Source organism: Halichoerus grypus, chromosome 10 (assembly GCF_964656455.1).
Source record: "Halichoerus grypus chromosome 10, mHalGry1.hap1.1, whole genome shotgun sequence".
Taxonomy (NCBI): Eukaryota; Metazoa; Chordata; class Mammalia; order Carnivora; family Phocidae; genus Halichoerus; species Halichoerus grypus.
In genome coordinates this window covers 55,705,939-55,842,942 of record NC_135721.1, presented here as the reverse complement: position 1 = coordinate 55,842,942, position 137,004 = coordinate 55,705,939, and the positions used below count along the sequence as shown (strand labels likewise).

At 46.4% G+C, this 137,004-nt stretch overlaps 3 long non-coding RNA genes across 3 annotated transcripts; 2 read left to right on the top strand and 1 right to left on the bottom strand.

The window, feature by feature from the left end:
* Positions 1–23,149: 23,149 nt before the first annotated feature.
* On the bottom strand, positions 23,150–90,063 carry LOC144379223 (uncharacterized). Its single transcript, XR_013441767.1, has 3 exons — positions 89,887–90,063; positions 30,332–30,537; positions 23,150–23,204 (listed from the first exon to the last, which is right to left on the bottom strand). It is a non-coding gene; the product is annotated as an uncharacterized LOC144379223 (long non-coding RNA).
* Positions 69,389–70,574, top strand: LOC118548084 (uncharacterized). The gene is made up of 3 exons (XR_004923447.2): positions 69,389–69,450; positions 69,610–69,720; positions 70,466–70,574. It is a non-coding gene; the product is annotated as an uncharacterized LOC118548084 (long non-coding RNA).
* On the top strand, positions 88,913–111,138 carry LOC144379222 (uncharacterized). Its single transcript, XR_013441766.1, has 7 exons — positions 88,913–90,864; positions 96,323–96,703; positions 97,674–97,874; positions 98,012–98,108; positions 100,161–100,314; positions 107,886–108,087; positions 110,100–111,138. It is a non-coding gene; the product is annotated as an uncharacterized LOC144379222 (long non-coding RNA).
* Positions 111,139–137,004: the final 25,866 nt, after the last annotated feature.

Genomic DNA, 137,004 nt, shown 5'->3' with positions numbered 1-137,004 from the left:
ATTTGAAATTTACAATTGCTTCCTACCAAGAAACCAAGGAAAGACAAATTATTGCATGCCTGCAAAAAGATCTTCAAATCCACTTAGAATACCTGATACCCATTTTTCATAGACAAGTCAACTAGAGAGACCTAAGAGTTGATTTAGGGTCTTGAAGTAAGCAAGATAATTTTTTTTCATAATTATGAGATTAAAACCTACAGTGGTCTGAGATTCAGAAAACAGGTAATAAGCGAACACAGATGCTTACTCTAGCCATATTGAGACTTGCCTTGATTATTGTCATTTTAAAGTACTGAGCCCTGAATTCTGACTGTGATACTCAGCCTGACACCTCTTACCTCTTCTCTGATTTTAGCCCTACTCCATGACTTCAGCCTGTAGTCTTTTTTTTTTTTTTTTTAAGATTTTATTTATTTATTTGTCAGACAGACAGAGAGAAGAAGCAGGGGGAGCAGCAGGCAGAGGGAGAGGGAGAAGCAGCTCCCTGCTGAGCAAGGAGCCGGATGTGGGGCTTGATCCCAGGACCCTGGGATCATGACCTGGAGCCGAAGGCAGACGCTTATTGGACTGAGCCACCCAGGCGTCCCATCAGCCTGTAGTCTTGAGTCCTGATTAAAGTGTTATCTCACATACTGTATTAATAACACAGAAGAAGATCTTGAGTCTAGACATACACTAGGATCTTTTAGAGGATCTCCAAATACCCAAGTTTAGCATCCTGTGGCGGAAGTTGCCCCCTTACCCCCTTATTGGCATGCCTTCAGTCTCTACCATGTGTCATTTTCTAATTCTGTGCTCTCTCAATTCCAGTATTTCTTAAATGGTTGTCCAAGGCCCACCCAGATTCCTGGGTCTGCATTCAGATCCATTGAATCATCATTTCTGTAGGCAGGACCTGGGCATCTGCTTTTTTAACAAATACCCCAGGTGACTTGAATAAATATTAAAATATCAAAATAAGCATTTGATTTTAGACCCCCTATTTATTCCTTCCTTTGGAAAATTTGAGCACCTGTATTTATTTGTTTCTTTTTTCTTATTTTCCTTTCTCACACATACCTATTTCCTTTCTCCCATATATTTCCAGGCTCTTATTTTTATGATCACTTCCCTTTCTATGTTTCTTGTACACAAGTCTGTATTATACACTGGTAGGGTGATCCCTGAAAAAGAGGGTGAAGCTGGCAAATTGTCTTTCATAAATATCATAGGCATACCTTATAACCATGACGCTTAAAAGTATAGAGAAGACAGTTAATTTTATAAGCTTAAAAATATCACCATGATTGATGTTATATATGAACCTATGATATGTGTGAGACTTACTAGTTTATAGTTTCAAAGTGCACAGAGATAGAATTTTTCATATGTAGGGGTCACATTTCAAAATTCAAATTTCACCATACAAAAAATATATTTATATTGTTGTCACAATTTTTATTCTAACCAGTGGAGTGAAACTAATGATGTACTAAGAAGTGTGATGATTTAAAAAAAAAAAAGTACTATATGAGATTTTTGTTGCCTCAGACCTGAGAGGCTCAAAAGTACACACATGCAACATTTAAATAGGAACCTGAGGAAAAGTCTAGGAAGACTTTAAGTGTGCTTGTCACAGATAAGCAGGATTTAGTTCATTTTTATCCAGTTTTCCTTTTGCTTACTTATTTTACTTTCTAATCTGTTATGATTTAGAGTCCCATGTATAATTTTTAAAATCCAAAATAAAAAGTATATGAGCAATAAGTGATTATAAACTATTTCCCTTTTACTGCTATTTAGATATTTATATGATTGTAGCTGATCTCAATTAGATTATAAGCTAGTTATAAATAAGTTTGAATATATACTATCCACATAGATCAGAAGCTATAGCACAGCTTTTATTGAGAATAGAGAATTCAATCCAGGACTCCTAGAATTCCCACAGATAGAGACTAGGCAAGCATTAGCTCACAATCCAAATTACAAAACAAATGAAGAAATAAAGCCAGCACAAGCAAAAGGAAATGGAAACAGAAAAAAAGGAAATTAGCAGAATTAGATTCCAAATATGAAAAAGGACAGTTTAAGAAAAATATAGGCCCATTTCACTTATGAATGTAAGTGCAAAAATTCCAAATAAAATACTAGCTAACCAAATCCAACATGCCTACTCCAGTGAACTAAAAAAAACCTTGAGCCTCATTTTCCTATCTTTAGTTTAGGCATCTCTCTAGCTTCCTATCTAGCCATCTATCATGAAAATATAATAAATCAAGTAGGGTTTATTCCAGAAGCTCAAGCATGATTTAATATCAGAAAACCTATCGGTAATTCATCTCAAAAAGACTAAGAGAAGGGGCGCCTGGGTGGCTCAGTCTTTAAGCGTCTGCCTTCGGCTCAGGTCATGATCCCAGGGTCCTGGGATCGAGCCCCGCATCAAGCCCCTCATCGAGCCCCGCATCGAGCCCTGTATCCAGCTCCCTGCTTGGCGGGAAGACTGCTTCTCCTTCTCCCACTCTCCCTGCTTGTGTTCCCTCTCTTGCTGTGTCTCTTTGTCAAATAAATAAATAAAATCTTTAAAAAAATAAAAAAGACTAAGAGAAAAAAACATTTGAGAAAGTGCATCACTTATTAATAATAAGAACTTCTAGAAAAATAGGAATAGGAAGAAATTTACTTAACTTTATAAAGGACCAAAACATACAACAAACTATTACTTGACAGCTTTACTTAAAACACATTCCATTTAAGTGTGGGATCAAGACAAAGTTGCCACTACTGTTTAACATCATAATGAAAGTCCTGGCTAACAGGATAAGATTTGTAAAAGGAAGAAGAAATTAAATGGAAGAATCCAAAGGAAAGAGATAAAACTGGGATTGTTTGTAGTAACTTGATCAACTATTAGCTATTAGAAATAATCAGAGAAATCGGCGAGGTGACAGAGATGCTTCTCTCCCTTTCCTCCACTGTACTACACTTTTTTTAGCATGACACATGGCCAACCAGAACAAAGACATCATTTGCCAGCATCCCTTATAGGTAAGTAGTGCTGTGTTCCAGGTAATAGGTTAAAAGTGGCATTGGTACATAAATCCTAGAAGGGAGAAGGTATGCCTCATCCTTTTTTCTACCATCTGAAATGAAGACATAATGGCTGGAGCTTGAGCAGTTATCTTAGACCATGAGCTGACCTTGGGTATGGAAGCCACACTCAGTGGAGCAACAAGACAGAAGGCATCTGCTATACCAGCACTAGCCTTAAAATATCTACCTCAAGTCTTCTTGAACTTCCTGAATAAATCTCTAATTCATGCTACTGTTATTTTAGCTTATGGGCATATGCGTGTATGTGTATTGTGATGTTACTTATAGCCAAACCCCATCCTAACTGTTACAGCAAGATCCCCAAATACAAAATCAATTCATGAAAACCGAAAGTATTCCTACACACTAGTACTAACAAACTAGAAAGGAAGATACTATTTACAATAGCAGCAAAGCTATAAAGTGTCTAGCAATTAATCTAAGAAAGAATGCACAAAACCTTTATGGAAAAAGATGTTAACTCTGTTAATAGACTTCAAAGAAGACTTAAATAGGGCTATGTATAATGTTTGTGGATAGGATAATGACATTATTAAGATATCAATGATCTCAAAATTTATTCATAAACTCAATGCAAACTATTCAAACTTGTAGCAGGATTTGAGGAATTTAAACATTTGAAAATGCATATGGAAGACTGAATTCCATATAATCTGGTCATTTTTTAAAAAGAAAATCAGAGAGGGGAAATTTACCCTCCCAACAGTAAGACATGTTCTAAGTGATAGTAACAGACATGTAGAATAGTGGAACAGAATAGAGAACTCAGAAAGAAACCATTTACCTACAAGAACTTGGTATGTGATAATGGTGACATCACAAATCTATGAGGAAATCACGTTGAGATAGTCAACTATTCCTACAATAATAATACTACATAACAGACAACCCCAGAAAATCAGTGGCTTATACCAGCTATTGTTTTTTCTCCTTCTTGGGTCTGTGTGTGAACTGAGATTTGCTGATCTCATCTGGATTCATCAACACTTGTTTGGGCTCTGCTGAATTCACTGGGCTTGGCTCCAGGACACAGGTTAAGTTCAGGTCTTCTTTACATGTCTCATTCTGGCAATTACAGAAGCTGAAGAGGTAAAGCCAAGTCACTCAAACACATTGAATACCTCTGCTCCCATCACATATTCTAACATTCCATTGGCCAAATAAGTCACACGGCCAAGTCCAACATCAGTAGTAGAGGGTGCTACAAAATCACATGGCAAAGGGCATGCGTGCATAGTTCAATAGCAGGAAAGGCATGAAGGCTTGAGAACAATAATCCAATCTAATATAGAGGTTTTGTTTCATAGATAATTTTGGGAAAATTAGTTCACCATGGAGAAAAATAAAGTTGCATCCATATCTCATACTAGATGCGAAGGTGAGCTCTTGATGAATTAAAAAAGCCTAAAAAAGGAAAGGGGAACCTGTTAGGCTAACAGAGATTAAAAATAGAATAGCTTTGGAGTCTAGTCTTAAGATAGGAAAAGACTTCTTAAATAAAACTCTAAAAGCATAAACTATAAAACCAAAAGAATGATGAACTTGACTGCATCAAAATTAAAGTTTTCTGTTCAACAACATCATAGACAATTTAAGAGAGAGTTGATAGATTGAGGGGTATTTCCAAAGGCTAAAACCAACAAAAGATTAATATCTAGTATATACTAGGAATTCTTGCAAATCATTGAGGGGGAAAAAAACAAACAGGAAACACAGTAGCAAAATAGCCAAAGGATACGAACAGGCAAATTTACAGAAGGGAACCTTGAGAAAATAACAAGTAGATGAAGAGATAGACAACCTTGCCGATAATCAGATAGATGCATAGTAAAACAACAAGATTACTTCTTCACATCCATGAAATAGACAAACATGTGAAAGTTGGGTAACACCAAGTGTTAGCTAGGATGAGAGGGAGCATGAACGCTTGTACTCTGCGGTTGGAAGTTCAGCCCCGGTACAGCTGTTTTGGATCTGGCAATCCGTCATGAAATGTAGCAGATGTTTTCCTGATGGCCCAGCAGTTCCGCTCCTGGGGATATACACCACTGAGAAAGAAACTCTTGTGCAAGTCGATAAGAGGACACAACTGAGGATGTTCATCACAGCAGCACTTGAGGTGGTGGTGTCTTGTAGGCAAACTTAGGCATAGAACACCTGTACTGGAAGTAAGTAAAATATAGCAGATGCTATGGAATAACATGAAGTAATGTACTAAATGTACATCTTACAGCATGGATAAATCTTCAAAATGTTTTGTAAGTGATAAAAGGTAAGAAACAACAAAATCATGTAAGCCACGGGCCTCTGGATGTTTTTCATACAGGGATGTTTTTCGTTTCTGCTCTTAGCTGGGGCACTTTGAGGGAAGGATAAGGAAGGTGCCGTGACAGCTCACTTCTGACTCAAATATGTCCTTCCAGTTTTCACGTAAAGTTGTGGCAGGTTTTCATACAGCCTCCCCCACCCCACCCCCCACCCCCGGTGGACTCCTGCAGGTTTCCACCGTGTCTACTGCTATGGCATTCCCTGTCACCTCCCCGCTTCCCCATGCATATTTAATACACATGCATCTGGTTGTAAGTTTCCTTCTCAAGCCGGGGGGGAAATGAGCAATGGCTCTTGAAGAGTGAGCCCCAGTCAGAGATACAGAATACTGGACAGCCTTTCTTGCCACTCTGCTACTCCCATCTGCCTACTTCCCCATTTCCAAGTGAGAAACACCCAAACATTACTGGATTTTTAAAAAGCTTTATTTCAAGACTGACCTAAAAATGTGTTTGCTTGTGTATTTTTACATACCTCCTAGTGTGCTGTAGTGCTAATAATAACCATAAGGATGAAACAATAGCGGTGATTGTAATATTAGCTTTGTGTCAATAAGCAGTAGACACAAAGGCCTTTTAAAGTTGATTGGGAGGGAGGAGATGAAAAAAGATAATGAGCTGGAGAGATCTAGGTTAGAGATCAGAAATAGCTCCCTAAAATCAGGGTGGATAAACAAGGGAAGGAGTTACCAGAAGGCTTGGGGAGAGATGGGTAGTTTTCTGAAAGACTTGGGCCTTTTCTAACCTAAACACGGGGGAATGGATGCAACGGCTCTTGAAATTTCTCCGAGCCCTGTCAGGTCATGAATCTCCTCGAGCAGAGGCATGTTGGAAGCACAATTGTTTCCCACAAAGGTATACTGAGAATAGTCCCTGCTTGGATTATACTGCCTTAAAAGCCTGTCTCTGCCCAAAGCTTTCCTAATGGCTCATTACTAGCATATGAAATTCTGACCCTAAGTAATGGCTATGATTTTATGGCCCTCAAAATCCCATCTGCAGGAGCTTGCCTGAGCCCAGGTAGGGAGCTCGGCAGAGCAGGACTCTGAGGCCCAGCGAACCATACCCCTTCCAGGTGAACGAAGCAACAGCTGCAGGCTTCTCTCCGCCTAGCTTTGGATCTCTGATTTTTGCAGAAGCCACAATGTGATCCTGCGGAGATGACTCTTCTCAGGATCGCATATCTTATGTTTACCATTTAGGGGTTGCAACACTCAGTATTGGGGCATCAATGTTAGCTGACTTCTATTACATAAATCCAACCCTAAAAGGTCTAATGACTTATCCATCTGTAGTTTTTGTAACTCCTAGAAGCTGTGTAATCCAATCACTCCATATTTGTTCAACAATTACTTACTGAGTTGTAGGGAGTCTTAGGAGATGTATTTAGAAAAGCAGATGGAGCCCAGATTATAGAACCTTAAATGCCTGGTTAAGAGTGTCAACTTATAGAATAAGGCAATAGGGAGCCTTTGAAGGTGTTTGAGAACTGGCATAGCTTGATGAAAAGAGTGTTTTAAATTTAATTGAGCAAACACTGAGGAAAAGGACAAACAGTTATTAAATCCCTATTACGGGAAAGCACTATGGAAGCTGGGGGGAGAGAAAGTCCTTGCCTTCAAGAAATTTATAGTTGCTAGGTGTCATTCTGTTTTTGTTTTTTAATAGAGAGGGTACTATTTTGAGATATTAACCAGTGTGCTTTCCCTGCATTTCTTATACCCCAGTCCCTGCCCTCAGGGTATGGATATTGCACAACAGAGATTCAGAAAGAAAAACTCTGGACTTCCAGGTCTCAAAATGGGCTTTAAGAACTCACAGCAGAGACAATAGTTTTGGAGAAAATACCTGAGTTTTCATAAGCTACCAGGCAACATAAACCATAGACTTGGAAGTACAATTTGTGGAGCTCAGGAAAAAGTGCTGTTAAAGATACCAGAATAAAAAGGTTTTCTCTTTCCTCCACAGTCTCTTTCTCAACTTGTCACATTTTTTAAAAATTTGTTTAATGGTATTCTAAATAAGTGAAAATTTTAAAAATTAAATTATTAGCTGAATTTTACTGTTCATTTTTCTATTCTGAAATACCAATTTTATTTATTTATTTATTTATTTATTTAAAGAGTTTATTTATTTATTTGAGAGAGAGAGAGAGAGAGAAACAGCATGAGAGGGGAGAGGGTCAGAGGGAGAAGCAGGCTCCCCGCCGAGCCAGGAGCCCGATGCGGGACTCGATCCCAGGACTCCGGGATCATGACCTGGGCCGAAGGCAGTCGCTTAACCGACTGAGCCACCCAGGCGCCCGTGAAATACCAATTTTAAGTGCAAATATAAGAGCATTTAACTTACAAGCAGAATCACTGGAATTATCCAGTTTGTATGTTGCGGCTTGTATGTGCATATGTACTTTATTCTTACCACAACAATGGGCACACTGCACAAAACTAATTCAACCGTCTTTATTTGACTCGTTGATGTGTGCACATTCTACCAGCACTCTACTTCAACTTACAGGCGTGTAAAGGAAAGACTGAAAGGAAAAGGACCCATGGGGTGCCCTGTATTTCTCTTTCCTTCCATGTCTTCATTTTCAGTGGTTGCTTAATAGAGACAGTATCAGAAGTAAGAAAGGATATGATAAGGTTCTTTGCCTGTTCATGTTTTTAGAACGCCATTGCCCTTTTTTCTGCCTTCAAAACAAATCCTGGTTTGAATAGAAAGCCTGACCTCTCAGGGCTGTCAGCGCCCCCACTTACTCAAATCAAAGATGAAACACACTTGCATCTTGCTGAACTGTTGAGCGTGTGGGACACCCGGAGTTCTGTGCTCAAGGGGGCAAGAAGAGCAGACATCTATGTCCCCTCTGCTCCTGCCCCCTTGTCCCATGGGACTTCACACACAAAACATAGGTTCAAAAGTAAAATCAAGATTGTTGACACAGCAGAGCAGCAGAGAGCCCTTCCGAGTGTGGGGCCCCGTGTGGCTGCACGGATGACACATCTGTGATACTGGCCCTGTCTGGGAGGACGGGTGAAGGGCCAGGCTGTCCTGCCTCAGCTGAGAGAATGATGCTCTGGGGGAGGGCTGGGGGGCGGGGAGAGAAAGCACAGGCTGTGAACATGAATATGTCTCTGAGAAACGGGGCTCTGTGTTCTGCTCTTGGGCCCCGCACTCCTAGCTTTCCACCAGTCACTCCCCAGAAACCACTGGGAGGTGGAAAACTAAAAGGACCTGGACATCACTTTCAAGGTTTCATATTAATCATTGAAAACATGAAAAATACAGAAAATCACCCAGAAGGAAGTTAAACTATCTATAATCCTACTGTCCAGAGAGAACCACCATTAACATTTTGATCCAAATGTGATTTATAATATATGTTTGTACAAAATTTGTCAATGTAACAAACATTTCTCACTGAAAATGCTGCTAGAAAACAGTTTTACATGTAACTTCGCGTTTTTAAAAAAATTTTAAAGATTTACTTATTAGGGGCGGGGGGGGGGGGCGGTGCAAAGGAAGAGAGAAAGAGAGAGAATCCTAAGCAGACTACCCGGTGAGCTCAGAGCCTGATGCAGGGCTTGATCCCTGGACCCATGAGACCATAACCTGAGCAGAAACCAAGAGTCAGACGCTCAATCGACTGAGGCACCCAGGTGCCCCTGTAACTTAACATTTTAGGGTGAATATTTGGTGATGGTTTGCCCAGCGAATTCTAAAGGGAAGAATCTGTCAACCGAGAGCCTGGACAGGAGATAAATTCGAGAATCCCAGAGGGGATCTGGGTTGGAGGTCTGCAATGAGGAGAGAGAGGAAGGGGCTGGATGAGGCTCACAAACAGAATGCTGAGTGAAAAAAGCAAGTCATCAAAGAGTCCATCTATTTATAGTTCCAAGGTGGATAAATCTAAACACTATGTTATTCAGGAACACATACATAACCATTACAACTAGAAAACAAAACAAAATTCAGAAAGGTGGTTCCTGAGAGAAGCCAGGGAGATGAGTATGTTCAGAAATGGACACACAGAGGCTTCTAAGGGGCTGGTGATATTCTAATTTCTCAGCAGGACATATGAGTGTCCAATGAATTATTTTTTCTAAAACAGCACTTTTCATATATTCTTTCATATTCATGGTATCATATAGGCTAATATATCTTAGGCCAATTCCATAAGACAAGATTTGCCACAACCTTACTCTTCTGAATCCTCTGGCTTTTCCCAGACAGGTTACACATACAGGGACTCTTCTTCCCAAAATACTTTCACCCTCCCCAAGCTCTTCACTACCCATATAATTTGATCTTGTTCTGAAATAGGTGACTGGAGTACATTCATCTGAAAGTGTCATTTCTGAGCAAAGACCCAGCAGCAATGCAAGCATACACCAGAATATGGATACACAGACGCTTGGATATTCGCAGGTCTAATCATGCATGGCCGGGAACTGGAAAAGCTTTCTGCTCGGAAAGCGTCTGCCTTGCAGCGTGAGCAGCAGGTGATTATCATGTTTTCCAGCTTCCAGGGCAGCCACCCCACACCAAATCAAGGATGGGGGGGGGGGCAGTAGCTGCCAAGTGTCTCACAGGGTCTTCTTCAGGTTGTCACAAAACTGTCAAAGACAAACTGTTGTGTGGTGAGCACTCCTTTTCTGCATCCCAACAGGGTAGACACGCTGCATGAGATTCTTTCAGCAGGTACACAGATGGTTTTTATTCTAATATTATATACGTAATATATTTTATCTAATATTGTGTATTAGATAATACACACACACACACATATATACCGCTGACATCTAAAAGCCATGATTATTGCTTAGAGCAAAGCTAAGGTAGAGAGCAGAGTTAGCTTGAATGAATGTTTTAAAAAACCCTCTAGAAATAATATTACAGCTGAGGCTAATCCTACCCCATTCCTGTTGTTATACTGAAGAGTAACAACATAAACTTACATAAACTTAATAAGAAATACATACAATATCACTTTAAAATACGTAAGTGTATCAAACACATTGTACACCCTAAATGCACTCAATGTTGGATGTCAATTATATCTCGCTAAAGCTGAAAAGAAAAAAAATACCTACAATGAAATTGAAAATATAAATAATTTGGCTGATCTCTGGTATAACCTCAGAGTGCACCCTCCCGTCTCCCCCAACGCCTCTGTTTTTTCTCTTTTGTAATGAAGGCACATGGACTCTGTGCACATTACCTCATTAGAATATTGCAAAGTCTAACCAATTGATCTTTCTTATAGAAAATCATGGGAGGAAGTATGAATTCTGTTAAATAAGACTTTGTTTTAAGTGATAGCCTGGTGCAAAATAAAATGGATGAATTATAAATCTCTTTAAATAATTATTTTATAATAGATGCTAAATAAACCTTTAACTCTGCCACTGCTCCCATTCATAACATGCCCCAAGAATAGAGAAAAAAAAATCAACAACAGGGGCGCCTGGGTGGCTCAGTTGGTTAAGCGACTACCTTCGGCTCAGGTCATGATCCTGGAGTCCCGGGATGGAGTCCCGCATCGAGTCCTGCATCGAGTCCCGCATCGAGTCCTGCTCAGCAGGGAGTCTGCTTCTCCCTCTGACCCTCCCCCCTCTCATGCTCTCTCTCTCTCTCTATCTCATTCTCTCTCTCAAATAAATAAATAAAATCTTTTAAAAAAAATCAACAACAGATGCTTTCTTAAAAATGCTGGTAATAGAGTTCTAGCAACCTCTGGGCAAAGCATTTCTATGATGATTCATAGATCAAGTAGAGCTAGGTTAAAAGAGTCCTGAGGATAAAAGCTTAGCTTAACTTTTTTGGTTTTGCTTCAACACAGTAAACTTCTCTAAAATGACAATAATCCCAAATATAGAATGGCTACAAATTAAATTTATAAGGAAATTTAAAGGTATTTTTAGTTAAAGAAATGTAATAGATGATGCATAATCAGGGAACCAAATTCAAAGATACAAAAGGATAGATAATGGAAAATGTTTCTCTCCCGTTTTAGCTTCCCTGTTCCCTCCTGAGAGGCAAACATTGTTACCAGTTTCATAAATATTTCCATATATTTATACACATTTGATAGGTATAAAAGTTAATATGTGCGTTTATATTTATTTTTGAACTATTAATGATAGTATTTTATATTGTTTCTGCATCTTTCTTTCTTAACTCAACAGCACATCTTGGAGTTATTTCCCTACTGGTACAAAGAGGGATTGCCTTCATCTTCTTCAAGGCTCTGTAATAGTTCATTATATAGATGTACCATTATTGCAGGACATTTCTACGTTTCTAAACTTTTGTAAGTACAAACACTGCAACAATCAACACTTCACATGTATGTCCTGCCTCTCTAGCATAAACTGACAAGAGTGGAATTGATGGGTCCAAGGGCATGAGGATTTTAAAACCTGATGGCTACTGCCAAATTGTCTTTCACAAGGGACGTTTTGCAATGCACTGTTAACAGTTGCTATGGAGGTCATTCTTTAACTTCATCAATACTTACACAGTATTAGGGTACAGTACCCTCCCCAGCAAAATCATGTTATAAAACTGTTATTACAGACACCCCTCACTTTATAGACGAGGTGTTAGCAAGAATGGCATATTGACTATTATTTTGCTTTGCAGTTTGCTGTCTTAGAATTACCTGCATGGTAACCCATCTGTGGTTTAGCTATGCTTTTAAAAATAGGCCTACACAGGGCTCCGAAAATTTGGGGGGCAGTGAAAATACTCTGTATGATATTTTAAAGATGAATATATGTCATTATACATTTGTTAAAACCCATAGAATGTACAGTGAACCTGAAGGTAAACTAGGGACTTTCGGTGATTATGATGTGTCAAAGTAGGCTCATTCTTGGTAACAAATGTACCGGAGAGTGATGTTGATCATGGGGGAAGCTGTGCATGTGTGGGGGTCGCTGTGCATGTGTGGGGGTCAAGGGCATTCAGAAAATCTCTGTATATCCCTCTCAGTTTTGCTGTAAACCTAAAGTTGCTCTAAAAAATTGTCTTTAAAAAGGCCTATATGTACATATGTCTATCTTTTTCCTTAATAAACCTAAAAGGCAGTATTTCGTTGGTTGACTCAGGAGTTTAGAAAGTGAAACTGAATAGAAACCGAGATGAAAGATAATCATCAGGCTTCCTCTTCAGTTGACTGCAGCACAAACAACCAAATTATGAGAAATAAATTACAGTTTTAAAAAATTCCCTGTTCTAATTACTGCAAATGTTAATGTGACTAGGTAAGAATTATTTTTAATCACCTATAATTATATAGATAGCGTACATCTAAAAGCATAAAGTCAGTATCCAAAAGTCACAATTTCAAAAAAACCCCCAAAAACCCTAAGACAAACTTTGCTTTTGTTTGAAATGCGCAATATTTTCCCTTTATATGCTTTCTCTCCCAAATAAATTCGATGGCTGAAATTGCTGGCATTTAGCAAATACAGAAAGCCAGCAAGAAACATCTTTTCCCTGAATTCAATGGGCTTGCGTCTTAACCCGTTTGAGCACATTTTCGGCGCATATTTCATGAACCCACAAGAGACAGATTTATTTGACATGTTTAGGAGACATGTAAAATAGAGTCGTGTAGGTTTTAAAGCTTCAGAAAATTGGGAATTCCCTGTGCCAGAGAGAGTTCACTAGACCTGCAATTAATACTTGCAGTAATAAAGGAACGCACAAAATAGAATTCTTCCTTATCACTGTGCATCAGGATCTTCCATTCTAGGTAGGATTTTTCGTTCCCTCCTTCACGATAGAGGGAAGGAGAGAGAGGGCGAGCTGGGTCTGCGGTCGGAGGAGTGTCTATAAATAGAAGGTGAAGTGTTCTAATACCGGGAGGGTGCGTCATAGCGTCCCTCCCCCGAGCCGAGAGCGCCCGGACGGCCGCCGGAGCCTCTGCGCGGCACCGGGACGCCCGCCCCGGCTTCCTGCTCCCGGCCCGCGCCCGCTGCCTCCGGGGCGCGGGGGACCTCCGGGAAGGCCAGGGGGATGGGCCAGGGGAGGCGCCCGGCGGCCTCCGCATTCGCTCAGCCTCAGGTTGCGGGAGACCCAGTCCCGGGCGCACGGTCCTCAGCCGAGAGCCGGGGCGCCGTGCAGCCAGGCGCCCCAGCTCGGGGGCCAGCCGCGCGCCGCCGTTCCCCTCCGGCCGCTTCCCCCCACCCCGTCCCACCCGGTCCCACCCCTCCTCCCTGCGGGCGAAGGCAGAACAATAACCCGAGCGCGCCTGGGAAGCGGAGACTCCCGGGCCGAGGGCCAGTGGGAGGGGAGTTCCGAGGGGGCAGTCCCCGCGCGGCGCGCGCTCCCGTGGGGGTCCGAGCGCGGCGGGACCGCGGCCGCTGGCTGGCCCCCGGGCACGCGAGGCCACGTGGACGACGATTTAGGTCTGTTGAAATCTCAAATCTCAAAGTGTCTGTTCAAGGCCGCCGAGAATTTCCTCTAGTCTAGATGGAACATCAGCAGTTGGTGAAAACACACGCAGAGAGCGTGTGTGTTTGGGTCCTTTTCTATTTCGGGTTTGAATCTCTAAAGTCACTTGTGGAATTTCCATAGGCCTGTCTTTTTGTAAACAGATTGTTCTGGGATTCCCCACCCTGTCTCGCGCCTTACTCTGCCTGTTCTTCCAGCTTGACCCGGTCTAGATCTCGAGATCGCAATCTCTCTGTCTCTCTCTCTGTCTCCCTCTCCTTTCCATTCCTCCTTCTCTTCTACACACACAAAAAGCTTTACACTTTTCCTTTAATTTTAGTGTGTGTGTATCCATGTCCTACGGTTCTTTCTCCCTTCTGGTTGGCGCCTCCGTTGGGTCCCCCTGCCCTTTCCTGTGTTGATTTTATTTCCATCTCTCATAATTGGCTCTCTCCAATTCCTACTTTGTTTTTCTTTCACAGGTAATACATTTGCATGTTTTTTGTGTTTTTTTTCCCCTTCCCATTGCCTTAAGTTCTGTCCCCTTAAGGACTCAAGGGTTCAGGAAGGTTTCATGGCATTTTATGTCAGGGAAGGGTGTTAAACAGTTCCACTTTCAGAAAGTCTGGGCTAGCCGGGATTTTTATACGTATATATAGGTCAAGCCATCTTAGCTGAAGAAATCACAAACTGTAATGTCTTGGGTGCAGGGCTGCTTGCTTATAATAAAAAGGCATCCAGGAAAACCAGAAAAAAAATATTTTCCATTTGTCTCTTGAATGTGGATTTTACACTCCCCCACACACACATACACACTTAATATAAAGTTTTGTTTTTGTTTTTGTTTTTTTAGAGAGAGAGAGAGCAGGGGGATGGGCAGAGGGAGAGAGAGAAAGAGAATCCCAAGCAGGCTCTACACTGAGCAAGGAGTCCAGTGCCGGGCTCTATTCCAGGACCCTGAGATCATGACCTGAGTGGAAATCAAGAATCCCACGCTTAACTGACTGAGCCACCCAGGTGCCCCCATACACAGTTATTATAAAGCAAAATTTTGATCATACAGTATTTGAAAGTCAGGACCCTGGCATCTTTCATTCACCCATAAAGAGCCATCTCCATGGTCATCTTTTTGTACTTGTTCCCATCTGTGAAATGTCTGACCACTTGGGTCCTTCCTCTGAGTCTGGTATAGAGTGTGAAATACAAGCATTTATCAACAACGCAAATCAGAAATAGCTCCTACACTTGGGACCTGAAAAAAAGAGCCAGGCAAAAGAATGGTTGAAGTTTTAACAAAAAGCATACCTTTTGTGGCTAAAATATTAGGAGGTGAGAATGGATGTGAGTGGTGGGAGGTGAGGTAGGAGTAGGGGTTGTACAATAATGCATTTCCAGGAAGCAGTTGGCTTTGCCAGGGCTGGCCCTCAGGTTGGGCACAGCCTGAACATAGCACAAATCACATTTCTCTGCCGGTGGAAGGTAACTGGCAAATTAGTCTTTTTCAGCACCAGCTTTGAGTGAGGGTACTCTCCTCAGTCCTGCTACCACTTCCGCCGGCCTTTCTGAGTTATCAAACCCATATTTCTCCAGCCAGGACCTAAACTGAAGGTGGATTAAGAGCAAACTATAGATTACAAGCCATCCTGTTCACATAAGCCACCCTCAAGCCCTTCAAAAAATTAAAAGGATTTGGGGGCCCAAAGGTCAGGCGTAGCCACCAGGGCTAAGACTCACAAATGTTAGGGGCGTCTGGGTGGCTCAGTCGGTTGAGCGTCAACCTTCGGCTCAGGTCATGATCGCAGGGTCCTGGGATCGAGCCCCGCATTGGGCTCCCTGCTTCTTTTCCCTCTCCCTCTGCCTGCCGCTCCCCCTGCTTGTGCTTTCTCTCTCTCTCAAATAAATAAATAAAAATCTTAAAAAAAAAAGACTTAAAAATGATAATGACATCATTTATTGAAATTTATTTTATGCTAGGCACTCTCCTGTGAGTTTTAAGTTGTATCTCATTTAATTTTCACAATAATATTGTGAGGTAAATATTACTACCCTCGTTTTAGACTTAAGAAAACACCAGAGTAGTGGCTACGAGTTTATCTGCCCGGTGTCACAAGGCTGGTGAATGGTAGTCCAGGACTCAAATCCTAGTCTAGCCCCAAAGCCTGAACTCTAATCCCCTCTCAACCAGGGGAGGAGATAAAGGCTATCCCCCAACTATGAGGCCATGGGAACTCATCCTGAGGTGGGGGAGAATTGCGGTATTCCTCCCTGTGTGTCACTAGAGGCCAGGTCTGTGTTTATGGGGGTGTGCTTAAGTCTGCACAGCGTCACTATGACAATCACCTTTGCCCCTTTGGACCTCGATTCTGTTTTTTCTAAGGAAAACCTGTCAACCTAAAAGAGCAAGACTTCCTTGAGAGGAGAAAAGTACTCCTCCCTAAACCATGAGGTCAAGGTTGGGGAGCAAACTTCCATCCACTGTGGGCAGAAGACTTGGTTCTTTACAGCGGCAGGATGGCAGATCCATTACCAGGAACGGCCACGGCAGCAACCTCTGTCGCCTGAGATGAGGTGGGCCCGGGGCAAGACACAAGAGCGCCGGCAGCAGGGGTCAAAGCCAAGGGTCTGGAGACGCGGACTTACAGTGGGAGGGGCCTTGAGCAGAGGCAGGTTGGCAATGGCTCCAGAGATGAGCCAACTCTAGGTCAGCACGCGTCCAAAGAGTCTCAGACACTAACAGGGCTCAGCGCAGGCAGCCCCAGGCTGGAGATGTTTATCCAGGAGGGAGTAAATTGCAGTGTTCAAGAGCAAGGGCTTTGGAGCCAGACTGCTGGGTTCAAATCCTGCCTCCCTCCCTTCCCAACTCTGACTTTAGACAAGCCAACTAACCTTCTGTGCCTTGCTTTTCTTATCTGCAAAATGGGTATAATAATGCTGCTAATGGCTCTTTCCTAGGGCTGTTAGGAGGGTTAAATGAGAGAATGTATACAAAGCACTTAGAACAGCCCCTGGTACATTATAAGTCTTCTCTCAGTGTAAGCTGTTACATGATAACCATCCAACTTGACACCAGGTGAGCCCTCTGGGACTGACGGGGCAGAAGACAACAGGGGGATTCCTGCTTCAGGTGCACTTTCTCCCAGTAAGAAAATAAAGCAAAACCAGACAACAGAAAGACTGCTGGAGTAAGAACTCCAGCAAAAAACTGGAAAGAAGTTTCAGCATAGCATAATACCCTTAATCCCGCTCCCCTCCACCCCACCCCCTACCGTTCCTGCTGAAAGAGTTTGAAATAAGGATTCCACAAAATGAGCAGCAGTGTGGGGGAGTGAGCCAAGCATTTGACCCGGTGCCAGATGACTTGAGTTTAAGTACAAGTTGTAACCTTGAGAAAGTCACTGAATTTCTCTGAGCCTAAATTTCCACATCTGTAAAATGAGTCAGTGGAGTTTTTTTTTGAAGGGGGGCAGTCTGCCCATCATTTTCCCCACTTCTTCTGGGAACTGTTTCTTTCCCATACCCCAATTGTTGTGACCTCCGTTTTCTTACATGACTCCACCTCCCTGGCCATAGTTGATTGGTCCAGAAGGGGGCACCTGACCAGAGCTGGGCCAATCAGAGTGCTTCCTTGAGATTTTTGTTTTTGTTGTTGAACTGGAACTGGGAAAAGAGAGTCAGCACTTCTGAGTAGAGTGTGTAGAGTGGGGCTCAGGACCACTTGGCAGTTCGGTTTCCAACATGTGAAGTTGAAGAAGCTAAAACATGCAGTGAAAAGCAAAGATCAGAGATCATTCTGGTGGCATTTGGACCAGGTGTCTCTGGGACCTACATGTACCCCTGCCTTGCCCACAGTTAAATGAGACACTCAGATTGATTCCAATTAATTCTTCCTTTTGCTTAACCTGGTTCAAGTTTGTTTTCTGTCATTTGTACCCCCCCAAGTTGCTGATTGATACAGATTAATTTATTTCTAGGATCCTTTTTTTTTTTTTTTAAGACTTTATTTATTTATTTGAGAGAGAAATTGAGAGAGCACAAGTAGGGGGAGCGGCAGAGGGAGAGGGAGAAGCAGGCTCCCCACTGAGCAGGGAGCCTGATGTGGGACTCAAACCCAGGACCCTGGGATCATGACCTGAGCCAAAGGCAGACACTTAACCAACTAAGCCACCCAAGGATCCTAGCATCCCTTTAGCCCTAAATCTCTATGCTTTTATATAAACAATAGATGAATGGTATTCAAATAGAGCTATATGTCTGAACCTTGGATAACTGTGTGAAATATCAAAGCTTAAAAAAAAAAGGAAACATCACTTAACACACTTAAAAGTGTAGAATAGGTTCAACACTCTTTAGAGCCTTTCATTATATCTAAATGAAAGAAATAAATAGGTCAAGAGCTGGTGTTTTGGTGAACTGTGAGGAAATCAGCCATTAAATTATAAAAATTGATTTCATAACTGTTGACGTAGTGACCTGATTTTGAAATTGAATCCATTTTTCCTATGCCTAGTGTAACACAAGAGGGAGAATAGTAACTTTGGCTTGGTGAAGACCAAGAATTTAGAAAGACTTGGTCACAATGTGGCAATTTTGGCCTAAACTCCCTAGTTTGTCTACACTACCTAATTAGTAATAAGTGAGTGAAATCTTTTCTTTCTTTTGGTTTAAACAGATAATGTAAATAGCTATGTAAGTCTCTCATTTCTGATTTCTATTCTAATCCACCCACCTGTCTGTGTACTATTAAAAATAACTTACATTTTAGCTTTCAATAAATAAGGCATTTTTTTATTTTGGTTTCTTCATCATTTATAGATTTCAGTGTATAAAATTTTGCAATTTGTCTCATGGTAAGATAACTCAGGAATATCGGTGACAATAAGTCTTTCTAATTCTGATGCCCTTTTCTCAGTAATAAACTTGAGATGTATGCATATGTGTTTATATTTATATCTGTAACTGTTCTTATTCTCCTGTAAATTCTTGATAATTAATGGTAGAAGGGATGGTATTTTCATATCATGTTGAAATCCACAGAAAGTGATGAGAACTCATTTTTTGCTATTATTGTCATTTAAATCTCCTCCCCAGAAAAAGATCTTAAACCAGAGCTTAAACGTATAGTATAGTACATGTATAGTAGTAAAACTACTTCGAGTTACACAGATTCCCTCAACTCACTTTTTTTTTTGAGTTGAAGACCTTACAAGATGTAAAATCATAGCTAACCAAGATGAAGTGAGAAGAGGTAGGGGAGGCTGGAGCTTTTATAAACCACTACTAAGATATTAATACATTTGAATAATAAAAGAAAAAGTGATGTGGAATGGATCCTGAATGTCAGTGGTCCCTAATGCCTGGCTCTGACTCCCCAGATCATCCTCTGGAGCCTAGCAGGAACCTAGCTGTCAAGATCACCCCTCCTGAAAGGTAGGAGCCATGTATCTGGAAAGATTTTCACTTTATTCCCACTTGATAACCCCCCATGTAATCCTTCCTGTCAGGGAGTAACCAGCCACAGACTGAACTCAGCGATGTGGTGTGTGGTCTGACCCATAATACAAGACAACCCTGTTGCCCTCTTCTTTGTCCCTAGCCCTTCCCTACTTTAAACCCCTGCCCAGGCACCTCCTTGCCCTTCCCTCATGGCCACAGAATATCCTGCCTCCATCTGTCTCGACCACAGAATATCCTGCCTCCATTGACTATTTCTTTCCTTATGTCTTGGTACCACCTCATTAAAATTAGAGGGCCATGGAGGATAGGTTTCCTAGGAGACAGTGGATGGGCGGAGTCTGCTGGGGTGGGGGGGCTCTCCTAGACACCTGGCTGATCTTGGCCTTTAATCTTCTTTCACTCTGATTACTGTGTGTGGCCACCAGTGCCCATCAGTCATGCCTGATCTTGGTACAGTTCCTGCTTTGGCCCTGGCCAATTCGGCTTATTCTCAGTTCCCCTTTTCCACCCTTTCCTGCTTACACAACTAGAGAGAAATGCCCAATTCTACCTGACAGAAATACACTCAATAGAAGACATGAAACTGCTATACACATCTGCAGAGTTCCATACCTTCACTTCTTAGATACGTGTTTAATAGAGGAAACAGAACCCCCATAGGCCTCAGGGGTGGCTCTCTTGCATTTAGTTCAAGCCAAGTGTCAGAAGACTGACAGACAATAGACCAGCACATGGATGAGCAAGTGATGGACTGCAGACCCCGCACAGGTGGATGAGTTCAGAATAATGTGTAAAATGTACTTTTGGTACCATGTGACTGACAATTACTACAATAATGTTAGTCAACAAATATCACAACTTGGTGTAGACCTTTGTACAACTTGCTGGAAATGTGTTAAATACTAACAGAAGTTACATCCAATGCTAGCTAGTTGTATGGTCGGGGAGGTAGACCTCTGTGGGAACTGTAGGTAATTTTATAGTTACTGGGAGACTCTGCTTTGTCATCACTGTTCACTTCTTTAGTCCCTCTTTGAATCTTTTAATCTCTTCAAGTGCACAATCAAATTTTCAGGAATTTGAGGAGCACCTGGCTGGCTTGGTCCATAGAGCATGCGACTCTTGATTTTGGGGTTGTAGGTTCAAGCCCCATGTTGGGTGTAGAGAGTTCTGAAAAATAAAATCTTAAATAAGTAAGTAAGTAAGTAAATAAATAAATAAATATGGCTCGAAGCAGTGGTCTTGTCATGCCAAGAGATAATAGGAAGGTCTACCACTTGGATTCCTACATTTTCAGGAATTTGAAAATGTGTCATGAGTATGAAAAAGACACTGAATGATTAGAACAACTGTGATTAATTGTATAGTGTGGACTAAGAACGTATAAAACCAAAAGAACTAGCATTGCTGGGTGAGGAAGAGCAGGGAAAAGAAGAGACTCTAACGTGTTAGGTGGACACCATTGCGGATCTATTTTCTGCAATGACAACAACATGCAGACAAAGTCCCAGACCCCTTGGGAGAGGCCCCCTTACCTATCATGAGAGGAAGGACTGCATCTGAGAAATTACTTGCTCATTCATTCATTCATTTAAAAAATTCAACCAATAGGGGCGCCTGGGTGGCTCAGTGGTTAAGCGTCTGCCTTCGGCTCAGGTCATGATCCCAGGGTCCTGGGATCGAGCCCCGCATCGGGCTCCCTGCTCGGCGGGAAGCCTGCTTCTCCCTCCCCCACTCCCCGTGCTTGTGTTCCCTCTCTCGCTGTGTCTCTCTCTGTCAAATAAATAAAATCTTTAAAAAAAAAAAATGCAACCAATAAATGTTTACCGGGAACCTAGGATATGCCACATAATGTGTCCTGGGCCATGGTGATACAATGATAGGAGATATACCGTCCTTCGCTGAGTATGTTATTCTAGTCTGGGAGAAGGACAAAAATGAAGGAAACAGAGAAAACAGTGACAAGTGCTGATGTGTTATGAAGGAAACCAACAAGGGGATAAATTAGAGTGCCGTGTGTCTGGGAGGAGAGACTCTTTTTAGAGAGAGCAATCTGGGAAGGCCTCTCCAAGGACAGGATGACCTTCTAATTTTTATTTCTCTCATCAGCTCTTAGCAGCCCGCAAAACAGCCTCTGAAGTTACACAGAGACTTCAGGGAGAGAAGCTCTGCGTGTTGCCCTCTATGAAGTAAGCTCTTTATATTTTTCAAATGAATAAAGAATGGTATGGAATCCCCACTCATAAGTTAATGAGGAGAGCTCACAGTCTGTCAGATGAAAGAAGGACAGTCTACCCCTTAAGAGAACCAGGAGCAGGCAGTGTCGCAGAGGAAAAGGAGGGGATTTCAAAGACCATCACAAATGAGTTGGAAACTTATATCCACACAAAATCTTGCGCAGGAATGTTTATAGCAGTTTTAGTCATAATTGCCCAAACTTGGAGGCAACCAAGATATCCGTCAGTAGGTCAATGAATTAAAAAAATAAATGCGGTGCATCTGGGCAATGGAATATTATCTGGCACTGAAAAGAAATGAACGATCAAGCCATGAAAAGACAGGGAGGAACCTAAGGTGCATATTACTAAGTGAAAAAAAAACCTACCTGAAAAAGCAGGTATGATAGTGTATGATTCCAGCTCTAGGACATTCTGGAAAAGGCAAGACTATGGACACATTAAAATGATCAGTGGTTGCCAGAGGTGGTGGGGAGGGAGGGGTGAATAGGTGGAGCACAGAGGATTTTAGGGCAGTGAAACTACTCTGTGTGATACTATAATGGTAGATACATGTCATTATACATTTGTCAAAATCCATAGAATGTCCAATCCCAAGAGTGAACCCTAAGGTAAAACTATGGACTTTGGGTGATTATCATGTGTCAATATAGGTTCATAGATTGTGACAAAGGTATCACTCCGGTGCAGGCTTTTGATATAGGGGAGGCAGGATGTAGGAGGAGGCAGGGCATATATGGGAAATCTCTCTACTTTCTACTCCATTTTGCCGTGAATCTAAAAGTGCTTGAAAAAATAAAATCTTGGGGCATCTGGGTGGTTCAGTCCGTTAAGCGTCTGCCTTCGGCTCAGGTTGTGATCTCAGGGTCCTGGGATGGAGCCCCACATGAGGCTCACTGCTTGGCGGGGAGTCTACTTCTCCCTCTCCCTCTGCCCCTCCCCCCAGCTTGTTTTCTCTCTCTCTCAAATAAATAAATAAAACTTAAAAATAAATAAATAAGGGGCACCTGGGTGGCTCAGTCGTTAAGCGTCTGCCTTCGGCTCAGGTCATGATCCCAGGGTCCTGGGATCGAGCCCCGCATCGGGCTGCCCCTTCAGCGGGAGCCTGCTTCTCCCTCTCCCACTCCCCCTGCTTGTGTTCCCTCTCTTGCTGTGTCTCTCTCTGTCAAATAAATAAATAAAATCTTTAAAAAAAAAAAAAATAAATAAAATAAATAAGGTTCTTTTCCTAAGAATTCAAATGGAAACGTTTACATCAGTCATAGTGAGTCTGGCTAATAATGTGAGTCCACTCCTGAGAGATGGAGCCCCCATGGTGTGGCAGGTCTGCCCATCTCCCTGGACTGAAAGGAATGGACCCAGGTTGTTCTCCCTGCCTCCAACGTTGTTCTTTTCTTTTCCATTGAAGAATCTCATCTGTTAAGGTCTGGGCGTACTGTAGCATCTTTCCGTCTGTCTCCCTCCTTAGCCTTGCTGAGGGATTTACCCTGCACTCCTCTAGCGATTGGCTGAGGCAGATGTCCTCCCCTCTGGTGGCCACATCACCTGGTGTGGAAGGTCACAGCTTCAGTGTGTCTCTCACCGGACTGTGGGTCCCTCGAGGGCAGGGATCATGTTTCGATCTCCCCAGCATCTGGCACATCAAAGCTGTCTAGAGAAGGGACAATATCCGACCTTCATTGTAAAGCAATTACACCGGCAGCGACGTGGAGGAAGGGTTGGGGAGTGAGAGGCGAGGGGCACGGAGACCTCCCCCCACGCTGCTTGGCAATGCTTCCACTGAACAATGATGAGGCTCAGCGAGAAGTCAGCAGAGGGGCAAGGGAGAAATGTAGGTAGAATCATTAAACCTTAGAGATGGATTAGACGGTGGGGAAGAGGAGAAGGAGGACTGGAAACCTGGGAACTTCTAGAAACTTCTAACTGGTCTTTTGGCATCAGTCCTTGCTCTCCTCAGAGCCATGTAGACTGTTCTCAACACAGTGGCTGGTGAGCTGACTAAACTTTAGAATCATTTTCCTCTTCCACTCACAACCTTTCATTGGCCTCGCGCTGGTGTCCTGGCGAGGCACAGTTCGTCCAGTGCTCTATAAGGTCCTGCCTGCTCTGGCCTCATCCCTCGCCCCCTTCCTCTCTAGACTCAGTTCCCACTACCCTCTCTTCTGCTTCCTCCTGTCCCAGGTTCTTTGTGCCTGACGTTCCCTTGGCCTGCAGTCTCTTCCCCAACTCGTGCCCTCACTCAATTGTCATCTCTTCCCTGAGGCCTTCCCAGGCCCCCCTATTTAAAAGTGCAAAACCCTTCCTCATTTCCTATGCTCCTTCTCCTCGTTACACAGCTCTTTTCCCTCTTGCTGTCTAACATCCTGTATATTCTAGTTACTCTTCTGTCTGCTCCGTTAGACTCTAAGCGCCATAAGGACAGGAATTTTTGTCTGTTTTGTTCATAGCCCTAGCCCCAGGCCTAGAACAGGTTTTATCCAGCACATAGTCGAATAAATACTCAGTAAACACTGGTTGGTTGATGGAGTGGTTTTTCATGACTCATCTCCTGAATAGGCCTCCTCATAAGGATTCCCTTCTGTCCCCTGTAGCACCCAGCAGGTGGTGGCTATGTGGCAGATGACCAAGTGGACCCTGGGGGGTGGGCCCTTTCCAGTCTCCTGGACCTGAACCCTCCCCCCTCCCCAGGGCTCCTTTGATCTCATTTGCTCACAACTTCCTGACCTGCTCACACCCTGACGGGAACAGGGTCTGCATGGGTGACAAGCTGGTGACCTATGAAGAATAAGCCCATAAAACACAGTTCAGCAAGGGCACCACTCCCAGGTAGCTGTGCAGGCAGTGCTGAGGACCAAAGTCACTGACGAGGCCAAGATCATGCGAGATTTCCCCCTTTGGTAAATGAAGCAGATAAAGTCTACCTTGCAAAGTCGTTGTGAGAATCAGGTACAAGGAACGGGATGGCGTCGCGGGAATGCCTGTACGTAGTATGAGCCCAACAAATGAGGGCCATCAGGTGGTGGAGTGGGGTCAGCCCTCCCACCCGCCATCCCGTGCAGTGACAATGTTATGGCAGTGAAGATGGAACCCATGATGAAGCCCAGGGCCACTCGGCAGCCTTCCCTGCTGCAGGTTCTGAGGTCATGGTTACTTCTCCAGGCTGCAAGACCTTGCCAAGACCCACTCAGGCATTTCAGGCAGCCTGTTTCCTTCCTCATCTAGCAGCATCGATGATGTTAGACATTAAACATCAGAAGAATGCATCTGTGTCATACTTTGAAACTGATTAGGACTAGGTCCAAAAATAATGTCAAAAGAATTCCCCAGTTCCCAGATCATAGCCACTGTTGTGTGCTGTTGTAATACGACAGTTAAAACGAGAGGGGGGCTGCCATCTTGCCGACAGAGTGAATTCTCCTCTTGACAGACGGAGGGAAAATGGGGTCTCCCCCACCGGTGAACTTCAAAGCAAGCCCAGCATCAGTCAACCCCAGGAAAGCCTGTAGTTTGACGCTACCTGACTTCTCCTCTGAAAGTTTTCCTTTTCCTTTCCTCTCTTTTGCGTTTCAAAATTTCCCCTCCAGTGATTACTTCCGTTTGGGCCCTCCCTGTTATTCCACTTCCTGTTTGCCTACTTTTTGTTCTGCTGTGTTTGCTTCTCTCCTCGCCTGGTGCACTTGGCCTTCAGTGAGTTCCTCTATTTCATCTCCTGCCCACCCCACAGCCCTTCCGAGGAGGATCTTAAGTTCCTAAGCTCCTCTCCCCTCCTGGGTTGTAGCTCTTCGGGCCTTTGTGATACAGCCGATGCCACCTTGCTTCAAGAAGTTTCTAGATCCCCGTTTCCACTAAATCCATTGAGTTTAGAGGAAGCCCTGGTTCCTTCTAGTTAACGGCTAAGGGCTTGGAGAGACTCTGGGACCAGGAAAAGGGCATGCTTAGTGCCTCCTCGCTCCCTTACGGCTCCGCAAGTGTTAACTTGCAAACAGTGCTCAGGAATACGAAGGAGAGACTGAAATACCAGGGAAAAGAAAGTGCTCTGCATGCTGCCCTCTCCTTGAGAACAGCGATGAGGCCAAGAATGCTCCTGGATAACCAAGATATCCGGCTGTGGATAACCCAGTGGCCTCAGGCCACAGGCTTGGTAGGGGGATCCTGCCACTCCTTCTCCTGTTGTGCCCCCATCCTCACCGACCCCCAGGGCCCAACTGCTCCAACCCCTTGGCAAACACGGCACACTCGACAGAGTTGGACCTTGGCCTGCTGCTTCTCGGTTGCCAACCAGCCAAGAGAACACCTGCTTTTCATTCTCTTCAGGGGAAGTGTGAATTTCTCCCGTGGGCCTGTAACCTCTGCTCGTGCCATAACCCTTCTCCCTGTTTGCTTTCTTGACATCTTCTAACCTCACTCCAGAAGGTGTCCAAGTGAGCCCTGGCATCTGCTCTTCACGGCCTGGGATCACCCTCGAGGTTTTTGCAGCCAGTCGGGGGAGGTCAGTGGCAGACGACGTTGCCGCTATGGTTTTGTTTTCCTTTGTCTACGTTTGGCTGGCATAAACACTTCTGAGAAATGGTCTGCAGCTAATGCCTTTTCGTTTGGTTCCCTTTAACAAGGGGTTTATAAAACGACTCTTACTATGCAGAACACATGTTCTAAGTATACAGTTACTTGACGGATTGAAACAGGCCGAGAGAGGCAGAACACGTGTTTCCAAATATTCCTGAAATGCATAATTACCCCGCGGACCAATCGGGGACATAATATACGTTTTAATACACCATTCAATTGCTGTTTACCTAGGAGACAGGAACCTTTCTGGTCTCTTGGGCTAAACTACAGATTTTTAGAAACTGTCTAAACACATATTTACTTGATTCATTTTGGTCTCTTGGGCGAAGAATCCTCTTCCAAAGAAGTGGCTGCACATGCAGAGCAAGAGAATTAAGTGCTCTGAGGCGATGAGAAGGCAAAGGCTTTATCGCTCATGATTCAGGGATAACAATCCTAAAGCGTAGACTGAACCCAAGAGCCCTAAAAACAATCCGTCCCAGTAATTCCACATCACTGAAACTCCCCCTCTCCCAACACCTGCATGTTTTTTCATCGCCACCCTTTCTGATAAAAATGTGTACATTGCATCACAGTGGCTTCTTTGAGAAAGAACATTGAGACACAGCTGGAGAGCTCCACCTCTCGAACCCAATCCAAGTCCAAGGGCTCCTTATCTCTCTCCCCCCAAAACCTGCTTCTCCTCACATGCTCCCCCTCTCAACAAATGGCCCCAAATATCCGCCCCTGGCACTCCTGTCAGAGACCAAGTGTCATCTTTTACTCTTTCCTCCCTCCCTCTTCTTACATTCATCCAGTCAGAGACTATTTGGCCATGTTATTTAGCTTCTCTGTGCTGTCTGCAAACCCAGGATCATAGCAGTACAGACTTCATGAGATTGTCACTGTAAGCTTTAAATGTCAATGTTCAGGACGGTTCTTAGTGCAAAGTACGTGCAATGTAGGTAGGTTCTCTTTTTTCCTTCTCCCTCCATATTTAATATTTCTAGAATCTGTCCACTTCTCTCTGTCACCCCAGCCAATGCCCTCATTCAAGCTGCCATTCTCTCTCACCTGTGTTCCTAACTGGTTTTTGAGCCTTCACTCGTTCTGACCCTACACAGCCCCACTCCAATCCATTCTTCACGAGGAAGCCAGAGCTGTCTCTCACATTCAAAGCTGAGGGTGGCATTCCTAAGCCTAAAAGCCGTCCACAACTCCTCCACCATTCTTAGGATAAAGACCAACTTTTAGAGATGGCTTTCAAGGCCCTTCATGATCTGGCCCCGGCTCCCACGCCGGCCCTGAGTTCTAGAAGGTTTTGGTTACCAGAAGTCTGACTTCAGTCTAAGTAGCACAAAATTGTACGCATGAGGCATGACAAAGTCTGGTCCCCTTTCTGACAACAAGGGGACCCTCTCACCATGATGGTTTTAAGAGAACCAGGAAAACTGTGCTGTCTCCCCTCTCCTATCCAAAGCTTGAGATTCCACTGTTAGTATTCTTGGCCTCATAAAACAACAGTACCTCTGAGAGGGGCAATACTTTAAGCCCCTTTCTTATCTTTGGTAGATACCTGACTTCTCATAACAGAGTACAAAAAAAGTTTGGCTCCTGGCCCAAGACAGATCTGGGCACGGGCTGACAAGGGTTGGCACCTTGTCTAAAGTGACAAACCACAGCTACCCAGGGGAAAAAGCCCTTGTGAGGGAAGTGGGCCTGTTTCCTCTGAGGAGAGAGAGAATCAGAAGTGGCCACAGAATGGTTCTCAAACTTGAGCATGCGTCAGACTTACCCGGGAGGTTTGTTAAAACACATCGTGGGTCCCATCCCAGAGATTCGGATTCAGTGGGTCTGGGATGGAGCAGGTAGGAGGGTCACCAGGCCCATGAGAAACCGCCTGGAACCTCTGGCCAGGCTTCATCCTAAGACCGTGGCGTCTCTGTGACCAATGTCGTGGCAACCTTTTAGCTTTCTTTGCTTTGTCTGCCCTCAAGTCGGTGAGGCCTAAGGCAACTAGGTCAAGGAACGAAGACAGCAAGCTGACAGGCCAGGAGGCCAGCTTCGGCAAGGGTGTGACTATGCACAGGGCTCCCCAGCACCCCAATCCTCAGGAGGGATTGCTGAGACAACAGAGGCCTTCTTTCCTGGCCCCGCAGAGCAACTCATTCTGCCCTGGGCAAAACCTTAGCTTCCAAAGGTCCAGCGTCGGACCACAAGCCTCAGATTCTCTGGAGTGAATGCCTCTCTACCCCACTAACAACCACCAGCATCTGTGTCTGTGTTGATCAGCAGGGGCTGCTTGGCTGACATTGGAGTCCTGCTCTCCGTTAGGAAGACTGAAGATGCTGGGCTGAGGGCCCACATTATGGGCCATTTTCACCAGCACATGCACGAGAGAAGGCTTCAATGGTAGGAAGGTAGGCAAGGGGGGAAGCTGAGAGGGACAGAGCTCCCTAGAAGGTAAGCACCTGGGGAATGTGAACAGCCTGGAAGGGGGATGCAGTTCCTCTATGGCACCTGTTTCCATGGTAATGGTCCAGAAGGGGAGCAGAGGTCTCACTGGTACCCAGCCCTTGCAGCCGGCTCCAGGCCAACGGGGAGACCCAGAAGGAAGCGGTGATGATTGTAAAGACTTTCTATTGGCTGTAGCAGCAGAGAGGAGGAGTGTCCAGCTGGAGCCCCAGGGAAGCGTCAAAAATGCTTCACAGCTGTACACTTTCAGGAGAAGGTGCCAGGTAAGGCCAGCTTATCTGAGCAGGGGTGACAGATGCTGGGCCAAACCCACTAGGGTTTAAGAGAAATTTAGAGGCAGAGAGAAGGTAGGGACCAAGGGGCAGGTGCCAAGGGACTGGGACCAGGGCAGGTGCAACTGCTGGGACGGAATTGAGGGCCCCCTCCCCGCACATACTGGGGCAGCTGAAGCCATGGGCTCTACAAGACAGCCAGCAGTCCAGTAACCACGGGGACCACTTCAGTTTCCAGGGAAGTCTAAGAGGTCGTGATGCAAAAGTTAAGCTTGTCTGGTTCGACAGCCGATTCGTTCTTGGTGGAAGAGCTGCCTGACAAGATTTCCAAGGGGGTCTATGTGATAGCAAAGGATGCTAGCAAAGAGTGACGTCCAGGTAGTGGTGAGCTGGGTTCAAACCCCAGCTCAGCCACTCACCAGCTGTGTGACCTTGGACCAGTCACTTGAGCTCCCTGTGAACGTTTGTCATCATTTAGAGAGGAAAATAATGGTACCTAACTAATAAGGTGGTGTGAGAATCACATGAAATAAAAAATGTGGAAAGTGCTCGGCACCTTGCCCAGCACAGCGTGAGCACTGAATTAATTATTATTATTGACTAGCAATGATGTCTAGGTTATATTATTAAGTGAATAAATAAAAACACATGTATGGCATGATCCAACTTATGTAAAAAGGAGCCATTATTTTTCCCTGTGTGTGTGTGTGTGTGTGTGTATAAACACATAAAGAAAAGTCAGGAAGGATCAAATTGTTAACGGTGGTTAATTCTGGGGAGTGGAATTGGAGAATTAGGTGAAAGAGGGTTTCGCCATTTCACTAACAAGCATCTGGACTGCTTGGGCGTTTTGGGGGTGAGGAGGGGATGTGACGGTGAAGGCATCCTGTCTTCAGGGGCTGCGATCTGCAAACAGGGCTTTACCAAGGCTTCAGGATTGATGTATTGGTCCAAGAACCTCGCGTGTGTCCTTGGGTGGCGCTCACTGAGCTTTCTCACTAGGGGTGATACTGTTCACAAGGCACACACTGCCCGGCCACCTGATGCCTTTGCTTAGTGGCCATCTTTTCCCCACGGCCAGGGCTACCTGTCTGATGGGGCCCCAGCCAGGGCATAGCCCAGTTCAGGCTCCACACCAGTCTAGGAGCAAGCTAGGAAAACCTGAAGACTGGAGACGAATTCTTTGGTGCTCAGCGTTGAGCGAGGTTCACTGCATTGACCAGAGTTTCCTGATTCTGATTGCTGAGTGATGCAGAGGCCATTTTCTCCTTCTTCCTCTTAGCACTGGGTACCCCTGTAACAGGCTGGATAATACACGCCCCTCCCCAGCCCAAAAATCAAGTTCTAATCCCTGGAACCTCTCAGTGTTACCTTACTTGGGAAAAAGGTCTTTGCAGATGTGATTAAGGATCTCAATGATCTGGATGGACCCTCAAAATGCAATTACATGTATCATTCTAAAAGAGAGGCAAAGGGAAATGTTTACCTGGGCAGAAGAGAAGGCAATCCGATTCCAGAGGCAGGGAATGCAGTGATGTGGCCACAAGTCATGGAAGGCCAGGAGGCCAGCAGGCAGCAGAAGTTGTAAGAGGCGAGGAAGGCATCCTCCTCTGGGAGCTCCCGCAGGGAGACCCGCCCTCACGCCTCGATTCCAGCCCAGTGATACTGATTTTGGACATCTGGCCTCTGGAACTGTAAGAGGATACATTTCTGTTGTTTTAAATCACCAGGTTTTTGGTAATGTGTTACAGCAGACACAAGAAATGACTACTACCACCCTCCTCCCTGGATTTGAGCTGGACGCACAGCCACATCGGTAGGGACATGTCCCAGTCCCTCTGACATCTGGGAGCGGCCACCTGATGACATTTGGCCCATGAGTAGAAGTGATGTGTGTAACTTCTGCTTCCTGAGTTTCACAATAAAGTTTCTCGCCCTCCATGTTCTCCTTCCCCTTCCCGCAGCCTGGAATGCCATCCCGGTGCCGGGTGGCACGCTGTGGCTGAGAGGAGAGGACAGCAGGAACGACCATCTCGGACACAAAGGGGTACACAGCGAACAGAGGGCTCCTGGGGCCCCAGACCACGTCATGGAGCTGTGGTGGCTTCCCCATCCTGCGGTTGCATGAGAGAGGAATGAGGTTCAGTATTATTTAAGGCATGCTATGTTGGGTATCTTTGTCACAGTACCTTAACCCAGCTTACACTCCAACTAAAACATTGGGATTCTGTCTTGTTCTGATAACCTGAGCCTCTACCTGCCTATAAGCCCTCCCTACAGCCTATGTCTGGGTCCCGGGCTCCTGCTGATCTACCTCCCCAGTGTAGACGACCACCTTCCTGGATTTCCGAATATCACCAACTTCAGGATTTTTGACTGCCATACTTTGCCTGCCTTTTGGGATACCTCCACTGCTCCGAGTGCAGACTCTTTGCTGGTACTACCAAAGGTCGCCCCACACCATGCCTTCCAGATGCCAAGCTCTACCTTCACTTTCCCTTCCGCTGGTTGGGTCTCCCTGGAGCCTGGAGTCCACTCCAGGAGGAAAATTTACTTCTAGGTCCTGACTCCTCCTTGTCCATCCTGTCCTGTTAGCAATTAGCTAGACCACACCTGGCTATGTGGGGGAATGGTGCCTGGCTCCTGGCAGGAAGCACAGGTAACTGCAAAGTCCTCCCTGACACCTTCCCTAGCTAACCCCAAAGCTGCCAGGAGTTTCTGCATGCGGTGTAAACCAGCCAATGACTATGCCGGGCTGTCATAATAGAGATACATTTCATTGTTTGATGACTTACCCTTATGTTTGTTTTCCTGCACACAACCTTACAGTTGATAATATATATCAGCAGATATGATGTTGGCCTGAGGATGTATACCATTTCAGGAACACACATTTTAAATTTGGAATGTGCACAGGTCTAACTTCAGGTAAAGAATCACCTGGGCACACGGTGAGAAATGCATTTGATTAACTCTGAGCTGCAGAAGGAAACTCATCCAGTGTCCTGGATTAGGCAGCTACTGTTTATTTATGCAAAGAGTGAGAGAAAGTCATTAAAGCCCCATTCCTGGTAATTGTCTCAGAAATTGCATTCCCTGGCCTAGCAATTAGTTTTATACAAAGCAAGAAGATATTTGGGTTAATAACCTTGAGTTTTTATGACTCAATCAATATTCTGTTTGCTGCAGGCGGCTTTGCTACTGTAAATTTTGAGTAGAGTGCTTGTGGGGTGTATAAATATTTCGCTAGCCATTGAAGCATCAGTTAATGAAATCATTTCTTCTGTTCTTTAATTTAGCAGATACCATTGGCAGTGTAGTGGTATGAGGTGTTTATTTTAGCTACTGTCATAGATGCGGAAACTAAATTGCTGTTGTGCTTTATGGTTTATTACTGTGTCAGTTTGCATATCCATACTGCAAGCATCTCTTTTAGATTCATCTCCTTCCAATAGATCTCGAAAAACCTAGTCACTTGCTTCAGATGGTTTTGATCTGATTCTAACTTTGACACCGTGCTTCTGTTTTAACATTTGTAGAATTGTGTGTGTGCGTGTGTGTGTATGCGCGCGTGCATGTTTTAATATCACAGATGTAGTAGGAGTCAAAACCAGGACTGATTACTAAGTCCTTTCCTTTAGAATGTGATGCCTTTAAAAACAAAAAACCTAGATAATCAGAGTCTAAAGCTATAGCTATTTGATACCAAAACAGTCAAGTAAAGTGAAGCCCACGTTCAATTGGATGTATCCTCTAAATCAAGCTTTCCCAAAATGTGTTCCTCAGAATATGTATTCCTGGGATGCTAAAAGAATTTTCTATTTTGTTTCTATTTGGAAAGTCAAGTGGGAAAAAAAAAAAAGGTGGTTCAATCCAGTTATTAGTATCTTCATTAGCCAAGAGACATCTTGAGGGTGAAGGACGGAACATATTCTGCCCAGTATTTTTGAGGCTGAATTATTAAGAGAGTTTCAATTCTTTAATGGTGTTTTAGAAAAGAACTTTCAACGATTGTACCTTTTTCTAATGTGTTTGCTTGTTACTGGCACTTGCTTATGAAACTGAGTCAATAGAATAATCAGAGAGTTCCAAAGGTCTTAACCATAAAAGGGGCCCTGATTTTTTAGATAATCAGGAATATTGAATATGAACTGAATGTAAAATTATGTTAAGAAAATATTTTAATCTTACTAGGTGTGATAATCACACTTCCCGTAAGAAAATCTCCCTCTTGTTTGGAGATGCACACTAAAGTATTTAAGGGTAGAATACCATGCTGTCTGGAATTTCCTTTAAAATACTTTAGCAAAAAAGGAGAGAGGGAGAAAAGTGGTCATAGACAGAACACGTAGGAGAAAATAGTAATGGTTGCCGAAGCTGGGTAATGAGTATATAAATGATCTTATAGTTTCCACTTTTACTTACATTCAACAATTTTTATAATAAAAAAAAAGTTCTGTGGTCAAATAAGTTTGAGAAATCCAAGCTTTAATAAAATAAAAATTAAGCATGCTTCTTTACCATAGGCCTTCTCAGGACCTTTATACATTAGTGTGTGTATAAGTCTTTTGTTTATTTGCATTTTTTCCTTTTTCTGCTGATCATCTTAAAAGACTGATGTTCTGCCAAATACGCTAATATACTTTAGGAAATACTGGCCTAATCTCTACCTAACAACCAGTTTGGAATGAATTGCCCTCCCTGGTCATTACTGGAGTTCATGATGATTGTGAACGCTTTTCTCGCTCCCTGTCTCTCCATCCACGTCAGTCCCAGGCAGCCGAATCCTGGGGTTGAGCCTTAGGGACATCAGATGGGCTGAGGTTTGGACCTTGGCTCAGCCACTTACTAGCTCTCTAATCTTGGGCAAGTCATTTAACCTCTTTGCCCCTCAGTTCTTCCATCTGTAAAATGGGGATAATCATAGTAGCTACCTCCCAGTGTTGTCATACAGAATAAATGAGATAATGCCTATAAAGCATTTTATATAACTGTCTGGCATGTGGTAAGTCTTCAATAAATCTGAGATATTATTGCTATCATCCATTCTGTAAAGCCCAGCTTAGATCATATCCTCTTTGCGAAGCCTTCTGGGTTTCCTTCACACAGAATCAATTCCCTTTTCTTCTGTATTCCATTTCATACCTTTAATGTGTAATTCATTATAAATGCCCCAAGGAGAGGGACTGTGCCTTATTCATCTCTGTATTATGGTAGCCTTCTAACAGCCCATCAGACCCGAAGGATGAGAAATGGGCTCATCCCAGCAGATTCAGTTTCCTTTAGGTCCTTGGAAGACCCATACAAAAATACCATTTACATATTATTGCTCAGCCTCAAGAGAAGCTGAGAAAAGCAGTCTTCATTCCAGACCTCTCTAATGCTATCTATGTACCATTTAGATATCTATCTTCCATGTCTGTCTGCCTATCTATCTGTCTGTCTGTGTATCTATCTATCATCTATCATCTATCTATCTATCCATCTATCATCTGTCTATCTATCTATCTATCTATCTATCTATCTATCTATCTATCTGAGATGAAGCCAAAGGGTCAAGGCTAGTCTGCAAAAAAGCCCATTGCCTGCTCTCTGATGAGTAGAAAAGACTCTCACTGCCTTTAATATAGTGATTTCAAGATAAAAAAAAAAACCACCACAGCTTCCTGATGTTATTAATATCATTGGGGCTTTGTCACACTAGAAAACATTTTTTTGTATTGACACACTTGAATACTACTTAGAAAAAAGCCTTCAAGGAAAAAATAACCTAAGTGCCTCTGTAGCAATAGCGTCCCCACTGAGGCACAGCGAGCACACACACTGAGCATTTCGACGGGAAAACATGCAGATATTTACTTTGGCAACAGCCAGATTTCACAGTTAGTGCTTCCCAGGTCCAAGCTATAAAGTCATACGTCTTCCAAAAGAACATGAAAGCAGCAATATGAAACCCTAGACTTAATCAACGTATACCTGTTTCTTTAGCATGAGCAAAGCTTTCTGCCAATTCATAAGCATCTTTTCATTTGATTTTCCTGATGTGATACGTGAGTGAGAAATAGAGTTAATCCAGTAGTGAGGACATGCAAGTAACAGAGACCTGATCTGAATAAGGTTTGGGCAGACAAAGCTTTACTGAGTATCTTTTCTTTTTCAGTTGAGGTAGAAAAAGGAGTTGATACAATCAAGGACACGCAACTCTTCAGTTCCCATGGGAATAGCTAACTAATTCATGGAGAACAACAAAAATCCACCGATGATCTAAAACCATCATATTGACTGTCAGATTTCACTTTCTCTTTTGATGAGATTTCACCCAGTTGGCAAACAAGTATAAACGATGATTACTTGTCCATTTTCCCTTTGCCCCCTCTCCCTTACCACTTAGGATATTTCTTCTTATTGAAATTAATAAAAAATATTAATGGAGTATTCACCATTCAATGTAAGAAAGACAAACTATACGAGAGCACAGTCTGTCCTCGCTGAGTTTAGTTTACAATCCAGTTGGTTTTATTTGTAGTTTTTGTTCAGTTTAACCAGATAGGGGCATATTATATAGCTACTGTACACCTTGGTTTTTATTTATATATCATAGAAAGGGTTCCATATTAGTATATATAAAAATATGGAATATGCAGGAATATGGAATATTCCTACAATGGGAATATGCAATAGTCACAGACAGGAATATGGAATTCAAAAGAATTGAACTACCTCATTCTTTTTTAAACAGCTACATACTGTTCCATTGTATGAAAATACCACAATTTACTTCACCAGTCCTTAAACGATGCACATTAAATCTTTTGCTCTTACAAATAATGGTGCAATGAATAAATGTAGGTTTTCTATTTCCTGTCTAGGCAAATATATCTGTAGGATAAATACCTAAAAGTAGAACTGCTAGGTTGAATTGTAGAGAGCAGGTGCTCATGTGATTTTGTACCTATTATAATCAAATAGCTATTGTCAAACTGTCTTCCATGAAAGAAGACAATTTAAATACTCCATAAACACTTAACATATTTATTCTCATATATTTGGTACTTTACTGTTGAGTGCCTTCATCAAGAGAGGAAATTACCAAATTTTGTGAATTTTGCCAATTGGAAAGATTGAAAAATGTCACCTAATTTTTAATTTGCATTTATTTTATTATGAATGAGGGTGAGTACTTTTCATATGTGAAGCAGATATTCAGGTCTATTTCTGGATCCTCTCTTCTGTTTCATTGATCTGTCTGTTACTGTCTTTTTCAGAATTAGGGAGGATGATTCTCAATTGAAAAAGAAGGTAGAAGAACAACGGATCTCTACCACAGACTAGCTAGTTTGAATGAATCCCTTTCTCTCTTTGATCTTAGCTTCTCCAGTAGGAGTGTTGGATCTGATGAGTTCATTTACTCAAAGTATGTTTTGTTGAGTGTTGGGCTCTGCTCTGGGGATGCAAAGGAGAGCCAAAGCAGATGCTGTCTCTGCTTTCATGGAGTTTACAGTCGGTGTGGGGAGGGGGAAGACACTAGTCAAACCCTGACACAGATCATTGAGAGTCCCTAGCAAGGGAAACAGGAGAAGTGGGGGAGGAGGGAGTATGGAGAGGGCCATAGAGATTTCCTTTGGAAGGAAGTGAAGGAAGTGAAACAGATCTGCTGGGAAAAGAGTTAGCCAGGTGAAGGGGGGGAGGTGTGGAAAAGGAGAGTTTTCCAGATAAACTTTCTGGCACGTGAGGACTTGGCATGAATAGAAAACTCTCTACTGTGGCTGGAGATAGAAAAATGACAGGAAAGTGGTAGGAGATGAGAGAGGCTACAGAAGTAGATAGGAATAAATCCATGTAGAGTCTTGAATAAATATTTTGGTCTTTATCCTAAATATTTGTCTTATCTGGGACCTCTAGGAAGTCAATTCTGAATTAAAGACTAAAGTAGTGCGTTTATTTAGCACATAGAATTTCTCCAGAAAGCTTATAAGGAAAACCATATTTCAGAGCCATTCTTATCAGGGAGAAAGGAGGGAGTGATTTATCTGCCTGGTATTGTCCCATCTTCCACTGCCCATTGTTCATGTTTCACTCTACAGAAAGCTAATGCCCGTGTGCTTCCAGAGTGTATTACCCAGGCCTTCAGTGGTCATGCCCAAGGTGTGGCATTTCATCCAAACCTGGAGGTTGAGGCATATGTGGAACACAAACCCAGAGAAATAAAAGGATGCAGTCAAGGGAATCTGAGAAGCACACAGGGTTTGTGTCCTATATACCATTAAAAGAATCCATGCAAGGGGCGCCTGGGTGGCTCAGTCGTTGGGCGTCTGCCTTCGGCTCGGGTCATGATTCCAGGTCCTGGGATCGAGCCCCGCATCGGGCTCCCTGCTCCGTGGGAAGCCTGCTTCTCCCTCTCCCACTCCCCCTGCTTGTGTTCCCTCTCTCGCTGTCTCTCTGTCAAATAAATAAATAAAATCTTTAAAAAAAAAAAAGAATCCATGCAAGAGAGTGCCATAGTCTGGCAACATTGAGGAGAACAGCTTAGCGAGCATTAAGAATGGATGTATGGAAAACAGCTGGGAAGCTATTGCAGTGGTCCAGGAGAGAACAGATGGTATCCAGGGTTGGGGTGGTGGATGTGGAAGTGGAAAGAAGCAAAAGGATATGAGAGATTTTAGGAGGTACAAACACCAGGCCTAAGGGAATGGGTTAGATTTGAAAAATAGGGAAAGTTACCAAGGATGTCAGGTTTATGACTTGAGCAACTGGTAGATGGTGGCATCATTTGCTGAGATAAGAATCTGAGGTAGAGAATCAAGTTTGGGAGGAAAGATCGTGACTTGGGGTTTGGACTTGTGGCTATGAGAAGTTCAACTGGAGATTCTGAGTAGACAAATGAATGTATGAGTGTATAGAGTAAGAAGTGAAGCTTAAAACACTGAAACATTTAATGGCTCTCTGGAGAAGGATGGTAATGGAAAGAAGATAAAGACCGGGGAAGAGGTAGGAGGAAAACAAGAAGAACCGGGGCGCCTGGGTGGCTCAGTCGTTAAGCGGCTGCCTTCGGCTCAGGTCATGATCCCAGGGTCCTGGGATCGAGCCCCACATCGGGCTCCCTGCTCGGCGGGAAGCCTGCTTCTCCCTCTCCCACTCCCCCTGCTTGTGTTCCCTCTCTCACTGTGTCTCTCTCTGCCAAATAAATAAAATATTTAAAAAAAAAACAAAAAAAAACAAGAAGAACCTAGGGAAGAGGGTTTCAGGAGGGAACCGTCCCAGAGAGGCCAGGGAAGGTGAGGACTGAGTCCTTTGCTTTAGCAACATGGTGGCCATTGCCATTTTAGCCAAAGTGATGGGGCTGAGGAGTGAGGGAAAATAATGAAAAGGAAGAGTAGTATAAACAACCTATTCAAGAAGTTTCACTGGAAAGGGGAGAAGGAAAAAATAATAGCAGGAAGGGGCTGTGGGTTGAAGTTGTTTTTATTTTATCTTAAGAGGGACTTGAGTATGTTTAAGCATAAATAGGAAGGATTCGGTGTCAGGGAAGGGTGGAGTATGCAGGGGAGAGGAGACATATTAGAGTGTCCGGCTCTTGAGAGAACAGGAGGGGCTGGGATCCAGAACACAGGGACTGACCTCAGGGTAAGAAGCATCAGCCAGGATGGGAGGACAGGAAGGGGGATGACGCCAGGGAAGGAGTGGCTGTAGCAGGAAGTTGAGGGTCTGGTTTGATGGCTTCAATTTTTGAAAAGTAGGAGGCAGGTTACATGCAGAAATGTGTGGTGGGGTTGGAAAGGTAGGAAGGAGAGTGGAGAGGGTTTGAAATAGAAGAAACTCCCAACTTAGTGATCTTGAGAGCGCTTCCCTCATGGGCAGCATGGAGAAACGATGACTGGGTGGAGGGAAGAGGGGAGATGCCAAGAGAAGAAGGAAGGGGGTCCCAGCCAGCCCCCTACCTTGCCTCCCTACTTACCCTTCAGCCAGTCTTAGCTCTGGTCTTCCAGCTCATAGACAAGGAAGCAAACAAGGTGGGTCTTGATAGAGCAACTCAGAGTTCCTGGCTTCCGGATAACTAAGAGGGTGTCATTTTTGTGATTCACACATAATAGCTTAACACAACAATCAATCAATTTTTGAAAATTCTCTTTTGAAAATTCTCCTTTTATTGTGGCATCATGGTGACACTTCCAAATGTTGACCCTGGAAAATAAAATATTGTGAGCATCCACTAAGATTTTAACACAGAAGTCTGTTAAAAGTCTTTTGTTCCTTGGGCTTTTCTTTTCGGCTAGAACAGGACCTAACTGTTTAACTTGTGGTTAAGGATTATTTGTGCGGGGCACCTTGGTAGGTGAAATGTAGTGGATTTGGCGTTTTGCCTGTGGAACACTGGGCAGGAGCTCCAGTTACAAATTGCAGCTGTATAAAATAACAGGAAACGTGGGGCTTTGAAAGATTCCACTGGAAAGATTAATTATTTGGGAAAGAGTTATGCCACAGCTTCGTGTGTTTTTGGAGAAAAGGTGGCCCACGCCATTTTTAATAGTGCAAAAGAAAATTCTGCTACTAGGACTAAAGAGGGGAAGGGAGGAGCTCTTGTTTCCTGGAAGGGCTCACATTTAGTAAAAACCATCTTTATTCTCTTTGTTAGGAGACAAGGAGCTAGAAATGAAAGCCACGTGGAATCCCAGAAAGATCTGAGGCTTATAAAAGAAAAGATCTGGATTTCCTAATTCTCTGAGATGACCTCCTTGTTTGTTTGTTTGTTTGTTTTAACTTTTCTCCCTACCATCCCCCATCCTGTCCCTTAACACCTAATGATTTCCTATATATCAATCCACCATGGACATTCATGCACCTGTAGGCATAAGAATGTTACTCAAACAAACCCACAACTTCTGTGTGGACATTGACTTTGGATTTAGTGACTCTGTCATGTCCAGAAGAATAAACCAGCATTTACTATACAGCTGGGACGACCCCAGTGATCAGACAAGACAACACTCAATAGACTTGAGCACAGTTTTCTGAGAACAACGTGTTCCTACACGTTTGAAGTAAAATCATGCAGCCTCCCCAGCGTGCTCTGATGGTGAACTGCCAAGAAATTGTAGGGAGTTGGTATTTTGGTGGAGGGGAAAGGCATTTTCTTGAGTTCCAGAGACATCTGTCTATAAATGTATACAGAAAAGGGATGTATGTTTCCAGGTAGGCTCATCACTTTGTTTCATCTTGAACATCACTCATCTGAAATCAGCCCTGGAGAGATGTATTTGGCAAGAAGGTTTACCTGAGCCATGGAAGGAACAAAGGTTCTCCCTCCACGCTACAACTCTCACAGTTGAGCCTGACCACCGAGCACGAGAAATGCTTGTTATTGGACTTGCTCGGGGAGTGGGATGTTCAGGCTAACCCACTGATAGAGAGCGACCATTTGAAGACTTTTTGTGCAGTAATGTACACATCACACCCAGTTGTGGTGCTGTGGTGCTGTGACGTCCTGCTCCTCTGGGACTTCCCAGAGGAGCAGGACGTCAAGACTTTGGAATCTTTCAGCGCCTTGGGGCATCACTAGGAGCAACAGTTAATCTCATGGAGGGTAGATGGGTAGTAAACTGGATATTTCCAGTGAATAGAAGGTCAGGAAAAATAGCTTTTACTGTAGTTTTGTTAAATTTCTAATTGAATTTTTAAGTCAGAGAAGTGCGGTGGTGGAGAGATTACGATGGCAGCACATCCTGAAATCTAATAGCATAGTCTCTTGGCTGTCCCAGAGGTGAAGGGGGAGGAAGAGGCTGAACGCCGTCTGCTCTGTGCCTGGGTACCCCCTCCCTCTTCCCCACTATCCCCCTTGGTACCCCTCCACTCTGGTGCTGAGGCTCTCTCATCCTCTTCCATAATACGCTGCTTGTGGCCTTTGTGCGGAGGGTGACACAGTCCCTGCCCTCAGGGGACATTTATTTGAGCCGGAGAGACAGAAGCACTTGTCGATCCAGGTTGTCCATCCAGGGAGGTGGTTTTCCTGGCCGGGGACTGGAAGGAAAGGATCTAGAGAGGCAGAGACCAGAAGCAGCACTGTCAAATACCCAGGATGGTGTGCTGCTGAGCCAAGCTAGGCCCGTGGGCTCAAATCTGGAAACGACTTTGTTTTGATCACACCTGCTGTGTTGGTCCCCCACCTCTAGACGATCTCAGAAGGCACAACCCCCTGGTTTTCCAGCCTTGCTCAGGTCTTGCTCTAGAGTCTCCTGCTAGCCCAGCCTCCAACAAGCCCTTACTTTCACACTTACTTTAAAGCTTCTCTCCATCCCCCAGGCCTGGAAATCCTAAATGTCTCATGTCTTTCTACCTATTCTTTTGTTCCTCCAGCCTCTGGCTCCTCCAGGACAGGGTATGGGGGGCAAAGACAGGTAAAGGCCAGAAACTGCCCATCTGACTAGGGCTATTATAAATAGACATTGTGAAGCGCCATGGGTGACCCCCCTTCCCCCCACTCGCATGGCATAACATGTGAGACAATGCAAGGATGCTTCTCTTGGCATCTTGGAGGGAGGTAGGATTGGGTGGCAGGCAGATCCCAAAAGATGGAAACTCAGAATGTATTTCCCGTGGACAGGTGTTTGGTTCTCTTAGCCTGGATTAACTGGAAGGAAAGCATTTAAATGTGAAGAGAGCTCAATGCAAATCTGGAAAGCGAAATTGGAATTCTGTAGCCTAATAGTTGTGTGTTTTCAAAAATGAACATTTCAGGGGCTGCTGGGAGGGCTCAGTCGCTTGAGCTTCTGACTCCTGATTTCGGCTCAGGTCATGATCTCAGGGTCGTGAGATGGTGCCCCGGCTTGGGCTCCATGCTGCGAGTGGAGTCTGCTTAAGATTCTCTCTCTCCTCCTGCTTCCCCTCCCCCCCACTGCTGGCACGTGCACACATGTGCTCTCTCTCTCTCTCAAAAAAAAAAAAAAAAGAAGAACATTTCAGATTTTCGGTTCTTATTAAAGAACATGCTCATGTAGAAAATTTATATGATACTGCAAAGTATAAAGAAAAAAGTAAAATCCTGTTATCCAGAGAGACTAATGGGATTTGTTTGTTTATTTTTTTAAAGGTGACAAAGGGAAATTGCATGTTGATTTGTTCCTTGCAGGCTGTCCTACTGGGGCTGAGGTTACAGACATTTTTCAATCCTCGGGAAGTAAGCAAGAGAACAGGGAAGATTAGAACTCATGTTGCATAACAGGGAGAATGCCCTACAAAACCTGAATCTAGAGCTGTTCTTAGACAAATTATTCCTTTTTCTCAATCTTCAGTTAAAAGTCAGTCTTTTCTCTCTTAATTCTGTACTAAAAGTGATTCGCAGGTTTGAAAAAAACAAATCCTCCATTGTAGTGAGGGCTCAATAAATGCTCTGAGTTTAAATGGAATGAAATAGATGGACAGTGGGGCCAGGGACTGGTGTGTTAGATTTTAGGACACTTGGTCTGACTGAAGAATGAAGGCAAACACATGGGTGGGTCACCCAGATCTGGCTCTACCCTCCTTCCTAGTTGTGTCACCTTGGGCAAAGATCCTTCATGTGCCCAGACGGAAGTTGGCGCCAAATATAAGGCAGCCCTAAACTTTCCAAAGGGGAAATCCTCCCATAATATTTTGGTCAACCTGAACACAGAAAACATTTAGTGACATAGATAAAACAATGATATGCTTATTCAATGTGTGAATTTAGTACATGCATATTTAATATCATTAATACAATTAATTTATACAAAATAGTAACTTGAAAGTACTGTTTGTTTCCACTCTCCTGTTCCATGAAACAAATCAATTCCAACTCTTCACCCACCTCTTGATCATCAGTGTCCTCGTTGTCAAGAGCCCTTTAGGAGGCATTCTAACTTCTGTCTGGATTGCCAGAGATTCTCCTGGACCCGGTATGGGATGCGGTCATTGGAAATTTTAGCCCAAACTACAAAGTGCCCATTCGCATAGCATTAGCTCATGTTTGCTCTGGTCTCTCCAACATAACTACTCACTGTTCTGCTTTTTAAAGTGATCATAAAAGGCTTGTTTATGACGACTTTCAGCATCGCAAATGTGAAGTCACATTCCCAGGAATAACTAACAAATCTGTGTTACATTTCCTCACTTCTTTTTGTATCAAAAGCTTCCATAGCTTCCAAAACTGGCATGAATTAAGGATATTTTAAGCTAATGTCTTCCTCAAACTGTAACATGGTTGTTAAATATAAAGCAATTTAGAAAGCATTGGCGTAACATGTGAGACAATGCAAGGATGCTATGATATTGTGATTTATATTAAGAAATATATATATTTGGTCTTTGTCCCCATTTCTGGTACAGAGCTCCTAAAACCTTGGAATTTCCTAAGTGATAAGAGCCATAAAGGAGAAATGGATGTCTTTTGTTATTCCTATAAAAAGCCCCTTCAACCATACCTGAGTTTACATGAATGAGGTGATTTTTGGAAAGTCCCAAGATGACCTTAGGATGGGGGCTGGTTGCCGGGGGTCCAACCGGTCCCACCCCTCTCCCCCCCACCCGCCTGACCTCTGGGGAGGGGAGAGGAGCTGGACGTTGAATTGATTGCCAATTGCCAATGATTTAATCAATCATGCTTGTATAATGAAGCCTCCATAAAAACCCAAAAAGGACATGGTTCAACAATCTTCCGAGTTGGTGAACATGTGGAGGGGCCCTGAGAGAAGTGTATCCAGAGAGGTGCTGGACGATCTGCACCCCTTCCCACGTAACTTGCCCTATGCATCTCTTCCATCTCACTGCTCCTGAGTTACATCCTTTTATAATGAACTGGTAGTGTAGTAAGCAAAGTGTTTTCCTGAGTTTTGTGAGCCATTCTAACAAATCAATTAAAAGAGGGGGTTTGTGGGAACCTCTGATTTATAGCCAGTTGGTCAGAAGCCCAGGTGACAAGCTGGACTTGTGATTGGTGTCTGCATTGAGATGAGGAGGAAGGGGGACAGTCTCATGGAACTTAGCCCTTACCCGGTGGGATCTACCTGCAGGTAGAGAGTGTCAGAATGGAGTTAAATTGTAGGACACGCAGCTGGTGTCACAATGGCTTGATGTGCGGAAAATCCACACCCTGGTGACCAGAAATGTCAGAAGTATTGAGTGAGAGTAGTAAAGGGGGCACATAGGAGTGTGTGATTCCTTTATAGACCCAGAGATAAAGTACTTTCCTCTTTTCTGAACGATAATTTCTGGAAAAATACCTGGTCTTATCGATAGGCATATAGTGGTTAACATCTTTGGACTTCACGTGCCTGGGTATAAAGTGTGGATAATATGAAATGTGGATAATAATTGTAATTAACTGTGGACTCCTTGGGGGCAGGAATCATCCAGTTTATTCATCTTTGTCCTCTATGCCTAGCACAGTGACTGATTCATAGCAAGCACTTAATAAATATTTGTCTGACAAGTGAATAAATCCAAAAACATTCCTCTATTTACAAGGCATGCATCCGCTTCTGTCTGCAGACTCTCTTGACACCAGGCTCTTCTTCTTACAGGTTCTAGGGTAGGAAGTAGAGAACTTGGTGCAAATCGAGTGATTAGTTAGGCTAATGCCCCACACACTTGATACATACTACTCCACACACATTGATTTCAAATCCTACTAAATTTGAATGTATTCAGACAAGATGCTGGGTTGTTGTTTTGTTGTTGTTGTTGTTGTTGTTGTTGTTTTTAAATTAAGTAAGCTCTACGCCCAACATGGGGCTTGAACTCCCAACCCTGAGATCAAGAGTCACATGCTCTACCGACTGAGCCAGCCAGGCACCCAGCAAGTGCTGATTTTAGATGCTACTACCTCCATTCGCTTCGGGCACAGCCCCAAGACTTCTGGCTCTGGCACCTGTACTATGTGGAGTCCCAGCTGAGGCAAGGCAAAGGTTTGTTCTGGGAGACCAGTCTGGGCTTGGAGTGGGGGTCAGAAGCGCTGGGGCTGGGCACCACAGCAGAGGGGGGAAGGGACCCAGGTATTACTAAGACGATATCTGAGACTAGGGACTCAGCTAATCCACTGTGCCTGCCAAGTTCAAAAGTAGAAAACACCACTTCTTGGGCTAGTTGATCTAAATACAAAGCAGAATGTAAAATGTTATTCCTAGCAGAAGCCCTCCTGGACTCTGGGGTCAAGCAGATCCGGGTTCAAATCCCATTTCTGCTACTTTAGCAGCGATGAAGCCTTTGATAGGTTATAGCGGGTGCTCTGAGCCTTGGTATGGAAATCTCCAGGATGGTCCTAACATCCGGGTCAGAGCGCTGCTGTGGGGATCAAATGAAAGAGTAAAATGTAAAATGCCTGGAACAGTGCAGGCTCTGTAGCAGGTCCTCACCGGGAAATTGTTCAGTTCTGTTGCTCTTATCTTCCTGCACAGACATGGGTACCGGTGGATAGAGAGGTGTTAGCCATCATTGATCTCAGGAGAGTCCCCAAGGGTCGGGATTGTGCATCCTTCTCCTCTCCCACCAGACTGTCCTCGGGGCACACAAAGAGGAGAGGGGCAGGGAGATCCTAGAGTTGGGACTTTGGAAGGAGACTGGACAATGCCAAGACCAAGGGGACAACGAGACACAAAAGCATTGGTGGAAGAAGCTGTTTTATGTTCCTTGGTTTGCGGTGGGCTTTTTGTCCTTCCCAAGAGGAGGGCCAGGCAGTGATGATCCTGCCGAGGAGGAGTGAGGAGTGAAGGCTTCCTGGTGGAGGCAGCAGGCAGGAGGGAGGGGCGTGAAAGGGGATGCGGAGACCAGGAACAGGCTTAGGCCGGGAAGCCTGAGCTGTGTGCTCAGCAGAGTCAGGAGAGCAGGCCAAGTCACGGGAGGAGGAATGGAGCAGGGACAGAGCTAATGTGGCCACTGGTAATCAACGCTGGGGCCGCTGTGTCTGGGCCACCTCATATAATAATTAGAGCTAGCGTTTATAGAGCGCTTACCGTGGCTATATATCAACTCATTTAATCTTTATTACGACGCTACAAGGCAGTCACTGTTACTGCCTTCACTGAGGCTCAGAGAAGGCGTGGTTGCGGGTTCCAAGAGGTGAGGCAGTAATCCTTACCTCCCGGTGTTACACCCCTGAGGACTTCCCTCCTGCACTGCATGCGGCCTTCCCTGTCCCCGATACTTGCCTGTGACCCTGCCTTTGGAGGACACAATTCTGCAGCTCCGCCTTGGCACCCCTTTGCACAGAGGGGGTGGCATTTGCCTCTCTGCTATAGGTAAGAGATATTGAGACTGTCCCACCTCGCCCCAAGGTCCTGACCCGGCTAGGCCTGCCCCTTCCTGCCTGGCCCTGATGGCTGGGAAAGGACAGGTGTGATTCTGGTAGTGAAGGAGGGAGGAGAGGAGATTGCCCCAACCCCAAATATGTAACTGTTCCTTCTGTCAGGGAATCAAAAAGCCTGAAGGAGACAATAAATATTTTGTTCTATAAATATGGTAGGTAAGAAATTTAAAGAGCAAATACCAGTAGGAGAAAGAAGTAGGCACCAACTTGAACTCACACAAAGTCTAAATTATTTGGAGAGCTGAGCTCCGAGCAGGGAGGGCCCAGAGACTGAGGCTGAGATTGGAGATGAGGGATGAAAAGACCCACAGAAGAAAAAGGCAGGCAGAAAGGGAGGGCTTGGCTTGATCAAAATGAACAATAATTCCTCCCACTAGTCCTGTCTGGAAGAGCTCTTGAGGTCCAACTTCCAAAACCTCCAGCTCTCAGCCAGGACAATGCTGGGTAAGATGCCGAACTGAGATGGGGGAGGAGGGTGAAAGCAGTTGGATTCATTCCCCGGATGCTGATTTGCCAGAAAAGGAAGTGGGGGTGTCAGGGACATTATTTCCACTTCCTGGATACACATTCAAACATGGAACAACTGAGTCCTAACAGGACAAGGCAAGAAAAGAGGCGACCTATTCCAGAACTGAGTAGGAACTCGTAGCAGTATTTTTAAGGCTTCCAGAGAGCAACACCTAGTTGCCACCTTAAATCTAAAGGACAACAAAGATACCTCAAGAATACTTTTAAAAAAAGCCAACTCCAAAAAGGTTGAACACAACCTCTTGATGCCTTTTAATAAAATTAAATAAATTGTGGTACGTTCAGACAATGGAATGTCATGTGACCACTAAAGAAACCTAGCCGCTTTCTATGTAGTGATACAGAATGATCACCAAGATAAAGGTGAAAAAAGCCAAGAGGCAGACCATCCTGGATAATACGCTACCTAGCGTGCCAAATACATTTCTACTACATTTGTGTAAAATAATAACATCTGTATTCTTGCATCTGTGTAGAATGTCCCTAAAAGAACACACATGAATGTGTATGAGCTACTGAAAATAATGAGGTTATAAGTCAGGATAGCGATCCTCCCTGTGGGGGGTGGCTCTGGGTGCCGCTAATATTCTGTTCTTGACCCGCACGCTGGTTACACCATGTGTTCAGTTTATGAACCTTCATTTGCCTGTACTTAAGATTCATGTACTTTTCTATGTTATACTCGAATACAGTTTTCAAAAAAAAAAAAAATTGTTTTGGGTAGTAGAGTAAGCGAATCGATGAAATAAATAAAGTCATTTTGAATAATAATGAAAACATGACTCCAAACTCGGGCAGTCCAAGAGGCTCTCAGTCCCTCTCCCAGCAGATTCGTCCTGACTGTTACTCACACACCCAATTCAGGACAGGGGGTGAAAGAGGCTTAGGTTTCAACGCTCCCCAATCTGGCCTCCTTTACTCTTCCTTCACACTGACCCCAGCCTCTCAGCCTCTTTATCAATTACTTCAGGACTTTTTTTTTTTTTCCTTTTCCCCAAACAGATTAAGCCACAGTTGTTCATCTGTTCAACAAAGTCTGCCCGCTATGCAATCTGTGGCTCTCTGGGGCCGGGGTGATGAAGAAAACCTGCTGGCTGTGAAACAGAAGGGGAGTTGTTTTCTTTCATGCCGCTACTTTTCAGTGTGAGCAAGCATATTTCTGGTTAAAAAGAAGGAGGCGAAAACTTCCTCTCGCAATCCCTTAAATTGAGGAGAAATCTTTAAAAACTTACAATTTTCCTCCTACAACGTGGTAATATTTTTCCTAAAGTGGGGGTGCAGGTTGCCTCAGAAAGAAAAAAACAATCAAGTTCTCTCCAGCCCCATTTTCAAATTCGATCCCAGGCATTCCCTTTGAGGGCAGTTGGGTGTTTGCCCAGGAAGTGCAGCAGCAGCCAAGATTCACTCACACCTGGGATATATAACCTCCTGGAGAAGGCGTGGGAAGAAGCCTGGCGTTTCTGGAAGACCTACTGTGTGCCGGCCACTGTGCTCGGCCCTTCACCATTATTACATTCATAGCACAAGCACTAGGAAGTCGTCACGGCCGTTCTGCCCATTTTACAGAAGGAAGCGAAACCTCGGGGTGGTTACGTACCTCACCTGAGGTCATACTCTGTGCACACCCAACAGGCAGGGGCCTGAAGCAGCCCTTTGGGTGGCCTAAGGCTCTCTGGAGGTGTCTGGGTGGTTCGCACTTGGGGTCTCAGGCACCTGCAGTTAGATGTTGGCTGGGGCTGCAGGTACCTGGAGGCTCCACTGAGCTGGATGTCCCCACACCCCTTGGTTGAACAAATGAAAGCTGGAGCCGTCACTCAAAGTGTCACAGGGAGCCTCTCCGCGAGGGGCTGTCCCGAGAGCGAGCACTCGGAGAGGCGGGGGCAGAAGCTGCACGTCCCCTCTGGTGCCAGCCCGGCACTTCTACTGCACACTCTTGGCCAAAGCGAACCACAGGCCCAGCCAAGGGAAGGAACATGGGGAATGGACTCCATCTCTTCATGGGAGGAGGCGTGAAAAGAATGTGCAGCCATCCTTAATCTACCATACCTGGAAAGTGGTGAAGCCAGGATCCGAATCCAGGTCACCTGGCTCCTTCCTTTATAGTCACCTTCAGGCTTCACTGTGCACCTGCTCGGCTACTGGAAATGGCCGTTACTGATTCTGGTGTTTGAAAAGGCAGTCAGGTGGCAATATCAATACCACTTAGATACCTCCTGTTAAGGATGCCAGTGCTGTCTGCACCAAGCAGGCAGCTGCCGTCTTTTCTAACAGAAGGTGAGTGCCTTCAGAACCACTGAACCCCAGGCCTGCAAACCCTCAGAGGTGCCCAGCTGTCCCTCCTTTTGAGGAGGCTGATTCTTCCACCCTAAGATGATGAGCCCTCAGGGCGCCTGCGTGGCTGTGGGTTAAGCATCTGCCTCTGGTTCAGGTCATGATCTCAGGGTCCTGGGATCCAGCCCCGCATTGGGCTCCTTGTTCAGTGGGGAACCTGCTTATCCCTCTCCCTCTGCCATTTCCCCTGCTTGTGCGCGCTCTCTCTGTCAAATAAATAAATAAAATCTTAAAAAAAAAGAGAGAGAGAGAGAGATGATGAGCCCTCGTTGAACCCGGATGCCTAGGTTAGGAGTTCTATGGAGGCTATTTGGCATCCTGAGCAAAGGTCTGTGAGCTCCAAAAATAACTTTTACCATGGTTCCTTTTAGAAGTGAGAGCCCCTGCCACCCAACCTCGACTACTGTCCCTACAGTAACCTGCATTCTCCAAGAATTCAACTGCACATTTACTTTGGTTTGTCTCTGTTGTGTCTTTTGCTTCTCCAGATTTCTCTGCCATGCTGTCTGGTGCTATGATACCAAGGTGCGATGGGTTTCACTGGGGTATAAGAAAAGCCCAGTCATCCTGGCGCACCGAGCTTCGGTCAAGACAGGTCAGTAAGGAGCATCTTTAGAAAATGAGGGCATTGTTCCCAGAGGGACTGGAGGGGACTCTATTTCTTTTGCTCCCCTGCAGTTTCTGTCCCTCCCTCAGACATCTCATTGACGCCTACACCATGCCCGGCATCTGCTCCTCCCACATTTCTAAGCACCACCCTTCCCTGGCCCCCTACCCCTCTCCTCTGCGAGGCTCCCAGAGCCCCCTCTGGTGCAGAGCCTTCTGCTTCAAGTATCCATTGACTAAAGAAACCTTGCTGTTAAATTTGAGAAAAAGATTTCAAAGCTGAGGGGAGGAGGCAACTTAGAGAATCTTCATGCTGCAAATTGGAGAGTTTAAAACCTAATTACTGTCTGCACTCAGCCTCAAAAGGCCTCCGTCGATATTTATTGAATGATTGAGCAAACTTTACATTCACACTGCTGGTAAATAAAAGGATTTTCCTAATAAGCAAATCATTAGAAGAGATTGCAAGAAGGAGTTTAACTTAATTAAGAGGATACTTCCCAACCTTTTGTTTTATCCATTCCAAATAATAGGCTTCCTTAGAATTTTCAAGTGTGCCTTAGGTATTTGTTAAAAAAAAGTCTAAGACTTGTCTCCGTTAGGTAAGATTTTGTATCAGTTAGTTTGTGTCGCCACTTAAAAGTAATAACAGTGAATGTCTTGTAAATGGCCCTTCTCCTAACTTTCTACCAATTCAAAATGATAATAACTTCTTTCATCCACCAAACACCCAGAAAGCATCCTGGCAAAGTAGATCTTGAGAATACAGCTTAGTGTCTTCATGGGTCCAGTAGAGAGAGTCGTGGCAACTGCATCAGAAAGCAGCCATTGAGAATTCAATGAGATTGTGACAGGAAAACATTTTGACAAATTTACAAAATTTTTTTTTAAACTGTGTATTTATTTCCTAGCGTCTCTCACCCTCCTCCTGATCTGGTCTGTAGTCTTTCCTTATCATCGCCTTGAAGTCAGCTAGCTTTTATTGCCTCAGGGGAGGAGTGATAAGGCAGAAAAGCCACAAAACTACTTAGGAGTGGTAAGAATGAGGCCTTTGGCACTGCAAAATTTAACCCTTGAGTAATGGAAGCATCAATTTTGGGGCATAAATGTTAAACACGGAAAAACAGAGAAGTAGGCCTACAAAGATTACCAAGGCTATGGAAGGGAGGAGAGAAACCAAGGGGAGGCCAAACATCAGCAGTAGTGTCCCTGAGAGAGAGGACTGCCCCGGGGAGGTGGGGCAGCAGAGCCTCCTGGCTCCTGGGCAGTAGACTTTGTCAGGCAGAAGGGCTGAGCGGCGAGGTGGGAGTGTTAGGATCTCTCCAGGTGCCGGAAACTGTGGCTTGTTCTTGGTAAAGTGGGAGGTAGTTTTGAGGTAGCAGAGAAAACTATGGCTTTGAGGTGTGGAGCCAAGGAGTAAGCCAGGCAGGGGCCTGATGGAATGTCAAGTCTGGCAGTTCGGATTGATAAAGTTAATTTGTACATCGGGACCCACAAAATGGAGGCTCACGTCACAAATCTAAACCCAAGTCTGTGCTTAGGAAAAACATCTGTCAAGGAAACCTAACATGCACCAATCACAGTCCTCCAGCTCAGCTTCAGCTAGCTTACCTTACCCCAGGAAACAGGACCTGCCAACTTGAGAAGGAAACCCTCATCAGTCATGCCCTGTTTCCGCACTGCCCCTTCTAACACCCTATAAAGCTCACTCTCGCCCAAACACCCTCGGGAACAGTGCTCTGCTGCTAGTGAGGCACGACTCCCCCCATCCACGGATTGTTTTTGCCTTGCATAAAGGACATTAAACTCCAATTGTTCACTTGACAGGATGTAATGGCAGAGGCCACTATGAGTGGATGAACACCAGGACATCAAATCCCAGCTACTTCCCATCACCTGGAAACTCAGACAAAACCTGGCATAGAGCAGGAGCCAAAATCATCTGGAATTAAGTTTCTGCCACCCAGCAGAATGGGCATTAAAAATAGAAGTAAAAACCATTTATTCAATTCTATGTATTTCATCCAGACCATGAGATTTGCCCCAACCCTAAGATAGTGATTTAAGTGCCTCATTATATAATATGTGCTCAATAAATGCTAGTTACTATTATTACCTTCAAGACAAGACATTGAAGAAAGTCCTATTACACACTGTAAGAAAGGCCTATTACCAGATGTGAGGGCAATCTGGCTGAGACATCTGTCATCCCACTGATCACCAGGGTTGATTTGGCTGATCTGGCTGGCTAGGTGAGTGTCCCCTTCTTCCCTCACTACTCAGTGTGTCCCTCCTGAAGCTATACACTCAGCCGAAGAGGATGACCTTCCCCCGTAGAGGAGGACTGTTCCTTAGGTCAAGGGTCTACTAGTAGCTGCGCTCCTGCTAGAATATCCAAACAAGCTCTCAAGGTCCATTTGTAGAAGAACCTAGGATAGTCAAGCTTCCAAGACTCCAGACACATCCAAATGAGGTGCCGCCTGTGGCAGTCTACTTTTCTTTGAAAAAGAAAGAAAGAGGGTGCCTGGGTAGCTCAGTTAAGTGTCTGACTCTTGGTTTTGGCTTAGGCCATCATCTCAGGGTCATGGGATCCAGCCCCGAGTCGGGCTTTGAGCTCAGTGTGTTGTCTGCTTGAGATTCTCTCTCCCTCTCCCTCTGCCCCCACCCCTGCTCTCTCTCTCTCTCTCAAATAAATAAATAAATCTTAAAAAGGAAAGAAGGAAGAAAGAAAGATAGGCCTATTACCTTCTCTTAGAGACCCAAAAGGGGGGGGGGGTCATGTTATTCTTGCCAAGGGACACTCAAGTTAGTACCATGAACAGTCATGATGGGAAGATGGCTGTTGACAACCCAGAGAGCACAGCAAAGGAGAGCCTCCATGACTTGTTTTTTAAAGATTGACTTGACTACTTATGGTCTTCTATGGAAACCACTATATAGTCATCAAAATCAACTTCCTTTTGGGAACACAGTGAGACTACATTTCCCAGTTCTCCGGGGAAGGTGGGTGGGATCATTTGACCAATTCTGGCCAATGGAATAGGGTAGAAGTGCTACTTCCTGCTCCCTTAAAGCCTTTCATGTGATCCTCTACAACTGGAGCCAAAGTATTCTGAGGACCTAGGAAACAGGCAGAGCCTGGGTTCCTGAGAAGCCCCTTGGAGGAGAGCCATAAAAGTAGGAAACTTGGGTTGGACTATTCCTAAGTGAGAAGTAAACTTTCCTTGGTTTAAGCCATTGATGGCTGTTTGACATAGCAGTCAACTCTTAATACACACTGTATATGTTAGAGTAAGGGTGTTGAGTTCCTTCCAAACGGGACTGTGACTCCCCACCTCGGAAACCCCACGTTCGATGCTGTTACTGCATCCAGCCTTTTTAGCGGCCTTCCCAGAGGTCCAAGACTGGGTGAGTACAGCAGCAGCTTGCTTGCCTTGTTCTTCGGGATTTAGACATTTAAGAGACTGAACATGAAATGGTTTCAGTGTAAGAACTTAAAAATCCTAGATTGAGAGAATTTTAGTGAATGGAAGGTGCATGTGTAGTCATCTGGTTCAACCATTAAAATCAGTGAGAAGGAAACCGAAGCCTTGGGGGCATAGTACTGAGTTAGGGCCATAGGCTGGATAGTACTAGAACCAAAGTCAGCTCCCCCTTCTTCAGAGCTCCCTCCAAAGTGCCCGTTGATGCATCTGGACATATAGCGTAGCATCGCATCCACGACTCAAGCTTTAGAGTTGGCCCAGACTGGGTTAAGGTCCTGGCTCCCCTTCTTACCAGGGAGAGTATTTTACATCTCTAACCATCTCTAACCTTGTCTGTAAAATGGAGAAAATAATGACAGTACTTCCCTCTTAGTGTCGTTATATCCGCTACACAAATTAGTGCTCACAGAGGGCTTAGCACACATCTGACCCTAATAAAATTTTGTTAGGTTCTTCCTTCAATTAAGAGAATACCGAACTGATCCAGCAATTGCACTACTGGGTATTTACCCCAAAGATACAAAAGTAGGGACCCAAAAGGCTACGTGCACCCCGATGTTTATAGCAGCAATGTCCACAATAGCCAAACTGTGGAAAGAGCCAAGATGTCCATCAACAGATGAATGGATAAAGAAGATGTGGTATATATATACAATGGAATATTATGTAGCCATCAAAAGGAATAAGATCTTAATAAAATCTTTAAAAAAAAAAAAAAGGGCGCCTGGGTGGCTCAGTTGGTTAAGCGACTGCCTTCGGCTCAGGTCATGATCCTGGAGTCCCGGGATCGAGTCCCGCATCGGGCTCCCTGCTCAGCAGGGAGTCTGCTTCTCCCTCTCCCGCTCCCCCCTCTTGTGCTCTCTCTCTCTCAAATAAATAAATAAAATCTTAAAAAAAAAAAAGGAATAAGATCTTGCCATTTGCAACGACGTGGATGGAACTGGAGGGTATTATGCTGAGCGAAATAAGTCAAACAGAGAAAGACACATATCATATGACCTCACTGATATGAGGAATTCTTAATCTCAGGAAACAAACTGAGGGTTGCTGGAGTGGGGGGTGGGGTGGGAGGGACGGGGTGACTGGGTGTTGGACACTGGGGAGGGTATGTGTTCTGGTAAGCGCTGTGAATTGTGCAAGATTGTTGAATCTCAGATCTGTACCTCTGAAACAAATAATGCAATATATGTTAAGAAAGAAAAAAAGAAAAAGAAGAATGTAGCAGGAGGGGAAGAATGAAGGGGGGGAAATCGGAGGGGGAGAAGAACCATGAGAGACGATGGACTCTGAAAAACAAACTGAGGGTTCTAGAGGGGAAGGGGTTGGGAGGATGGGTTAGCCTGGTGATGGTATTGAGGAGGGCACGTTCTGCATGGAGCACTGGGTGTTATGCACAAACAATGAATCATGGAACACTATATCTAAAACTAATGATGTAATGTATGGGGATTAACATAACAATAAAAAAATTTAAAAAGAAAAAAAAAAAAAAGAGAATACCGAACTTGTATAAAAACAATGCCGCAGCCTTGACGGAACAACATCCTACACAGCTTTAAGATTACTTCTTTTGTGAACAGAACTCTGCATTTTCTACTCATACTTTTGAAGGAGTTCAAAAATATGCTGCTTTGGTATATTGATTCTTTTGAGCTGAAGGCACTTGAAAAACAGCAGATGCAGGGAGAGGCTCTCTCGGAACTGCCCTCCTCTGCCTAAAGACAGAGCCTGCAAAAGGAACTCGATTGTCCTAAATCCCCAACCTGGGAGTTTCATCCACCGGGGAAGACTGACTCCTATCCCAGGAGAGGAGACTTCGAGTCCACACCACCCCCAGACAAACGTTGTCACACCCTCATACCTCCTGTCTGTTCTTCTGAAGGCCCATTCATCTTTCCCCAAAGCATTTATTCTCCCCTAAGCGACCTGCATCTCCCTCTCCTTCTCTATTCAGATGGTATATAAGCTCTCAAGTCTCATCTGTTTTTTAGGTGTTCGCTTTTTTTCCCACTGTGATGCCCTTGTCCACGTAATATTAAAAATTAATACGTGTGTATATCTTTTCTCTTGTTGTCTGCTGTCAATTTATGTCATAGACCCAGCTATCGAATCTAGGAGGGTAGAGGGACAGTCTTTCCTCTCCTACACTTTATTTGGGGCATTGGTTCCTTTCCTTATATGCCTGATTCTCTCCTCTACCAGATGGTAAATTTCTTGCTGTCTTATCTCTTTCTCTATTCCGCGGGGCGTAGGAGTGTGACTTGCACAAAATGGGTGCTCCCTGGAAGCTTGTTGGGGAGCAGAGCCTAGCATGGGGAAGATGAATGTAAAGACCTTGTGAAAGCTCTAATACCCCATTGTTGGCCAGGGTTGACCAGGCCCCATCCCTGCCTCCCATCCGGCTCACGCTTTGATGAAGAGAAGGCAGTCACTACTGCTGACCGGTCCTTCTTAGAGAAGACCTTGACCTCAATAAGCCCCAGAGAAGGTGGTGGCCCCAGAAATGCCTGGCCAGTTCTGGCCACCAGCAGGCAGACCTGGTTTACTGGGCTCTCGCTGTCTCCCGGTTTCATCCTCAGGACAAGAATTGCTTTATGAAAACCAGAAGGCTGGAACGTCTTGAAAAGCCTGGCTCCTCCCTCCAGGGCCCCCAATTCACATGTGCACGCACCCCTGCCCCTGGTGGCCAGCCTCGCTTTCAGAATCCTGACCATTTTACTCCGTAGCAGCACCCCCAGAGCGGGGGGAGCCGGGGAATGTGAAACTCAAATTAGACTGTACTTCTGCGAAATGGGAAGATTTGAAACTACTTCTCTAAGAATCAGTCTCACTATTTGTTGGTTGGTGCATGAGAATTTTCCAAGGCCTCTACAGCCTGAAGGCCCTAAGGGGACCCCCATTAGCAGTAAAAACTCCAATGTCCTTGGCTCCCGCCCCACTCGCACAACCCAGGACTTTGGCTTCCTCTGGTGCCGGTTTTAGGAGGCCCCCGGGCAGCCTGTGAGCTCACTGTCTTGGCCCTTGAAGCCCAGACAGGCGTTGGCAGCACCACTCCTGCCAGAGGCCGTGAGGAGGCAGAGGTCGCAGCCCAGAGCACTGGCCCCAGGCCCCCCGGCGGCCAGCCCTGCAGACACCGGCTTTGCTGCCCTCACCCCTGGAGGGCCCCACTACCCAGTGAGCCACACCAGGTACCCCTTGGGCTGCAGTGAGCTGGACCTCTCCCCGGGCCACAGGGCACAGTGGCCCCTGCACACCCAGGGTAAACTCTACCCAGGCTACCCGTGCAGTTGTGACCCGAGGCCAGGTCCTGTCTCCCGGCAGGCCTGGGAATGCAGTGGGGGGCGCGGCTGAGCAAAGCCGATACCTTTTAGCCCCTGAAGCCGCAATTTAAGGGCTGCCGGCGTTTCAGGGGCTTGGTGGAGGCAGGAAGTCCTCTTGGAGCAGATTTTTGGTTGTTGTTCTAGGAAGATACTTGGAGTGGCCCCTCTTGGTCATGTTAGTGGTTAAGTCCGCCGTGGGGCGGGGGAGGGGTGCAGCAGGATCTTTTGTGGAAGACAACGTCCCGTCTACCACTCTGCAGGTGCGGTGCTGATCTCAAGAGAAAGAGGAGAGCCAGCCTGCAGAAAGGTCCAGGAACTTTCTGGAGCTCAGGGATGTTGAGGTGGCTGAGTCGAACAGGAGACCATGTCCAAGGAGGCAGGTCTGGATGTGACCTGGGATGGATCAGAAGCCCCGACGGTACAAGGGTTTGCCTGGTCCCGCCACCTCCTGGCTTCTCCAGCTGCTCTGTGAGGAAGCCTGACTTTGAGACTAGGGACAGAGCCTGAGGAGCCTCCAGACCAGAGAAATTCAACCCCGCTGCATGTTAGCATCAGCAGAAGAACATCTAAAAGTACGGACGCAGTAGCACTCCAACAGCTATCTGTGCCCCGACGTTCCCAACAGCATTATTCACAATAGCCGACCGGCGGAAACAGCAGTGTCCCGGATGAATGGACGAACAGCATGTAGTAGATCCAAACAATGAAATAGTATTCAGCCTTTAAAAAGAAGGAAATTGTGTAATCTGCTACAACACAGATGAACCTTCAGGACATTACACTAGTGAAGCCCACTTACCTGAGGCCCCTAGAGCAGGCAAATTCACAGAGACAGAAAGGAGGATGGTGGTTGCCAGAGGCTGGGGGGGACGGGGAGTTCCCCACTCGGTCGGTACCCGGTTTCAGTTCGGGATGCTGAAAAACTCCAGAACGGGGGTGACGGTTTGCACAACAGTGTGAATGTAGTTAATGCCACTGAACTGCACACTTAAAACTGGTTAAAATGGTAAATTTTATGTTATGTATATTTTACTATATACACACAAAACAACAGTATCAGAGAAGTAATATGGGACTTGAAAAAGCCAGTGACAAAACAGCTTTCTTAAGGAAAGGTGCTGAACCTTCTGGGCAGGACAGGTCAAATGGGAAAAACAGAAACACCCAAGGCAGAGGCAGGCCTGAGGCCCTAAAAACAAACACACACACGCACACACACACACACACACACACACACACACACCATCAGACTTCCTCTTTTCTTTTCTTTTTCTTTCTTTTTTTTTTTAAGATTTTATTTATTTGAGAGAGAGACCAAGCAATCAAGCACAAGCGGGGGGCGGGGTGGGGGGCAGGGGGAGAAGCAGGCTCCCCACTGAGCAGGGAGCCAGATGCAGGGCTTGATCCCAGGACCCTGAGATCATGACCCCAGCCAAAGGCAGATAGTTAACTGACTGAGCCACCCAGGCGCCCTGAGTTCTGGCTTTTCTGAAGGCATCAGGCACTGGTCCTCAAGCCATTCGTTCTAAATGTTAGTAGTGAAGACCCTAGGGAGAGAGTTGCCCTGGGGTCCTAGGCAATCCCCTTCCCCCCCAAGCCACGGGCAGGGACCAAGAGGTGGACCTAGAGTGTTCCACAGGGGTCTCCTGGGAAGGGGAGCAGAAGACGCCTCTCCCCAAAATACACCATTTGGGCATGAGGACTATTTTGAGCAGATACAGGAAAAGCTCTCTGTCCTCCCCCTATTTGCCCAAAAAAGCACACCAGAGATTTGTAAAGGTATTCTCCCCACCCCCACTGCCCTCTCCGTGAGGAAGGACAGAAGTTGATCGCTGGAGGCTACTCTAGACCCTGATCAGCCCAGAGACAGCACCCAAGGAATCTGTATCACAAACCTTGCTAACACTAGCCCTTATCTTCCATTAGTTTCCCTGGATATGTGCCTTCCCACACTCTGCCCTTGGAAGTTCAAAGTCATTTTCCTTTTCTTGTCTCTTTTTTAAAGAATACATTGTTATTTTGTTCTTCTGTCTCAGAGGGCTCCATGTGTATGCATGATGCATATGTTAATAAACTTCTGTTTGCTTTTCTTTCATTATTCTGTCTTTTGTCAGTCTAATTTACAGAGTTCCCACCACTGAACCTTAGGTGGATAGGGAAAGAATTTTTTCCTCTCCTACCCCAGCAGTTGGGAAGACTAGGAAAGTTCAAGAGAGTTACTAGCTGCCCCTGCTCCTGACTTGATGGGCTCTGATATTTGCGGAAAGGAGCTTCTGGAGGGACTAGAAGCTTTCACATCTTGAATATTGATCTCAGTAGTAGTTGCCTGGGTGCAAAAATTCATGAAGCTGTATACTTAACATTTGTGTACTTTGCTCTATTTAAGTTATACCTCAATAAAAAAAAAAAATACCAATGGCCAAGTTTACCCCTCGGAAATTCTAGATTTAAATGGTCTGGGGCAGGGCTCAGGCATCAGTATTTCTAAAGCTCCCCAGTGAGTTCTAATAGGCAGCCAGCACTGAGAAACACAAGCATATCCTGGTGCGGGCTGCCTGGTGACTGGTCTATGCGTGGCCTTTGGAAACAGGACTAGCCCATGTAGACTAAAACTCCAAGGGTTCTAGGGCAATTCATGGGGAGGGAGAGAGGAGCATTAAAGTTTGTGAACTCCCACCTGTCCTCCTAGATCCTTCTAAGACCTCCCTCTCCGCTTTCCCCATATGGATCAACTTTGCAAATCCAACCTGCAGGCCACCACCCAGGGACTCATCAGCTCTACCTGGATATCTGAACCCCAGTGGCAAGGGCCTCCCATAGTAAAAGCCAGAATCCAAGGCTTCAGCCTCAAGTGCCTCTGGCCAGAGCATCACCTCACAGTAAGCCAGGAGAGCCTGAGGCTGAGTGCTGCAGGAAATCAGGGCCCACTGCTTCAACCTGGCATCTGGACGCATGGCCTGCAAGGAAAGGGGGTACACAGTGAGCCAGGTGGTGGGAGGACACAGACATTTCCAAGGACCCTGGAGAAGAATGAGCAAGATAATTTTGGCTGAGGAGCCCTGAGTAAATGCAGTATAAAAGCTTTGTGACTATGGCCTGGGGAGTCGTTGGAATGAGTATTTATGGCTTATTTTTCATTGAGCTTGGCTAGAAGACTTCAGAAATGAAAGATTTTTTGGCACCAGAAGGCTTGCACCAACCAGCATATCTCTAAATTAAGTAGGGAAGCAGACAGGCTCTGAGTTACTGGACACAAATTTCATGCCACGGCATGAACATTCAGGTTTCTTGAAATGAGTTCTTGCAATTAGACATTTTAAAATATCTAATGAATACCAATGAAGAAAGAAAAAAATGAAGTGATGTCTACTCAAGTAGCTGTTTAATGGCAGAAAGAGAGTGTCACGTTCATTTGCAGGACATCCCGCGGCAGGGACCCCCCCCCCTTTCTTTTCTTGACGGTCAGAGTCACCCTAAACCACTTGTAGTTTTCCTGAATAACTTCCCAGTCTCCTGAGCAGTTGAGATACATTTGAGACACACCATCTTTCCCTCAACCCCAAACATAAAAGCCAGACCCCCTCCCATGCCTCTAGGCCCTCCCCTCTCACTGTAGGCTCTGCCCTGCCTCACCAGTGCTCCCTGGCCCCAGCCGCCCCCATCCTTCACCCCTACCCCCCTACCTCCTGCCCCCTCCAGCAGTTTCACTTCTCTCATTCCTACTGTTTTCTTTCTCTTTTCTTCTTTGTCTTCTTCCCTTTTCTTCTCTATTTCAGTCCAAAATCCCAGTCATTTTGTGCCACCCTCGTGATTTTTGCATATCCTCAATTTACTTGAATTTTTTTGACATTGACTGATGTTTTTTCCCTCTTGACTCCCTTTTAAAAACCTGAACAAAATTACCTTTAAAAGAAGCTTTTCATCAGTGAAAAATCAGTATTCCTCGCTATAAGCAGGAGGAAATTATAAAACAATAAGATATATACCATGAAAACAGAGCAATGGTATGAAATTCTAGCCAGATACTGTTGGTGACTGGAGGCTCAGAGCTGGAGGCCTACCTTCCCTTGGTTAAGAGGAGATAGGAAATGTTAAGAGAGGTGTTGAAGACAGACTAGCACCAAGCTGAGGCTTTTTCCTTCACAGAATCAGAAGTGACAAAGGGATAATCTCGGCACTGTGAGGTAATGCTGTCTGTGTCCTTGGATCATTTTGTGTAGCCCAGGGAACCATGATGGGAAGTCTCTGAACCCTGCCGTCCTTTCTTCTCTCTCTCATTTCTTCCTGCTTTCCTGTTGTTCCCTCATTTCCTCCCATCTCCCTCTCCCTTTCCCCCATCTTCCTAGTAGAGCAAGCAAGTCCTTCTGTTATCTTCAATGTTCTGACAACCCATGAGCAAACAGAGAAAAGAATTCAAACCCAGGAAAGATGACCCAAAGAGGTCCCTAAGCCAGGCTATCTCCCTGTCCTATGAAATCCTTGCTTCCAGGGCCTGGCCCTCTGCCTCTCCTCCAAGACAGCCTTATGTCCTCAGAACTGGGTATGACTTCCTCTCTGACATAGTTTTTGGATACAATGTCAACAGAGGAACACCAATCAGTGAGTGGAGATGCGGGGCCCTGGTCAGTCTCTCTGCCATCCCAGGGACACTCTGTCCCCCGAGGCAAACCGAGAGAAGAGTAACTCAGGTTGGATTCATTGGGACAGAGAAACAGACTCGTCCAGCAGCTACTCACCATAGCACACAGTGGGATGGCTGCGCCTCACAGGTGAGGCATGACATTGTTATAAGGTAAAATCGCGACTTCTGTAAAAACATTAAAAAATGAGCACGTGTTAAAGAATTTATTTTGCTCAAATGATATGACAGAACCAGGCAGATAGATGTTATAACTGGTTCAAAGGAAAAGTCAAAACAGCGCAAATTTACATGGAGTAAGGGAATGTTGAGATGAATTGCAAATGAAGACAGAAGTGGTTTTTTTCCTGCCAACGTGGGGGGGGGGGGAGGAAGAAGTCAAATCTCTACCAGATAGGACTTAATTTACATATCTATCAATTACCTACAATTTACTGAGTTGCAAAATAGCTTGAAGATAGCGAATAGGGCTTGAATGTCCTAACCCTGGAGGGTGTGCTGTAGATGATCGATATGGATGATTCAGTTTTCCACTGAAACACAAAACTGTTTACACACGAAGTTCTTAACCCATGGGAGACCCCATTCATTTGATTAATGCTTCCCTAATAGCAGCTTCTTGGAGTGTACCCCACGCGCACCAGCTCCCCACCAGCCCTCCACCCAGCAGGTAAGGCTGAGAGCACATGCTCATTTGACAAGAGGTATCAGGTGAGTTGGGGACTTGGGAGACAGGTGTGACTCATCAGTAACTAAGAGCCGGAACAGCATCAGGCTACCTAGCCCGCCAGGTCTCTTCATTACAATGAGAACTGACAACTACGGGTGCTCTGTCCAGTTTCTCTAGCTCAAAAGTTCCAAAATTCCAGGGAATAAGAAGCTGATGCTCATAAATCTTAAACTAGCCCAAGGACTCCTGGCAAGTACATAAGAGGCAACCCACAGACTGGCCCCACCAAGTCAGTCGCTGCCCCGGAGTAAATGGCAAGTAAGATACTATCTTTAGGGCTCTTCCTTTGTTTGGTTTCTTTTCTTTTTTTTTTTCTTTTTTTTTTTCATTTTTTTAAAAGATTTTATTTATTTATTTGACAGAGAGAGACACAGCGAGAGAGGGAACACAAGCAGGGGGAGTGGGAGAGGGAGAAGCAGGCCTCCCAGGGAGCAGGGAGCCGAGCTGGGGAGTTGGGGTTGATCCCAGGACTCTGGGATCAGGACCTAAGCCGAAGGCAGACGCTTAATGACTGAGCCACCCAGGTGCCCCTGTTTGTTTGTTTGTTTGTTTGTTTTAAGATTTTATTTATTTGTGTGTGAGAGAGAGTGAGCACAAGCAGGGGGAGCTGCAGGCAGAGGGAGAAGCAGGCTCCCCGCTGAGCAGGGAGCCCTACGGAGGGCTCCATCCCAGGACTCTGGGATCCTGACCTGAGCTGAAGGCAGACGCTTATCCCACTGAGCCACCCAGGCGCCCCTTTGTTTGGTATTCTTACCCACTCCCTCCCACCAACTTTTAACAGTTTAGGGCCCCTGATCAATACTGTAGAGGCTTGATTAACTGGCTGAGAAGATCTCTTTCCCTTTTTCACGCGGTTTTCCAGAGAGTGGCCGCAGAGCGACACCGTGCCCGGATCTCTCTTCCTACTCCAGATTCGGTGTCTTCCCGCAGGGTGGGCCGACCCAACGGCTCTAAACGTGGCGTGTGGGATGGGAGAAATCCCCAGAAGGCTGAGAGAGGCTGGGAGGCCGGCCCTGGCTGCGCTCCCGGGCCAGCCACGCACCCCCACCCCCGGGGATGACCAGGGCACGTGCCCCCTCCTGGGCGCGCCCCGCGCGGCCCCCACGCTGCCGCCCTGCAGGAAAAAGTGTGAGTCACGCCGGGGGCGGGCCCGCAGGAGGCCGAAGGCCCGAGGAGCAATTAACGCGACAACTCTCCCGCGGGCCTGTGCCCGGGGCCGGGCCAGAAACAAAGTCCGCAGCCTCTCCTCCCTGCCCGGCGTCTCCTGGCCCCAGGAGCAGGAGTAGGAGGGGCTAAACCGGAGAGGGGCGGGGGGTGGGGGGGGGCGGAATCTAGTTTCCAGTCGCTTCAGCCCTAAATTCTCCCTAAGACTGCCAGAAAAGATGCTAATAAAAGACCAATTGTGTGGCCGGAGTGTTTTCTTCGGACTTCTGCCCGGGGAACTGGATAGGCAGCGCAGAAGCAAGGTCACACCAGTCCCATCCTATGGCAACACCTTTTGCTCGCTACTGACCCCTCCTGGGGTGATGGGGACAGCTCGTGGAGGCCCTGGGCGGCAGCCCAGAGAAAGAAGATTGACCTGGACACAACTACTGGGTTCTTAACCCCGACATCTGTTGGAGGATGGTCTTCCCTAAACCTCAGGCCACAGACTCAGAGGCTCAGATTTGGGCAATTCCCTTCCCTCCAAGAGGCCCCAAAGCCTTTCACACGGGACTTCTCTTTTGCCTGAATCTCCTTAACATTTTGTCCTGGGGAAATGGAAGGAGGCATTGAGGACCCTTAGGAGAATGAACTGAACATAGTTAGGTGGTGGCAAGGTCACCCTAGCAGCAGAGTAAAGGGTGGATTTGGGGGCAAGGCTAAGGTAAGCCATTGATCCTTAACGGTTAGTTAGTGATGCCCTGGCAGGTGCTGACTCTAGCCCGGGGCTTTAGGAAATAGCCCACTGAAAGATCTGGAGGGGCTGCAGCAGGGCAAGGGCAGTAAATGGAGAGAAGAGGCCGGGGCCTCCTGAAGGGTTGGATGGGGTAGCGGTGTTAGAAGGAGAGAGCAGACTAGCACCACTTCTCTCTCCACACCCTTCTCTCCCGGAGAGTTAATTTTTGCTGACAAAGTAAATCCTGCATCCTTCTGGCAAAACAGGACCCTAAGCAGAAGGGCAAGTGTGGGACGCAGAAAAGAGAAGGAATGTTGATTTGAGTACCGTGAGAGATGGGTTCGTTGCAGCGGCTGAGAAGAAGGGCTTTGGCATCAATCTGTTCAGAGCCCGGCTTGGGCTCTGAACTCAAGATGCTTTTTGTCTCTTTGGTCTCTGTTTCTTCACCTACAGAGAGAATACAACACCTATCCTGTGAGGTTTCAATTTTTTTGTTTTTAATGATTAAATGATTTCAACTGCTGAGTGTCTAGTAGTTCAGGAAATACAAGCTCAAAAAAAAAAAAGTAATAGACAACTGAATGCTATAAAAATAACTGCATTGATTGTTACTATGAGCCAGACATTGTATTAAACATTCTACATAATCTCATTTAATCTTCTCAACAGCCCCATGAGGTAAGTATATTGTGATCTCTGGTTTACAGCTGAGCGAACTGAAGCACAGAGAGTTTAAACCCCTGACTAAAGTCACACAGCGAATAAGTGGTAGAGCCAGGACTCAAACCTAACTCCAAAATCACGGACCTTGACAATCACACTGATGATTCACAGCACATCCAGGTCAAGGCATAGGAAAAAATGTCTTGGCCTGAGCTACAGAGTCGTCAGGATTTAATAATCGCTGAAACCACGGCTGTAGATGGAATCATCCAGAAGAAGCATTGAATACAGTTGAGGAGAGAAGGAAATACCGATATTTACAGTGCAAAGGAAGAGAAGCCCTGAACAGACTGAACAGAAACAGCCAGAGAGGTAGGAGGGGGTGAGATCAAGGGAGGAGGGCTGGCTTCCAGGAGGGGGTGTCAAGGGGAGCACACTGGGCAGCCAGCTGTGGCTTGAGATGAGCCCAGTGATGGGTCCTTTGATGGCAAGAGCAGGGGAGGGGCAGAGGCTGGGTTGAAGGGATAGTTAGAAACAGACAGCAGATGAGCCTTGGAAGGAGGGAGGAGGGTGATCGCTACAGGTGGGTGCGGGGGAGGGAGGCCTCTGTATTCTGACGAACGCACTGAGATGGAGAAAGACTTCCTCCAGCAGCAGGAAAGGACATGCATTCTGAGTGAGAATGCAGGAAGGTGAGGGGTTTTATGGCCAATCGCCCCTCGTTCCTTTGTGAAGTTGGAAGGGCGTGCGGTGGGAGCTGGGTAGGCAGTTGGAGAGCGATGGTAAAGACTGGAAACCAATGGGGCAAATGGTGTCAGGCCAGCCAGGCTGGGTAATAGGACTGCTAAACCAGGCGAAGCTCCAACGGGGTTAGAGATTGTGCATTGGGAATGGCCAATGATCTCACTTTGGGGTGCTTTCCCCAACAGCTTCAAGAGCCCCTGACAGGGTCACCCACCATCCCAGTTTCCCCAGGGCAGTTCCAGTTTTAGCGCTTGAAGTCTGGGATCCCAGGAGTTCTGTTAAAAAGAAAGAAGTGGGGGTGTCTGCAGAGCACAAGACCAGCAGTGTCCATCAGGGAGGCAGCAGAGGGCAAGTGGGGTGCGAAGGCTATTGTAAAAACGATCCAACTTTGCTTTTTCACCTGCTCAAATTCTCACCGTCTCTCCTCTGCCTGAGATACATTATGTATGTACTCATTAGCTCTAACCAATATCATAGTAAACCTTCTGTCATAGCTTCATAAAAATCCTCTATCCAAGCACGTCGACACCCTGACCCAGAACACACTTTGTATTTTCCTATTTCCAGGTGTTGAAATGTAACACCCCCTCCCACCCACCCACCTTCTAACAGGTAGCCAGACCCCACCATCCATCAGAGCCTGGCCCAAACCTAATCACTTAGTCTATAACCACATAATATTAGTGCCCCGAAGAACCTTTAAGACCATCCAGCCCAGTATCATGTGTCTTCAGGGATCTCCCCATGTAGACATAGCTCCTGGAGAGTGGGTCCAATTTTACCCTTCTCAGGGGTCCTCTTAGCCCCCAGCACAATGACTGATACACACAACAGATGCTCACTAAGTACTTATCGACTGACAGATTAATCAATAAATGCTCACAGACAGCGCAGTGAGTGTAACCCGCCCTGCTTTTGAATCGGCAGACAAGCTCTCCGGAGAGACAGCTGGGGAAGGTGGGGGGAGAAGCTGGCTGTGAACCAGGGAGGCCCTGCTGGGCCACCCTGGGATGCTGGGGTGGGAAACAAATGACTACAAAGCTGAAAGCCACAGAGATTATCACCCCTCGAACGGACACATTAAATGACAAATTACAACCGTCCTCCATCTTCTGCAATACACTTTGATATCATCTCTGCTAAAGGGAGTGTTTCTGCTGCCACCCCCATCCCCGGCCATTTTTATCCCAGCCCTGAAGATCAGGATCTGTGGCGGAAGGGAAACGAACAGGGATCCTTGGTATGGCCCTCTACCCAAAGCTGCCTTTCCGGGCCCTGGAGGGGTGGGAGCACTGGGTGGGGATAGGTTCTTTGTATTCTTGATTGCAGCAATGCTGCAGGGGGAGGTCTGGATCTCCCCTGATTCGTTTGGAATTCCTAAGAGCCTGGAAGATCCTTGAGGATTCTGGATCCACTCTAAGCTTCGCGGTTCGCGGTTAGGTCTCTTTTTAGTGATCAGCGGTCCTGGCCAGGCTTGTTGGTTCTGAGAGTTCATCAACCAGTGAGCAAACATTTGCTGAGGGCCCGCTTATTGGGGGAGAGCAGAACGAGCCCGGGAGAGAACCCCCGTGAGGAGTTCACAGTGCAGTTGAAGTCTCAACACTGCAACCATTAGCAAATGATAAATCATGATCTGTGTGGCTCAGACTGCCGGGGTCTTCCCAGCACCAACCGCCTCCAAATTCTCTTCGAAGACTCCACAGCCCCAGTTACTGGGGTGGATGCTACCAGGCAGCAGAGGAAGAGGTGACCTCTCCTGGTTTTGAGGATGTAAGGGGAGGGATGGAGGGGCAAGGCAATGTTCCAGCCTTAGGGGGCAGCCAGTTTGAGAGGAGGAAAGGAACCTAAAGAGACAAACATGCAGGAAAGCACCAGACAGGGATAGACAGACAGGTGAGATTTAAGTCTCTAGCTGATCAGCACCCCTTCCCTCGCCCCCCAGGCCACAAGCTCTAGCTTGGAATTTTCCTCCGATTGGTTATGATGAGGTTCAAGGACATGCTACCCCAAAATATGGCATCTAGGCATCTTAACTATTTTAGGCTGAAGGAGTTGGAGAGAAAAGCAGAAACGGAAAGGTCACTCAGAGCCCCCCACCCCCTTCCCTGAAACAAATCATAAAACCCTCCTGTGAGAGGCGCCCTCCCTATACCCAGAGGAAAGGAGCATCCTTATCTCTGAAGACAGAGGGAGGCCAAGAAGAACCCTACAAAGAGGCCTTCCTAAATCTCCCCCAGGTTGCAACAATCACCTCATACTCCTTTACTCCTTTGTCTGACTCCTCCATGACTATCCGCTCTAAGTCAAACCTAGCATAAAGACTCAGGTTTCTTCAGGCCTTCATTTCCTTGTGAAGGCTTCTGTGTCACAAAAAGCTCAGATGAAATAAGTCTGTGTGCTTTTCTCCTGTTAACCTGTCTTTGCCGGTTTAATTTTCAAACGTGGCCAGGGACCCTAACTGGGCTGAGGAAAACATTTTGTTCCCTACACTTAACGTGAGTCAGTGCTTACCCCCCCATCCCACCCCTACCCCACTTCTACAAGTCAGGCCCCCACCCTCTCAGTCAAAGGAGCCCCAGGAATGGACACAGCCCTTGTTCAGTGAGGCCTGGAGTAATTCAGGAGGAGGACCTTGAAGGATGGAGAGGAGAGAGAGCAGCCCAGGTGTGGAGGAGGATGGGAAAGAAGGCTCTAGACAGGCATGAGCAGGGAGGGTGGCCAGACAGGCCGGAGGGTGGGTCCAGAAGGCTGATGTGTGGAGGTTGGGGGCCCAATGGGCAGAGTGCAGGAGTGAACCCTCTCTCCGGAGGGCCCCCGGGGAGGGGAGCTTGGGTGGAGGCGGGGTCCTGGCAGGCCAGCCTGGCCTCTGAGCTCTGCAGGAGGCCGGCAGCTGTCCGACTGGCTGCACACTCCCTCCCCCGCCAGTAATCCCTTTCCACTTTATAAAGCAGAGCTAGGACTGCACACTCAGATTACACCGTGACTAGCCAGCGGCCCATCCTATAGCTGGCTTTCTTTCATTTTCTGGTTTTGTCCACATCTCCTCCAACCATTCTGTTCTTGCGACTTGTCAGAAACCCTCAGCTTTTCTTACTTCCCATTTTTAAAATGTCTGAAAGCTTGCTCACCGCTGTGATTCTGGCTCTGGGGAGGAGTGGCAGCTAAAGGCCCCTAAATCTCTACTTTTCAGAATCTGTATTGGATGCCCTAGCCAGCAACTTTTGAATTTCGAACCAGACAAAGGCAAGGTTCTGGATATTCTCACGGCAACCCTGATTTACATCCCAGAAGGAGCCTTCTGGATCACCAACTGGATCCTGGGTGGTTTTCACTGGGCAATGTTCGCATCGAAGGCCTGTTTGCCAGCCACCTCAGGGATCTGCTGGGGCCTGAGACAGCCTGTCTTCGCCTCCCTGCCCCACCCAACCTCTGACTCTTCCGACCTTGCTCCTTCCTGCTGCACTAAGGTGGGGCCAGCCGCCCTCCCCCTCTCAGTCCTCTGTGACTCAGTGGAAGCCGGTGGCCACTTCCCCCCCACCCCACCCACACTCACATTCCAATGGCCAGCTCACTGGCTTCCTGGCACTCGACACACACCCACCAGGCCTCTAGCCTAGAGTAAATAGTCATCTCTTCCTGGGATGATTTACCAGGGCCAGGGCCAGCCCTGTATTGGAAGGGGTCACGTGTATCTTAGCCTCTGAGTGCATGCCTTTCTTTCCACAGCTAATAGCCGACCTCTGTGACTCCTCCTTTTGACCCCTGGCTGACCTGAGACATTGTGTTTAAGGGAACTAGAGACCTATGCCTCAGTGTTGTACCTAGCGTAGTGCTAGCTCAAAACATCTGAGTTTTGAAAAGAGTTTTTAAAAAAGAAAGGGATTAATCCATGGAGAGTAAATTAGGGGTCCCCCCAGCGTCCCCAGCACCTGACAGAGCCGGCCACCTCCCTAAGGGCTCACTGGGGCCAGGTAAAAGGTGGAGTTGGTCATCCCTGGGCTAAAGCTCCAGCCCCTTCACTCCAAGGTCTCAGGGGCATTGTGTGACCCACCTCGGCCTCTGTTCCTCGCCTGTCTACTGGGTATGATCGTTCAGTAGCTCCTCAATTCCAGGATGTACAGTTTTTTACCTTTTAATATCTCGGAAACTGGGATATGGCAGGATATGTCTTCCAGTCAGTGCAGATGCACTGCAATGCCCCTCCCTGCAGGAGCCTGCCTCCCAGCTGTGGAGCTCAGGGGTGGCCATGTGACTTGCTCGGGCCAGTGGAGTGTGTAGGGAAGTGACATGTATCACATCCTGGCCGAGGCTTTAAAAGGTAGCCAGCAAAGTTCCAGATAGAGACTGTTCCGTGGGCCTGGATCCCATGGTGAGGACAATGTGGGGCCCATGGGCATTTAAGGGGAGAGGAACATAAACTTTTCTTCTTGAGCCATGGAACTTGGGGTCTGTTTTGACAGCACAATCTCCCACATCCTGACTGATATCACCTCTTCCAGTTAATAACAGCTTCTTTCTTCTTCCTTAGTGGTGCGTAATGGTGCAACTCACAATCGATGGTGATGTCAATTCAGTGAAACACGGTGGTCCCTCTCACAGACCAAATGAGTTCATCACTTAGCACAACGCCTCGCCTGCAGTAAGTGTTCGATTCACCTTTGCCATGTTGTATTTCTAGCCCTCTGCACATAGCCAGTGTTCGTCATAAGTTTGGAGTCATAATCTGGTGACACAGAAAGTTGACAGCCCCCTCAGATCCCTTGTGGAATGAGAAAGGGTATAAATAAGTTCAAGTAAATCGGGGCACCTGGGTGGCTCAGTCGGTTAAGCATCTGCCTTCGGTTCAGGTCATGATCCCAGGGTCCTGGGATCGAGCCCCACATCGGGCTCCCTGCTCAGCGGGGAGCCTGCTTCTCCCTCTCCCTCTGCCTGCCACTCCCCCTGCTTGTGCTCTCTCTCTCTCTCAGATAAAGAAATAAAATATTTTAAAAATAAACAAATAAGTTTAAGTAAATTGAAATGTGGCTTTGGCCCTTGCTATTGGCGGTGCTTTGTGGGTATAGGTGTTTTAGATGGCCTTCCTAAAAGCCAGCCATTAAAAAAGCCACTTGTTTAGGTAGGTAACTAAGAATGCCGGTATTTTTTTCTTGTTAATTAACAGCTTGTCACCTGGGATATGAGAACATGGGAGAAACTATGAAATCGTGGGATGGCAAGTTTTTGGTGCAACAAAATAAAGAAACTCCACACTCTTTTAGGTGGAGCAAAATATAACAGTCTTCCATTTCTGCAGAATTTGGTATGGGCTGCAGATCCAGTCTGAAGAGATCAGACTTCCAGCTAATTCTTTACCTTCTGTGTTATACCCCTGTGTTTTGGAACAGCTGTCTCCAGGACGTGCAGACCTGATTCCATGGGGATCAGTTGACCACATCAGGCTCAATCATCATGGGACTGCCACTATTGGGCCAGTCAGTTTCTCTAAAAGACAGCATGGTTGATGCGCCATACAGAATTTGGTTCAGCTGCATGTGGCAGAATACCCAGAATAAGAGCAGCCTAATAAATGGAAATATATTTCTTTCTCATCCAAGAGTTGAGCAGTCTAGGACTGGTATTGTGTGGCCTCTTTTTTTATATAATTTTTTAAAGATTTATTTATTTGAGAGAGAGAGCATGAGCAGGGGGAGTGGCAGAGGGAGAGGGAGAGAAAGAATCTCAAGCAGACTCCCTGTTGAGCACAGGGCCTGATGCTGGGCTCGATCTCATGACCCCAAAGTCATGACCTGAGCTGAAATCAAGAATCAGACACTCAACCAACTGAGCCACCCAGGCACCCCTAGTGTGGCCTCTTGATCACTATCTTGGTATGTGGCTTCCATCCTCAAATTTACCTCATGATCCAAGATGGCTGCTGAAGCACCAGTCATCACATCACATTGGGTTGCAGGCTGGAAGGAAGAAAAGAAAGACTAAAGCTCTCTCCCACTTCCTGCTGGGTCGGCTCCCTTTAAGCATCCTTATCAGGAGTCTCACAGAACACTCCTGCTTACATCATTGCCAAAATCTAGTCACATAGTCATACCTAGATGCAAAAAAGTCTAGGAAATGGAAGGATTTTTTTTTTAGGAAGACACATTATCACCCAGAATATAACCCAAGTTCTGCCACCAAAAAAAGAAGCAAGGATAGATACTGAGGAACACTCAGAATCTCAGCCACAGTTGGGAAGGAAATATAGGACATCTTCAGTATGTTTTTAAGTTTTCTTTTTCTGTAAGAAAGGTGTGCCACTTTGGAAAGGTAAAAAAATAAGTAAATGAACCACTTTGGAACAAGAAAAACTCTGAAAAAGAAAGATCAGTGTTTAACCCAGGAGTAGTTTCTGGAGGTGGAATTTCAGGCATCAGAGAGATAAATAGTGGTGTTTTAGAAATGGGAGTAGAGACCTTGCCAGAGACCCTTGCCATTCCACGTGGACATATGGAAGGCTTATCCAGTTTGTGTGAGAGTTTTATAGGCATGGATGTCCATTCCCTTCTATATGAAGCCAAAATTGGTCTCCATGTCTGTCTACCCTTCTCTCCATTTTGCAGTGTCTCATGGAATATAAAATTCACAGTCTACTCCAATGCAGTTCTCTCTTCTCCCCATAATCACCCCATTCAACTACCTGTGAGCTCTTTCCAAAATGCAAAGCAAGCCTGTCCCTCTGCTGATTAAATCCTTCCCAGGCTTCCTGACCAAGGCAGAAAAACTCTCTCCCCATGGACCCCCTTCCCTATTTTCAGCCCTGCCTTCTGCCTCCTCCCTTTCCCCAGATCTAGCCTTCAAGAAACTTTTCCCTGGGATGCCCCACCTCTCCTTTGTCTACTGAGCAAACTCCTACTTTCCCTTCAATGCCCTTCTCAAAGCCACTTTCTTTGTGACGTTTCCCTTGATTGCTGTCAGGCACAGCCCTTTTCCTCTTTCTTTTTGTCCCTGTGACCCTTTGTGTACCCATCTCTGCCTGGGTCTGTCAGCAGGTTTGTCTTCTCCACCAGAGTGTGAACTCTTTCAGAGCAGGTACTGGGCTCTTCATTGTTGTCTGTGCCTTGCTGCCAAGCACAAAGCCTGGCATCAACCAGGTACCCCGTGCAAGGCAGTTACGAAGCAGTAGAGCACAATGGTAATGAGCGGAGACTCTGAGGTCAAAGCCAGGCTGTGCTGCTGACTGGGACTTAGCATCTCCATGCCTCAATTTCCCTACCTATAAAAAGGGGGTAATGATACTTCCTATCCCCCAGGTTTTTGTTGAAGTTTAAATGAGGAGACATGGGGCGCCTGGGTGGTTCAGTTGGTTGAACATCTGTCTGCCTTCGGCTCAGGTCATGATCCCAGTGTCCTGGGATCGAGCCCCACGTCAGGTTCCCTGCTCAGCAGAGAGCCTGCTTCTCCCCCTCACTCTGCCACTCCCCCTGCTTGTGCTCTCTCCCTCTCTCAAACGAATAAATTAAAAAAAAAATCTAAATGAGGAGACATGTGCAAAGGGTCTGTCACTCATTACGTATGAGTTATTACTTTTATCTTCATTATTTCTGAATAAGGTGCAGGAAGGACACACATAACCCTCTTCCTCATCAGCTCAGTGATCTTGATTAGGCAAGACCAGCTCTCTGAGAGACGCAGGCTGATGTGACATAAATATTGTGTGTCAAACACACACTGGCATGCTGACTTCCTGGAGAAATTCAGGCAAATTACAAAACTCCATCTCTTTGCGTGAACACTCTTGCCTAGTTCCTTGGTCCCTGTCCATTTGCAGGGAGCACATTTAGTAACCCAGAGTGCTGGAAAAGTCCTGGCTGGAAAGGGTTAATCCCAGAGCCTTAGAAGGAATTGGGCTCTGGGGAAAGTGGGGTTTCTAGTGATGGTGGAGAATGAGGCCTTTCTGCATCCATCTGAGGTCCCGGGAGGCATCACCATGGTGATGCCGAATGTGGGTCCACTTGCCATTCATGTGGGGCTTTTTATTTCTCCTGTTCTGGTGAGGTTCAGTTAAACTACATTCTGACCAAATGAGGCACAAAGGGAAATGCTTTGCTCAGCCAGGGTGGCATGAGAAGTTATTGGAAAGGCAGGGACTTGATCCCTGATTCATTCAATAACAAATATTTATGGAGCCTGTTCTGTGCCCGGTCCAATTCCAGGTATGGAGGACTCAGCAGAGAACAAGTCAGACCTAATGGAGATGGCAGGCAATAATCAAAGAAGCAAATATATGCCATATTTCCCTGATTCTAGGATGATTTTTACATTTCTGAAATCAGAGTGGATGTGTTTCATAATTAGTGGTGGTCCTAAGAACATTTTTTCTTTCATAGTGATACATAAAATTATGCTGCACTTTACAATTGATGGCATCTGAGATTTAATAAAATATAACAATATGTTTCAGGGGATGGCATCCTAACCCTTCTTGATACTGATTTGTTTCCCTTCCAGGCAAGTTATAGTAGAAAATTGAAGCCTGGAATGGACAGTGATCTCTCTGACCGATGTATTCCTGGGACTTCCTTAGAAATCCTTAGCTCTCTCTGTTATATTTCTGTGAATCTGCTTTCCTTTCAAACCAATAAGGATCCTACCTGTATCAGTAAAAAATTTGTTTGGCTGCAAATAGGAAGAAAATCCAACCAACAGTGACTTACACTAACTTGCTTAACCCTAGGGCTGGTGCAGCTGCTCAAATACGTTGTCAGATACCCAGGCCTCTTCTATCGTTTTGCCCTACTATCCTCAGCCCATGACTTTAATCCTCATGGTCACAATATGGCTGCTGCAATTCCTGGCCTCACATCCTTGTTCCAGGCAGGAAGAAGGAAGAAGGGCAAAGGGCTCATCGGTCCTTTTGCTTTTGCCTTTTTTTTTTTTAAGTCAGAGAAACAAGCTTTTCCAGAAATCTCACTTGGCTGATTTTGCCTATACCTCATAGATCACTGTGGTGTCACATGCTGAGCTAGAAAGGGTGATGAAAAAGACAATTGTGGATGAAGATGAGAAGCAACAGTATCTGCTCTGCTCAAGAAACAGAACAATGCAGTTCTACAACTGCACTGTGTATATGTGTGTAATAGCACTGGTGGTGGGACTTAGAAGGAAGAGGGGATACATTTCCCACTTCTGAAGGGAAATCACTAGACAGATTTGTCTCACCTGAGAATGTGACAGAAGCTAGTCAGTACACATTGAGACAAAGCCTGGGTTTCTTCACATATCTCCAAATATCTAGCCAACTCGATAAACAGAATGATCTCATGGACCCTGGCCATGTGTTACTACCTCCCAAATAAGAGGGAAATAAACATTTCAGATCAGGGTGATGAACCTCTAACTCAGAGTAGAGACTCCATTCTTCCCAGACAGACTGAACTGACTCCAAGAAGACAGTAGAAAACAAGGAAACAGGATTGCTAGATGGGAAGCCAGAGGATGGAGAAAGTCTCCTTAACCACACACTCATGTCTTGAGGGCAGGCCTCTAGCCTAGGGCAAGGCCCAGCCGGGTTCTCACACCAAGGAGGGGAGTGCAGAGCTGGGGCTGGATTAGAGGAGGGACCCTGTGGGGGTTGGCTGTTGGGGAAACAAGCACATTAACAAAGGTGTCACCCTCTGACTACCTTCTTTATCAGTCTGACGGTCTGGCTTTTCCAAAGAGCTTTTCATCCTAGGCTTGTCAACTGACGCATCAGTGTAATTCCTTTTGGAAATGGTAGGAAAACTATACACACTCCCAGAATTTACTGGTATCTGTAGTAGTAGATTGCAGAAATGGCCACAATCTTTCGTCACTCCTTTGTAAGCACCACTTTGCAAGATGAGTTTTCAGCCCCTCCCACCAACAGCAACAGGCTATTTCTCTACTCCTTGAATTCCGGCTGCCCGAGGGCCTCGCTTTGCCCAGTACAATGCAGTGGGTATTGTTTGTACAGTCCCCAGCCTAGGCCTCAGGAGAACGCGCCTACTTCTCTCTCTCGAACTCATGTGAACGGGCCGCGCTAGCCTGCCGTAGAACGAGGGGCCACGTTGTACGGGGGAGCTGCCCCAACCAAGGCCACCCTAGACCAGCCCTGAGGTGATGGGGCAGCTGATGGCAGAGCGTGAGTGAGCCGGCCTAAATACGCCAAACTGCAGAATCACGAGCTAAATAATGGCTGTTGTTTTAAGCCACTAAATTTTGGATGGTTAAACAGAAAGAGCTAACTTACTACACGCCAGTCACTGGCTCTGTACTTTATGTAATTGTCCTGTTTCTTTTAACTGTATTGGTACTTATCAGTGTGTAGGATGTTTTGGGGCGGGGGGAGAAATAGCTCCCAGCCCTCCCCTCAGTTTGCTTCTGCCTGTTCTTCCATTCTGATTGAATTTCTGTATAGTCATTTGCTCCCCGGAGCTTTCAGGCTCTGACAAAAGGACTGGAATGTTCTGTGATAACCCCCTATCACTCCTCAGGCTCCTGTCACTTAAAGGTGTGTGGGGTTAGGGAAGTGGCACTCCAGTTGGAATCCATCCAACTTCTCATTCTGCGAGCAGCTCTTCGGGGAGCTTTCTTGCTGTTTTTAAGTATAGGTAGGTTCCTAGATGTCAGGGACTAAGAGACGATCCTTTCACGCACTTATCAGAGAGTCCAGGGCACCAAGGGAAGAATGAAAGATACTTGATACTTTGGATGAAGAAAGAAGTGGGAGTAGATGAAAGGTGGTAGCTGAAAGCCTTCGGCAGGATGACAGTCACCAAAGCAGTGACCAGGATAAGTGCCAAACCAGGGCAGCCCCATGCCCAAGAGCAGGGCGCGGCCTCAGGCTGGTGGTGCTCCTGCCGGGACAGCCGCACTCCTCGGTGGAATCCTCACTCTGGATCTCATTGTGGGATGTGAGGCACAGTTTGCTGCAGCCCCTTGGGGTAACAGACACTTATTTAAAGTCAAGGTGTCTGCCAAAAGATAATAGCTTTAAATGTAAAATTACAAATCATTATGGGTAATGTGATGCAAATTGCAATAAGAAGCATTGGCAGTATTTTACTTTGATTTCATTTTTGCTTTTCTTACATCGCCAGCCCTGTCTAAAGTCGCTGCTAGGGATGCCTTGTTCGCACACCATTTACCCTTCGGCCCTGGCACTGATACTGTCCACTCCGGGAGGACATGAGTGGAGGCCAAGGAAACTGTGGGGGAGCCCTCCTACCCACACCAGCTGGGGTTATTTCTAAGAAACCCAGCCTTGGCTTTTTCAATGTTGGTGCCTTCATTTACCATGTGTGCCGAGCCTGGATGTGTTCAATTTCTGTTGGGAATTGGAAGTCACTTTTAATGGTTAATTCAAAATGCATCCTTTATCAAATGCTGAGCAAAGGCTTTTAAATAACCAATTGGCTGGATGTGTTTCTTTTACTGTCTCTAGGCCTCTGCTGGAGGAGGAAAGGCTTGTAAGCCCCTGGGTCCTTAAAAGGTTCAAACTCCAGTTCTGTGTTCTTTCTTCCCAAGGGCCAGGGGAAATTGAAAAGTGGCCATTTCTCAACAGCTTCCCTGTACCGCCATGGGGAGGTTGATGTTGCTGAATTTAAGATCTGTCACTAAGCAGCAAAAACAGAGGAGAAAGGAATAAGCAGCAAAAACAAAAACAAAAACAAAACAACAACAACAACAAAAACCCAGAAGTGTTAAAACTCTCTTTGAAATGTTCTATATCAAACATCTTTCAAGGAAGGAGGCTCAAATTGGCTGACAATTCATTCCTTGAGAGAAGCCCTAGCAAACATAACCCCAAATACAGTCGATGTCTCCAAGGGGCGGTGGCTGAGAGGATCCTTGACAAAGGTTTCTGGAGTTTTCAGTTTGAGAACCATCTCCTTGAGGGGCTATGTGGGTCTTGCTTCATCTTCCTTTCTCTCAGCTCCCCTGCGGCCACCTGCTTCCAAGGAGCTCAGTGCCCATAATAACAAGGAAACCTAGAGGCTGAAAATAGAGCTGATTTCCCAGAATCTCAGGTACCTAGAGGGGAGAGGGTGGGGACTTCTTGGACATGAGCTCACGTGAGCTCATGAAATGTGGTTGTCCTGTGCCCCGCAGCTCTGTCCCGGTCCTGGTGATAGGAAGGAAGCCAGTTTCACTGGGAAACACTGCAGAGGTTTTCACCGTGTTTTCATGGGAAGTGCTGAGCTTCCACACGCTGGGAACATGGGCTGGATGCAGGTGAATCTGTGGCTGGGACGACTTTTTCTAATGGAAGTGCTCCATCAATTCCTAACCACGGGAGCTGCATTAGGTCAACAGCCCCAGGAGTCTTGCTTGGCTGTTTGTCACCTGAGCACCTGAGGTCATCTGTGAACGAGGTCTGTCAGCCCAAGGCATCTCCTCCCTGAGACCTTTCGCTTCTGAAGTATACTTCAGATTGGTGTGAAACTTATCATTTCAATAGAAGCTTTGAAACTTGTCCAGATGGCCCTTCGCCCATCACGTTGTACACCACCTAGTAGCAAGGTGGCCTCAGGATTCAAACTGTTCACAGCACACCTGCATCGGAACATACCCTTCCCCAGCTTCTTTGCTCGGAGTACTGACCCAAGAAAATAATAGTAACAAAATTGTCTAGTAGTTCTCTATTGCCATGTGATAAATTATCTCAAAAACTTTGCCACTTCAAACAGCAATAAACATTTATCATCTCACACAGTTTCCGTGGATCAGAAACTCAGGAGTGACTTAGCTTAACAGTTCTGGCTCAGGGACTCTCATGAGGTTTTAGTCAAGATACTAGCTAGCTGAGGCTGCAGTCATCTGAAGGCTTGACAGGGGCCAGAGGGTCCACTTCCAACATGGCTCCCTTACCTGGCTGGCAACTCGATGCTGGCTATTGGTAGGAGATCTCAGTTTCTAAATTATGTGAAGGTATTACTTTTATTAAATATAAATATATACTAATTATTAATACAATTAAGTAAACCATTATTTAAGTAAAATACTAAGTAATAAATATTCACTAGGAGAGCTCCAAAACCAAATTTTCCTACTCCTGTAATTTTGTCAGCGCTCCTTTATGTGGCCACCATGTCTGTCTCCCTCCACTGAGCTGCATGCTCCACAGGGTCAGGAGCCTTGAGTTACTGATATTTCCTACGCCCTGCCATCCCCTGGTCCTGCCCAGGCCCCTTCCCCCATTGCCCAGGGCTTTTCTCAACATGACACACACAGAGGGGGCTCAACATTAAGAGGATTCAGTAGAATCACGTTCTACCTGTGGGACATCCCACAGTGGGGATAAGACTGCCTCTGAAGACAATCTCCATGTCTGATAAGAGTGAGCAGAAACATGGATCCCACTTGACAAACAAGTCCCCAGGTGGACTGATAACATCGGGGGTGTGGAGAGCGGCAGTTGGTGGGCATGAAGGAACAGGAGCAGAGACCCCAGTGATTTCTTCTCTAAGCTAAGTCAGGGGCTTCACCCTACCTGGAGTCCCGGGCAGAGGGGCCATGTCGGAAGGCGGCTAGCCGCCCTCCGAAGTGGTCCTGACGGCTGACCTGTGGCTCATCACAGTGGAGAAATCAATCCCTGGCAGAGCTGTGGGAGGTACCCAGTGAAATAAATCCTTCTCCTTTAGAAGGAAAATGTGTTCTCTCCCACCCAGAATACCCCCGTCGGCTCATCCCTGCATGGGCGTTGGCAGGAAGGAGAAGAGGAAATAACAGAGGAAGAAGGGGCATTTCCTCTCCCAGACAGGATTGCTGAAGCAGCTGCTCTAAGATTCCTCTTCTCTGTGGGTCTCCCAGACAGTGTGCCCTGCTGCTTGTCCAGAAAGTACTTTCTCACGTCGCTCTCCCACTCGAGAATGTATTTCGTCTCCGTTGTTTCTCATATCTCTGCTTGCCCGCTCTCTCCAGGCAGAACACTTTCCTCCGTGCTCCCCGCTTTGACCATGCTGCTTGCCCAGGAAAGAAACCCGTTTCACATTAAACTAGAAAAGGAACATATGGACATAGAATCACCACGCGGCCTGGCAATTCCACTCAAAGTTATATACCCAAAAGAATTGAAAACACGTATTTATTAATTATTTATTCTTTTAAAGATTTTATTTATTTATTTGACAGAGAGAGACACAGTGAGAGAGGGAACACAAGCAGGGGGAGTGGGAGAGGGAGAAGCAGGCTTCCTGCTGAGCAGGGAGACCGATGCAGGACTCAATCCCAGGACCCTGGAATCATGGCCTGAGCCGAGGGCAGACGCTTAACGACTGAGCCACCCAGACGCCCCGAAATACTTATAAATGCATGTTCACAGCACCATTATTCATACTAGCCAAAAGGTAGAAAGAACTCAAATGTCCGTAAGAATGAACAAACAAAATCTGATAGGTATATTCATATGGTGGAATAATATTCAGCCCAAGAAAAGGAATGAAATACTTAAATATTCTACAACATGGATAAACCTTGAAAACATCATGTTGGGGCGCCTGGGTGACTCAGTCAGTTAAGAGTCTGCCTTCGGCTCAGGTCATGATCCCGGGGTCCTGGGATCGAGCCCAGCATTGGGCTCCCTGCTCAGCAGGGAGCCTGCTTTTCCCTCTCTCTCTGCTTGCTGCTCCCCCTGCTTGTGCTCTCTCTCTCTGTCAAATAATTAAAGAAATAAAAAAGAAAACATCATGTTAAGTGAAAGAATCCAGACACAAAAACATCACCTATTGTATGATTCCATTTACATGAAACGTCCAGAATAAGTAAAGCCATAGAGACAGAAAGCAAACTAGTGGATGCCAGAGGTTGAGAAGAAGGAAAGAATAGGAGGTGATTGCTTGATGGGCATGGGGTTTCCTTTTGGGGTGATGGTGATGAAAATGTCTTGGAACTGGACAGAAGCAATGGCTACACAACATTGTGGATGTACTCAGTGCCGCTGAACCACACACTTTAAAATGGTTAATGGTTAATTTTAAGTTATGTGAAATTTACCTCAAAAAAAAAAAAAAACCCAATGCTTAGAAAATAAAATCTAATAACAATTTGGGGGAAAAAAGAAAAAAAGAAATGTTTGAACTCATGTAAATGAAAAGTCCAGGATGGACCCTGTTGGCTTCAGACATGGTTGGGACCTGGGACTGAGTGATGCTGTCAAGGTTTGGTCTCCATCTCTCAGCTCCAGGAAAGTCTCGGCAGCCCTCACCTGGTGGTGGTGGGGGGAGGGGGCGGGGGGCACAGGATACTTAGTGAGCAAGAGAGAAGACTTCTTCCTGGCTTGGTCATGTGTCTGTCCTTGCACCAATCAGCCTGCTCAGAGTGTGGAGACCGTTGACTGATCTGGCTCCAGTCCAGGATGGGGTAGGGGTAGAAGGTATGAAGTCAGCGTCACCAAAGCTCAGGGGCTGAGGGGGTTCCTGTGGAATGGGGAAAGGGTGATTCCTCGAAGGAAAGGGTGCTGGGGAGCAAAAGTAATCCCTCATTGAACCTTCACTGGGCCCCCTTGCCATCTTCCCTGGGAGACCTCCGCTCTTCCCCACTCACCATGTGCCAAGGCCCAGCTCCTTCCCCAAAACATCTCTGCCCAAGGTCCATGGGCGGGGTGGGGGGCAGGGGAAAGGAAGCTAAGACCATTCTTATGTTAATCATTTTATCTCAAGTAAAAATATATCTGCCTGCTTAGAAAATAGTAGGGGGTAAATATATAGAAATGATATCCGGACTATCTATCATTGAGTGGTGGGATTATAGTTGATTTTCTGCTCCCTTTTTTATATCTTTTGTCTGAATTTCTTTTTATAGAGCATGTTCTACTTTTATATTCAGAAAGCAGCTTTTTTTTTTTTTTTTTAAACAAGAAGCCTTCTTACCATGGCATATTTCTTTTTATTTTTTTTTCTTCGAAATTTAGCAAAGGATAAAGAGAATTGAGACCCTGAATCCATCTGCAACACAGGATGACTTCTCTTTTTTCTTTGATTTTAGAACTTTTACAAAGTAACCTCCCTCACACATTACAAGAAATACGAATAAGAGAATTCCTTAGCAGGTTTATAGATTTTACCCATAACATGCTACCATGCACATTCATTTAAAATAACGCGGGCTGAACGCCCCCGCCCCCCACCCCCAGCTGAGTTTGTTCGGAGGGCTGAGGTCAGTCCCTCCATAGCCTGAGGCTGGGGGCGGGGGTGCTGCCCTCCCTCAGCAGCTGCCCCTACAAACCCTTTCTTCATATAAAAGCTGACCCGTGCAGCCTGGCTACTGTTTGTTGACGGCTCCACGCTGCCACGCTGGAGTTTCTGAAGCCCCTCGTGGGAACTTCCAGAGGTTCTGAGTGACCTTGACTTCGTGCGAAGCCGCCACGGGAACTTTCTGCTCTGCAGACTTACTGTAGGAGAGCTCTGGGGTCTGAGCAGGGTAAAAATGACCCCCGCTGCCTGCTTTCCTCTTCCTGCTGGGTCCCTCCCTGGCTCCTCCACCACCTCCCCTGGGTCCTCTCTGGCCAGCTCAGCTTTTGTGTTTGGGCCAGGCGGAGGGGAAAAAAAGCATTTGGCTCAGCTCCTTGTTTGTCAGGAGTCCAACATTACCAGGGGTCTCGCCTGGTTTCAAGTATTTCCCGGTGCCTTTCCTTGCTCCGTAGTCAAGTTTCTAGCCAGGATTTCTTGGCTCTGGGAAAGATTGAGTGCCTGTCTGAGCCTTCTAGGCCTGTGTTTCATTTGCAGCCGCCTGGCTCTGACTGGGTGACAGTCCCAGCCCTCCCTGGTCAGCCCATCCCCTTCTGCTTGGCCAGCAGAGGAGGCCCTTTGTGTCGTCTAACTGGCGCTTGGAAGGGAGGAGGCTCCTAGTTTCCGTCCCCAGCGCTGTGTCCTGGGTTTACTGCAGTCCCAGCAAAGGCTCAGGGGGAGCACTGTTCTTCCAAGAGCCAGCAAACAATTCCTGCCGGTCTGCTAAGACAAGAATGCCAACCCCAAACGGCCCCAGCCCCTAACTAAGTCAGACTGAGACCTGTTCAGCACCTGGTGCTTTCTTGCTACAAATTTCCCGCTGTTCTGATCTCTCACACAGGGCCTGGCAAGGCTGCAAAGGTCTGGAAGCAAATGAATTCAGGAAGCCTGAAGAACATCAGGCCTCGCCTGGTGGGCACCTCTCCCTCTCCCTGCTTAGGGACGCCCTCGCGGACTCCCTAGGCACTTCCTGCCTTTGGATTCATCTAGAGGGCCTGATGGGGCTGCCTGGCCCTTGGAGTCTAAGTCCCAGGGAAGAGAGAACAGTTTATCATTGTAACATTGTGCCCCAGACAAGGTGCCCGAGGGTGGCCAGCCCAGTGCAGAGAAAGGGTGTGAGCCAGGGCTGCAGGTTCCAGGAGCCACCTGGGAGCCTGTTCAGGACATGGACACAGAAACAAAGAAATCAGGGGACCCCCGCTCATGTGTCTTCATCACCATCAGCAACGCCGGGCTACTTTCAGGGTTGGGGAGGCTGTGAATGTTAAAATAATGCATCCTTGACCAAGACTTCCTCTCTTCCTCTTCTTGCAGAGTATAATGTACTTCCTGAGCTCTTGGTTGCTTTTCTTTTGGGTACCATGATCAAAGGTTTGGATAGACGTGTCAGTTTTTGTAGCCTACGGTAATTGTCAGGAGTGTGCAGTTTTAATTATTCGAAGAGGAAAAAGCCATTGTTGGTGAGGGTTTCCTCTTTACACATCTTACACTCTAGGAAGTATATAGGAGATAACATAGGTAGTTGGAAAGGTGCCCTGCCTGTGCTCCACCCTGCCAGCAGGGCATATATTTCGAGCTCCCTTCCCCCAGGGCTGCTAAACCCCACCAGCTAACTTCTGCCTCCGGAGAGAGGAGCTGCGGGAAATGCATGTACTGGGGGTGTTAAGGAAAGCGTTGTCGGGCTCTTCCGTCAAACCCAGGGAATTCCCTGGATGGTGGGTGGAGCCGGAATGGTGGGTAGGAGGAGGGGCACTGCCCATCTGCTGCGGGGCAGGTGGGGACAGGTCACGACGCCTTGGGTTTGGCCCGTCCTCTGGCTAATCTGGGAAGACTTTCCCGCCCCTCACGGGTTGGGTCCTCACACCAGCCCACTGAGAGGTGGATAAGGACTAGTCTCAACCACAGACGCGGACACGGAGGCTCAGGGATTCCACGACTGCCCAGGGTCCCTCGGCTGGTCAGAGCCCTGAGCCGGGGGCCTACAAGTCAAGTGTCCTGACTACTGCGCGGGCCCCCGCCAACCCCCCGACTTGGGCCGCTGGGTGCCACAGTCTGCCCTGAGTGCGGGGTCCCTTTGGCCTCCCGGCTTGGGGCCCAGAGCGGGACGAGTCCGAGCTGGGGCCCGGGGCAGAACAGCCCTGCGCGTAGGGGTGGAGAGCCCCGGCTGGGGGCGTGAGCCGGGCCGCTCCGGGCGCGGGCGGGCAGCCCTCCGCCTCCGGGTGCCCCAGCTCCAGCCCGGCCGCGCGGCGCCGCCAGGGCCCCGAGGCTCCCCGCGGAGGCTCTGGCCGCGGCCATTGGCCACCGGGAGCCTGGGTCGGGCGGGGGAGCGGGCCCCGGCGTCGGGTTACTGGCCCCGCCGGCTGCGGCTGCGGCTGTGGGGGAGGGGGAGGGGCGGCCGTGCGGCAGCTGGCCGGTGGGGGCGGGGCGGGGACCCCGGGCAGAAGGAGCCCCCCCACCCCGCACCGCCAGACGACGGCCCCCACTCTTGGCCTTAAAGGGAACCATTACCTCATTTGTATCCAGCTCAATCAACAAACATTTGAGAAGCACCCACTTCATGTCAGGTGTTGTGCTGGACTTGAGTGGGTGCAAAGTGACACATCTGGGGTTCCTACCCAAACTTGAGACTCATTGAGGAAATAAGAAATCCACATGGAAGAAGAACGCTGAAGACACCTTGAAGTAGGTGACTAAGGCCTGAGAATCATGAGCACCCAAAGTTACGGGGGTTCCAGGAAAAGGAAGTCTATTCCCAACTCCTGCCCCCCAGGGTAATCTGGGAAGCTTCCACAGAGGGGCCGGGTGTGGGTGCCCTGACACCTCCCTCCGGGCCTTCAAGGGCAAGGAGAGCAAACCCATCATGCTTCCCGCCCACTCATCCCAGCCCCAATGCATACCCCTCACCTGCTGAACATCCCCCAGCCAACCCCCCTCCCCTCCTTGCCCTCCCAAACCATACCCCCTGCCTCTACTCTAAATCTCCAAAACTAGGACCCTCACTTCCTTCTTCCTGGAGCCTGTCTGTCCCCTGAGGACACAGCTGTCCCCATGGCTCTCTCCACTGGAGGTTCTTTTCTCCCTCAGGCCATGCAGAAGTGGTCCTCATTCACCATGAAAACTTCCAATCTGTTTCTTCTGCCTTCAAAAACCCGGCTCCTTTGGAAGGCATGGAGTTTACTACCACCACTTTTCCTAGTTAGTATCACCTTATCACCCTCCTGGTCACTTTCTCTGTTCCCTTATGATTTTGGCACCAGGCTCTTTCTCCTACACTGTCATCATTCTTGGTGACCTCAGCATCAGTGCTGATGATCCACTCAACACTCCGGCCCCTAATTCCCTTGACTGCCTTAGCCCTAGCAATATATTTTCTCCTGCCCTGCCTTAGCTTCCTGGACATACCTTGGACCTTGGACCTTGGAATCATGACTATCAACACCATCCCCAAGATCTCAGATTCAAAGATCCCCCCACCTGTCAGACCCCCAGTTCACCCCCTCCAGTGTTTCTTAAAAAAAAAAAAAAAAGATTTATTTATTTGTTTAGAGAGAGAAAGAGAGTGGGGGGAGGGGCAGAGGGAGAGAGAATCCACAAGCAGACTCCCCACTGAGCACAGAGCCTGACAGTGGGGCTCAATCCCACAACCCCAAGATCATGACCTGAGTTGAAATCAAGAGTTGGATGCTTAAGTAACTGACCCACCCAGGCACCCCCCCTCTCCAGTCTTTCCCTTCCGCCTGAGACCTCCAACCCATCCTGCTACTGTTCCTTCACTATGCGTCTCCCCTCAGGTCTTCACTTCTCAGCCAGCTGAGATTTCATGATCCAGCACACAAAATCTCCCTTGCAAACATCCTTAACTTCCTTACATTGGTCTCTCTCCATCGTATTCCCCTGGCAAAACCCCAACTGTGCTTAAATCAAACTGTTTACTTCATACCTGCAACCGAGCAGTTGCGCACCACTGAAGAAAATTCCCCAGCTGCTCTAGATGGACTCACTTCAAATTTACAGCCATAAATTTCAAATAGGCATTTGAACTGCTGGACAATCCTACTACAGTTTCTTAGAAAATTTCTTTTCCCTCTCCACAGTGCAACAACTTCACACTTTCTCCTCTCTCTGCATATTTTCAACACCCTTCCTCTTTCACTCTCCGTGTGAGCTCAGATACCCTTCATAGAGAAAATAGGTACAATCAGACCAACTGTGTGACCCTGCTGCCACAAGCCATGAGAATGTCTGCAGTTCTGCATGCTCTGCACCCGTCTGTGGCCAGCCCCTGCGTCTGTGCCCTGGGCCCCTTCCCTTCACAGCTTAAGGATTCCCTCTCGTTCATGCATCATCGACTTCTCCCTCTTGACTAGATCCTTCCCATCAAAGGAAAAAAGGATTTATTTATTTTTATTTTTATTTTTTAAATTCTTCTTTTTTTAAGATTTTATTTATTTATTTGACAGAGAGAGAGCGCACAAGCCGGGGGAGAGGCAGAGGGAGAGGGAGAAGCCGACTCCCCCCAGAGCAGGGAGCCCAATGTGAGACTCCATCCCAGGACCCTGGGATCACGACCTGAGCCAAAGGCAGATGCTTAACTGACTGAGCCACCTAGGCGCCCCGATAAAACAAGATTTAATTCCCTAAATTTAAAAATGTATTAGCCTTAGCCTCGTGTTTCCTGCCAGCTACTCTATTTTGCTGCCCCTCTGCAGAGCAAGTGTTCCTGAGACAGTCATCTCTAGACTGACAGTCCTCTCCCTCGCCTCCCATTCTCACCTCCACCCACTCCAACGGGGCTTTTATCCTTCCATTCTGTTGTAATAGCTCTTACTAAAAAGGCCAGTGACCCACATTTTGACTAGACTAGTGGCAAGCTTGTGGTCCTTGTCTCCTCTAGTCTTCCAGTTGCACTGAACAGGTTTGACCACCCTGGGGTGGTCCTAATTCTTGTCGCTCTGCCCCGTGTCCATATTTCTCTCTATGTGATATTGCAGTCCCTCCCACTAGAGGCAGAGTATGCTTTCTTGCCCCTTGACTTTGGGCATGGCGGCGTAACCTGTTTCAGCCAACGGAATATAGGGAGGAAGTGCCATGGTGCCAATTCTAACCCTTGGCCGCAGGAGGCATCTTGTGTTTCTACTTGCCTACTTGTGCCAATGTTATCCCCATGGGAAAAAACCTGCCCTAACCACCCTGCTGGTACAAGGATGATAAGGGACATGTATATAGAACAGAATCGGACCCAACTGCAGCTTAGAGCTGCTCAGCCAAGGTCAATCACATCTCGCTGACCTCCAGATGACCCACAGATGCATGAGTAAAAGAAATATTTACTGTTATACACCACTGAGATTTTTGTAGCTGTTTGTTACCCAGCAATAACAGACCAATATATCCTCCTTCTTGAAATACTTCCTTTACTTAGTTTCCTTATAACCCAATCTTGTGGTTTTTCCCCCAACTTCACAGGTTGTTCTTTTAAGTTCTCTCAGCTGGTTTCCCTCTTCTAGATCCTTAAACGTTGGCATGGCTTCAGTGTCAGCCCTCTCTCTTCTGTCTTTACTCTTTCCTCAAGTGGAATTATCCAGGCCACAGCTTTGACTACCATCTACAGGCTTGTTCTCAAATTTAAGTCTGAAGGCAAGACACCCCTGAATTCCAGACCCCAAACCTGCCTCCATAGGTCCAGCTGATGTCTGATAGTTCTTGGCATGGCCACAACAGAACTACAGAGGCACCTCTTCCCCCAAACATGGGCATCCCTTCCATCCAGTTAGCCTAAAAATGGAGGAGTCATCCTTAACTCCTCTCTTCTGTCATAGGTCAGGTCATCAGTAAGTCCTATCTACCATACCTCCAAAATTGCTCCAGAAATCAGTACTGCATCTCACCATCTCTACAGCCACCACCCTGGTCTTATCTCTTCTTGCCAGGACTTCTGCAACCGCATCTCAACTGTTCTCCTCAGCTCCTAGTCTGTGCTCTGCAAAGCAGCCAGAGTGATCTTTCTAAAGGGTAAATGAAATATGTTCACTCCCAGCTAAGAGGCTCCAAAAGCTTCCCGCTGCAACCAAAATGAAACTCACACTCCTTACCTTGGCCCACAGGGACTGATGATCTAGCCCCTGCCTATGTCCCCAGAGCCCCTCAAATCTCCTTGTTCCCATTGTCCCAGTGACAGTGGTCTCCGTGGTGTCTCTGGAACACAACCAGTGCATGTCTGCCTCAGGGCTCTGCCCTCATTATTCCTCCTGCTTGGAGCACTCTTCCCCAGATCTTCACAGGGCTGCCTCCTCCCCATCCATAAAGTCTCAAAAGTCACCTCCACAGAGACTTTCCCTGTCTAACTAAAGCAGCACCATCAGCCCCACTCCACTTCCAAGATCCCTACTCTAGCACTAGTTTAGCTTCTCTGTCGTCCTTATCAACAAGAGAAATTGTTTGACTTTGTGTCTACTCTCTTCCCTCCCGTTAGAACATAAAATCCTCACGGGCCGGTATTTGTCCTGATCTCTGATGTATTCCCCAGGCCCAGAACATGCTTTGCACATAATGGACTCTCAGTAATGCATGTTGCCTGACCTACTGATGCTAGAACTGAATGGAGAAGGGACATGACTGCCTAGATGGTGAAGAGGGGAAGGGTATCCCAGGAAGGCAACTGCAGGGCCACACAGGGAGGCTGGAGAATTCAAGACATTTCCAAGGGAGGGGTCAGGCTGGCTTGGGGGAGAACACCCCTGGGGAGCTGGGGAAGAAAAGTCTGCATGGTGGGAGGGCTTGAAAGTGGTCACTCCAAGTTCCTTGAATTAGTGGGTGCTGCTGAGGATTATGAGTCAAGGGCATGATATATTCAAAGCAACAGTTTTCGGACGATGAATACGGTTGAAGGGTATGCATTTCTGAGCGTCCTTAACTAAGTGCTGTCCTGTGGGAGAACAGAATTTTAGAAGACAAAGACATCTAGAAGAATCTGGGAGCCCAGGGGAGCCAGAGATCCATTCCCTCGGATTTCAGATGCAAGAAAAACCCATTACCTAACCTTTTAGGGACCAGTATTGAGTTCCCAGTTTTGGAAGGTCTCCCTGAGTAATTAAGGGTTTGCTGAGCACCCAGCAGGTGCTCATACACATGTGTTAACGAGCTGGTGCCCTATGCCTTGGGCTCCCTTACACCCTCCCCGCAACACACCACACACACACACACACACACACACACACACACACACACACACACGACTAAATTGCTTTTTCACCCAGTGACTGCACACAGCTTTACCAGACCCCCACCCCATGGATACACCCGGACCCAGCTACTTGCCTTCCCAGCCCCCTCCACCCAATTCCATTGTCAGAGCTGAACAAAAGGCCCAAGGCATCCTGGGTTAAAGGATTTTAACTCTGCCAATCCCAGGAGGCTTCAACAAGAAGCAGCTTCCTGCAGGAGAAAAGTGACTGAGAAATCTCCCCAGGGGACAGGTTTTTTTTTTTTTTTTTTTTTTTCCAGGTCTCAAAAACAGAACCTAGCCGCCAATCAAGACACTCCCCCCACCCCCAACCTCACCCCAGCTCCCGCCCCAGGGATTAGGAGCTTTAACTGCCTGAGACCTCCCAGCAGTCAGAAAGCTCTTTGGGTCTTTTCGCCCATGCCTTCTATTTGTGGCGGTCAGGCTTGTCAGCTTCCACCCGGGCCCGAGGAACCGGCCCCGCCACCCCCAGCAGACAGGACTCCCCCTCTGCTCTCGTCCCGGAGCTCCTGCCCTCTGCCTCCCCGACTTCGCCCTGCGCCCGCACTGCTGCCCCCCCGCCCCCCCGCAGAACCTCGCAGCCCCGGCCGCGCGCCCCGCTCCCCCAAGCGCCGCACACCGCCCCGGGCCCCGCGGGAGCTCGGGGTGCGGCGTGGCCCCTCCGCCCGGCCGCGGACACCAGCTCCAGAGCCCGGCCCGAAACCCGTCCTCCCCTGGAGAGGCCAGCCTGCGGCCTTGTGGCTGGTTAGCAAGAGCATTTCCAGGGGCTGGGTTCGGTGTGCTCGTTTCTGAGTGCCTCCGTCCTCACCCAGGGGCAGCGTCTGGGGAGCCCTTGCTGGCTGCTCGGGCCCCAGGCTCCGAGCTTTCTGGAACAAAACTGCATTTGGTGTCAAACCCCTTCGCCGACCCTGGAACTCAAGTTAAGTATGAATTTTTTTTCCTTCTCAAGTTTTTCACGTAGAAGAGATACCGGGCAAATTAGACACATGTTTGGGGAAAGACTGAGCAGTAAACGCTGGTATTTAAACCACACAAAAATGCCCACGCCAGGCCCGACGCCCGGCGGCCGCGACGCGCCCGGCCACTGCGCAGCGCCCTCTGGCGGCGGCGCGCGGGCTCGGCCGTCCCGGGGACAGAGCCGCTCCCCCGAGTCTGAGAGACACCGGGGCAACTTTGGAGGAAGCGAGTCGAAAGCGTCCGACGCCGAGGTCCCCTTTTTGGGGTTCCGTGGCTGGCACTGAGGCCAAGAGCCCAGGGAAGGGGCCTACATAAAAGAAAAACCCTTGTTGCACTTTCGATGACTGCCTGAAATTCTACCAGTACAGCATCTCCGTTTTACCTGCAGGCTTTGATTCTTTTTAAAATTCAAGCTCCTCGGGGCGCCTGGGTGGCTCAGTCGTTAAGCGTCTGCCTTCGGCTCAGGTCATGGTCCCGGGGTCCTGGGATCGAGCCCCGCATCGGGCTCCATGCTCCGCGGGAAGCCTGCTTCTCCCTCTCCCACTCCCCCTGCTTGTGCTCTCTCTCTCGCTGGGTCTCTCTCTGTCAAAATAAAATAAAAAATAAAAATCTTTAAAATTCAAGCTCCTCAAGGAGGGGTGACCCTTCCAAACAAGGGCAGATGGCAGGCTGTGTCAAAAAATTACCAACGTCAGCACCAAAAAGACATGATTGTACCATAATATGTACATTTTAGATGGTGAGGACATTTAATAAGTATCATTTACTCTTCCCCTCGGTATTGTTTGTTGCCCGGCATCCGTTTGTACTCTGAACAGGTGTATTATTTTAGGCCAACGCTCTCCCAGTGGCCAGTCCCTCCAGATCAGTTGGCTCCAGCTTTTCCTGTCCCTGGTACATCCTCAACATTTCTCCCCTCTGTCCGCTCCTCGCTCTCGCGCGGCTGCTTGAGTTTAGGCTCGGAGAGCTTACTGTCTGGATCCCTGCTACCCCAGAGGGAGCACAGGACCCCAGGGAGAGTGGAGGGGGCTCTCTCAGGTCCTCCCTCTGCCCACACGCAACACAGCATCTGCAAAGAGGCAGCCACCTCTCACTGCTCCAGGACTGCCTTCCCAAAGGCGGCCGAGTACTCCTGCTTTCAGCTTCCTCACTGACCGTCTGTGATTTCTTTCCAGAAAAGTACTGCCATTCCTTCACCTGGTGGAAGCCAGAAGAGGAGAGGGCGCTGGGTCCTGAGGGTCCCAGGCCGGTTCTCCCCTGTCATTTTCCTCTGCATCTCTTTCCCCTGCCTGAAGGATTTCTACGTATCCATCCTGCCTGGTGGGAATTCCTCTAACCTCGTATCTTCCTTCTCCTCGAGGTATTTCTTGCTGTATTTACTGCTACATAACAAGCCACCCGGTGGCTTCGAACAAGAAACATGTATTTATTTACTCATGGCTCTGTGGATCAGGGGGGTGCTTTCTAGACAGGCTCTGCTGGGCTCACTTATGTGTCTGTGGTGAGCTGGCAGGTCACTGGATAGCTCAGGACGGCCTCACTCACACCTGGTGGTGAGCAGGCTCCGCTGGAGCGAAGGGTCACTGGGCCCGGCATGTCTCATCCGGCAAGCTCGCCTGCCCCGGCTTCTTCCCCAAGCAGGTCCACAGAGTGAAGGAAGGTGCCACAGAGTCCTGTAGCCACGTTTGCAATCTGTCACGCTTGCCCTCTCCCTTCCTGGGGTGCAGGACCCATAGACGAAGCACACCTCAGGATATTACGTCCCGTATACCCCCCAGAAGAGCACAGTTCTGAAGCACACAAGCCCAGCAGTCCACACGCCTGGCCTCGCATCCTGGCTCCATATTTATCAGACAGGTGACCTAGGAAAACAGTTATCTTACCTCTCTGGGCCTCAGTTTCCTAATCTGTAAAAATGGGAATTGTAACTATCAAATTTAAGTTCATCCTTACTAGTTACTTAGGTGGTGTCTGGCCCATGATAAGTGCCCAGTAAGTGTCAACCATTATGCCATGAGGTGACCGCTGGCTGCCCACCAGGACTGCTGAGGCCACCAGCACCACCTCCCATCCCGGCTCCGAAGCCCCCTCCCACCACTGCCGACACAGACAGGCCCCAGCTAGCAGCTCTGCTAGTCGCACCTGAAATCTGGCTCCTTCGCTGAAGCCCATCTCTCTAGATTAGCTCTTACAGGGGCGTCTGGGTGGCACACTCTGCCTTTGGCTCAGGTCCTGATCCCAGAGTCCTGGGATCGAGTCCCCAGAGACCCGTGTAGGGCTCCCTGCTCAGCGGGAGTCTGCTCCTCCCACCCGCCCCACTCGTGCACTCTTTCTGTCTGCTCACTCTCTCTCAAATAAATAAAATCTTAAAAAAAAAAGATTAGCTCTTACAAGAAGGGCTCTAAATCCGACAGACCTGAGGTGTGTAGACAAGTGAATTCCTCTCTCTGCGTTTCAGTTTCCTTGTCTGTAAGATGGGAGTACAGATGGCCCCCTCCTTAGGATGGTTCGACTTAGGAACTTTTGATTTTACAATGGTGCAAAAGTGATAGAGATTCAGTTGAAAGCATACTTGGAATCTTGAATTTGGATCTTTTCCCAGGCTGGTGATATTCGGCACAACTCTCCGCCGCAGCTCCGGGTCAGCGAGAGGGTCAACGGCCCATACACTTACACTTAAACTTACGGCCCTTACACTTACTCAGCACCCATCCAACCATGCAGTTTCTCACTGTCAGGACAGTGTTCAATACATTGCATGAGATATCCAACAGTTTATTATAAAGTTAGCTTTCTGTTAGATGATTTTGCCCAACCGTAGGCTCATGTAAGTGTTCTGAGCACATTTAAGGCAGGCTAGGCTAAGCTGTGAAGTTAGATAGGCTAGGTGTATTACATGCATTTTTGACTTATGATATTTTCAACTTATGATGGGTTTATCGGGACTTCATCCCATCTTAAGTCGAGGAAGATCTGTAATAGCAGTGCGTCCCACAGAGCATATAAAGCATAATATGAAGAAATTAAGAACCTGTGCTTTAAAAATGTTGGCACCCATGGGACACAGAACCTGTGTTGTCCCTGCAATTGCCCTTCCCAGAGGCGCTGAGAAATTGCCATGGATGAATACTTTTTCCCAAAAATACCCTTTGTCACTCACAGAGCCCTCCTTTCCTCAGTCCACCAGGATGGGCCAGGAACCCGGGGAACAAGCTGAGCTCTCCTTGCCAGGGCAGGTTTAATGTCTGGTCCCTCCACAATACCTCCTAAGGCCTGATCTTTATTTCATTTTCAACCTAGTATCTCTAACACTTAGCGTACAACTTGGCAAGGTAGGTGCTCAATATATATCTGATGAAAGAAAGAAAGAATGAATGAGGATGTAGGAGAGGAAAGACTGTCCCTCCACCCTCCTAGATTCGATAGCTGGGTCTATGACATAAATTGACAGCAGACAATGAACAGGAGAAAAGATATACACATGTATTAATTTTTAATATTACGTGGACAAGGGCATCACAGAGGGAAAAAAAGCGAACACCTGAAAAAGAGATGAGACTTGAGAGCTTATATACCATCTGAATAGAGAAGGAGAGGGAGATGCAGGTCGCTTAGGGGAGAATAAATGCTTTGGGGAAAGATGAATGGGCCTTCAGAAGAACAGACAGGAGGTATGAGGGTGTGACAACGTTTGTCTGGGGGTGGTGTGGACTCGAAGTCTCCTCTCCTGGGATAGGAGTCAGTCTTCCCCGGTGGATGAAACTCCCAGGTTGGGGATTTAGGACAATCGAGTTCCTTTTGCAGGCTCTGTCTTTAGGCAGAGGAGGGCAGTTCCGAGAGAGCCTCTCCCTGCATCTGCTGTTTTTTCAAGTGCCTTCAGCTCAAAAGAATCAATATACCAAAGCAGCCTATTTGGGATGGTATGTCCTGAACTCCCTCAAGGACTTCATTCTGATAATTTTTTTTTCCCCCTTGGATGAAACCAACTTCTTTTGGATGACTTGCAAACCAAGTCACCCTGTAACTGAACTAACGTGAGTTCACTCCTTGGTGAGTCACAGACAGATATTATACCAGGTGAGTTGTTGCACAAAGGAGACTTGATTTACAGCAAATAAGGAGCTCACAGGGAATAACTTCCAGAGCCATGACTCCCCAAGCAAGAATGAACGGGTCCCTTTTATTTAAGGTTAGGATGAACATTTAGAAAGGGGAGCCTTATCATCATCCCTAGAGGTGGGTATGAGGTGGTGCCATGTGCCATAAGGAGAGGCCTTAAGGCTGATACCTGTACTGTGGGTTATGTAAAGGAGGCTTGCTCTCCTCCTTGGGTGAAGATTTTAGTATTATAATGAGGTTAAGGTAACTGTCAGTCATTCTATGGGTCCCTCCAAGGTCCATCTGCACAGGTGTGAGTGGGGAGTTAAGTTCAAACTGGGTGGTATGGGCCGGCTGGGATTCTCTGTCTGGGCAGTTGTTAGTGCTTGAGGGGTAGTTTTTGTTTCCATGGCTTCCATCGTGGGATCCTAGGCCCCTTGGGTCTTTTGCCTGAGTGAAGAGATAAAGTTGGAAAGAAGAGCTTAAGGAAAAATGTGGGACAAAGGTCAGTGGATACAAGCAGGTGAGCAGTAAAGGTCAGGTCTTGGGGTCTAGCTGGTGACAAACCCCTTAGTGCAGAAGGGAAGATGTTTCCAAGAGTAGGGTGGTGCTCCTCAGTCTGGCTGCCAGTTACAATCCCTGGGGAAGCATAGGCCCACCCCCAGAAATTCGGCTGTGACCAGCCCAGGAGCAGCCAGGGTGTCCCAAATTGGGAGATAGCCATGCTTTGTGTGCATTCATCATTTTCACCACGTCTCTCCCAGAATCCAAGTCTTTGAAGCTGACAGTGAAGAGCTCCAGATTTCGTGGATGGTTCCCATAGCACTCAGACGACAGCAGAAAATGAATGATGCTGGGCAGGGATTTCTAAGGACACCACAAAACCAGTTCCATGACTGTTTGTGCGTGTTTAGACACAACTGAGAAAGAAATCCACTCATCACAACTCGATGCTTTACGCAATTCATGAAATGAGTTAATATTCATAAACGTGAGCCACGCAAAGTAAATGTGAATCCAGAGGCAAAGCAGAGGATGAGGTCAGCTGGCTGCTGAGCAGATTCCAGGGACCCATGGACTATCCCTAGGGAGCCAGGGTCCCGGAGTCCTGCTAGGAAGTGAGCCAGCTGACAGGAAGCCCTTCAAACGCAGGGCCTGGGGAGGGGGAGGAGCAGCTTCTTCTGTGATGATGGGACTAAAGTATCCTCTATAGCAAGGGTGCGGGGCGGTGTGGGGTGGGGCGGGGGAGGAGAAGCAGAAGCTGGGCTCCTGGTGTGAAGAAAGCTGAGTGGTGTTTTGGGTTTTATTTTTGTTTTTGCCTGCTGCACTTTTAGCTGAGCTCTTCTGAAAGATGGATGTGTGTCCATCTGCAAACACATTGCCCCACGCCTAGATTAGAAGTGTGGAGGTAGGTGTGCGGGCGGGGGTTACATAGTGTAGACAGTGCTTGGGCCCGAGCCCGGACGGAGTTTGAGAAGATGGGGATCTCCGGGGAGGGTGTAGTTCTGGGACTGGGGAGGAAGATGGTCACCTGCAGCAAATGAGATTTGTCAACCCTGGAGTTCAAATTTAGAGCCCCAGGAAAGGGTGTGATTGTTCAAAGGAGAAGGAAGTAAGGCTGAGGGTGATCTGAGTGGGGCCCTAAAATCTCTCAGTGACACACAGACTAACACACAGGACTTCGACAACCTGGAGGCAAAGGGTGGCCCTGGGTCATTTACATCAGAATGACCTGGGCTGCTGGTGCCCAAGGTGCTCTGGTGCCCATCCCAGATCTACCAAAGCTTGGGTACCAGGCTTTCTAGGGATTAGGCCTGGGGAATTCAAAATCTTTTATTTAAGTGCCCCAAATGATTGCAAGGTGCCAAAGAACGGAGGGTCTTTAGAGTTGGTAGACAGGGCTAGAGGAGGGTTGAGAATGGGCCTGAAGCTTTAAAATCTAGCCTCTATCCCTGGTTGATCTGCAGTGAGACCAGGAATCAGTATTCTTATGCTATTCCACAGATGATTAGGATAATCATTCACAGTAGGTGTCCTTGGAGGGAATTAACTGGAAAGAAACTTTCCTCATCTCTAACTTGACTCTGCAAATCTCCCCACATTGCCTCTTCATTCAAACTGGGGCATTCTGCACAGACCCCTAGAGCAGGCCTGGGGCCATGGAGAGGCTGGGGCCATTGTGTAATTTTTTTCCCCCAGCTTTACTGGGATATAACTGACATATAACATTAAGGTGTGCAATGTGTTGATTTGATACACTGATGTATATAATGCTACCACCATGGCATTAGCTAATACCTCCATTACGTCTCATAATTATATATATATATTTATATATATATATATATATATATATATATTTTTTTTTTTTTTTTTGTGGCAAGAACATTTAAGATCTACTCTCTTAGCAACTTTCAAGTATACAATACAGTATTATTAACTATAATCACTCTATTGTACATTAGATCCCCAGAACTTATTCATCTTATGGCTGAAAGTTTGTTCCCTTTGACCAACATCTCCCCATTTCCCCTACCCCCCAGCTCCTGGTTACCACCATTCTACTCTGTTTCTATGCATTTGGCTTTTTTAGACCTCACATATATAAGTGATAGCATACAGTATTTGTCTTATTTCCTTCTTTCTTGTAACTGAGTAATATTCCATTGTGTGTGTGTATATATATATATATATCCGTTTATCTGTTGCTCAATACTTAGGTTGTTTCCATACCTTGGCTGTTGTGAATAATGCTGCAAAGAACATGGGAAGGCATATATTTCTTTGAGGTCCTGCTTTCATTTCCTTTGGATATACATCCAGAGGTGAGATTGCTGGATCATGTGGTGGTTCTACTTCTGATTCTTTGAGGACCCTCCATACTGTTTTCCACAGTGCTGCACCAATTTCTATTCCACCAACAGTGCACAAGTGGTCCTTTTTCTTCATATCTTCTGCCAACACTTATTATCTCTTATCTTTTCCTTTAAGTTTTTACTTAAATTCCCGTTAACATTCAGTGTAATATTCGTTTCAGGTGTACAATATAGTGATTCAGTGTCTCTTATCTTTGTGATGACAGCGATTCTAACAGGTGTGAGGTGAGTGGGGCATTGTTTTGAAATCTTTTTGAATTGATAAGAAGCCACAAAATGCTTTTGGCCTCAAGAGAGGGAGTCTGGCCACCCTTCTGCCAGCTCAACACGGAACAGCAGGCAAAAAGTCAGCTGCAATAGAGTTCTAACACCCATAGGATGTGAGTGGACATATAAACAGGCATGTGTCTACACCAGCTGAGGCCCTGCTTCCTGGTACCACTGGCCATGGAGGCCGCATCTTTGCCAGTGGGTGAATTCCAAGGCAGCCTGGCCCCCAGCCCTTAGCCCTCACCAAAGGCAACCTTTGTTTTACAAAAAATCTTTCCATTCTTATCCAAAAATAACACTGTATGCAGTTAATACTCTATTTAATATCAAAATGGGCAGGGGGTCCACAAGGTTAAAACTATTTTCATAATAAAATGTTATTTGCCTTTTTCCCCTCTCATCTTCTCATGACCATATGAAGCTATGTGCTTTGGGAAAACTCTGTCTGATATCACAACAGAGTGAGTCCAAAAGCAGATATGAGACTCCATCTGTCTTTTATTAAGCTAAACATTTTTTAAAAATTGCAGGAATGTAAAATGGTGCCACACTTCTCGCTAACATTTTTTTGTTTTGTTTTGGAAAATACAGTTATTTTTTAAATTATGTTAATGTGGTAGGTTTAATATTGTAATTTTAAGTAAATAAGTGTTTTTAAACTTTCAGTTTTAATTTCTAATATGGTAAATTTGACCCCACATAAATAAAAGGCTCTTTGAAGTCTTCAATAATATTTATGAGTATAAAGGAGTCCAGAGATCAAGAAGTTTGAGAACTACAGCCGTATTTCTTCCCCAAATTGTATATTGTCCTATAGGCTCTACCCCCCAACGTTTTCTAGGGTAAACCCCACCCCCCACCCCCAGCCAATGATTGGGCTCCACCCTGCTGACAATCTAACATCTCTCACTCCTTTCCAAAACAGCTGCCTCAAAGCTCCGCCACAGCCGTTCCCATCCCTCCTCTTGGTCCTCCCTTCCCGCCTTCCAGAGTGAGGATGCATCCTTTGACTCTGCTCAGCAAACCTAGGATGGGGACAAGGGACGCGTGCAGTTGAGGAAGTAAGGGACGAAGACACAGTCGCTACCCTCAAGGAACTTCTGATTTCGTGGGGAGATACGGACAGGTAAAGCAGCTGCCCAGGAGGTACCTGTCCTTGCGGTTTGCTAGCTAACACCCTGCGGGGAGAGCGGGTATTGAGCCCGCCCTGCCTGCACACCCCACCCCGCACCCCCAACCGCGCCGCCCCTTTCCCTCCCGCAGCCCCGGATTCCCGAGATCCCGGGCGCGCGCGCCCCCTGCTGGCCGTGCCTCGTCTGCGCAGCCTTTTCCCTCGGGAGCTGCAGGAGGCCCGACTAGGGTAAGACCTCGATGGAGTCTAGGGATCCCAGCGCTGGAGGCCCGTCCCTTTGGGGATCTGTCTCGGTTTTCGGCGGCCTTCTGTCTGTCCCTCTGCTCGTGTTTACCTCTGGATGAGTAATTCCAGCCTGCTTCTGCCTCTGTGCCTGCCGTTTATCTTGTGTATTCGTTTCCCCCACCAAGCCCATTAGTAGGTGACAGAGAGAGTCTGTCACGGTAGAAATAATACGTGCTGCGGCTTGGACCCAAGTCCAAGGAGCACGATGCCAAAGTTGCACTTCCTACTGGTATGCCCCATAGCAAATAATCTGATGTCTAAAGCAGCCCTGGACATTGGCGAATGATGGATATTCTACGTTGGGGTCAAGTTCCTTCCGAAGGGGGAAAGAATCCAGAGCCTCTGAATATCAAGGCTTAGGCTGGATTCCCTGCTCTTAGGGAGTATATTTCCCTCACTGTAGTGTGGGGGTCAATACCCTAAGACCTCCACCTGTCCTTCCAGGACTTTCTTCCACGGAGGTACCCCCGCTCCCCCTGGCGTGCTATTGCTGTAAACAGGACTCCGGTGGTCTGCTATCAAATCTCAGAACTCCTCAAAATGAGTATGCAACAAACATTTTGACTCTGGCTTCCTCAATACAAAAAGCAAGCCCTAAAATCGAGGAAGGAAACACCAAAGTGCCTCTGTTTTAACCAAACCCTAGAAATTCAGAATGAAAGTATCCTCAATGTGAGGATACGGAAAACAGTATTGCGGGGGTGGAAGGGAGTTTCAGAGGCAGCAAGATATCCTTAGGGACCAGCCTAAGGATTTCTCCTACAGCTCTGACCCAGACTCCATTAGCAGGAACCTCACTGCCCCATAAACAAACTCAACCATCTTAACCTAGTGGTTTCCATGGTAACCATCAAAGAGTGATCCCCTTTTCTTTCCTACAGATGTTCCTCCTACCCCTCCCCTCGCCAATCACTTTCAGGCAGGGCCTAGAACTGGATTCTATTCAACTATATTTGCAAATGGTTTTCCCCCTTTTAATCCATGTTTTAAGAAAGTACAAACCATTTCTTTAATTTACATGGAAATACCCTTTAAAAATAAACCAGTAATGTCAGGTACATGGAAGCATGGAGTTCATTTTATTATTCTTTCTGAGTATGCTTAAAATGTCTTATAATGAGCAAAAATTTCTAAGTAAATTAAAAATTTAAAGTAAATTAAAATTTTTAAAAGTAATCTCTATGTCCACTGTGGGGCTTGAACTCACGACCCTGAGATCAAGAGCTGCGTGCTCCACCAGCTGAGCCAACCAGGTGCCCCTGAAGTGAATTAAAAAAATTTTTTTTTCTGGGGCATCTGGGTGGCTCAGTCGTTAAGTGTCTGCCTTCGACTCAGGTCACGATCCCAGGGTCCTGGGATCGAGCCCCGCATCGGGCTCCCTGCTCCGCGGGAAGCCTGCTTCTCCCTCTCCCACTCCCCCTGCTGTGTTCCCTCTCTCGCTGTGTCTCTCTCTGTCAAATAAATAAAATCTTTAAAAAAATAAAACAAAATAAATTTTTTTTCTAAAAAAATTTAGGCAAAAAAGAAAAAAAAATTCAGCATATCTGAAGAAAATCTGGTCTTTGTGAAGAATGATGAGAGATTAAAAAATAAACACCATTTTCTACAAAAGGAACTGATAGATTATAAGCCTCAGTCCTTATTTGGGATGTGGTAAAGATGGCATAGTCTTAAGACTTTCATTTCGAAGCACAAGAAGACTATAAATAAACCTCTAAAGTATAATAAAATGTAGATATTTGGGGGACATTTTTAAAAATGAATGAATCACATTGTCCTTCTTCCATAACTCCCTTCCCATCTTTTACTCATGTCGCCCCCATACCCTTCCAAATCTTTCAAACTTCCACAATGAGAAACCCAGCAAGTGTGAGCACCTGCTCTTCTTGTCCTACAGCGGGGGGGGGGGTAAACTACGGTCCTCGGGCCTGTTCTGGCGGGGTGCCTGTTGTTGTCTGGCTGGTCAGCTAAGAATGGCTTTTGCATTGCTAACAGGCTGTAAAACAGGCAAATGCACAAAGAAGGATCTGGGACCTACACCGATGTCCACCCTCTGGCCACGTCTGATCCGCGAAGCCTCTCCGCTGTAGGCTGGCTGGAGCCCTGGTGAAAGGTGGCTTCTCTTCCATCTAGGCAGCTATGACAAGAGGTACAGCCAGGAAGTTGCCATGCCGACAGGGAATTCAGTTCTTAAAATAGTCCACTGTGCTGAGGCATTTTCAGGGTGGGTGGGTTTGGAGGGAGGGGGTTCGGGAGAGGGGTGGGGAGAGATGATAAACTAATGAGTCAGACCCAACCGGTGACAGCTGTCCCATCATCCCTCTGGCAATGTGAGGTGGGCAGGGGCAGCTCTCTAAAATGAGGTCGGAAAGAGACATTTTCCATTCAAAGAGCAGGAGAGCTCTGTTTCCTCACACTATTTTCCTGCCTGACAGAAGGAAATTCCCTTCTCCACCTCCCCTCCCTCTGTGGGTCCACCCTGCAGAGAATAGAATTAGGCACCACTCCCCTCACACAGCGCCTGTGGGACTGGGGGGACTTGTTGCAGGACTGGGAGGGGCAGGCTCTCACACACGGCTGCCTCATGGCTCTGTCCCTGGCAGGCTCGAGCCTCCTCCTCATCGTCACAGTTAGCGTCGTCAGGGGACGGTAGGGGACAAAATTTGCCACCCCAAAATGTGTCTCTTCGGCACGTGGATTATTGTAGGCTGATTATTTTTAAGAAACAGAAGGCTCAGGAAGAACCTTCGACCTTCCTCTCACTGCCTACAACAATTTAGATGGAGGACCTTCTCCAGGAAGGGAGGTTATCACCCTAGATAACCAGAGCATAATATGAACTAAGGGTGGCAGACGGGGAGGAACTTAGCAAAGTCTGTTTGTTAAAATTCCTCTCCGTGTCCCACTGTTTCTGGATGGTGCAGCAAACATTTATTTACTGAACATTTACTCTCTTTCATCTTCCTGTGAATTGTCTTCCTTCCGTTTGTGATCCCAGACCCTTACCCACTTCTCCTCAGCTCCAGGTACCGTATAAGCCTCAATTGCCTGACTGCTTGCAGGCCTCATATTCCTATGAAGCCCCTTAGTATGTATTTAAATTTGATTTTCTCCTGCTAATCTTTCTCATGTCAATTTAATTCATAGTCCAGCCAAAAAGAAAAAACCTTGAAAGATAGAGAAAAATTTTTCTTCCCCAGCAGGGCCAAAATGAAAGTATATCACTAAAGATGTCTTTTATCCAGACAGATCAATCAATCTGCCATCATTCTTTGAGCATTTCCTGTCACCCCTCTGTTGTGCCCTCAATGCCTGGAAGATGAACTGAGTACTTATTTTTTTATTGTGGTAAAATATATATAACATAAAACTTACCATTTTAACCATTTTTTAACTGTACAATTCAGTGGCATGAAGTACATTCACATTGTTGTATAAATTTCCCCCCTATCCATCTTTGGAACTTCTTTATCATCCCGTATACTGAAACTACACGTAAGTCTCCATTCTGTACCCCCACCCCCAGGCCCCGTCAACCACTATTCTACGTTCTGTCTGTACCAATCGGCTATTCTAGGAGTCTTATATAACTGGAATTATACGGTATTTGTTCTTTTGTGTCTGGCTTATTTCACTTAGAATATCTTTAAGGCTCATCCACATAGACACGTGCATCAGAATGTCATTCCCTTTTAAGGACGAATAATATTCCATTTTGTGTATAGACCACATTTTGTTTAGCCATTCGTCCATCAATGGACATTTGGGTTGTTGCCATCTTTTGGCTATCATGACTAATGCTACTATGAACACGGGTGTACAAATAGTTGTTGAGTCCCTGCTTTCAGTTCCTTTGGTGGCAAAGTCCATTTTCAGAAAGAGAACAAGGAGAAGATTAAGAATGCAATCTCAGGGCACAGAAGATGCTACAGCACCATTTTCTTACCTTTTCCATTCCACCATCCAAAGTCCATCTCTGACAAGGCCAGCAAGCCCCTTGTCTCTTGCCTTCCTCCCTCATCCATCCTCCAGCACCTTGCTCTTACTGCCCATTATCATGAGGTCATTCCCATGGGTACCTCTAGTCCCAGATCCATCATCAAGGACAATGGGCAGCTTTAAGGTTGATGGTTAGTTCTCATATTTTTCAGAGTTGAGCATTATTAAAATAAAACCAATGGTATCTTTTAGCATGGTTTCAATGTGTGTTTATAGTAAAGGACTCATTTCCCACCAGGGACAGAGAACCGAAAGACTCGATGCGTGGCATACCACTAGGAATTTTTTGGTTGGGAATGAGCACATGGTCTCAGTTGGCTCAGGCTGAAGGGAATGAATTTTATCTCATGGCTGGGCATAGTTTTGTTTTGTTTTGTTTTTCTCTAGAAGTGCCCCACTTGAGGCCGTTTGAAAGGAAGCTGGGCTGTGGATGCAGCTGACATCTAGGAAGGAAGGCAGAGCTGAGAGAATAGCAGAATATGGTGCTAGAGCCCTGATCATGCAATGCCTGAAGCCTGAACTACCCCAGTTACCTCTGAAGGAGCTAATAAATCACCTTGTATTTCAAGCCAATTTTGATAGGGCTTTCTGACCCTTGTGGCCAAAACCATTCTAACATATGCAGTCTGCCTGGTGTTAGGATTTTGGTTTTAACCCCAAGAAGAGTGGAATGTCATTTTGAGGTTTCAGCACGGAGAGCCCAGGGAGAGGGTAACCCAGTCAGATCTGCATTTCAAAGCATGTCTTTGGCAGCAGGGTGGAAACGGGTTAGTAGGGAGCTGAAGTGGCTGCAGTTAGGGGCCTTACTGTGCTAGTCCTGGTGAGAGGTTATAGAGGAGAGAAGAGATCTGGGAGATTTTCAGGAAATTGGGTAACTTTGGTAGAAGTCAGTAAGGTAGTAAGGTTGACAAGCCTTAGTGATGGTTTGGGGGGAGAGGATGGGGGTGTCAGGGGTGACCTCTCGGTTTGTGACTTGCTCAGCTGGATGGATAGGGGTGCTACCCACCATGACAGGGCTGTTGTTGAGGAAAAAAGATTGAACACTGAGAGTGTCAGGTTGCTGGAGAAACCGGACTTCAGTGGGAGAAGCAACAGCCGTGCTAGCCGTTGACCGACTGTGTTTACCTGGATAAACTCATGAGCACAATGGCCTCATTGCCACTTTACAGATGAGGAAACCGAGGCACGGAGAGGTTAGTAACTTCTCTCAGGCCATACAATCAGCTAGGAAATGAGATTTGAACCCAAGCTGTTTGTCCCCATGAAGCACCCAAAGAATATAAAGCGCCAGGAAGGTTCAGATGAGAAACAGCAGGTAATACGGTACTATTTTCTGAGGCCTGAGCCCCCACCTCCAAAGCAGAGCACTCTAGGAAGCTGGATTTTAATTCCTGGCCCAGCTCCCCTTTCCTAAGGCAGTTAACACCTCGGTGGCTTCTGACTAAGCAGCCTGGATCCATATCCCAGCGCCAGCCCCCCTAGCGGAGCCTCTGCAGGGAGGCTGCTTGCTTCCTCCCTGCCTGGGGCCCATCTGCCCCAGCCGCCCAGGGACCACAGCTTCAGCCTGCTGCTGTCAGCAGGGTGGAAGGGTGCCAGGCAGAAGGAAGGCACGGGTGAGCCCGCTCAGGGGCAGGGCCAGCCTACACTGCGGTCACCCAGAAAGGGAGAAAGGAGAGAGCCATCCTGGGTGCTCCGGGTCCTTGGAAAGCACCGCCATTAGAAGTCTGTGCCCTGGAGTCGATCCATTCTCCTCTACACCTATGGGGATGTACTTCTTCATCCTGGCTTGTCTTGTCAACACACAGTGCCAAGCAATGTCCTCAGCAGCAGCCTTCCAGTGACAGAGCTTTCCTGAGCCCTGTCCTAGAGCATCCCTCCGTGGAGAGGACTGCAGGGGCCAATCCGGCACCAAGAATCCTGAATGGGGGGGAGACGGACACAGCTCTGTCACCACCACTTCATCATCTCCTTCATCACCATCATCAGCGCTTTTCAATTTACTAAGTGAATATACCGAGCTTACTGTTTAACATCGTAACCCCAAATGTCAGATGGGGGCTCCCTTCCTCTTGAGATCTATGTGAAATCACACCGATATCCCCGCAAACACACAGACACATAAATTCCCAAGTCAATGACTATCTAAAAGATCCACCCTTCACTCCATTTCTACTAAATTGGTAGCAGGGAAGAGGTTTTGTTTCTCAGATTTTCTGCCCCATGGGCACCCACTTCTTTTTTTTTATGGTATGCTTCCATTATATGTATTTTTTTCTATTAGTTTCAGAGTAGAATTTAGTGATTCATCAATTGCATATAATACCCAGTGCTCATTCCATCAAGTGCCTTCCTTAATGCCCATCACCCAGTTACCCCACCCCCCACCCACTTCCCCTCCAGCTACCTTCAGTTTGTTTCCTAGAGTTCAGCGTCTCTTATGGTTTGCCTCCCCCTCAATTTTCATCTTATTTTATTTTTCCTTCCCTTCCCCTATGTTCATCTGTTTTGTTTCTTAAATTCCACATATGAGTGAAATCATGTGGTATTTATCTTTCTCTGACTGACTTATTTCGATTAGCATAATACCCTCTAGTTCCATCCATGTCATTGCAAATGGCAAGATTTCATTCTTTTTCTTTAAGATTTTATTTATTCATTTGAGAGAGAGAGAGAGAGAGCAAGAGAGAGAGCATGAGTGGAGGGAGGGGCAGAGGGAGTGGGAGAAGCAGACTCCCCGCACAGCAGGGAGCCCGATGCGGGGCTCGATCCCAGGACCCTGGGATCATGACCTGAGCTGAAGGCAGACGCTTAACTGACTGAGCCACCCAGGCGTCCCAATATTTCATTCTTTTTGATGGCTGAGTAATATTCCTGTGTGTGTGTGTGTGTGTGTGTGTACACACCACATCTTCTTTATCCACTCATCTGTTGATGGATATCTGGGCTCGTTCCATAGTTTGGCTATTGTGGACATTGCTGCTATAAACCCATTGGGGTGCATGTGCCCCTTCAAATCACTGTGGTTGTGTCCTTTGGGGGTTTTTTTGTGTTTTTTTTTTTTAAAGATTTTATTTTATTTTATTTGAGAGATTGAGAGAACAAGTGGGAGGAGGGGCAGAGGGAGAAGCAGGCTCCCGTCTGAGCAGGGAGCCCTAGGTGGGACTCGATCCCAGGAATCATGACCTGAGCTGAAGGCAGATGCTTAACCAGCTGAGCCACCCAGGCGCCCTGTTTGTATCCTTTGGAAAAATAGCTAGTAGTGCAATTGCTGGGTCATAGGGTAGTCCTATTTTTAACTTTTTGAGGAAGCTCCATACTGTTTTCCAGAGTAGCTGCACCAGTTTCCATTCCCACCAACAGTGTAAGGGGAGTCCCCTCTCTCCGTGTCCTTGCCAACATCTGCTGTTTCCTGAGTTGTTAATTTTCCCATGGGCTCCCACTTCTAGGAGTGGTTTCATTTGTTCTGTCGAGTCACGGCTGATATAAAACTCAGTCCTCCATTGGTGTCCACAGAAGAGCCCCTCACTCTGCTACGACCACGCTGTCTTGTTCTGCATCCTGTCCCCCGCAGCCCTCACCGTTGAGCACCTTGTGAAACTGATCCGAGTCCCTGCTTGCTCTGAGGCGGGCTAGCCACGAGCCACAAGCCAGAGAAATCCACAGTGTCTTCGGGAGGACCACAGGTTTAAGAGACACTGATTCCCTGATGGCTAGGGAAGACTGGAAATGATGTTATTAGCAAATAGTTGTTGAGCGTTTCCTGGGTGCAGCACGCTGCGTGTGGTGCTGGGGCATACGAAGATGATGTCGTCCCTCTGCCCCAGAGGGCTCAGCACAGAGGGGAGGACAGGCGCACGCTGCTGATGGCCAAGCAGCGGACCAACACGAGGATTGCTGAATATGCGCAAAGGGATCCCAAAAGGAACAGAGTCTCTTTTGGTGTGGGAAGTTGGGTCGAGAGGGCTTCGCAGAGGATGTGACACTTGAGTGGGCATTGGAGGTGAAACTGGAGTGCCTGGCCCCCTCTGAGAGTAGGGTGTGGTCAGTACAGGACATGTGCCCTGAGCTGGGACGGTGGCGGGGGGATGTGTCCTGCCTTCCCCAGAGGCTGTGCAGCTTTCCTGTAGGGAATGGTTGGGTACCCAGCAAGGATTTAGCTTGACTGCTTGTGTCCATTCCTCCTTTCCTCCACGCTGGGGAGGAGCAGGGAGTGGGACGGGTGAACATCTTTAAGATATTTGCTTCCTTTAATCAGCCCCCCTGCATGCTGCTGATGTTCTGGCTCCCTGGAGTCTAAGAGGGAAGAAAAGAATGGATTGAAAATGAGAAAATACTCATATAAAGGAGTAAAAAGCAGCTAGAAGTACAACACTCATTTGGAGATGGAATGATACATGAGATAAAATCCTAAATAAATATCTTGCATGGTACTAATTGCATTTTAAAAGCTGCCACCAGAGAACAGATAAAACGATGCTGTATTTCATTAGTGGCTCCTTTAATTCTATGGTATTTGCCAGCAAGCCCTATTAAAGCACTCTGTAATTAAAGACCAGTTCTGGGTCCTGTAATTTAGAACATTATCAAAATATGGCAAGTGGCTGGAGGTAAAGAGATAGAAACAAACACACTTTCATGAGGTCCTTGTAGATCACACAGCATGTGAATTTTAAAAGCTCAGCTATTGTACCACCCCTGCCAGGAAGGTCTGTTCACATCAGTGTTTTTCATTTGATGGGCAACCAGTTACATTATTATGATCCTACAGGAGTGTGGATGGAGAAGTAAATCGGTTCTTTTTTAAAATAATTTTTTATTGCAATATAATTCTTATAACATGAAATTACCACTTTAAAGTGTACAATTCATGGGGCGCCTGGGTGGCTCATTCGGCTAAGCATCTGCCTTCAGCTCAGGTCATGACCTCAGGGTCCTGGGATGGAGTCCTGCCTCGGGCTCTCTGCTCAGTGGGGAGTCTGCTTCTCTGTCTCCCTCTGCCCCTCTCTCCACTCATACTCTCTCTCTGTCTCTGTCTCTGTCTCTCTCTCTTTCTCTCTCTCTGTCTTAAATAAATAAATAAAATCTTTTTTAAAAAAATGAAGTGTACAATTCAGGGGTTTTTAGTGTATCACCACTATCTAATTCCAGAATATTTTCATCATCCCTGCAAGAAACCCCATACCTGCTAGCAATCGCTCCCCATTTCCACCCACCCAGCCCCTGGCAAGCACAAATCTTTCTGCCTCTATAGATAGGCCTATTCTGGACATTGCATGTAAGTGGGGTCCTACAATATGTGGTCTTTTGTGACTATCTTCTTTTGCTTCAAATATTCCCAGGGCTCATCCATGTTGTAGCGTGCATCAGTACTTCATTCCTTTTTATGGCTGAAAAATATTCTATCGTGTGGACAGACTGCATTTTGTCATCCACCGATCAGCCGGTGGACATTTGGGTTGTTTCCATGTTTGGGCTCTTATGAATAATGCTGCTATGAACATTCATGCACAGGTGTTCGTGTGAACATATGTCTTCAGTGCTCTCGGGGATGAACCTCGGAGTGGAAGTGCTGGGTCAGATGGTAAGCCCATGTTTAACCTTTTGAGGAGCCGCCAGACCGAGGTCCACAGTGGAGACACCACTTTACATTCCCGCAGTGCATGGGGGTTCTGATGGCTGCACAGCTTTGCCACAGCTTGTGTCTATTGCTTTCCCTTACAGCCATTCTAAAGACGAGCAGTGGACTCTCCCTGTGGTTAAATGTATCCTTTAACCATGAGAACAGCTATGGTGTGCTTTGCCCTTGTGGTAAACCATGGCCGCGCTCCCTGCGTCAGCCCTGCGGGAGACGGTACATGGCCCACTTCTCCTGTCCTCTCCACTGGGAACTGGCCTGGACCTCCCGACCCAGGACATGAACACGGTGGGTGGTTAGCTGAGCTCAGCTCCTCTACTTTCCCCTTCAACTCTCCTTCAGAGGCTTAGCAGGTGCAGTGATAAAGACCAGGCAAGAGACCAGGAGAGGAGAAAAGAAGGCCAGGTTGCCCAGCGGAGAGAGGCAGTTTGCGGAGAGGGACGCCGGAGCAGGGCCCAGTAGAAGGGAAGCAGATGAGGGGAAGTAAAAGGATGACACCTATTATGTGATTGTTTTTTTGAATTGGTGATATATGCACATGGTACACAATTATAAAAATCTCCCCTTCCCCCACCTTTGGCTCCAGCACCCCATTATTTTCCCTAGAAGGAACATCTTTTATCAGTTCTTTGTGCATCCTTCCAGAAATATTCCATCGCAGAGGTTCTCAAACTTCCCTGTGGATGAGAATCCCCCCAGAGGGCTTGTTAAATCAAAGAATGCTAACCCACCTCTGGAGATTCTTTTCTGATTCAGAGGGTCTGAGAATTGGCATTTCTAACGAGTCCCCAGGTAATGTAGATTCTGCATTCTAGGGGCCATACTCCGAGAACCACTGTTCTAGAGTATTCATAGGAACCCCTTCCACACGTAGCCCCCTTTTCTGAAGTCACTCAGTATGGAAATGTCCCGAAGACACCATTGATATGGCACAATCCCTGCCCCTGTGTCTTCTCTGTGCTGCTTTCTTTGCCTAAGATACCTTCATTCCCGACCTCCACACATCCAAGGCCATCCTCAAAGGCCATCTCCTCCAGGCAGTCTTCCTTGGTTCTTTCCTTATATGGAAGAAATTGTCTACTCCTTTAAACTCCCATAGGAGTGTTTCTCTGTATCTCTCGAAGGGCACCTATTATTTACTAGAACAGAATGCTAAATGGGGCTCTTTCTGCTTTGTTTTCCACAATTTTTGTTAAAGAGATATCCTAAAGTGGGTTTAAGAGATCTTCAAATGCAGAATTCAGGTTTCAAGAACTTTGGAATTCCCCTGGAAGGTTTCTTGGGAGAAAGCTGTTCTCTAAGCCTAGAGAGGGGGAAGATGAGATCATATGGGGGTGTCACCTCCTTCCCGTGGAGCTCAGAGAGACTGGGCTTCAGTGGCTGCTTGAGAGCTTGAGGTGCACTCTCGACAGTGGGGAGCCTCTGTGGCCTGGGGCCGGACTCACACCTGTCTGAGAGAGCAGAGGTGGCCTGGGCCCAGCAAATGGAGCGTCAGCGTTTCTTCTGGACCAAGGAAAGTCTCCAGAGCAACCACGTGGCAACATCTGAAATCCTACCCAATGTGGCCGGGGTGGTAGGGGGCTGCGAGGAAGTGGGAGGTGAACCAGACTCCAGGCCTACACTGTGACAGAGTCCCGGGAACTACAGGGAAGCCCCCAGTTTGGGGGATCTTTGAGTAACACAAGTGAGCACAAGAGTCACCTTTAGGAACCTGCCGTCCAGAGGACCCCGATGTTTGCAGATGAGGGCACCACCTTGGATTTTGCCCTTTCTCCCTGTGTCCAGGGACCTCGGCAGCCTGCTGGGGGGAAGAGTGAGTGGGGAGGGAGAAAAAGCCACCCCACCCCCCTTCTCCGGCAGCCAGGAAGATGGAAGAAAATGTAAACCAAGTCAAATTCCAAGTTTTGGTTATTATATAGGACTGGAAATGCCACGGACAGGAGACTGGGCTTGTGCCTGAAAGGGGCCGTTTCCCGAGAGTGGCCAGTCTGCAGCCCCGCTGGGGCTTTCGGCAGGTGCAGGCAAAGTCGTCCTTCTGATTGTTTATTCCTGTTGGCTCAAAAAAGGCAAGGCGCGCGCGCACACGCACACGCGCGCCCTCTGTAATCTCTCTCTCTCTCTCTCTCACTCTGTGTCTTACTACTACGTGGCGGCTCTTTGGTGCCCAGCACCGCGCCGGGCACACACTGGGCACGCACCCACTTCTTTATTCTTATTCTTTCAGTCAGCATTTATTGGGAATCCAGGCTCAATGCCAGCACCGGGTGGGAAATGAAATGGATGCGCCTCTTGTCTTCCAGGATCTTGCTGTCCGCTGGGCGTGTAAGAGAAGCTTCGGTCGAAAGGGGGAGCTAATTCAAATCGGAGCCAAGCGGGGCATACGAATGGGTGCGGTGGGCCCAGATGGGACAACAGGAGCGCTAGCGACTTGGGCAGAACAGGACGTGCACCGTGACCCTCAGAAGGTAGCAGCTGCCCTGAGAATCCAAGCCCACCGTTGCCACACTGCCCATTTGTTCCAAAAGAGTAAGGAATCTGGATTTGTGTGTGAAATGCCCCCAACAAAACACATCTGTGGCCCGGCTCAGTCCAAGGTGGCCGCTTGGGGCGCCTGTGCTGGTGGCGGCTCTCTCCCTGCTAATCTCATGCACAAAGAGGGGCTGCCAATAATCAAGAGCCACGTGCTGCTTCTTTAGGAATTAATTAGTCAGGGTTTGAAGAGGATGTATACAAAGAACTTAGCTTTATTAAGATACTCCTTTGGCCCGAAGAATAAATATTTTTAAAATCCCAACCCTAAGTGCTTAATCTGCTAAAATGGGCAACAAATAGAATGAATGCTGAAAAGAACTTGCTTCCTGTTTCAGAAGAGCCCCTGTGACCTCTGCAATCTGATTATAGAGAAGTGGACTTTCCTGCCAGGAAAGCGACAAGAAGCCACAGAAAAACGAAGTCCCAGTTGGAGGGGAACTAGCCAGCAAGTTGCATTAACTGCAATTTCATTACCTTGAAAATGATTCCATCGGTTGGAGACCTAGTGACAGCTTCTGGGGCTGATTTTTTTCTTCTGGAGCTGTTCTTTGCTCCCTGCCCTGACACTGTTCCGATCACAAGGCCCAGGAGCCAGGCTGTAAGTGGAGCTGGAGAAGTTCTGGGAGACAACAGACGATATGGCAGGCAGCCCAGCAGAAACAGCTACCTGAAATGCCTTCTCTCCAAGTTCTGCATCCTGCTCTGGGGACAGACCCAGGGGTGGCCTCTATAAGGTATGACAGATGAGAGAGAGAGTACAAATACAGTCAGGTTTCTTTTTTTTTTTTTTTTTCCCACCCTCCCACCTCCTCTCTAGCAACCACCAACTCGTTCTCTGTATCTAAGAGTCTTTTTCTGGGGTGCCTGGCTGGCTCAGTCGGAAGAACATGGGACTCTTGAGCTCATGGTCATGAGTTGAAGCCCCACATTGGGTGTAGAGATTACTGAAATAAATTAATAAATAAATAAACAAACAAATAAAATTTTAAAAGAGTCTTTTTTGTCTCCTTTTTTTTCATTTGTTCCTTAAATTCCACATATGAGTGAAATTATATGGTATTTGTCTTTCTCTGTCAGACATTTCAGTTAGCATTATCCCTCGAGGTCCATCCATGTTGTACATGGCAGGATCTCGTTCTTTTTTATGTCTGAAGAGCATTCATATATATATGTATGTAATATTCACATGTATGTATATATATCTCCAACACAGGGGGAGCTTCTATATTCAGCTATTGTAAATAATGCTGCAATAAACACAGGGGAGCATAGATCTTTTTGAATTAGTGTTTTTGTTTTATCTGGATAAATACCCAGTAGTAGAATTACTGGATCATATGGTAACTCTATTTTTAATTTTTTGAGGACCCTCCATACTGTTTTCCACAGTGGCTGCTCCAATTCACATCCTTACCAACAGAGTACAAGGGTTCCTTTCTCTCCACATTCTCACCAAAACATTTCTTATTTTTTACCATTAATAATGTCCTTCTAGGGCCTCTGAGTGGCTCAGTTGGTTAAGCAACTGCCTTCGGCTCAGGTCATGATCCCGGGGTCCTGGGATCGAGTCCCACGTCCGGCTCCCCCTGCTTGGTGGGGAGCCTGCTTCTCCCTCTGCCTCTGCCTGCCATTCCCCTGCTTGTTCTCTCTCTCTCTCTCTGTGTCAAATAAATAAATAAAATCTTAAAAAAAAATAATGTCCCTCTACCTTTATTAGCAGGAAATCACCTGCCTCTTGAAAAGTACCCTTAAACTTTCTAAGAATCCTACATTCTCAGTCCAGAGGTCAATATTGTCACGAGCACTGTTGTTTCAGCTGCCACCACAAGGTGTCGCTGTTGAAAGCTGGTTTTGCACAGGCCAGCACACACTTGCCCATACTCTGGTGATGCCCTCTCTGGGACAGGTCCTTGCCAGCCACAATAGTACCACATGCTAGGATTGAAGGTGGCAATGCTTTTAATTAATACACATATGTATTCCCAAAGCCTGACACTGTGCCAGGGTGCCTGCTTCTGGATTGCCCTTATGCCACTCGTATGGAGGTCACCATCCCGGATTCCCCGTGACCTCCTGAAAACTTCCCCTTTGTGGCCCTACGTGTCCTTCCTGACATCAGACTTGGTCAATGACATCCCAATAAGTTTTTGCACGTTTAAATCTCAGAAGCTAGGCTTAAGGGGACTTAGTTCCTTTCCTTCTTTAAGCTTCTGAGATGGTTCTGTAAATGTGTCCCTCCTTCAGAACTCAGCATATCAAGGGATCTTAGTGAGGGATCACCTTGCTAAACCAAGCCAAAAGTCCTGTTGCTTCTTTCAGTTGTCAAAGATAAAGATCTTATACCTAGGGCGCTTGTTTGCAAAATATATGTATTTAAAGTTAGAGGAGGGGCACCTGGGTGGCTCAGTTGTTAAGCATCTGCCTTCGGCTCAGATCATGATCCCGGGGTCCTGGGATCAAGCCCCACATTGGGCTCCCTGCTCGGCAGGAAGCCTGCTTCTCCCTCTCGCACTCCCCCTGCCTGTGTTCCCTCTCTCGCTGTGTCTCTCTGTCAAATAAATAAATAAAATCTTGAAAAAAAAAAAAGAGGAACAAATAGCAGCAGTTCCTCTCATAACAAAAAAAGCTTGCTCCAACATGACTCTCTCCTTCTAACTATACAGAGAAGCAGTTGTTAACGTCTCCTTAAAAATTAATTCAGATCATGAGGCGCCTGGGTGGCTCAGTCGGTTAAGCATCTGCCTTCAGCTCAGGTCATGATCCCAGGGTCCTGGGATCGAGTCCCGCATCGGGCTCCCTGCTCAACGGGGAGTCTGCTTCTCCCTCTCCCTCTGCCCCTCCCCCTGCTCCTTCTCTCTCTCTCTCACTCATTCTCTCTCTCTCAGATAAATAAATAAAACCTTTAAAAAGAAAAGATGAAAGTTTCCTTGTCTCTCACATCAGCATCTAGGCCTAAGTAGCCCAGGGCTGGCAGGGTGGCAGGTACCATGGCGTCAGGGACCTCAACCTCTTCAGTCTCCGTGCTCCACCATTTCCAGGGTGTGGCCCTTGTCTGCAAGGTCTGTGAGAACGCACATTCCTGTCAGCAGAATGGGGGAAGAGCTACAGGGAGGAGAGGAAGCCCTTCCTTATAAGGGCACACCTTCCACTCACATCCCAATGGGCCAGAACTTAGTAACCTGGCCACACCTAGCTGCAAGGAAGGCTGGGAAATGGAGCCATTATTCTAGCACCCACCTAAACACAGAGGCTCTATTACCGTAGAAGAAAGGGAGATGGACACTGGGATACAACGAGCATCTTCTACCAGCCCACACCACATTCCCTCCAAGGACACCCAATCTCCATTTTCTCTTTCTAGGTCTAGTTTCAAAGGAGTTGTCCACATCCATTACCTTGGTTTCCTTCCTGTGTTTGTTGTCCATATGTCATGAGGGTTTGAAAAGTCTTTTGTAGAAAGAAAGGGAAGGCGCCTGGGTGGCTCAGTTGGTTAAGCGACTGCCTTTGGCTCAGGTCATGATCCTGGAGTCCTGGGATTGAGTTCTGCATTGGACTCCCCGCTCGGCAGGGAGTCTGCTTCTCCCTCTGACCCTCCCCCCTCTCATGCTCTCTCTGTCTCATTCTTTCTCTCTCAAATAAATAAATAAAATCTTTAAAAAGAAAGAAAGAGAAAGAAAGAAAGAAAGAAAGAAAGAAAGAAAGAAAGAAAGAAAGAAGGAAGAAAGAAAAAGAAAGAAAGAAAAGAAAGAAAGGGAGACTATTACACAAATCCATTACTTAAGGGTGAGCCTTATTAGTGGTTGGGTGGTCTACCTGAGAAGACCCTGTAACTACAAGAGGTACAATTGCCCAGACGTGCTGAGCCAATGAACAGACTCAAAAGCAGGCTGAGAGAGATGGAAAGGAAGGGGGTGATGGTGTCAATGGTAAAAAGGCAATGAGGTTGGCAGCCAGGAGTGGGTAGGAGGGGGGCTGGGTGGGTCAGACAGGACGCAGCGAGGGTGCCCCTTTCAAATTCCTGATCTTCTAATTCTTTAGGGTTGTGGGTGATGGGGGTGCTTCCCCAGAATGGGGTAGCTCTTTAAAGGAGTCATATACTAGGACAAAAGAGTAAGACAAAAGTCTTATATACAGTGATTCCTTTCTGCTTACATCTGTTCATACTTACAATGTTTACAAGGTAACACATGCTTGGAGAGCCAGATAAAATTTGTGAAATCTGTGAAAACATAGCATTTGATATCAATGCAAAGCACATGTTAAGATTAATCTGACTATGACTTTGGGCAAACAGCTTACCCTTCTGTTCCTAACTTACAAAGTGGGAATAATAACGCTACATTTAGTTTCAGTAAGATTGGTTGAAAATAGCAGAAAACCCTATCCAAACTGGCTTTAACAGTAAAAGGGAATTTATAGGCTTATGTAACTAACAAAAAAATCTAGTGGTAGGGCTCAGGTGTGGTTGATCAAGGCTCTGGCTCAGCTTTTCTGAGATTTCCTTTGGCTTTGATCATGGTGGCAAATTATGTAGAAATTCAGATTCACCTTTGCACACCATGCCTTCCAGGGAAGAATGTTTGCATCCCATAGTTTCTGGCAGAAGTTCTAAGACTCACTCCAGCTGGATTGGGATGATGATTGTGGGGGTGAGCATCACTGTGGCCAGGGCGGATGGGCGTAGGGCAGGTGCTGTGTGGCACCCTGGATTTAGGTAAGGGACAGGCTTCCCTAGAACCTGCTGGACTTCTCAGAATCAGAGGCTGAGGGGAAAATGCAAGCATGGGGAGTAAGCTGGAGGAATCCTCTGTGTCCATGTGCATTGCTTTGCTCCAACACCCTTCCCTCGAGCAGTTATGGCTTTCTGGGGTCCTGATGGGAACTTAAAGAGGCAAAGACAGAGCCAGTTCATTGTAACTAGGGAAATTTGAGCACGCTCATAAAGGAAAAGGACATTTACAAGTGGTGGCAATGCCATGTCCATACTCATCTCCAAGAAGTGTGTCGTCACCCGATTGATGTCAGTTACGAAATCCTTTCTTCGGGGCTACAGTGTGATTATTTGTGGGTCCCAAGTACTTTTGCCTTTGTGATCCCCTTCATCCACAAAAAAGGTTAAAAATTATATTTTATTATTGAGTTGGTATAAAGATGACAAATATATATATATATTTAAAGATTTCATTTATTTATTTGTTTGTTTATTTGTTTATTTATTTAGAAAAGAGAGAGAATGAGAGCATGAGCGGTGGGGAGGAACAGAGGGAGAGAGACAAGCAGACTCTGCGCTGAGCACAGAGTCCAATGTGGGGCTCGATCCCATGATCCTAAGATCACGATCTGAGCCAAAATCAAGAGTTGCACACTCAACAGACTGAGCCACCCAGGTGCCCCTAAAGGTGACCATCTTAATATTATATGCTAAAACATTTTGTCCAGCTTAAAGTTTCCTTTTTTTCTCCTAATTTAGAAAAGAAATTAAAGCATTTTCATGGGCCCCTAAGCATGTCATGGGTGCTGGGCACATATCCATTAGGCACCGTTCTTATTGTGCCTAATGAATAAGTAGGCCCTGCCTTTATCCCTGGTGCACAACAGGAGAAAACTTTTGATATCCACTTTTCCAAGAATTCTGTCTTCTTTATGTTGCCCATCTCAGCCCATCTGGAACTCAGTCTGCCATCTTGTTTTGAAAACTCCAAGTTGTCTAATGTTTCCATGGCAGGATAGGGAATCCAGATCTCCACCAGGGCCATAGAATTTTACAGGTAAGATGGAGGTCTAGCAGAGAGGTCCTAAAAATAATTACTTGGACTTCCCCAAGAGTAGAAAGGAAAGTGTTCTGTGCAATTTCCAGGCATTAAAGCTGTCCTGTCTTAAGGCCATTATAACCCTCTGTCAGTGAATGAGGAATGTGGAAGACCCCTAAAATGGTCCCAACTGCCTGTATCCTTTCTTCCCTTCCATTTTAATAGTAAGGCTCTCTAACCTTGAGTAGGTTCATTCTTTTTTAAAAATTTAATCAGTCAGGTTAGGTTAGGTTATGGTGTGGTAAGAGACGATGTCCAAATCTCAGTGCTTAAAAAGCAACCAAGGTTTATGTTATATTAATTCTACACACCCATCTTGGGTGGCTGGGGGCTCTCCTCCATGGTCCCACACTGATGGAGTAGCCACCATTTAGAACAGTAACAGCAACAATGGCAGTAAGAAAGAAGATGTGACAAGTCTTGAATTGGCTTATGGGTCACTTCCACTGACTTCCTTGACCACCCAAACTCACATGGCTTCATTAGGACGGTGGGGAAGTGCAATTCCACCACGTTTCCAGAAGGGGGAGAATAAGAATATGGGTGGTCAGCCTTAGCAGTTTCTACAACACTTTCAGTCCTTCCCCCCGCCCTCCCATTGAATTCTCATAAAACCTGTACATGGTAACTAATAGCTCCATTTTAGGGTTGGCAAAACAGCCTGGGTCACTGCAATCCCGGGGGACAGGAAATGCATCCACCTGCCAAGCTGTTGGTGACATCTTGTGGCAGCCAAGAAGCATCCGATTCCCTGGGAGGAGCAGGTGACCTGTTCTCTTGTCTCCAGGGGAGAATTACCAGAACGCGCCTGGCCTGCTGGGCTGAAGAGAGGTGGGGGCAGGGGGTGCACTGGGGAGGCACGGGGTGGAGGCAGGGACGGTTATTATTGGTTATGATAGAGCCGACGGTTCCTGGGGAAGAAAGAGAATTTCCCCTGATAGGGTCCATGGGTCTTTGAGGAGTGAAACAACGTGACCTCCCTTTGCACTCCCAGCCAGTAAAGCGGGACCTGTCATGATGAGTGGCACTCTACATGATGCGATACTTCGTGGACATGGTTGGGAAGTACGGGTAATGACCTTGCATCATGTCCATAATATAAGCTAACTGAAAAAAATCAGGATACAGCAAAGACTACAGACTACAGTTTTAAAAGATAGTGTGTGTGTGTGGATAGGGGGCAGGTGTGAATCTCAGCCAGCCAACTACGTGAGCAAGAAATATTTAATTCCTTTATTTCCCTTTAACCGACTTCATGCTGCCTCCGAGCCGTCACTAGTCCTGGTGGGAATCAGGGCTCCGCACCACCACGGTAGTGCTGGGGTTCCTCGTATGCAGCAGCCAAACGCCGAGGTGCTCCGGTGATTTGGGGTCACATATAAGCACAGGCCCCACTGACCGCCTCCCCCATCCACTCAGAGGCTGTGGGCTCTAGTGCCCGACCTGTGGCCCAGATACTCCTTCCCTTAGAGGCACCCACACTGAGTCATCACCCCCGAAGCCTTGCCACCTTCCTTCACCCATACTCGCCTTTCTTTTCTCCCTTCATCCCTAACTCTCTCTCTCTGCTCTCCCTCCTGCCCCCTTCAGGACACGCAATCTCTTCCCTGGCTTTCAGTTTTTCAAAAGGAAGAAGTATTATTACAATGCTACAGATCTTGAATAAAGGAACTACCAGCAATACAGGAACCAGGTGATTTGAAATTTTTCCTACTACCAATTCCTAGAAATGCTGAGATTTCAAGAAGAAAAAAGGAAAAGAAACCTCCAGGTACCAAGTCTAGAGCCAAGACTTTATCTTGCTTCAGGATGCCAGAAACGATGGTGAGTAAAGAAACAGATAAACCAGTGGGTAAATCTACAGATAGTAATAATAGTAATTTATACAAGTAATTTGGGATATGTAAAAATGAGATGGGACTAAAATACTAGATAACAATATGTTAAATGGGAGGCTGGTCATCCGATTTAATGTTTTAATGTCACTGACTTGTTTAGGAAGGGAATGAAGATATTGATTCACTTTAAATTTTGTCATGCCAAATATGCATGTTAAGGTATCCAAAAAAATAATAAAAACTGAGTTTACATCTTCCACAGGGGAAGGAGATTTTTAAAAGCCTGGATTTTCACCTAAAAAGAGAAATGGAAGAAAAATGCAGAGAATAATATATAAGTTAAGAGTTAGGAAAAAAAATCTGCCATATATTTTTATTTTTATATAAAAGACACAAAGGAATTACCTGCCAGCGCTACAGTGATCATTTATGGAGCGTGAGGGTCCAGGTGAGTTCTATCTTCTTTTTCGTACTTGTGAAGGGCAGCCCCCCGTAGCCCTACCTCCTGGCACTCACACCTTGAAGAGTCCCCTCCCACAATGCAACGGGCTTACTCTCCGGCCCCTGGCCAGCTCAGGCAGGGGAGCGTGTGACTCTTGATCTCAGGGTCATGAATCTGAGCCCCATGTTGGGTATAGAGATTACTTAAAAATAAAATCTTAAAAAAAAGGCAGGGTGGGGCGCCTGGGTGGCTCAGATGGTTAAGCATCTGCCTTCGGCTCGGGTCACGATCCCAGGGTCCTGGGATCGAGCCCCATGTCCAGCTCCTGGCTCAGCGGGGAGCCTGCTTCTCCCTTTGCCTCTCCCCCTGCTCGTGCTCTCTCTCTCTCTCTCTGTGTCTTGAATGAATAAATAAAATCTTTAAAAAAAAAAAAAAAAGGCAGGGTTACTCTGTGTGGCCAACAGAACCCAGCAGAAGTGCTACCATGGCACTTAGTGTCGAGGTTACAAAAGGCTACAGTTTCCATCCGGGCTCTCTGTACCCCTGGAGCCAGGCGCTCTTCAGCCCTGTGCCCCGGCTACGTCGTAACCCCGTTCAGAGGCCAACAGCGGCATGAGTGAGCTTGGACAGGATCCTTGGGCCTCAGGCTGGCCTGCAGATGACCATGGCAGCCCTGGAGGATATCCTGACGGCCACCTCCCAAGAGCCCCCGAGGCAGAACCACCTGGCCGAGCCTCTCCTGCTGATCAAGATAACAAAATGTTTGTTGGTTTAAGCTGCTAGGTTCTGGAAATAATCTCTCCTGTAGCAATAGAGAACTAATGCAATACTTTTTGTGCAATTTTATTTCTGTATAATATGCATATGTTGCTTTACAACCGAAAAAAATATTTTTTTAAATGATCAGCCAAGTAAATCTTTCGTTCCAGTGTGGTAAAGGACAACCTGTTCGGTCACCTTGTTACGACTGGTGCCTGGCAGGCCTGTACCAGCTGCAGTCAGACACATTTTCTGGGCAAAGCCAGACACTCCAGCTACACCAGTGGGGGCCCGGCCGGGGGCTGCACTGAATCTGGGTTGCCTTGCAAAACATCCTGCGGGATAATTCTTTTCATGTGACCCAGGTCTTATAGCTCAAAATATAAATATGATATAGCTAAAAATCAGTTCATTTCCTTGGGAAGTTGGATAACTTTTAAATGTGGTTAGCTGATTCATATATTGTGTAAACTAATAAATAACATTTGATTCCCATCTATTAACTGTGCCGTTGTACTCACAGAGGACTTCCTAAATCGGGGGACATACATTTTTCTTTTGAAGGCCAGTGGGCCCTAGAGGAAAGTATGAGTGGTGAAAAGAATGCTGCATTAGCTTCGTGTCTCTGGGACAAGTCACTTTGCCTCTCTGGGCCTCAGTTTATATGTAAAAGGACAAGGTTGGGGTATATTAATCTCTCTAAAAATCTGGTAATTGATAGTCCTGCTTTAACCTGCCATGGAATTTTGGCTCTTCCATGACAAACCATCTCAAAGCCAGCCTGAGCCCCCCTCGTGAGGGACACTGCTCTGTCCAGTATGATAGACATTAGCCACAGGGACCTTCTTCTATGGAAATTAATTAAAATAAAAATTTAGTTTCTTGGTTGCCGTAACCACATTTCAAGTGCTCAGTAGCCACACGTGGCTAGTGGCCAACGTGTTAGACAACACAGAGTTAGAACGCTTCCATCACCACAGAGAGTTCTCTCCGACAGCCCTCACTGCTCGAGATCTTGGCTTCCAGTGTGGTCCACAAGATAGGATTGGTGTCACCTGGGAGCCCTTAGAAATGCAGGATCTTGGATCCCAACCCAGATCTGCTGAATCAGAATCTGCATTTTAACAATATCCCCAGATGCTGCCTGCGCGTGTGAGCCTCAAAAGCATTCCCCCCCAAGTAGGGGGCTGCAAGAACAGAGCAGGCTCAGTGCACTCCCGCAGCCTCTGTGGACTCCAGGGACTCAGAGCCTGGCTCTCTCTTACTAGCTGCATGGATCTTATCTACTGCATAGGAAAAGCTGAGGCTATTACAAGAAAAAGCAATGACTATTGTGCCTAATACATAGTAAATGCTCTTTAAATGGCTGTTTGTTATGTTTGGATTTGAGGAGATTTAAGGTTAGTGCAGACCGCGTGGCCAAAAGGGGCTCTTCCCCTCGCCGCCACAAGGTGGCGCTGTGTCACCAACCTCCTTTCCTCTTCAACAGGCTTCCAGGGGCTCCCCAAGCAGAAAGCCAGAAAGTGCCCTGGGCCTTCCAGGTCTCTGTTTCGGATTACCAAGCACGACTGGGCAGCTGAGACACCAATCCAAGCATTCATCTGACAGATAATGGGAAAACAGTCCTCAGCTTTGTGCCCAGTTGGAATGCAAAAGTAAGGTCGGCACAAAGAATTGAATATAAGGACTGTGTGAAAGTCTTACTGGAAGCAAGAGGCTTCTGTTAGAAAGCTAGGGGGAGGGAAGCCTTATGATTTTCTAAGTCAGCTTCTCAATGACCTACCTGGGCTCCTCATCACAGACTCGAGCTATGGCTCTTTGCCAGACAACCGTGTGTGTGTGTGTGTGTGTGTGTGTGAGAGAGAGAGAGAGAGAGAGAGAGAGAGAGAGAATGAGAGAGAGAGGGTGGGGGGGCTAAGGATTGTGGTGATCAGGGCAGGATGGTGGGGGATTTTTTTTTTTTACTGCTGGGCTCCATCTCAAGTTTCCAATTTGGTGGGAGGGCTAGGGTGGCCAGATAATTTGCATTTCAAACAAGTTCCCAGGTGATGCTGGGTCAGCTGATCCAGGGACTGCCCTTTGAGAACCACTACTCTAAACTTCTGAGAAGCTCACATGGAACAAATTATATAATCACAGTTCAGAAGAAGGATATGACCGGGGCGCCTGGGTGGCTCAGTTGGTTAAGCGTCTGCCATTGGCTCGGGTCGTGATCTTGGAGCTCTGCATCCAGCTCCCTGCTCAGTGGGAAGCCTGCTTCTTCCTCTCCCACTCCCCCTGCTTGTGTCCCGTCTCTCTCTCTTTCTCTCTCTCTAAAAAAAAAAAAAAAAAAAAATAGGATGTGACCCCAAGGGAATTACTCGGAACCACCCTCCCCCACCCCACTGCCTTCCTCCTAGCCCCGCTCCATGGTGTCCTCTGCTCTCTCAGAAGAACAGTCAGCAATCTAGTGTGGACAGGAACAAGGGCTGGGGAGCTGGGAGCCAGAGTTCATGTCCCGGTGATGGTGCCCCTCCTTTCTCTGCAGGGCTCCCCACTCATAGTCTTTGATCTGTTCTGAGAAGGGTGATTAAGACTCTCAAAGCTCACTGAGCCCCACTTTGGGCACAAAACCTACAGAGACCACTCTGCACCTGGTGCCACGTCCAAGGCAGGATCACTTCCCCCAGAAATAAGTGGAAATGGCAGGAACCTGGATTTTAATGGGAGTGTTGGACATCTCAGAGGGAGTGCAGACAAATCAGATGGGCCCCCAGTGGTTGGAGGGGGAGTTACAGAAAAAGAATTGGAGCACTTGTCACTATAGGGGGAGTTATAGGAAAAGAACCTGAGTCCTCCTGAGTTCCTCAGGTGCCAGTTTCCTTTTGTAAAGGGGTCTCCTCTTCCATTCCAGGAAGAGGAAGACCACTCTTAATTACCAGAGAGAAGACTCTTATGAATGGAGAAGCCCCCCGCTTCAGTCTCTATACTTATCTTCCATTAATTTCTCCTATATATTTACCTTCCCACAATTTATATACCTAGAAGCCAACCCCTCCACGTTCCTTTGTCTTTTGACTTCTCTACAGTTTATCACCCTTAGTGAAAATGGTATGCCTCGGCTCCCCTGAGCATAGAGCCTGCTTAAGATTCTCCCTCCATCTGACCCTCCCCGCCTCCGTGCGCACACACATGCGTGCGCGCTCTTTCTCTCTCAACAAATAAAAATGAAACAATAGAGTGGTATATAAGCCCCCAGTCTCACCACTTCTTTGGAGTTTTCACTTTTTTCTGTCAGACTTCCTCATATGTATGCAAAATAAACCTTTCTCCTATTAATCTGCCTTTGATCAGTGAGCTTTGTGTGCCCTCGGTATTAAACCTAGGAGGTACAGGGAAGGGTTTTTCACCTCCCCTACATCCTAGGAAAGAATTTCCCAGAGTGTGCAGTGAGTTCTACTGGTGACCCATGAGATGAGTGAGGGAGTTCGGAGGCTAATGTGTTTCATTTAGATAGTTTTTAAGATTGAAGAAGGGTCTTTACATAGCACAGCCCCATGCCCCCCATGCCCATAAAATCCCATAGGAGATATTTATGTTCTTCCCAACTCCACCAATGACACACAGTCCCTGGGTCTTTTCATTTTCTGTTTCTGCCACAGGGGCCCAGATTCCTGGCTCCATGTAGGGGCCCTACCCCACACTACCCTCTCACTCTTTCCCTTTATTATGAGGAAAAGCTTAGCTCTCTCCCCACTCCTACCCCAAATTCTGTGACTGAGGAGAGCTTGTATAGTTTACATGTAGGGATCAATAAATACCAGTAAAACCATTTTTTACAAAATTACTTTCATTTAGTTAAGATAACCATGTGAAATGGTGCAACTACCTGGAAACAATTTAGCAGTTTCTTAAAATGTTAAACATACACCTACCGTATGTCCCAACCAAATACCTACTCCTAGGTATTTACTGTGTTGACCCAACGTAAATGAAAAAATATGCCCAAAGACTTGTACATGAATGTTCATAGCAGCTTTATTTGTAATGGCTAAAAACTGAAAACAACCCAAATGTCCATCAACAGGTGAATGAATAAACAAATTAAGGTGTATTGATTCCATGAAATACTCCCAGCAATAAAAAGGAATGAAGTATTGGGGCACCTAGGTGGCTCATTCGTTAAGCGGTTAAGCATCTGCCTTCGGCTCAGGTCACGATCCCAGGGTCCTGGGATCGAGCCTCACATCGGGCTCCCTGCTCAGCGGGAAGCCTGCTGTCCCTCTCCCACTCCCCCTGCTTGTGTTCTCTCTCTCGCTGTGTCTCTCTCTGTCAAATAAAATAAATAAATAAATAAATCTTTTAAAAAAAAAAGGAATGAAGTATTGATACACACAATAACACGGGTGAATCTCAAACAAGTATGCAGAGCAAAAGAAGCCAGAGGAAAAGAGTCCATACTATAGGATCCCATTTACATAAATTCTATAAAATGCAAACTAATCCAAGGTGACAGGAAGCAGATCGCTGTTTGCCTGGGGATGAGGTGGTGGCAGGAAGGGCAATGGGAGGATTATAAAGGGGTATCAAACTCCTGTGGATAATGGATAAACTCATCTTGATTGTGGCGATGGTTTCACAGATGTATGTTTATGTCGAATTTAACAACTGTACATTTTAAGTACATGCAGTTTATTGTAGGTCAATTATACATTCATAAAGTTCTTAAAAATAGTAATGCAACTCAACAATAACAAAACAATAGAACAAAAATGTGTAAAAGATTCATAACAGACACTATACCCAAAAAGATGGCAAATAAATTAAGCACACGAAACCATGTTCAATGGGATCAGTCAGTAGGGAAATGCAAATTAAGACCACAATGATGTATCACCACACACTTATCAGAATGACTGCAATCAAAGACACTTATCATATCTAGTTCAAGTTCCAGAGAGGATGCAGAGCTGCTGGAGCGATCAGATGTTATTTGGTTTTGGAAAGCAGTTGACAATTTCTTATAAAGTTAAATATACACCGAGGATATGACCCAGCAATCCTATTCCTAGATATTTACCCCAAATAAGCTATGTTCATTTAAAAACCTGTGTGAATGTGTATAGCTGCTTTCTTCATAACTGTTAAAACCCACAAACAACTCAAATGTTTTCCAAGGTGTGAGTAGATAAACAAACCGCAGACATCATACAATGCAGTACTGCTCAGCAATAAAGGAATGAACTCCCGAAGTGTGCAACAACACGAATGAGTCTCCAAAAAATGATGTTGAGCGAAAGAAGCCAGACTCAAAAGGCTACATACTGTAAGATTTCCATTTCTATGACATTCTGGAAAAGGCAATCTAGCGTGACGGAGAACAGCTCACTGGTTCCAAGGATTCGGATAGAGGGATATATTTTTTTTCTAGGTGATAAGAACTAGGTGATTGTGGTGATGGTTATACAATTCTATACACTTGTCAAACCTTGCAGAACTCTGCACCAAAAAGAGTGAATTTTACTAACTGTATGAAAATTAAAGAATAAATTTTAAAACAATAATTCACAGTGTTGTAGAAGTCTGAAACAATAAAGAAATGTGGGAAGGAAAACGTGTAAGGGCTCTTTACACAAACATGACACAGAGCCTTGAGCCTCCACATTGTTAGCTGTTTACCAAGCATCCTCTCAGATTACTTCCTACAAATACAAATGAACGTATATAGAGCTTTCAGTTTCACAGAAACAGATTATACCGTACGTATGGTTCTGCAGCTGCTTTTTTGTGCAAAGTTGAGAGGGTCTTGGAGCAGTAAATCTGAACTCCAATGTCCAATTTGGTGTAACTTAAAACCACTGTACCATTTTCTAGTTTACGTAAGTTATGATGCTATTCCTGTGTCACCAGTCTGGGGAGAAATTAGGCTGGGCCTAAGCCAAGTCGGGAAATCCTTAAGGAAAATTTAGAATTAAATACCCAGCTCCTCGCTTTATTAGATTCTCCATAGGGATGATAGCTGATGCGCTGTAGGGAAGGCAGACTTGGGGATGGGGTGGGAGTGTCTTTAAAGAAGCCTGATAAGCATGGCAGGGGCTGACCGTGGTCTGGGTGGGTAGAGCCAATGCCCATTTTCTAAGGTGAGGGAGAAAATTCCTTTTTTTTTTTTTTAAGATTTATTTATGAGAGTGTGTGTGTGCGCGTGCAGGTGCATGCACATTGGGGGAGGGGCGGAGGGAGAGAATCTCAAGCTGACTCCCCTCTGAGCACAGAGCTTGAGGCGGGGCTCTATCCCACAACCCATGAGATCATGACCTGAGCCAAAACCAAGAGTCAGACGTTCAACCAACTGAGCCACCCAGGCGCCCCGAGAAAGAAAGTTCTTTTTAACACAACAGAATGTTTTAAATCTGTTCTTTGAGAACCTAAGATATGCTCCCTTTCCTTGATTCAGTGTCTAAATCATGTTCTTGTCCTCTTTGGGAACTGGCACTGTGGGAGGAACCAGGCTCTGTATTGGGGCAGATGGGCTGGAATCGCAGCTCTCAACTTGATCAGCTGGATAACCTTGGACAACTCATATGACCTTCCCCTATTGGATTCACAAGCTTGTTGTGAAGATTACCAGGCAAATGCCTGGTAATCAGTAGCCACTCAGTAGGATCAGTAATTTTACTGCTGTTCTATCTGAATCCTGTCCCTTACTTCCTGTGGAGGCCACAGACCTCAGATCTAAGAAAGATTAGGTTTCTGTCTTGTGGGGACTCCCCTCAGTGGCTACTAAATGGGTTTTGCCCATAGCCTGCCCCTCCTTGCAAGGCAGCTGGGGCCCCTCTCAACTTTCCAGTTCAGCACCCACCAACAGCTGAAACTTGCTATGAAATCGTGGCTCACGGGGCCTGTATCGATTTCGTTCTGCAAGCCTTTCAAGGGGCCGCTGCCTCTACTCTCCCTGTCATGCCCGGTTACAAAACGTGGCGGCTTCCCTCCACAGCTGCAGAGACTCAGATCTTTTTGGAAAGAAACCCGGGCCCCTGCACCCCTAGGGTCAGCCTTGTGTTTATCTTCAGACCGCAAGGTCTCGGAGCTCAGCACCTTCCACCAGGTTATGGAACAGCCACGCAGATAAGGGCTACGCGGTGTGGTCAAGGACTCGTGCCTCATCTCTACCTGCCTTCCCCCAGCAGTTAGCAAATATTGATCTCACCCTGCTGTGTGCAAGTGGGGAACAAAACCCTACCCTATGCAGTGCTCTCAAGACCTTTTATGGCCCGGTGCTGCTCACTGGCTAGGTCAGCGGGAAACCAAGGGCCAACAACCTCAGCTGAGCCCCGCCCCATCCGTGCCAGTACTTAAACCAGGTCAATTCTTCTGGCCTAGTGCGCCAGTTAACTCTTGTGGTAGCTGAACTATTTGCTAGTCCTGACAGCTAAGTAAGGGCTTGGGAGGCCAGGAGGTTCTGGAAAGAAACCCAGACCTGGGGTTAGCCTTGTGCTCATCTTGAAATCACAAGGTCGCAGAGCTCAGAACTGAACCTACGGAGAAGAGGCACATGGCCCAGCCGGGAGCCTGCAGCTGCCCCCCCCCCCCCACGCACTGCCAACCAGGTGTGTGGCCTTGAAGTCACATACCTCTCTGGGCTTCATTCATCAGAGACATTTATCGATGGCTCCCTGTGATCTAGGCATTGTTCTGTGCACCAGGGATAGGTAAGGGCTAAAGAATGGGCAGTCCCTGCCTCATCGGGGGCGGCTGGGTGGCTCAGTCGTTAAGCGTCTGCCTTTGGCTCAGGTCATGATCCCAGGGTCCTAGGATCGAGCCCCGTATCAGGCTCCCTACTCAGTGGGGAGTCTGCTTCTCCCTCTGCCTGCCCCTCCCCCTGTTTGTGCTCTCTCTCTGACAAATAAATAAACAAAATCTTAAAAAAAAAAAGTTAAGGTATTAGAATAATAAAGGGGGTGGTGTGGGTGGGAGTTATTTCAGACAGAAAGATCAGGGAAGGCTCCTTGGGAGGAGGTGATATTTGATCAGAGTCTTGTATGATACGAGGGAGTGGGTCATGCAGACGTCGGGGGGAAGATATTTCCAGGCAAGGAGAGAACATTCCAGACCACAAGAGGGAGGCTGCTGGGGCTGGGAACCCCAACTCTGGGGAAGGTGCCCCTGGTATGTGCTCCTACCGCACCTCCCGCGTCCCTAGCGATGTGCGTGTGTCCTAGTTAATGTGTTATGGTTCACTTGCCTGCCTCTCCTCCACACAGTGAGTCTGAGGACAGGGACCCTGCTTGCCAGACTCATAGGTAAGCACTGTATCCCCCAGCCTGGCGCAGGGTGGGTGCTCAGTACTGACGGCAGATGCTTAATTATGGTAATAGCCATCGGTTAATTGAGCGCTTACAGTGTGCCTGGCTCTGTGTTAAATGTTTAATGGGTCTTTTCTCAATATGCCTAAAAACAAATTAGGTAGCATTATCATCCCCACTGTATAGGGCCACAGTGGGGCCCACCACGCTTTCTCCGCAGGCACGAGGAAACTGAGGCACAGAGAGTCCAAGTCACTTACCACGGCGATATAGCTGAAAGTGAATAAAAAGTGCATAGAAAGGGGTCAGGCTTTGAACCCCACCAGGCCAAGGACTTAGCCACAGCACTCAAGAACCTCTCCCATTTCTTTTTTTTTTTTTTTTTTTTTTAAAGATTTTATTTATTTATGTGACAGAGAGAGACACAGCGAGAGAGGGAACACAAGCAGGGGGAGTGGGAGAGGGAGAAGCAGACCTCCCGCTGAGCAGGGAGCCCGATGCGGGGCTCGATCCCAGGACCCCGGGATCATGACCTGAGCCGAAGGCAGACGCTTAACGACTGAGCCACCCAGGCGCCCCAAGAACCTCTCCCATTTCTAACACAAGGCAGGGCTTGAAAAACTTAGCAGGGGCTCAGCTCCAAGGTAGGGAGCACCCCGGCTCGGTGTGGGGTCTCCAAGGCGGGGTTCTCTGCCAGTAAGTCAAGGTCAGGGGGACCTTTAGGAGATCCACACCAGAACTTGCCTACAAGGAGACTGAGCTAGATGGCCAGAGTGATTTTGAAGCCAACTTACTGTTCACTCTTTCTTGCTCCCTAGTCCAAGGAGATAGGGATATTTCACAGGGGTATCTCACCAGGGGTATTTCACCTGGCACAAGGGAATAATTGGCAGTAGGTACTCTGTGTTCTAACTGCTTAGTACCACATGTAGGTACTTGCGGTTTGACAGGCAAAAGCACAAGGGGCCTAGTTTCATGAATGCCTTTTACCACATTCGGAAGTGAACAGCGAGCAGTCCCATAGCTGCAGGGGATGGCCTCTGTGAGCTTCATGCTGAAGGCAGATTCTAACCTGCCCCGAGAACCCGGAAGCCGTCGGTTCATTAGGATGTCTACTCACCCATCCGTCCATCCATCCTTGCATCCATCCATTTATCCAGAGTACATTGATTCTGCCTCTCTCTTGTTTATTACCAAATAAGACATTGTAGAAGAATACTATAGACTGAATGTTTGTGTTCCCCAAAAGTCATAGTTGAAGCCCCAATCCCCAATGTGATGGTGTTTGGAGGTGAGGCCTTTGGAAGGTGATTACACTTAGATGGCCTCATGAAGGTAGAACCCTGATGGTGGGATTAGTGCCCTTATAAGAAGAGGACACAGGGGGGCGCCTGGGTGACTCAGTTATTAAGCGTCTGCCTTCGGCTCAGGTCATGATCCCAGGGTCCTGGGATCGAGCCCCGTGTTGTGTTCCCTGCTCAGCAGGAAGCCGGCTTCTCCCTCTCCCACTCCCCCTGATTGTGTTCCCTCTCTCTCTGTGTCTCTTTCTGTCAAATAAATAAATAAAATCTTAAAAAAAAAAAAAGAAGAAGAAGAAGAGGACACCGGTTGGCTGCCTGGCTGCCTCAGTTGGTTAAGCGTCTGACTCTTGGTTTGGGCTCAGGTCATGATCTCGTGGTTGTGGGATCAAGCCCCCATCGGGCTCTGTGCTGAGTGCGGAGTCTGCTTCAGGTTATTTCTCCCTTTCCCTCTGCTCCTGCCCGCTTCTTGCTCACACTCTTGCTCTCTCTCTCTAAAATAAATAAAAATAAAATCTTAAAAAAAGAAAAGAAGAGGATGCAATAGGATGGTGGCTGTCTGCAAACCAGGAGGAAGACCCTCACCACACATGGATTTTTCTGGATTCTTCTGACACCTGAAGATTTTTATTTTTAACTTGCCAGCCTCCAGACCCCTGAGGAATATTTGTTGTTTAAGCCACCCACTCTATAGTATTTGGTTATAGTAGCCTGAAGTGACTGAGACAAAGAATAGGGAAAATCTGAAAAGCAGACTAGCTCTCCAAACTCATTGCGATCCTTCCTTCCTCCCTCCCTCTTTCCTTCCCTGATTTCTTCTTTCCTGACGATGGACAGGGAGTTGCTAAGATGATAAGTTACAAATAAGGTAAACTCAGTCCTTTTCTCCCTTTATTGCAGCTAATCTTTTAGCTTATGAAGTATTTCAAACGTATGGAAAATTGGGGAGAATGATGTTAACTGTCACCCAGCTACCCATCACCCACTCTAATGAACATTAACCTTTTACCATATTTGCTTTGAGGTTTTTGGGTTTGTTTTTTTTTTTAAAGAAACGAAATGTCATGGCTCAAAGTTGCCTCCTTCAACCCCACTGCACTTCCCTTCCACAGGAGCTCTCCGCAGCGAGTAGGTAGTGTTCGGGCAGGTTTGGGGCTTTTACTATGTAGGTAGAGCCCCTTGCACAATGCACAGTATTGTTTTGTAGTTTTGGATTTTATATACGTGATATCATACCGTATGCATCCTTTTACAACTGGCTTTTTAATTTTATTGCATTTTTTAAAAATGGCATGTGTTGTAGATGCCGGTTGTAACAAGTCTGGCAACACAGAGGTGGGTACAGGACAAGTTAATCGTCTCCATCTGCCCCCTCCCATCCCACCACTCAAGGGAACCACTGTTAACAGGCGACACAAGGGTGTCTGCGCCTTTCCGCTGCCCGCGCAAACACACGGAAGGGCTCTGATGCCGAGGGAAGAGCCAGGGAAGGTTCTGGAGCAGGCAGGGGTGGCCACATGGACAGTACCGCAGCCAGAAGAGGAAGGGCAGTCAGAGGCTGGGGGGTGGGGGGTGGGTTGTGTGCAATTTCCCTGCCGGCCGTTAGGCCACAGCCGGCGGGTTTCGCCACCCATAGGCCTCTGCCCACGGCCCTGCCGTCTGAAGCCTGTCCAGGTCAGCTGATGAGCAGTGTCCTTTCTATAAAGTGCCCTTGGGCTGGGACATGAACAAGGTCTGCCTCTGGACAGCTGGGTGACCATAGCAAGCCATGTAACCTCTAGAGTGAAGAGACCACAAGGCCTCTCCAGTTCTTTCCCATTGATGACTGTCCCCCAGATCATCTTAGCCGGAAGCTGACCTGCCGGTGGGCCCGAGATGTTGGAGAAGCTTTGGGAGGCCAAGCTGGCTTTAGCTGTGACCGAGAAAGTGTTCACAGATGATATGTGTTTTCCGACCCCTTCAGGAACCTGGAATGAGAACACAGAATGCCAAGAAAGTTTCCAAGTTTGGGGTTTTTGTTTTGTTTCAAGTGAATAGGACCAGACACGTCATGCTTAGAGCTGGACTGGAATGTTTTTTTTTTTTTCATTGCCAAAAAAGAGCCAATAATTAGAGCTTAATTTATTTGTCTTCAAAATGCAAAGCAGTGAGAGAACATGAATGGGAGACCTGAGTTGCTCCATGGAGGAGGTCTGCCAGTGCTGGACTCCCGAGCCTACTGCGGCGTGAGGAGAAATATGAACCTTGCTAGGGCTTACAAATCGGGATCTGAGCTTGACCCTAGGACCCCTCCCGTTGTTAAATTCTTTGGTTCTATGTTTTTTCTTTTTTTTAATATTTTTTTTAAGATTTTAAGATTTTTTTCTTTTTTTAAGGTTTTAAGATTCTATGGTTCTATGTTTTTTCTTTTTTCTCTTTTTTTTAAGATTTTTTAAAGATTTTAAGAATTTTTTCTTTTTTTAAGATTTTAAGATTTTAACATTCACGGTTCTATGTTTTTTCTTTTTTTTCTTTTTTTTTTAAGATTTATTTGAGAGAGAGAATGAGAGACAGAGAGCACAAGAGGGAAGAGGGTCAGAGGGAGAAGCAGACCCCCCGCTGAGCAGGGAGCCCAATGTGGGACTCGATCCGGGGACTCCAGGATTATGACCTGCGCCGAAGGCAGTCGCTTAACCAACTGAGCCACCCAAGCGCCCAGGTCCTATGTTTTTTCTTTTTCCCATTCATTCATTCAACAATTTTTTTGAGTGCCTACGATGTGTCAGTCATTGTGCTAAGAGCTGGGGATATCAGTGAAAAATCAGACAAACCCTCGCCCTTGTGGAATTCAGAACTTCTTACAAATAATCTCAAAACACAAAGACTTCTACTCTTTATCAATATTCCAATAATTCATTCATTCATCTTTCAAATGAAATGATTTCCACAGCACCCTTATGCCAATTAGATACAGGTATTCCTGGTCTCATCTCCCCATTGGGCAGACCAAGAACTAATAAATATGAGAGAGAAGCATCAGCATGAATGTTGCAGGCTTGAAGGAAACATACACAGAGGTGGAAAGGTCCAGATCTCACTTCCTGGAACCTCTATCAAGCTCCTCTCATGGGCTGGGAAAAACTTGAATGTACGGATCTCCTGATTTAGTACCAAGTAGAAAGTTGAGTTTCCAGACCTGACTGAAGAAGCAGGTGGCAAATTTGGAAAAATGTTACTGGGGTAAGACAGGTGAGGCTTCCTGACTCCTTGGGCAAATAAACACTCCCTAGCCTGCTCCATTTCTGCAAAATGTTGAAATCCCTATCTGGCATCCCAAACGACACTGACCTGACAACCCCCTCCAGGCTGGGAGGCAGAGGGCCTGGTGGCCATCCGGTCCCTTCCATTGACACCACCCAATAGCCAAGCCTGGGCTCCCTAACTTGCCCAGTGGAACTTTTGCAGGGCACTTAATAACTTACCCATGGCTCTGCTCCCCCAGCTCCAGGCTCCCAGCCAAGTTCTCCAAATTGTGTTCATTAGCAATGAAAGGGCTTTTTAGCCTTGCAGCAGAATTCGGGGGCTTTTGTCTCTTTTCCTCACAGGGCTGTGAAATCCCTTTCAGGCTGCTCTTCTCTCCCAGCACGGCTCACCCATCAGAAGGTATCCCGTCCTGAATGTGGGCCTTCTGGGCCAGAGGCGGCTCCCAACAAGCTCCCCAGGTGGTCTCACAGCACCTGACTGGCAGCACAGGCATAACAGGTTATCTGAGTCTAATCTGTTCCTAAAAATGTGCTGGAGATTCTAGGATATCAAATGTCTATATTGCATTAGTTATAAAATGGGGAAAACAATAATGCATTCCCAAGCAAGCAAAAAACCTCAACCAACATCCTCTCAATCACTAAAAACACTCAAACACTTATAAACAACCTACACGGAGCTCTAAATAATACGAATCAGTGTTTCCTAAAAGTGTGGTTCAGACCAGCAAGCATCAGCGTCACGTGAGAACTTAAAAATGTAAATATTCAGACCCCAAACTAAACCTACTAAGTCGGAAACTCTGGAATAGCGTCCAGCAATTCTGAGTTTTAGCAAAACCCCCCGGGAGATTTAGATGCAAGCTGAGGTCTAGAACCACTCATAGAAAGCATTTAACAATTACCTAATTATTTAACACTTAAAGAATTCCTTAGTGGGTACCTTTGGGGGTATTTTTGTTTTTAAATTTTTATTTATTTTATTTTTATTTTTGTACTGAGGTATAATTAAACTACTATATTCAGGTGTACAACAACCTGATTCAACATTCATAAACATTGCAAATAGTCACGGGCAATAAGTTTAGTTACCACCTGCACCTTACAAAGCTGATACAATGTTATTGACTATATTCCCTGTTCTGTACATTACATCCCCATGACTTATTTATTTCATGACTGGAAATTTGCACTTCTTTCACCCATTTTGCCCCCAACGGCCCTCCCCTCTGACAACCACTAAACTGTTCTCTGTATATATGTATCTGGGTTTTGTTTTGTTTGTTTTGTTTTTTATATTTCATACTTAAGTGAAATTATGTGGTACTGTTTTTCTTTGTTGGACTTATTTCAGTTATCCTAATACCCTCAAGATTCACCCATATTGTCACGACTGACAAAATTTCATTCTTTTTTGTAGATGAGTAGTATTCCAGCGTGTGTGTATATATACCACATCTTCTTTACTCATTCTTCCATCGAAGGGCATTTAGGTTGTTTATGTTGTTTCCATATCTTGGGTGTTGTAAATAATGCCACAGTGAACATAGGGGTGCATATATCTTTTTGAATTAGTGTTTTCATTTTCTTTGGGTAGATACCCAGTAATGGACCTACTGGATCATATGGTATTTCTATTTTTAATTTTTTGAGGAAACTCCATATAGTTTTCCATAATGGCTGCACCAATTTACATTCCCATCAAGAGTATACGAGGGTTCCTTTTATTCCACATTCTCGCCAATGCTTGTTATTTCTTGTCTTATTGATAGTAGCCATTCTGACAGGTGTAAGGGGATATCTCATTGTGATTTTTACTTGCATTTCCCTGGTTATTAGGAATGTTGAGTTTCTTCTCATGTGCCTGTTGGCCATCTGTATGAGTTCTTGGGAAAAATGTCTATTCAGATCCTCTGCCCATATTTTAATCAGACTTTTTGTTTGTTTTTTGTTATTGAATTATATGAATTATTTATATATTTTGGATATTAACCCCTTATCAGATATATCATTTGCAAATCTTCATTCAGTAGGTTGCCTTTTTGTCTTGTTGACTATTTCTTCATTGTGCAGAAGTTTCTTAGTTTGATGTAATCCCACTTGTTTATTTTTGCGTTTGTTTCCCTTGCATTTGGAGTCAGATCAAGAAAATCATCGCCAAGACCAATGTCAAGGAGCTTACTGTATATGTTTCATTCTAGGATTTTTACATGCCTGAGCTTTAGAAAACAAAGGCCTATTAATTGCCCCATGAGGCAAGAGAAGTTGCTAGTTCCAGGACATAGCATGGGGGTAGGGAGGCAGGTAGAAACATAGATACAATTTATTCCTCAGTGAGCCTTAAAAAACAGACACCATTGATTTCTTTACCAGGAGAAGCTGCCAAAGCCACCCATTTGCACAGCACCTCGCAGTTTTCCCACTCCAGAAAGGAGAGGAAGGCATCCACCCAGATCACAGACTACAGGCTTGGAATGGGAAGATCCCGCCACCCTCCCCAAGCACACACACACAGCCCCTTACCCCCAGAGGCCACCTGAAGCAGCAGTATCAAGGTACGGACTCCCTCACGATGCAGCTTCTTATGGGAAACAGTGAGCCCAAGAGTTTCCGTTTTGTTTTTACAAAGAATGCAATGCATTCTTTATAATGATTATTTATAGTGATTATGCATTAAATCATAGTTATTATTTAACACATAATGAATGAGAGGTATTATGTGGTGAGTACAGCCTTCCCAGGAGACAAAAGGCTTGAGTCTTCAGAATTTCTCTTACGACTCCTCTAAACTGCAAGCCCTCAGAGGTCAGTGTCCCAAGTCTTAATCATTTCTGTCCTCCCACACTCAGATTCTACTAGCCTCTGTAATGATTTAGTGAATTAACTCCTTTCTGTTGCTGGTTCTTCATGGAAGTGCCCAAGTGAAGATAAAAGATAAAGCCCTTGTGGACAATTCTCTGTGGACCTGTGGGAGGAAACACTTGGGATGTCTGCATCTGAAATGAGACCATTGTGGCGTGACTGGCCAAACTCTGTGAGCGAAAGGGTTGGGAGTGTCCATAATCCTTCCAGGGATTAAGAGTTAGCCCCTGAAAAGAGCCCAGTGTACATGGCAGGTCCAGAATGGAGGCCAGCAGCTATCTATCCAATGGAGAAGCTTTGCTCAAAGAGGGAAACCATTGTTTCTCTTCATCATTATGTCCCCAGCACCATACGAAACGCTCACTCTCCAAATGTTTGCTATAACAACTTGGCAACATTTTTACTAAAAATTCACTATGTGAATCAAAAGTCACTCCATTAGAGAATTGCTGTTGCTTCAACAACAACGTTGAGGTTTCGGTAATTCTCGGCAGAGGCTGTGCCATGGACCCATCTCCACTCTCCTAGCGGTAGAAGCACCTCTCTGCCTATATCATTCATACGTATTGTGAACCTATCTTGTAAAAAAGGTTGAGAAGCCTGTAAATTAAGTAGTTAGCCTAAGAGGCCTAAAAATCCCATAACTTAGAAGAAGACAAGTTGGGAAGTGATAGAGTATATTGCAAGAGGTGAACATATGAGAAGCACAAATGTAGCCGTGCACATATCCCAACTAACATGTGTAATGTATTTCTGTGCCTTCCATGCATTAATTTAGGATCTTTAACAAATAATTCCATTATTTATTTATATTTTATTATATTAAGGGACTGCCTATAAACTTCTTGAGGGAAGGTATGATGTAAAATGGGGATCATATGAATGTAGGTCTAGGTGTAAAGCTATTTGCGATGTTTAGCAAAAGGATGAAATCAAAGCAAGTGTCTGCTTGAATTTTATCAAACAGCCAAAATTTTTATAATGAGCACAGTTAACTGGAACCCTTCAGTAAGCATATTTTTCTAAACTCTAAAATTATGAGGAAGAAACAAGTCCCCTGACGATAAATTCAAAGTAGGAATATAACTAAAATGAATGAGCCCCAAAGCCATCTCAAAGTGCTGGAATGTGGCACCACCTTGGTTCGTGCTCATAAACTACAGTGAAGGATCTTACATCGTGGAGGATCCTGATTAAGAAAATGGCAAGAAGAACTGGAGATGGACGGTAGTTGTAGAAGAGTGAGAATGTACTTACTGCCACAGAACTGTACCCTTCAGAAATGGCTAAAATGGTAAATTTTATGCTTGTATATTTTACCACAATAAAAAAAGAATATGGTGAGTCATTGACTTTCTTGGTTTTGTATGTATTATTATAGGTGTTTAGTTAAGACTCTTTGGGAGTAAGACTCTGTGATTGCAAACAAGGAGCATTATAAAGATGCAGGGGTATATCTCAGAACCCAAGGGCAGGAATGCTGAGAGATCTCAGGGAGGAGTAGAATCAGGAACTGGAGAGCCACTGGGACTCTTCTTTGTCTCTGCATTTCTCTGTGATTCTGTTTCATCCTCATTGTCACTACAGCTTGGTTTCTCTGTCTCTTGAGTCTCACAAAATGGAATATGCTCATTGCCTTCCTCTCTCTGTGGCTCCCAAGTTCACTCACCATACTATACTCCCAAGTTGAGAAACTTGCAGTCTCTCACTCCCAGCTCCATATTTGGAAGAAAGGGAAGCTGATTGGCCCACCCTGGGTCAGGTGACCTCCCTGGTCCATTCAATCCTAAATTAAGGGGTGATACAAACATGGCAAATTTCTCTGGAGAACCTGGACTCATACACCATGTTATACATGTTTTTTCCATTTTGCTCCTTTCCTTCACAGTTAAATACAAAAGTCAACTACCATAAACAAAACAAATATCCAAATCGAGGTTAACTATTCCTGGCATTCAGCATGCCTAATGATTTCCATCGTTGCCTTAACTGAATCAAGTCTAAGCTCTTTATTTTTGATCACCAGGATGAGCATTCTCATTTTCCACTTTACATTTGTTTTATAAAAGAACCACTGCAAATATAATAAAATATTTAAATAATTATCCCCAAACTGTCACATTGACAAAAGTGATAAAGC